Source organism: Leucoraja erinacea, chromosome 1 (assembly GCF_028641065.1).
Source record: "Leucoraja erinacea ecotype New England chromosome 1, Leri_hhj_1, whole genome shotgun sequence".
Classification (NCBI taxonomy): Eukaryota; Metazoa; Chordata; class Chondrichthyes; order Rajiformes; family Rajidae; genus Leucoraja; species Leucoraja erinaceus.
Window position 1 is genome coordinate 114,879,621 of NC_073377.1, and position 144,179 is coordinate 115,023,799.

Genomic DNA, 144,179 nt, shown 5'->3' on the forward strand with positions numbered 1-144,179 from the left:
TGATTGAATGGGGGAGTAGACTTGATGGGCCAAATGGCCTAATTTTACTCCTATAACTTATGAACTGATGACTTTGCAGTGGGAACAGAACCACTCTCTGCATGTTCTCTGGCTAGATCGGTATTTGTGCACCAGTACTCGTCGGTGAAACACCTCCCAAGGAAAATAAAACTCCCAACCGGTGAAAAGTATGTACAAAACCAAGCAACCAACCATTTGGCTTTATTTATCTTTTTAAAAAGTCCAGCGGCATTAAAACAAGAAAAGGATCCATAGATAGCCAGATCTAAATCATTAGCTTTATCTTGTGAAAAATCAGAGAAAGTGGAAAAGAACGCTAACCATTCTGGCCGTTAGGTTTGGAGAAAGGTGACATTTATGACCAGGTCCTCGCAAGCCAGAAGATCTGCAACCCATACTGACCAAACTTTGCAAAGCATTCAGTGAGATCGTAGTCAGATGCCATCTCATTTTATAACAGGATAAAGAGTTCCCCACATGCTCTTAATGTAGCAGTCGGGTGGTGCGCAGCAATTAAGCATCTGTTACACCATGAACACAGTAAAGGCAGCTTATAATGGCCAGATCACATACAGGTATATTCCCTTTACAATTAATTATTCCACACGCTTAGCTGAAGACTGCACTCTAAATGCAATGGCTAATAATCCCTTGATGTGCAGTGTGGGGCATGGAAGTGATCGCTGGTTAACGTAGTTGGGTAGATGGTCTGAAGAAGGGTCTCGACCTGAAACATCACCTATTCCTTCGCTCCATAGATGCTGCCTCACCCGCTGAGTTTCTCCAGCATTTTTGTCTGCCTGGTCAACGTACGATGAGCGTTTGATGGCACTGGGCCGGGGAGGGGGAGGGAACCTTTGAAACTTACTGAATAGTGAAAGGCTTGGATAGAGTGGATGTGGAGAGGATGCTTCCATTAGTGGGAGAGTCTGGCACTAAACAGCATTGCCTCTGGATAAAAGGACATATCTTTACACGGGACGAGGAGGAATATTTTTAGCCAGACGGTGGTGAATCTGTGGAATTCATTGCCACAGACGGCCGTGGGGGCCAAGACATTGAGTATCTTTAAAGCAAAGATTGATAGTTTCTTGACTGGGAAGGGTGTCAAAGGTTCATGGGGAGACATTGGGTACAAGGTGGAGGTTGTCAGATTTTTGATTAGTGAGGGTGTCAAGGGTTATGGCGAGAAGGCAGGAGAATGGGATTGGGAGGTAAAGATCGATCAGCCACGATTGAATGACGAAGTAGACTCAATACGCCGATTGGCCTAATTTTGTTCCTATAACTGATGGGGAGCAGAGACCTGCCTCTCTTCTTTATTGCTCTGTGCCCTGGGACTGGGACAGGTACAGAGGTGAGAGGCTGTGCATGCACGACAACCAACTCCAAAACCACCAACGCCCAATTTCAGATTGTGTGCATCTACAATGAAAGCAGCAAGCACCCAATGGTTAGCCCACCATACCTCCACAATACCACAGCTATGAGGCGAGGAGGAACTTTAATGGAGTGCACGGGTCAAGTTTTATTTATTACATAGAGTGATGGGGGCCTGGAACGCACTGCAGGGGTGGTGGTGGTGGAGACAGATACGATCGTGGCATTTAGATAGGGAATAGAGGATTATGGATCATGTCCTGGGTAGATGAGATCAATTCAGCTAGGCATCGGGTTTGGCACAAACACTGTGCCAAAGGGGCTGTTCCTGTGCTGCATTGCATTATATTCCTTCAAACTAAGCTGGTGACACAAAGGTTGTCTCAATATCGGGGCAAGGATCAGGTTCCAGGGAGCCGTGCTCACTTGAGGCACTCCAGGCAGAAGCCGAATGTCGACAATGGGGTGGGGAGGTTGAGCTCAGGGATGCGAAGGTGAATGTTGGCGATGGGGAGGGGTCAGTGGGACTGTAGACGAGGGATTGAGAGCAGATCACTCTTCCTCCATCTCCAGTTAAGCCAAGAGACAAGCCTCTCTTTAACCAAGCTTTAGACTTTAGAGAAACAGCGCGGAAACAGGCCCACCGAGTCCACGTCGACCAGCGATCACCCCGTACACTCGCACTATCCTCCACACTAGGGACAATTTATAATTTTTACCAAAGCCAATTAACCTGCAAACCTGCACATCCTTGGAGCGTGGGAGGAAACTGGAGCACCCGAGTCACGCAGTCAAGTTGGGAATGTACAAACTCCGCATCGACAGCACCAGAGTTCAGGATCGAACCCGTGTGTCTGGTGCTGCGAGGCAGCCACTATACCGCTGAGCCACGATGCCACCCTTATGGGAAGCTGTTGACAGGTGTTCGCGTGGCCTGTATGATAGCTCGCAGTAGCCTCGGTCCCTCCCCTCCCCAAGAAAACCCAATATTGATGAGCGAGGACCTCAAACATGCATTTAAATCCATTCACAAAGGTCCTAATCAGCGCTGATTTTCAGGCAGGGGCCCTGGGCGCCTATATTGCGGCCCAAACCAATTACACTCATGATTTGTAACAAGGATTGAGAGCCCATTACAAGCAAGCAAGTGACATCCACATTCCAGGCTATTCTTTGGTTGTGTTGCCATAGAGATTCCAGTGAGTCAAGGGAGCGTCATTAAAACCTGCAGAGACTGCCAAGCCAAATCTGTAATCAATTCTCCTCATTCATAAGACTGATATCAATCCAGACGAACGAACTTAATGCTGAAATATATCCCACAGCATTGGAAAAAGATGTGTTTAAAATGGACCTGATGGTTTGGGCTTACTGCCAAATGATGACATTATAAAAAGAATCTTTTAAAACAGGAAGGGACGAGACTGAACTTTGTAAAATAGTCTTTGATAATAATAAAGTGCTTATTGGATCGATATATACCCTTGTACTGAAAAGGAAAATAAAAGAGTTCGTCTCATACCAAGCTAAACCCTTCATGGTGGTCTATAGCCTGGGTGAGTTTGGTGCAGAGTTTTGCTTTAGTCTGGTACTTGGGGAGATCGAGAAGGTTGTAGCAGGTGTGAGCCACTGGGAGATAGCAGTCCCCTCCAGCAGTCGGCTGTATGGTCATCCGAATGCTTGACATGCCGTAAATGGGAATGCGATCACTGCCGGTCAGGAACACTACAGGGTAGAAAGTGAGAGAAAGAAAAAGGTTCAGGTTAGAATCGATCGGAAATAGCAATCGCAAAGGGCCTCCCAAAGTACATCAGCAGATAGGGCAACACAGCGGCGCAGCTGGTAGTGCCGTTGCTTCACAGCTCCCAAAGACCCGCATTCGATCCCGACCTCAGGCACTGTCGACACGAGGGTTCCTAAGACGCTGGAATAAATAGGCATGCCAGAAGGGTCTAATTGGACAGAAAAGGTATGTTTCAGAGGGGAAATACATTTCCAGCTTCCTAACCTAAACCTTCACCAATCACCAGGCCAGTAATTTAGTGAGATGTTGAACAAACAATGAACACAATCAGATGTATATCAGAAGATCCAAACTTACACAAGAAAAGCTTCTTTTTTTCCAATGGAAACTCGTGGAAAACTTCCCAAAACATTTTAATAGTCGGATGTGCAGGATGGTAATCAGCTTTGTATATCGTACTCTAGTTTAAAAGAAAATTAAATAAAACAAAATATTGCATGAGAAAACTGTACACCTTGGAGATTTCTCGCAAACACATGCACGCCGACTGAGAAACATATGCACTTACATAGAAACAACACACACACACACATATATATATATATAAAATTGACACACACACAGGTACACGAGTGCATCGCATATTAAAGTAGGTAGCAAGATGCTTGGGTTATCTGGTGTGCCTTTCTCCCAATTGTCTACATAGTCACTTCTGATCGATATATTTTATTGTATTTAAGCTGTGCAGCCCATGAAGCTCATCATCACCCTCTAGTGGTCGGCTGATTAATACCACTCTGGAAGCTGAAGACCAAAACAGAATTAGCCCAATTGGGCTGTTTATATAAAGCCGCTTTTAACTTTTTAGCAGATGCAATCTGTGGATTTCTAGTTCAATTTTATTTCTCCCTATGAAGTTGTTAATCTGTCTGCGGAATGGCTACACGGGAGACTGCAGATGCAGAAATCTTCAGCAAAATACAAAATGCGGGAGGAACTCAGCGGGTCAGGCAAGGAAATAGGCAGACTGTGTTATCGTGTTGACCCATCTTCAGAATGAAGAATTTCCCAGCACATTTCCCAATTCTGTCCACAGATGCAGCCTGACCTGTTGAGCTCCTCCAGCACTTGGAGTATGGCTGTAAAATGGCTGCCTCGTCCCACTCTGTGCGACTTGAGGCTTTGTTGGCGACTTTGCCCTGCCTGATCTGTTTGGACTGAGCTTGTGTTCATCTACCTCGTTCTATGTAAAGGGACAGAGTTCCCCCCTGTTTCTCAGAACAAGTTGGATCAAGCCATTTTGAAAGAGAGGACTTTCTTTGTGCTCATCTTTGACCCTTGATGATATTTCTCACGAGACCAAGCCATCGCTGGGCCCCAAAAGTAACTTTTGCATTCCCAACATGAGCTTCCTTCCAATAAAAGCTAATCTCTGCTTTCCCTCCTTCTGCTTTTGACTACGGGTTTAGCGCAGAGAAAAGGCCAGCAAAGGGAGCTACTCTCTGTGGGCATTGAGAGTTCTTACCATCTCCAGCTCCTTCCAGTTGTAGCTGGTGTTTCCAACCACCATGGCCATCAGTTCACTGGGCTGAAAGAGCTGAAGTACCTTCCCTCCGCAGACCTTTAGGAAACCGCTGGAGAAAGCCGCGAAGAGCTCCTGGATGGAAGTGTTGAAGATGTAGTTCACGTAGGCTTGAACAAATTCCTTCCTGAGGACCAAGAGGAAAAGTGGCCGTGAGGATTAAAAGAGAAACATGGCAAATGATCGACATCAGTCGATAAACATCCTGGACTAGGGTGAAGTCTGCCCATGCCCACCACGATATGTACTGTATGAAGGGGATAAATTTAAGACCTCTAATAGGTTCTGCATCTCAAATGTACATGACCTAACATCATCGTAGAATTGTTTCATTTATTGTTGCCACGTGTACCAATGTACAGTGAAGAGTTTTTATTTGCGTACTATCCAGTGAAAGAAAAGATGATCCATGTTAACAATCAAGCCGTCTCCAGTGCACAGATAAAGGATAAAGGGTATAATGTTTCGGCAAGATAAAGTCTGATAAAGTTTGATTAAAAATAGTTCAAAAGGACTCCAACGAGGTCATTAAATCATATTTAATGATTGACCTTATCTTTTAGACTAGGCCATATCTAAACCACACAAAAAAAAAATCTAATTTTTAAAAAACTGGAGGAAAAGCACCTCGTTTTGGTACGAGCCAATTTTAGGCAACCGGTTACCAAAAGTATCTCCCCCTCCCCTTTACCCCCCCCCCTCAACCCCAAGCCCTCTACCCAACCTGGACTCATAGCTATTTCTCTCCTTACCCCACCCCTTCTACCTATATACCATCCTCTGCCTTCACAATTCTCACCTCTTCCTTTCTTATCTCGCACCTTTTATCTTCTCATCTTTGGCCTTTGTCCAACCATCTGCCTATCAAAAAACCTCTTCACCTGTATCCACCTATTACTCAGTAGGATTTGCCCTGTCCCCTCATCTCTTCCAGTTTTCTACACCCCGCCCGCCCAACACAATCAATTCTGAAGAAGAGTCTCAACCGAAAATATCACCCAAGATAGACACAAACTGCTGGAGTAACTCTGCGGGACAGGTAGCATCTCTGGAGAGAAGGAATGGGTGATATTTCGAGTCGAGATCCTTCTTCAGACTGAAGTTCGGGGAGAGGGAGACAATTAACCTACAATTTACACAACCCAATTAACCTACAAATAGTGATGTTATGTTGCAGGTGTAGAAAAACATTGACGTTGGTGAGGCTGCATTTGGAATATTGTGTTCACTTTTGGTCACCCTGCTAAACTAAAGATGCCATTAAGCTGGAAAGAGTGCAGAGCGGGTTTATGAAGATGTTGCCAGGACTCGAGGGCCTGAGATACAGTGAGTGGTCAGTCAGCCTCAGGCTTTATTCCTTGGAGCATAGAAGACTGAGGGATGATCTTACAGGTATAGGTCTTTTGTAAAATCATGAAGGGCATGATAGGGTGAATGCAGGTCGTCTTTTTACTAGGATTGGGGAATCAAGAACTAGAGTGCAGAGGTGTACGAGGGGAAAGATTCAACAGGAAGGTGCGGGGCAGCTTTTCCACTCAGCGAGTGGTGGGTACATGGAACGAGCTGCCATAGGAAGTGGTTGAGACAGATACAATAACAATTTTTGGAAGGGTATATGGATAGGAATTTGTTTTTCTGGCCTTATTTTCAGATACACCAACAGGTGGAAACAAGTTTTTTGTATCACTCCGATCAAGCCCCATCATAAGGTTCAAGTTTATTATTGTCACGTGTACAGAGGTACAGTGAAAAGCTGTGTTTTGTTTGTTATCCAAACAGATCCAGATAACACCATAGATACAATCAAGTCGAACTGAACCACAATGGGCAGAGCAAAGGGGAAGATACAGAGTGCAGAATGTAATTTGCAGCATTGTAGCGCATCAGTTCCACAGGGACAATTTACAATATTTACCAAAGCCAATTAACCTCCAAACCTGCACGTCTTTGTGGGACAAAACTGGAGCACCCAGAGAAAACCCATGCAGCCACAGGGAGAACGTACAAACTCCATACAGACAGCACCTGTAGTCCGGATTGAACCCGGGACTTTGGCTGTAAGGCAGCAACTCTTCCAATGCACCACTCTGCTTTTATGTATGGTATCATCTGATCTGTTTGGATAATGTAATTTCCCTTTCCAGATTTTGGTTATTGATGGAGGCGTGCTATTTCACCCCTAAAAATATAAGCTCTTGCCTCCGACAGAACTCGATGAAGACAGAAGCAGACTCACCTGTTCTCCTTCTTCACGGATAGGTTCTTACCGCCAGGGACCAATTCCTGCAGCTCCGACACGCCATAGTTTTCTCGAAGAATCTGACCATTTCAATGTGGAAAGGAATTAAAAACTAGAGTAAAGAATAACAAAAGCATAGAAGGTCATCCTAGCCTGCTATCTCTCCAGTTGGTGATAGGATGGTTCAGTTGCCTGATAACAGCTGGGAAGAAACTGTCCATGAATCTGGAGGCGTGCATTTTCACACTTCAGTACCTCTTGCCTGATGGGAATGAGGAGAAGAGAGAGTGTCTGGGGTGAGGCTGGTCCATGATTATACTAGTGGTCTTGCTGAGGCAGCGTAAGAGTTTTTGGTTGTTGTGTGAGGGATGGAAAGAAAGGCGGCATGCATTCACAAAGAGAGGTTCTTGTGTGATGGTATGAGGAGAAGAGAGAGTGTATCTGGGGTCCTGGTCTCTGATTTACTAGTGGTCTTCTTGGCATGGAGTGCTGTAGTCAATAAAAGAGAGGTTGGTTTGTGTGATGGTATGGCCTACATCCACAATTCTCTGCAATTTCTTACGGTCTTGGATGGAGCTGTTCCTAAACAACTGTGGAGGGTTCATGGCCCCGACCACGGGTGAACAAAGGAGAAGGACTGACTGAACGTAATGACCTTCCACCACAGTGAAGAATGTTGATTCCACTGTGGTGGATGTTCATGTTGTATTCTATTGGGTATTGTGCTCTTTTTGATTGTATGGCTGCATGGTGTCAAATCCACTGCACCTTAATTGGTGCATGTGGCAATAAATGTGAACTTGAAAAAAATGTGCAAACTCCACACAGACAGCACCCAGTCAAGATTGACCTGTGAGATTGGTCTCTGGCGTGTGAGGCATCGGCTCTACCGGCTGTGCCACCGTTGCTCTATAAAGGGTCAGTAATGCTCAATGGGTTACATCTGCAATCCCACTGGCGATTTAAAGCCAACAGGACCCGCTTTGGAGGGCAATGATGTGGCAAATTAAAGTATGCAGCCCCCAGTTACACTCCCACAGTTCAACTCAAGGCAAGTTGTTCAGGCAAACAGCCCTTACCGCAAACGTAAGGCAGAAGGTATCTTCAACATCATCACCAGGGTAATCCAACAGTTCTTGCAAGCTCCTGAAAGCAAAGTTCCTGAGTTGATTTGTGAAAATTGTTTATGTAGTTTACAGATACAGCGTGCAAACAAGCACTTTGGCCCACCGAGTTCATGCCAACCAGCTATCACCGTACACCAGTTCTATCCTACACATTAGAGACAATTTACAGAAGCCAATTAACCTACAAACCAGCACGTCTTCGGAATATGGGAGGAAATAGGACAAAAACCACATGGTCAACGGGAGAATAAACAAACCCTGTACAGACAGCACCCATAGTCAGGATTGAAGGCGGGACTCTGGCTAAGGCAGCAACTCTACTGCTGCGCCACTCCACGCAAACTCTGCAATTGTAACTTATGGTGCTCAGGTCCAGCAAACAGAAGGCAGAGATAACTTGGGAGTGAAATATCTTTAAAGTTGGATGTTTTGCTAACAACACTTCAGTCCCCATGCTTTAATCACATGGATCACATTGTCTCAGGATATGCAGGACATTAACTAATTCAGAAATAAAAACTACACCGAATCGCAACAGGAAAACAATATTCACTCATTGTGCCTAATCCACCATTTAATAAGCCTGTGGCTGAACTTTTACTTCAGCCCCACTTCCCTTGATTTTGTTAAATATCTATTTATAGATTTATATTTATATTAAAAAAAACCTATTGATCCTTGCCAAATGTACTCGCGAGTTACTCGAGCACTTTGTGTTTATCTTTGTTATAAACCAACATCAACAGTTCCTTGTTAATACAAATGTCCTCCCCTACTGAGTTCCTCCAGGACTTTGTATCTTATTTTGTAAATCAGCATCAGCAGTTGCTTGTATCTCTCATAATATTATTACATTCAAAAATCGGGTGCAAGTACGCACATTTATGCCTACAAAATGGCAGAACTAGTTTCCTCTCTCCCTCCATTAATAATAATCGTTCTTTGTTATCTGTCTTATGTGCTATTGATGTCATTCATTCAACACTGTGGAACCATCGCTACCATGTTGTGTGCTTCCTGACAAAATCACCTGAACAAAAACATCTGTAAAAACAGAACACATTCATTACCCGAGGACAGTCTGCATCTGACTGCTGTGTCATGATACCTGAAAATGCTTCCCTAGATTGTACCCAAATCCCCTGCATCAATTTTGCATCACTGGCGGTATAGATAGGGAGAAACCCTCTGTAGGTTTTCTGAAACATCAAAAACCAGATGTTGAAGCTACATTTTATTCCATTAAATATTTGTCTTAAAATTATGTCCAATTCTACAATAATAACATTATTTAAAAAAGTGGGGCAGGTACATGGATAGGAAATGTTTAGATGGATATGTAGCAAATGCAGGTAAATGGCATCTTGGTCGGCATGGACAAGTTGGGCTGAAGGGCCTGTTTACGTGCTGTATGACTGACTGGCTAGAACGCAACAAAAAAGCTTTTCACTCTGCCTCGGTACATGTGACAATAATAAACTGAACTAATTCCATTGGTTTTGGTGCATTTTTATGTCTGAGTGAAAAAAGTGAAAACCCTCTTCTCAAGATTACAAACTGCATTGAAAAGAAAATTATCTCCCTGCCTCATAGCCACACAATGGTTTAGACTTGCGAGAATTAAACAGGACACTCACCTGCCCTCTGTGGGGGAGAGCTCTTTCAAGTTCTCCAGGGAAGGTGGGAAGTCCAGCAGTTTTTTGTACAGCACCAGCGGGAAGTGAAGGTCCACCACTGTGAAATTGTAAATGGCCAAGCCGCACAAGATCCCGATCAGGTGGAACCAGTTTAACTCCACGAACGTCTGGGGTTTGGGACAGGAGAGGAGGACAAGGTCAGGCAAAGAAATCAGAGATCCGGCTGAGGCAAAATTACAAAATTACTAACATCCGGAGGTTTCGAGATACAGCATGAAAACAGGCCCTTCGGCCCACTGAATCCATGCCGACCAGCGATCACCCATGCACTAGCTTTCTTCTCTGCTGTAAAAACTCTATGATAGGTTTTATTGAGAAAGGGTGCCGAGGGATAAAGTATTAAAACTGTTAAATGGAATCAAGGCACAGATGGACAATAGACAATACATGCAGGAGTAGGCCATTCGCCCTTCGAGCCAGTACTGCCATTCAATGTGATCAATCATGATCAGTGAATTCAATGACTGGCAGAATAGAAAAACAGAGAAACAAGGAACTGAAGATGCTGGTTTGCCAAGGAAAGACACAAAATGCTGGAGTAACTCAGTGAGTCAGGCAGCATCACTTGAGAATATGGATAGGTGATCTATGGAGTCTTTAGACGAACCATCTTCAGGCCAGTCTGAAGAAGGGTCCTGACCCAAAACATCACCTATCCATATTCTCCAGGATTGCTGCCAGACCTGTTGAGTTACTCCAGAACTTTGTGTCTCTCAATGGCAGAATAGGTTTGTGGTTGAATGGCAGAATTAATGCGATGGCCTGCACATGTTCGATCATTCCCGGGGTTCACAATGTTGAGAGAAGCCCCAATGTTGTTTTTTTACCCAGCATCAGCTGACCTAGGAGGTAGGGGAGGAGAGATGGCACTCACTTTTTCCGAGAACCACAGGAGTCTGGACTGCTCGTAGTAGGTGAACATGCCGTACTTGGGATCCAACAGTTCCTTGAGGAGCAACAGGAAGAATTCCTTGGTCACCCCTCCATCGTCCACCGCTTCCTCGCCCAGGAACACCACCTGCGCCGGCAACAAGTCAGCAGAATCAGATCCACGCCACATTCCCTCATCCTCCCATCCACCGCACAGAGATGAAGTGGCACAGTGGTGCAGCGGTAGAGTTACTGCCTTACATCTCCAGTGACCCAGTTTCGGTCCCGACTACGGGTGCTGTACAGAGTACAGAAATCTGTACAGAGTTTGTACGTTCTCCCTGTGACCACGTGGGTTTTCTCCGATTGCTCCGGTTTCCTCCCACATTCCAAAGTCATACAAGTTTGTACGTTAAAAATTGTTAAATTGTCCCTAGTGTGTCGGTTAGTGCACAGGGTGATCGCTGGTCGACATGGACTCGGTGGGCCAAACGACCCATTTCCGTGCCATCTCCAAGGATCTGAAGTTTTAGGTTATAGAGATACAGCGTGGAAACAGGCCTTTCGGCCCATGCTGCCCAATGATCATCTGTAGACTAGTTCCATCCTACACATGAGGGACAATTTACAGAAGTCAATTAACCTACAAACCTTCACATGTTTCGAGTGTCGTAGGAAACTGGAACAAACAAACAAACAGGGAGAACTTGCAAACTCTGTACAGAGAGCATCCATAGTCAGGATTGAACCCGGGTGCTGTGAGGCAGCAACTCCACTGCTGTGCCACCGTGCTGCTCACTGCTATATTGAGCAATATTTACTTTAACACCCTCCCACCCTGACCTTTCTGGCTGTGGCCTCCCACACTGTCACATGGAGAGTGAAAGGAACAGCATGTCATCTTCTGCAGGTCTCAATATTGTCACTGGCACCACTGGGTATGTAGCTCCTTCTTCCCGTCTGACCATCTCTGCCCTTCATCCGTCAGCGAGTTTTTGTCTCTCCATTAGCCCAGCTCGCTACCAGCAGCACACGACACAGGCAAAGAAGCAGAATCTGCTTCCAACAGTTAATGGCTGAGCCCTGGAGAATGTGGTGGACCAGGGAGATCTAGGATCTAAACGTTATTCCCTTATCATGTATCCACACACTGTTAACGGATTGACTGTAATCATGTATTGTCTTTCTGGTGACTGGTTAGCACACAACAAAAAGCCTTTCACTGTACCTCAGTACACGTGACAATAAACTAGACTGAACTGAACTAAGAAGGTGGCATAGTGGCTCAGCGGTGAGTTGTCACTTTGCCAGAGACCAGGGTTCGATCCTGACTACGGGTGCTGTCTGTTCAGAGTTTTTACATTCTCCCTGTGACTGCATGAATTTCTCCCAGGGGAGAAGGTTCGAAAACCAGAGGGTGCAGGCTTACGGTGAGAGGAGTTTTGAGAGGGACCGTGGGTGAAACTTTATCCACTCAGATGGATGTCTGCATCTGGAACGAGCTGCCAGATGAAGCTATCGAAGTCGGTACAATTACGACTTTCAAAAGACGTGGGCAGAAAAATGGATAGGAAGAGTTTGGAGGGCTATGGGCCAAATGCGGGCAAGCGGGACAAGTCCAAAATGACCACTTAGTCAACAAGAACAATTTGGGCCATAGGGTCTGTTATCTGGCTGTATAACTCGATGATTCTCTATAACTAGCACAGTAACACATTTGGTCTCACCCTATCAGAGATATTAGAGAGTTAATAGAAACATACAGTATGGAAACAGGCCCTTTGGCCCAACTTGCTCACACTGACCATCTTGTCCCATCTAGTCCTACCTGCCTGTGTTTGGCCCATATCCCTCTAAACCTGTTTGGTCCATGCACCCGTCTAAATGTTTCTTAATTGTTGCGATAGTCCCTGCTGTAAATTCCCTTAGTTTTAGTCATTCCCTCCCCTACCCATCAATGCATCCCTTTCTTATTGCCTTCAGTTCCTGATCTTACAAATATTTATTTATCTCCAACATAAACAATAGACAATAGGTGCAGGAGTAGGCCATTCGGCCCTTTGAGCCAGCACCGCCATTTAATGTGATCATGGCTGATCATCCACAATCAGTACCCCGTTCCTGCCTTCTCCCCGTATCCTGACTCCACTATCTTTAAGAGCTCTATCTATCCCTTGAAAACATCCAGAGAACCGGCCTCCACCACCGAAATGTTCGAAATCTTTTGGCGACCCTGATATGATGCCGGCAGTCAATGAAAAAAATCGCCAAGTGGGACAGGCCCTTTAATAATCTTATATGTCTCAATAAGATCCCCTCCAGCTGCTCCATTCTATCAACATATGACAGTCCCGCCATCCTGGGAATTAACCTGGTGAACCAACGCTGCACTCCCTCAATAGCAAGAATATCCGTCCTCAAATCTGGAGACCAAAACTGCACACAATACTCCTGGTGTGGCCTCACTAGGGCCCTGTACAACAGCAGATGGACCTCTTTGCTTCTATACTCAACCTCTTGTTATGAAGGACAACATGCCATTCGCTTTCTTCACTGCCTGCTATGCCTGCATGCTTACTTTCAGTGACTGATGAACAAGGACCCCCAGTTCCAGTTGTACTTCCCCTTTTCCCACTTGACACCATTTAGATAATAATCTGCCTTCCTGTTTTTGTCACCAAAGTAGATAAACCTCACATTTATCCACTTTGAACTGCATCTGCCATGCATCTGCCCACTCACCCAACCTGTCCAAGTCACCCTCATAGCATCCTCTTCACAGTTCACACTGCCACGCAGCTTTGTGTCATCTTCAAATTTGCTAATGTTACTATTAATCCCTTCATCTAGATCATTAATGTATATTGTAAATAGCTGCGGTCCCAGTACCGGGCCTTGCAGTACCCCACTAGTCAATGCCTGCCATTCTGAAAGGGACCCGTTAATCCCAATTCTTTGTTTTTTGTCTGCCAACCAATTTTCTATCCATGTCAGCACTCTACCCCCAATACCATGTGCCCTAATTTTACCCACTAATCTCCTATGTGGGACCTTATCAAATGTGTTCTGAAAGTCCAGGTACACTACATCCACTGGCTCTCCCTACTCCATTTTCCTGGTTACATCCTCAAAAAATTCCAGAAGATTAGCAAAGCATGATTTCCCCTTCGTAAATCCATGCTGACTCGGACCAATCCTGTTACTGCTATCCAAATGTGCCGCTATTTCATCTTTTATAATTGACTCCAGCATCTGCCCCACCACCGATGTCAGGCTAACTGGTTTCTCATTTCCTGTTTTCTCTCTCCCGCCTTTTTTAAAAAGTGGGATAACATTAGCTACCCTCCAATCCACAGGAACTGATCCTGAATCTATAGAACGTTGAAAAATGATCACCAATGCATCCACGATTTCCAACGCCACCTCCTTAAGTACCCTGGGATGCAGACCATCAGGCCCTGCAGATTTATCAGCCTTCAGTCCCATCAGTCTACCCAAAACCATTTCCTGCCTAATGTGCATTTCCTTCAGTTCCCCCGTCACCCAAACATTCTGAATCTAATAATACCTCCTCAAACACTTCCTCTTGCAAATTGTTCCACACACAAACTACCCACTGCATGAAAAAGTTACCCCTCAGGTCCCTATTAAATCTTTCCCTTCTCACCTTATACCCATGTCCTCTGGTTCTTGATTTTCCAATCCTGGGAAAAAGATTCTGTCACCCTATCTATTCCCCTCATGATTTTATACACCTCTATAAGATCACCCGCTCAGCCTCTTGGGCTCCAAGGAATAAAGTCCCAGCCGGCCCAACCTCTTCCTTCAATAAGTGAGTTTGGTATTCTGAAAAACGCAAGGAATTATGGGATTTGTCAAAGGTCACTCGCTATAAAGAAAATGTGCTGGCTGCAAAAACTATGTATAAATTCTTATCTTTATTCATGATTCATGTTTTAAAAATAGATTTAATCTGAGGAACAGGGGTGCCAGGTAGCGGGAGCGGGGTGTAATGGCGAGAGAGAGGGCAGATGCGAGTGGGAGACGGGGGGGAGACATTCTCGGCAGCCGACATTCTCGGCAGCCGCACGCACACTGACCCGCGCCTCACCCACAGCCAGGATCGAACCCGGGTCCCCTGCGCCGTAAGCGCTACCGAACTGCCTCTGGACCTGGACCGTCCACCAACTCCCCCCCTTCTGAGTGTTCCATCCCCGCCCGAGGGGCGGCCGGAGACGTCCGGAGCGACCCCAGACTGATGGGACAACAGCCCCAGGCCCACAGCCAGCACAGAGAAGCACCAACTCCAGCCCAACCCCGCTCCAACTCCCGAGGAACTTGCTCCCCGACGGTCCGGGGACCGCCAGCCGCACCCCCTGCCCTACCCAGCGGTCGCCGGTCAACCCCGCCAGCGCCGGCGAAAGCCAACTCAGTGGGACAGGCAGCATCCCCGGAGAAAAGGAATGGGTGACGTTTCAGATGAAGACCCTTCTCCAGAGATGTTGCCTGACCCACTGAGCCACCGCAGCACCCCGTGTGCATCCCCGCTGATGACCGGTGCTCGGCCCCCGCCGGCACCGAGGGAGCGAACCGACAGCCAATGGACAAGGCGTGAGGAGCAGCCGACGGTCCCTGGCCCGCCGGGGAATGGGACCCCCGGGAACAGGGGCCGAGCCAGCGCCCCCCCCCCCCGGCTGCAAGCTGCAAGGCCGCCACCGACCGCCCAACCCAGGGCTAACCCGGACACCTCCGGACAATGACGGGACACCTGGGCGGGGACGGGGACAGCCCAGCAGCAAGTCAACAGCGCCCGCAACGCCGGAGACACGGGGCCGACCCCGACCACAGACAAAATGCAGGCCTGTCCACAATGTAGCACCACAGCTGCTGAGAATGTATTATAGTGAGTAACCTATGACCTGGGCTTGTGCAGTCAGAATACCGAACTCACTTATTCAGTCCCTCGAGCCCTGGCAACATCCTCTGCATTGTTTCCTGCCCTTTATAGCAGCGTGACCAAAACTGAACACAATACTCCAAGTGTGGCCTCACCAACAATTACAATGCTAATGAATAAAGCTGCCAACAGGACACAAAGGAGCTGGTAAATCACGTACCTACCTCTCCTGACTGCTTCAAAAATAATGTAATCTGACCCAGTGCTGACCCTGATCTGGCCCAGTAATCCTCTTACCTTCAAAGGCTTTTTCAAATCCACGTCTGAATGAATGCTGAGCTCTCTCAGTGTATCGCTGACGAGGTTGGCCCGCTGAACGTGCAGGACAAGGAAGGGACTGGTGGTGAGGAATGGCCCCAGAGTGAGCATCATGAAGATATTCTCCAGACTGGTCCTGTTCACAGCTACCTGTAACAAGAGGCAAAGTTAGCATCCTTGCCATGGACCACCTGAACTCTCCACAGGTCTTCTAAAGCACCTCATGACCCTTTCTCCATAGATTCTCTTTCAATTTAGTTTATTGTCACTTGTACTGAGGTACAGTGAAAAGCTTTTGTTGCATGCTAACCAACCAGCGGAAAGGCAATACATGATTACAATTGAGCCATCTACAGTGTACAGATACATGATAAGGGAATAACGTTTAGTGCAAGGTGAAGCCCGCAACGTCCGATCAAAGAGAGACCAGGGGTTCCGATGTGATAGACAGTAGTTCAGGGCCGCTCTCTGGTTGGCCATGAAGGCCCATTGTTGGATATGAATGTGAGGAATGGCAACGGATACGTCAGAGAGCAGTGTAGAAAGCTGTAGGAAATATGTTGATAAGCAGAAATGGTTGCAGAGAAGATTTACGAGGATGCTGTCAAGGATGAGGACCCGGGCTGCAGGGAGAGATTGGGCAGAATAGGACTTTATTCCTTGGAGTGCACGATTATATTCATGTATGGGCTTTTGACTGGATAGCACGCAAACAAAAGTGTTTTACTGAAGCTCGGTACACATGACAATAATAAACAAGTGGGCGGCGAGACCGACATCGGAGCGGCCTCTGCAGTCTGTCTGTGTATTTTTTATTTTTTTGTCCCATTGAGGGTTTAGTTTATAGCGGGTTTTTAAATGTGTATATGTGGGGGGTGGGGGGTGTGTGGGGGAAACTTTTAAATCTCTTCCCTGCATGGAGACCCGACCTTTTCCCTGTCGGGTCTCCGTTGCCGTTGGGGCCTAGCGCCATGGAGCGGCCTCCAACCGGAACGACCTGGAGGCTCAAGTCACGGAGCCTGTGGAGCTGTGGAGCCACGGAGCTGTGGAGCTGCGGACCTACTTCCGTGGAGCTAGCCAGCTTCAGAGCGTGGAGAGCTGCGGTGGCGCGCTGCTGCAACCCGACTCCGGTGGATGGTGACACCGGGAGCTCGCGGGTCCCTGGTGAGAGACTGCTTTGCGGGGCACCGGCAACGGCGACTTCTCCCGCTCGAATTGCGGGGTTCAGTGACCTGGAGCGGGGCCTTACATCACCCGGCGCGGCTTTAAATCGCCGCGGACTTGCTAGCGCCCGCCGGGAGCTCCAACATCAAGACCCGAGGCAGGGCCTTACATCGCCCCACGTGGCTTTAAATGGCCACGGACTTGCTAGCGCCAGCCGGGGCCTTTGACCTCGACTTCGGGAGAGGAATGGAGAGCAGGGGAGTGACAAGACTTTGCCTTCCATCACAGTGAGGAGGAGACTCACTGTGATGGATGTTTGTGTGAATTGTGTTGGTGTGTGTCTTGGTTCTTTTCTTGTATGGCTGCAGAAACCAAATTTGGTTTGAACCTCATGTGAGGTTCAAATGACAAATAAAAAAAAGGTATTGTATTGTGCATTTACCCTATCTATTCCTCTCATGATTTTATACACCTCCATCTGATCATTAGGGGATATCTTTGTTCATCCGTGTTCTAAATAGTTGATCCCTTATTTTGTAAACAGTGATTTCCAATTCTAGAATCTCCAAATAGAGGAAACATCCTTTCCATATATATCCAGTCTAGATCTTATACCTGTCAATTAAGTCATCACCTTGCATTCTTATAAACTCCAGGAGACCTGTCACACTTTCCTAATACATCAGCCACCATCTCAGATGCCAGAGCTCCAAACTCAGGCCAGGCAGTATTCCCTGCAGATGGTGCTCCAGCACTTTGTGTTTTGCTCAGGATTCCAGCATCAGCAGTTCAATGTGTATCCATCTCAGATTCCAGGCTTGGAGAGCCGATGCCACCTCTTGGTATACAATTTCAAGGACCAGGCTCTGGAAGTTGAAGAGGAGTTAAATAATCCAGGTACAAAGGCTTGTTCTCAAACCATTAACCAGATCATCTCCAATTCTCTTTCCTGCCGTTTTATTAATTTTGATCTCATGTACTATTACAACATGGTCACAGCAAGCTTGTGGAACAGCACATCCACTGGTCATTTCTCGCCTCCAGACCTTCACCTCCCACCTACCCCCACCCCCCACTTTGAGTCTAAAAAAGGGTGCGGACCCAATACATCCCCCATCCCTTTGCTCCAAAGATGTTCCCTGACCCACCGAGTTACTCCAGCACTTTGTGTCTATCTTTGGTATAAACCAACATCTGCATTCCTTTGTTTCTCCATCTCCTTTTGGCTACAGATTTCCAAAATTAGGAAGGGTAATAGACAGGAAAGATAGTTGGAAAGGTTTCCCGATAGCAGAGATGTTTAAAACTTGAGGATATAGGATTAGAGTCAGAAGTAAAAAAGTTTAGAGCAGATTGAAAAAAAGAGGTTTTTACACTCAAAGGGTGGTTGGAATCTGGAACACAGAGTGAAGTTGTTGGAGGCAGAGACCCTTGCAACATGTGAGGTGGCACAGTTATAGAGTTGCTGCCTTACTGCGCCAGAGGCCCGGGTTTGATCCCGACTACAACTGCTGTATGGAGTTTGTACATTCTTCCTGTGATCGCATGGGTTTCATCCAGGTGGTCCGGTTTCCTCACATATCCCAAAGAGGTGCAGGTTTGTTGGCAAATTGACCTCTGTGTATTGCCCCTAATGTATAGGAAGTGGATGAAAAAGAGGGATAACATAGAACTGGGAGACTGTTCGATTCATCTGTTCTAGCACATTGACGACATTAGACTTTGTCTGAGGAATTGATTGCTACAATGCTGAGAACTATATTCTGCACTCTGTATCTTCCTCTTTTCTCTATCTATTGTACTTGAGTATGAACTGATTGCATCTTTGTATAATATTATCTGATCTGTTTGGATCTCATGCCAAACAAAGTTTTTCTCTGGACCTCAGTACACGTGATGATCATCCATGTCCTCCAGAGATACTGCCTGACCTGCTGAGTTACTCCAGGTGCTGTGTCCTGTTTTGCAAAGCAGCTTCTGCAGTTCCTGGATTCGACATTAAATTATTTTAAGGAGAAATTAAAAGTATCTGTTGGAATGGGTTTTACACTGAAATATGTATTGTGCTGGCTCAACATGCCTGAGCGAGTTACAGGCTGTGGAAGAGATGGAATAAAATGAGGTGGCAACAAAGCAAGTGTTTGAGGAAGACAAGAGTCCCGACCCAAAACGTCGCCCATCCACTCCCTCCTCAGATGCTGCCTGATCCACCGAGTTCCTCCAGCACTTTATGATTTGTTGGGGAAGACATTTCTGGCTGGTAAAAGTCAACATGAAAAGAGTTAGCCATTTGGACTCAAAGCAATAAACCAATTTGTCACAGGAGGCCATTTGGCCCATCAAGTCTCTGGCTGCACATGGAGTAATCCGGTTCCCCCACTAATTTTCCCTTTAATAGACTCCTCCCCCCCCCCCCCCCAACATTAATTCTGTCACCAACTACACAAGGGGCTATTTGCAATGGTCTATTAACCTATCAAACTGAACATCTTTGGGATGTGGGAGGAGACCAGCGCATCCAGAGGAAAAACGTGCAAACTCCACACAGATAGCACCAGAGGCCAGGATTGAAACGGGATGACTCGACCTGTGAGGCAGCAGTTCTACCAACTGCACCACCCCCTGATTGAGCAAAAACAGAATTGAAGGTTTGCAATGGTTTACAGACCTGTGACAATAAGTGGTAGATGTGACATGTTGTATCTGGATGCAATATCCTATTACATTATAGCACTAATCTCCATACAACGTACCTGCATCTGTAAGGAAGCATCAGTCTGTAACATCTTTGTTTTTGCCTGGGCGTTCAAAACAAAGGGGTAGGTGCAGAAAGCAACAGGGACCTGGAACAGATCAGGTAACACATCTTAAGACCAAACAGCAACCCTACAAATAACACATGTAACCGTCCTGAGAATCGGAGAAACACGAGTCTCAGCTTTGGTGCAGTGGTGCCAATCTCCATTTTGGATTTGAATTCACAGGATCAAAACCCTATTTTACAGAACATAGAACTGTACAACAAATGAAACGGCCCGTCGGCCTACAATGTCAGTGCCAAACATGATGCCAAGTTAAACTGATTCCATCAGCCTGACTAAGATCCACAACCCTCTATTCCCTGCAGGTCCATGTACCTACATATAGCCTCTTAAGCACCACTATCGTATCTGTCATCCCTGGCAATGCATTCTAGGCCCCCACCACTCTCTATGTAAAATATTTGTCCTGCACATCTCCATTCAACTTACCTCCTCTCAGCCTGTAGCTACAGCCTCAAGTGTTGGATATTTCCACCCTGGGAAAAATGTTCTGACTGTCTACTATCTATACCTCTCACAATTTGATACATTTCCCCTCAACCTCCAACGTTCCAGAGAAAACAATCCAAGTTTATCCAACCTCTCCCTGTAGCTAATACCCCCTCATCCAGGCAGCAGTCTTGTTTTAGTTACTTTTAGTTTTGTTTTTTTATCATGTGTGCCGAAGTACAGTGAAAAACATTTGTTGTTTATCTACCTAGGCCTCAGAATTTTATTAACAATATTTGTCTAACCTGATGCCTCACTTTATGTGCGGAGATGTTAAAGTGCGGCCAAGACATGACCTCTCGGGTGAAAGCAAACAACACACGGGCGTATGACATGGTCATCGCAGTACTTATATTAACAGGTCACAGTCAGGGACCAATGATCCACAGGTGAGAGCTTGAATCCCAACATGCCAGATTGGAATTTTAAATCCATGTAATTAAATTAATCTGGAATTAGTTTAGAGATAGAGCTCGGAAACAGGCCCTTCGGCCCACCAGGTCCACGCCGACCAGCAATCCCTACTATCTCGGAACAACACTATCCTATACCCACTACGGACAATTTTTTAAAACATTTATACCAAGATAAATAACCTACAAACCCGTACGCCTTTGGAGTTTGGGAGGAAACCGAAGAACACGGAGAAAACCCACGCAGGTCACGGGGAGAACGTGCAAACTCCGTACAGACAGCACTCGTAGTCGGGATCGAACCCAGGTTTCCGGCGCTGCATTCGCTGTAAGGCAGCAACTCTACCGCTGGGTCACCGTGCTTGTATCATTCAGGAGAATGAAGAAACTATTCATTATTGATAATAACCCAATCTGGTTCATGACTGTCCTTCAGGAGGAGAAAGCTACTTCCCTTACGTAGACTGGTATACAGGTAACTCCAGTCTCAGCAAGAAGATGGATTCCTCGCTTAGCAGTGATTAGCAAAGGGGACTAAATCCTGGCAATGTCATACAGTCATACAGCGTGGAAAGAGGCCATTCGGCCCAACTTGCCCGCATCAACCAACATATCCCATATACACCAGTCCTACCTGCCTGCGATTGGCTCATATCACTCTAAAGCTGTCCTACCCATGTGCCTGTCTAAATGTTACTTAAAAGTTGCATTATGCCTGCCTCAACTACCTCCTCCAACAGCTCTTTCCACATACCCACCACCCTTTGTGTAATAAATTTCCCCCTCAGGTTCCCATTAAATCTTTCCTCCCTCACCTCAAACCTATGGCGTTTGGTTCTCGATTCCCCTACTCGGGGCAAAAAACTCTGCTTACCTGTGGATCATTGCTCCCTGACTATTCCTCTCATGATTTTGTACACTTCTAGAAGATCACCCCTCATCCTCCTGGGTTCCAAGGAATAAAACCCTTTAGCCTGCTCAACCTCTCCCTATAGCTCAGTCCGTCGAGTCCTGGGAACATCTTAGTAAATCTTCTCTGAAACTTTTCAAGCTTGACAACATCTTTTCTTCAACACGCCAGTGAAGATTCACGTTACTTAAAGCAGTGAGAATTAACAAGAACCTCTCACTCGGACTAACCACTGAACAAAGGTTGGGCCTTCACATGGGATCGTGCTCTTCCCAAGCTTACCTGTGCAAGTCTGTTGTGCTGCAAATACGTTGTCACAACCTGTAGATGTTTTGTTCAGAGATACAGCGTGGAAACAGGCCCTTTGCCCCACCCCACCGAGTCCGCACCGACCTATAATCACCCGTACACTAGTTCCATGTTATCCCAGTATTGCATCCAAACATACTAGGGGCAATTTACAGAAGCCAATTAGCCTACAAACCTGCACATCTTTGGAATGAGGAAGACCTGCTTAGTTTAGAGATACAGCATTGAAGCAGGCCCTTCGGCCCACTGAGTCTGCGCCGACCAGTGATCACCCATACACTAGTTCTATCCTACACACTAGTGAGAATTTACAGAAGCCAATTAAACAACAAGTCTTTGGAATGTGGGAGAAAACCGGAGCACCCGAAGGAAAGCCACACGGTCACAGTGAGGACGTGCAAACCCCACACAGACAGCGCCGGCAGTCAGGATCAAACATAGGTCTCAGGGGCTGTGAAGCAGCAACTCTACCGCTGCGCCACCCGTGATTTGATAGGGTAATTTATACAACAGGTCATTGCCCAACTAAATTGACCAACATTTAAAAAAAAAAAAAATTTTAAAAGGCGTTGCCTACCTCTGCAATAGCTGGTTGTAGTTTCTGCAAAATGAAAGCACATGTTAATTACAGAGAAGTGGAGAAGAGAAGTAAGAGCCCACGCCAATTTACAAAACTGTAAAAGATTTAAAGGGGTGCACTTACCACTCCAGCATGTTGGGACGCCCAGTAAAGATAATCAGATTCAATGTTGACCAAGTTGTTGAGTTCATGGATGTAAAACATATCATAGTCAACATGGTTAGCGATTGTATTCACCTGTGCCATGATGAGGAAGGAAAGACTAGTTCAGTGGTGGCACTCTCATTTCCAGGTAAAAAAAAATAAGAATCACAGGATCAAACTCCTGCCTTGGTTCATACGAGGAGAGCTGCAACACTCATGCAAGGAGTTAGCAACCACGAGGAGTTGTGAGCACCGTTTGTAGTTATGCCAACATTAAAATCCTATGTAACAATTTTTAACCCAACACATCCAAACTGCTGGGCCATTGAGATCACCTGAATTTGCAGCCGATTTCCGAGTATTATTTTCTGTTGAAATGTCCCGACCCAAAACGTCACCTATCCATTTCTTCCGCAGATGCTGCTTGATCTAAGTTACTCCAGCACTTTGGGTTTTACTGAAGATTCCAGCATTTCAGGTTTTACTGAAGGCTCCTTGTGCCTCTGGCTGTCATTTTCATCTGCTTCCTTGAGCAGATGACTGAGACACCCTTACAAAGCCAACAGAGACCTACACTCCAGTCAGGTTTAGAGATTAGATTAGATTCAACTTTATTGTCATTGCACAAGTACAAGTACAACAAAATGCAGTTTTGCATCTAACCATAGTGCAAAGTAGTAAAATGCTGATTAAAACAATATATACAAATGAGGATATATTGATGTATGTATGCATATACATATATGCAGATAGTTGTTAAGGTACAAAAGATTGACGTGCTATATTCTGGTGAATAGAGCTTAACTGTAAATTATAAAATCTATAAATAATACTGATGAGAAGGGAGGGGGGGGGCTAGCGCCGGGCCTGTGAGTTCAGCGGAGTAATAGTGTTTTGGAAGAAGCTGGTCCTTAGCCTGCTGGTGCGAGACCCGAGGCTCCTGTACCACCTCCCTGGTGAGAGGAGGGCAAACAGTCCATGGTTGGGGGTGTGAGGGGTCCTTAATGATTTTGCCCGCCCGTCTCAGACACCGTGTGCGGTGAAGGGCAGCCATGGCAGGTATTCAGACCCCGCTGCAGTTTAGTACATAGCAACAAGGAACTGTAGATGCTGGTTTATAAAAAAAACACAAAGCATTGGAGTAACTCAGCGGGTGGGTCAGGCAGCATCTCTGGAGAACATGGATAGGTGGCGTAGAGGTGACAATACATTTCTATCATAGAGATACAAAGATTGAAATACATTGCGGAAACAGGCGCTTCAGTCCGCGCTGAACAGCGTTCACTAACCTACACGCACAAGAGACAATTTTTACAACTTGCCAATTAAGCTCTAAACCTGTACGCCTTTGGAGTGTGGGAGGAAACCGGTGCAACCGGAGAAAACCCACACAGTCACAGGAGAACGTACAAATTCCACCCAGACAGCGGCCACAGTCAGGATCAATCCCGGGCCTCTGGCGCTGTAAGGCAGCAACTGTACTGTGCCGCGCATCAATCAATCCTAACAGGTACCTTGTGCAGCTTTTCCAAAACTTCAAGAGCATCCTTGATGTAATGGCTAAAGACAGGAGCCAACAGCACGGTTCTCATTCTGGTCAGCAGGTACACAACTGCATGTTTATAGAGCTCCACCAATCGGCCAAAGTAGCTCGCACCCACCCAACACCACCAGTTATCTGCAAGAAGAAAAGAAGGAAAGAAACTCATGTTTATCCACGAGTTTGGCCACATAATATCAGGAAACTGTAGTGTGATCTGGTAGAGTTAGCGTCATCCACTGTAGTACCCATCCACCCATCACTACTCTCACTCACTGAACCCTCATCCACTATTCCTCTCAGTCCCCCCGGTTTCAAGTCTGCCCTTTTTAAATTGCTCCCTCACTCGAAAACATCACCCAGTCATTCTCGCCGGTGATGCTGCCTGTCCCGCTGAGTTACTCCAGCATTTTGTGTCTATCTTTGGCTTAAACCAGCATCTGCAGTTCCTTCCTACATGTGCTGCCTGACCTGATGAGCTACTCCAGCATTTTGTGTCTAAACTCATTCTAAATACTTTTGCCCCAATGGATCCCATTAATCTTTCCTACTTCTCTTGGGCTTCTGTGTCCAAGTGTCTCATGACAGAGCCATCTCTGACCACATCTCACCCACCACTCAGAATCTGCTTGCAAATGCCTTCTGCAGCCACACTTAGAAAAAACTCCAGACACCTTTAAAGCCCCCATCTGCCACAGGCCACTGCCTAGTGAGCTGTGTTTAGTTTAGTTTAGTTTAAAGATACATCATAGAAACAGCCCTTCAACTCACCAAGTCCATGCCAGCCATCAATCACCTTTTCACACTGGTTCTATGTTATCCCACTTTCTCATTCACTCCGTACACTCTAGGGGCAGTTTTACAGAAGCCAATTAACCTACACATCTGCGTGTCTTTGGGATGTGGGAGGAAACCGGAGCACCCGAAGGAAACACATGGTCACAGGGAAAAATGTGCAAACTCCACACAAACAGCATCCGAGGTCAGAATCGAACCTGCGTCTCCAGCACTGTTAGGCAGTGGCTCTACAGGCTGCGCCACTGTGCCGCCACGTGCTCACCATGATACTTATGCGATGATCAACTCAAGCCAAGAGTCAATTCAACTCATTTCCAGAGTCAATATTCATTGCCTTTGGTTTTAGCCCATTCCCCAACTATTGTTTTTGGTTGAGACTGCTTGCAACTTTCCCATGCTATCCAGCCAACATAATTTCCTTCCATCACTAAAGAGACCTTTCCACAATATGGGCGGCACAGCGGTAGAGCAGCTGCCTTATAACGCCAGAGGCCCAGGTTGCTGTCTGTGTGGAGTTTGCATATTCTCTCTGTGACCGCATGGGTTTTCTTCCCACACTCCAAAGACGTACTTGTTTGTAGGTTAATTGGCTTCTGTAAATTGCCCCTAGGGTGTAGGATGCAAATTCGGGATAACATTTTTTTGAAGATGTAACAAGGAAAATGGACAATGGAGAGCTAGTGGATGTATTGTACCTGGAGTTTCAGAAAGCATTTGATAAGGTCCCACATAGGAGATTACTGGGCAAAATTAGGGCACATGGTATTGGAGGTAGAGTGTTGACATGGATAGAGAAGTGGTTGGCAGACAGGAAACAAACAGTAGGGATTAGCGGGTCCCTTTCAGAATGGCAGGCAGTGACTAGTGGGGTCCCACAAGGCTCGGTGCTGAGACCGCAGCTATTTACAAAATACAACAATGATTTGGATGAAGGGATTCAAAGTAACATTAGCAAATTTGCAGATGACACAAAGCTGGGTGGCAGTGTGAATTGTGAGGAGGATGCTATGAGAATGCAGGGTGACTTGGACAGGTTTGGGGAGTGGGCAGATACATGGCAGATGAAGTTTAAAGCGGATAAATGTGAGGTTATCCACTTTGGTAGCAAAAACAGGAAGACTATCTAAATGGCGTCGTTGAGAAAAGGGGAAGTACAACGGGATCTGGGGGTCCTCGTACATCAGTCTATAAAAGTAAGCATGAGGTACAGCAGGCAGTGAAGAAAGCAAATGGCACGTTGGCCTTTATAACAAGAGGAATCGAATATAAGAGCAAAGGGGTTCTTCTGCAGTTGTACAGAGCCTAAGTGAGACCACACCTGGAGTATTGTGTGCAGTTTTGGTCCCCTAATTTGAAGAAGGACATTGTTGCTATTGAGGGAGTGCAGCGTAGGTTTACAAGGTTAATTGCCGGGATGGCGGGAATGTCATATGCTGAGAGAATGGAGCAGCTGGGCTTGTACACTCTGGAGTTTAGAGGGATGAGAGAGCATCTAATTGAAACATATAAGATTGTTGAGGGCTTGGACACACTAGAGGCAGGAAACATGTTCCCGATGTTGGGGGAGTCCAGAACCAGGGGTCACAGTTTAAGAATAAGGAGTAAGCCATTTAGAATGGGGACGAGGAAACACATTTTCTCACAGAGTGGTGAGTCTGTGGAATTCTCTGCATCAGAGGGCGGATGATGCTTTCAAGAGAGAGCTCTTGAAAATAGTGGAGTCAGGGGATATCGGGAGAAAGCAGGAACGGGGTACTGATTGGGGATGATCAGCCATGATCACATTGAATGGCGGTGCTGGCTCGAAGGGCCAAATGGCCTATTCCTGCACCTATTGTCTCTTGTCATAGTGCTTGCGTACAGGTACGATTGCTGGTCAGCGCAAACTCGGTGGGCCGAAGGGCCCGTTTCCACGCTATATCTCTAAACTAAATGAAATGAAGGGTAAGTTGCTCTTTATGGTCAGTATGGATTTGGTGGGCCGAATGGCCCCTTGCCAAGCTGAGTGATGCAATCATCTCTAGACATGCTCAATACCTACCCAACACTTTGCTTGGGTTGACGTCCAGGTGGAGAATGGCAGCGGCAAAAGGAAGTGCAAAGGTCAAATAACTCTTGGAATCTTGGAAAAGAGGAAACGCTGGTAATATCAAGAAGGCTCTCATCGCCTCAACGTCAGGAGGCGAAGTCGGCAACTGGGAGAGGAGGCGATTCTCCACCGTCACAGACACCTGTAGAAGGGAAAGAAGCCCCAGAGGGATGTCAATGGGGTTGCATTGATGAAGCTCAGCTGAGGAGAACAAATCCAAACGCCACAGCAGCAGAATTAAGGGGGCATCACTTCAGACTGAGATGGGGAGATACTTCTTCACTTTGAGAGAGGCAGATCTTTGGAAGTCTCTGCCCTAGAGAGCCCGCAGGGACCCAGTTTTGAATGAACTTTGTGACTCATAGCCATAGTCAAACAGCCTAGAAACAGGTATTCAGCCTAACTTGCCCACACCAACCAACATGCCTCATTTACACCAGTTCCACCTGCCTGCATTTGGCCCATATCCCTCCATATCCTAGCCAAGTACCTGTTCAAATGTCCCTTTTGATAGTTTATTTTATTTGTGTGGCTGTATAGCAACTCAATTTCACTGCACCAATTGGTGTATGTGACAATAAATGTAATTTGAACTTGACGAACTACCTGCCATAATTAATCGTCCGGCATCTCGTTCCATTTACCTACCACACATTTTTGTAAAAAAGGTTTCTCCACAGGTTCCTCCAAAATCCCCCCCCCCCCCCCCCCCCCCCCCCCCCCCCCCCCCCATTAGACCCATGTCTTCTGCTTCTCAATCCCCAACGTGGGTAAAAGACTCAACAGATTTAATATATAAAAAAAAACTGCAGATGCTGGTAAATCAAAGGTAGACACAAAATGCTGGAGTAACTCAGCGGATGAGGCAGCATCTATGGAGAGAAGGAATTGCCGATGTTTCGGGTCTCAACCCGAAACGTCACCAATTCCTTCTCTCCATAGATGCTGCCTCACCCGCTGAGTTACTTCACCATTTTGTATCTACCAACAGATTTGATAGGAACCCGAGGGGAAATCTCTTCACTCAAAGGGTGGTGGGTATATAGATCGAGCTGCCAGAACAGGTATTTGAGACAGGTACCTGCAATAGCATTTAAAAGAAAGGGACGACTTGGGCCAAAAGGCATGTTTCTGTGCTGTATGACTATAATCCTGTCTCCACTTCTAGATATTAATACATCCCAGAGATCAGTGGGTAGAGCAGGAGAATGGTGATGTGATGGAAGAACTTGCCGCGACGATTGGCAGAGCAGAGCACCTGCTGCCTTACATCAACCGGGAACCATCTCAATCAACCCAAACATTGGGGAGAAAATTATAAATTTGTGTGGGTTTTTATTTTACACCTGATGAGCAACAGCTGATAGAGCTGATGCCCTAAAGCAGTGGTTCCCTTCCTTTTTTAGCTCATGGCCCCCTTGGGATCTTTTAATTTTTCTGTGGCCCCCCCCCCCCCCGACATTATAAGCGGAAAAAAGTACTTCAATATTATAATACCTTCCATAAAAATGTCAGTGTCTATTAATTGCACATATATTCTCATTTATTCTATCCCACAAACATCAAAAATATTTAAACTACATAGATTGAAATGTATTACAACTGAAATTTAGGAGGCAACTTGGTCACAGGGAGAATGTGCAAAGGGAGGTAGCTCTGTGGCCCCCTTCATTGAACCTGTGGCCCCCTAAATCCCAAAGTTTTTCTGTGGCCCCCTGAAATTTGCCATTGGGGGCCATATGGCCAGAGGTTAGGAATCACTGCCCTAAAGCATCAGGGACCCGGTTTGATGCCGGACTTCAAAGCTGTCTGTGTAGAGTTTGCACATTCTCCCTGTGACCATGTGGGTTTCCTCCAGGTGCTCCGGTTTCCACCCACATCCCAAAGGTGTGCAGGTTTGTAGGTTAATTGGCCCCTGTAAAATTTAAAAAAAGCCCCTAATGTAAAGGGAGTGGACGGGAAAGTGGGAAAACAGAACTAGTGTGAACGGGTGATAGATGGTCGGCATGGATTCGGTGGGCCGAAGGACCTGTTTCCCCACTGTATCTTTAAAACAAAAATCTGAACTAAAAACTAAACTAAATTTAAATAACCCTATAAATTATATCAATTTTCATTGTTCATTTTTAGTGTAAACATTTAAACAAAATAATCTTTTTTAATTATTAAAAACCATGTTAACAATTAAAAATAGAAGTTCTACCCATTTACTGCAGATCTATGATATGGGGCTATGGGCAGCACAGTGGTAGAGTTGCTGCCTCACAGCATGTAATAAGAGTATAGCAGATAGCGCTGTGGCCGGTAGCGCTATATTTAAAGCTTCGCGCACCAAATCTGCTGCCGGGAAGGCTTCAGGAAGTTGTAAAATTGTCCCTAGTGTGTAGGATTGTGTTAGTGTAGGCCGGTGCAGTTTCAGTGGGCCAAAGAGCCTGTCTCTGCTCTGTATCTCTAAAGCCTAAACACTTACCGTATTTCCCAGCAATTAAGACGCACCTGCGTCGAAGACGCACCCCCATTTAGAGTTCCTAAATGTTGAAAAAAAGCCTGTCGGAACAGGATCAAGGGTTTGGTTTAGCACCCAGGTCGGCTGCCAGGACTGGCTGTAGCACCCAGGTCAGCTCGCTTGCCCCAGGTCTGGCCTTGACACCCAGGTCGGCTGCGTGCCCCTGGACTGGCTGCAGTTCCCGGTCGTGAAAACTACCGGTAATTGAAAAAAAAAAAACGCCTGCGGGCTGGATGAGCTTGGGTTAGGGTTGCCACCTGTGTTAGGCCTCATTGTGCCCCCCCCCCCCCCCCCTTGTTATAAAAGCGATTTGGCCCAAGTCTATCTTTCTTGGCTAACAATCTAAACTTTGGCCCCCAAGACGCAGGTAAATTTTCGGGCCTTATTTTAGGGTAAAAAAATGGTGTCTTCATTGCCGGGAAATACAGTAAGTCAAGTAAGTAGGTCAGCCTAAAGTAAAGTTCATACATCAGCCCGGAGATAATCCCAAGTATAAAAGGGCGACTTGCCCACTCCCTCAACCAGAAGCAAAGCATAGCAAAGCGAGCGAGCTCCAAGCCCTGCAATATTAACAGTTTACCTGCTGGAGTAACTTGCAATATGGTGACTTCACCATGTTCTCAAAAAATAATCGGATTGCATTCAAGTCAATGCCTGGGTTCCGAGGACTGGTTTTGAAATGCTCATCATTCCTGCAGCAAAAACAAGTAGATTTTACTCATCACCGATCCATTCCGTTGCAATCGGCGCTTTACTCTCATAAAATAGATCAATATTTTGGGTTACTATCATTTATAGACATAGCAGCAAATAATTTGACAATAGTTAATATTTACATCTTAATAATAACACAGATCTAACTCCAAACTTAGTCAATGGATGATACTTACAGTAATTGTCACATGTTTCGAGGTGCAGGGAAATGCTTTGTTTTGCATACAAGCCGGTAAAATGATGTCGCAGACCTCACCTATGCTATACACAAGAGTCGCCATGTTTTGGTGCCGACAAAGTTACAACAGTTCATCGAAAATCGGTGGTAGACCTTGACTTGTAAAACCCTTTGGAACTACCAGAGGCTGTGACAGGCTCGATATGAAAGCAACCCTTTGGGGTTATGATCAGGCTGCAGCCTAATTACAAGATTGTTTTACCATTCTCAAACGGAATATCTGATAAATAGGCAGTATTGGACACTAAGCAGCTAGGGAAATCTATGGGCAACACACATTTCCCCATGTTGCAGTTGCGATTTTCCAGCAACTGGTGTCCAGCACCTCCTTTAAACCAGAAAACATTAGGAGAGCGTATTTGAAATCCTCCCTGAAGTCCCCCTGAACATATGGCGCCTCCGCCTGGTGAGGTGGCCGATCTCGACCTCATCGGGACTTCTGTAGCCAATCGGTGGGTCAAATTTGCCGCCTGTGGCCAGGGCTCTGGAACTTGGGCTCGGCCGGAAACGGCAGATCCGTTCCCATTGCCGACTTTGATGCTGACTTTGTGGGCCGGTATCTCGGCACCCCGAGGCCGTGACCTCTGTTGGTCCGGCAAAACTAATAAAATGGCAAGGTTCTGGAATCAAGGGTGCCGGAAAATCGGTGGTGGTGGATCTGCACTTGCCCTTTGGAATAACCAGAGTCTGTGACAGGCTCGATAGAAAAGCAAGCCCTATTTACTACTCACATTAAAAGTAATTGTACTTACTGATGGTTAAGAAAACTGCCATTTAAACACCCAGGTGAAGAAAAGATCACGTTCAATTCACTGCAAAATAAAAATGTGGAAAAGTGAAAAAAAAAAACAGGTAAATCAGTTGAATATCTATATTACTAAATCTCTGTTCTTGACCGCTTTTGGCTTTCTGTGCTGCGATTTCCAAGAGAACGCTGCCACCTACGGCCGTCATTTTTGGCCACCTCGCTCAGAGCCCCCCTCCGCCGCATCTGTGCTCACTATGGGATCTTTGGTGCGGAGACGGAAGCCGGTTACGGAAATGGGACCAAAAATTACCCATGAATCTGCCCATGACCGTACTATGTCTTTTTCGTCCAGTGATCTATCTTGCTTGGTATAGGATCTTTGGATGCAACAGGGTGCAAGACAATTAGTGTGCGAGGCAATTGTCAGATAAACAGCAGCTCATTCTGTTTGTGTCAGTGGGAACAAGGCCAATAATGAATAAAACATAAGATGGATGATTAAAATGACAAAGGGCAAGATTCCTCAGGGGATTGTTAGTTGCCATGTGAGATCAAAGGGAAAAAATATATATAAACGTATTATCAAAAAGAAGGTAGACACAAAATGCTGGAGTAACTCAGCGGGGTAGGCAGCATCTCTGGAGAGAAGGAATTGGTGACGTTTTGGGTCGAGACCCTTCTTCAGACCGTTGTCAGGGGAGTGGGCGGGACAGAGATAGAATGACAGAGATATTCGTACCAATTACTTTTTGTCAACAAAACATGCACAATGGTAATTGAGAGGGGATCTTATAGAAATGTATAAAATTATAAAAGGACAGGGCAAGCTAGATGCAGGAAAAATGTTCCCAATGATGGGGGAGTCCAGAACCAGGGGCCACAGTCTAAGAATAAAGGGGAAGCCATTTAAGACTGAGATGAGAAAAAATGTTTTCACTCGGAGAGTTGTGAATTTGTGGAATTTTCTGCCACAGAAGGCAGTGGAGAGCAATTCACTGGATGTTTTCAAGAGAGAGTTAGATAGAGCTCTAGAGGCTAGTGGAATCAAGGGATATGGGTCGAAGGCAGGCACGGGTTACTGATTGTAGATGATCAGCCATCACAATAGCAGTGCAGGCTCGAAGGGCCAAATGGCCTCCTCCAGCACCTATTTTCTATGTAATGTGCAGCAGTAGAATAGCTGCCTTACAGCGCCAGAGACCCGGGTTCAATCCAGACTATGGGTGCTATCTGCATGGAGTTTGCATGACTGCGTGGGTTTCCTCCAGGTGTTTTGGTTTCCTCCCACATTCCAAAGACGTACAGATTTGTAGGTTAATTGGGTTCTGTAAATTGCTTTTAGTGTGTGGGATAGAACTAGCGCACGGGCATCCGTGATCGGTGGGCCGAGGGGCCTATTTCCACGGTGCATCTCTAAACTATAAGCAATTTACTGCATCGGCAGTAGTCTGTAAAAGTCCTGCACAAATTCCTCAAGTTGGATAAACTGAAAATTGAAAGAAGCAAAAAAAACAATTGGCGAGGACACGCGTGTAATACTGGCCTTCATCTCCTGTGAGGGTCCCAAGTCTCCACTGCAACAGAAGTATAGCCCTGGCAGGGCCTGGGTCAAAGGGGATCTTAGTCAGGGGAGTAATATAGAAAATAGGGCAGGCCAATAGGTACGACTTGGAAGTGGTTCACTGTGGGAAACATGCTGTCCTCTTGGGCATTTGAGATCAATGAGTGAAAAACAAAGTCTGGGACGGCACGGTGGCGCAGCTGCCTTAGTGCACCAGAGTCACAGGTTTGATCCTGACTACGGGTGCTGCCTGTACAGAGTTTGCACGTTTTCCCCTGACCACGTGGGTTTTCTCCCTTTTCCTCCCACATTCCAAAGACATGCAGGTTTGCAGGTTAATTTGTTTCAGTAAACTGTCCCTAATATGTACGATTGTGCTACTGTGCGGGGTGATCGCTGGTCGGCACGGACTCGGTGGGTCGAACAGCCTGCTTCTGTGATGTATCTCCAAAGTCTGAAGTAAAGTCTAAAGGCTACTTGTCAATCGTAATCGAAGCTGGATCCATAACTTACTTCAGCACATCCTTCCCTGAAAGGCTGAGCAGCCACTTGTTATTGCTGTTGTTAATGATCCTGACCCGCCTGACAGGATCCATGCAGCGGAAGTCATCAGGGACTTGCGAGTTCTGTGAACGAGACATACAGCACGTTAAGCAGAGGTTTGGGGTGAAGTGCAAGATGGCTGGAATGACTGGCACTTTGAATGGGGCAGAAACCCCCTGCTGCTTCATTGTGAATGTACTTGTTGTCGAACAGAGGACAATAAGGCAAAATAAAGAGTTTAAAAAAAACTCAAATCATTCACAAGGAGGGGGACTGACTCCCCTCCCCTCCCCCCCCCCCCCCAATCTTTGCACGTCCCCCAAGCCTTTCCACTCGTCACTTTAATTCCATGTTTCATGTATTTGGTGTGGGTTTTTTTATGACAGTTGGCAGATCCATTTCCCTCCTGGGATAAATAAAGTTCCATCGTATCGTTGACAGTACGTGAGGGTGTTGGCAAAAGGGAGAGGTTGGGCAGCCTTGGAATTTTTCCTTGAAGCGCAGAAGGATGAGGGATGATCTTATAGACGTCTATAAAATCATGAGGGGAATAGATTGTCTAAATGCACAGAATTCTTTCCCCGCATAGGGGAATCTAGAAGCAAAGAACATGGGTTTATTGTGCCTATTCATCACAAGGTCCAGCATTCATTTTGCAAGTTAAATATGAGGGTTATTGAGATTTGCAGCTTTTGGAGATTCATGTGCTTAAGGGCCTGTCCCACTTGGGTGTAAAGTGCACATCATTTACGCGACATGATTTACGCGTCATGACGCGACATCGTTTACGCATCACACGCATGCCGTGACGCGCATGTGACGCACGCATGGCGTGCATTACACGCGCATGGCACGTGGTGAGATGTGGTGACGTAGGCCGTGACGCGTGGCGCCCAGGATTTTGGGATACGCGAAATCTTTGCGCGCCACCTGCACAACGCGTAAATGACGCCCAAGTGGGACAGTCCCTTTACTATTATGTTGCTAAATATTCCCCATGTCCATGGTCCCATCTTAACTACTGGGCAGGGTGAGGGGTGGAGTGGGTCGTGTCACACTAACTCCCCATCACTCAGCACACTACCCCAAATAACTCCCTATGCGGCACAGCTTGGTAAATAGACAAATAGGATATCTTGCTCCTTTCATTCATAAAGATAGCCTAAAACATCTTGCATCTAACACAATGCTTTCTAGAAAATAAATGTGGTCACTGTTATTATCTGAATGAGAACTGGATATTAAACTCCTCTGCCTGCATGTGATCCACATCTTTCCATTCCCTGCATATCCATGTGCCTTTCTAAAAGCCTCAAACGCTACTAATGAACCCGTCTCCACTACCACCCCTGGTAGCGTGTCCCAAATACCCACGTGTCGCACAGATCTCCTTCAAACATCATCTCTCTCACCTTAAAACTATGCCCTCAAGTCTGACATTTCCACCCTGGGGAAAAGGTTTTGACTATCTATAATAATCTCATAATTTTCAATACTTTTATCAGGTCTACCCTCAATCTCCAGCGTTCCAGATAAAACAATCCACGTTTGTCCAACCTCGCCTTGTTGCTAACACCCTTTAATCCAGGGAACATTCTGCTAATCCTCTGTTGCACTCCCACGAAAGCCTCCACATGCTTGCTGGAATGGGGCACCCAGCACTGCATACAATACTCCAAATGCAAGTCTTATAGAGGTGCATCATGACTTCCTGATTCTTATACTCAATGCTCCAATCAATGAAGGCGCGCAATCTGTGCACAGCGAGATCCCAGGAACAAATCAGGGAAATTAAAACCTGTTGGTGTTTCACTATTCGATGAAGTTTCAATGAAGCCCCCCCCCTCATCCTACTAAATAAACTCCAGTGGCCCAGTGCCATTTAACGCTCTGGTCCAGGGGACTTTGATGTGAATCACTGACTGTGACTTTTATTCATCGTGCTCCCACGTTCCCTGGCAGCACCCCGGACTTTACGTCACGGAGCAGCAACACGGTTGTTGCGTTGCCAGAGGATGCCTTCCCCGGGTCCGGCCTCACCTCTTGATGGAAGAAGAGGGCAAAGCTCTGATCGCCTCCGCAAGAGACCTGTTTCAGCACGCGGTAACTCGACTGGTCTGCCGGAAGAACAAAGCAAGTCTCAGTGGACAATAGTGGCGGTGGTCTACTCACACTCACTCACACTCACACACACACACACACACACACACTTCTCCGCTTATGGCGCCAACAGTCTGCTGACTTTGTGTAGGAAGGATGCTCGTGCAGATGCTGGTTTACATCGAAGATCGACACAAAGTGCTGGAGTAACTCAGCAAGTCAGGCAGCATCTCTGCAGAAAAAGGATGATGGGGTGATGTTTTGGGTCGGGACTCTTCTTCGGGGTCCTGACCCGCTGAGTTTCTCCAGCACTCTGTGTCTAGTTCGCCGACTTTAATCCTCTCACTCACAAATGCCACCCACCAACAGGGCACTTCAATAGCTACAAAAGATCCACTTGCCATAGTTATGTGACATTGTGAAAGCCAAGAGTACATCAGAAGGAGCAATAAAATGGAGACACAGGGAACTGTAGATGCTGGTTTACAAAATAAGACACAAAGCTCTGGAGCAACTCAATGGGTCAGTTAGCAATTCCAGAGAACATTGAGCGGTGATGTTTCGGGTCGGGACCCATCATCAGACTGCACACCAGAGCTAAAATTATTCTAATGTTGGGTTTGTTTCTACCCTGTACTGAATGGAGGAGATTAATCTTGGCAAAAGACTAGGTCCTTTCTTAGAAACAGAATCAGGCATCATTTGCCAGTTGAAGAGCCAGTAGTTCTAATTACTTATTGCACACATATTAAAATTCACACGGGATTGCATCTTGGACAATACACGGCATAGTGGTGCAACGGTAGAGTTGCTGCTTTACAGCCCCAGGGACCCGGGTTCGATCCTGACTCCAGGTGCTGCCTGTACGGAGATTACACGTTTTCCCAGGGTCTGCGTGGGTTTTCTCCGGGTACTCTGGTTTCTTCCCATATTCCAAAGACGTTCAGGTTTGTAGATTAATTCGCTTCTGTAAATTGTCCCTAGTGTTTAGGACGTGTTGGTCAACGTGGACTCAGTGGGCCAGAGGGCTTGTTTCCACGCTGTATCACTTAACTAAACTACCCAAACGGAATATTGCAACTTTCCACATTAAGTCAAAGGCCTGAACTATAGGGAGAGGTTGGGCAAGCTCGGACTTTACTTCTTGGAGTGCAGAAGACGAAAGGGTGATCTGCGGTTCCCGGAGGTTTTTGTCAGTCTCCCTAACTGCTTCCACTACCTGCAACCTCTGGCAACCACCTGCAACCTCCGGGAACCACACAGAAACCTTGGGTGGAGCGCAAAGTCTCCAGAGGTTTCCGTTCAGGTTTCCTAAGTGGGACAGGGGCATTAGGGTGTATAAAATAATGAGGGGACTAAATATGGTGAATGCACAGAGCCTTTAACCAGGGTAGGGAAATCAAGGACCAGAGGATATAGGTTTAAGGTGAGGAGAAAGAATTAACAGGAACCCGAGGGGTAATTTGTTCACTCAGAGTGTCGTGGATGAGACAAGGTGCCAGATGCAGGTGCTACAACAGGCGTTTAAAGCTTGCACAAGTACATGGATAGGAAAGGTTTAGATGAATATTGGGCAAATGAGACTAGCTGAAATGGCTAATTGATCAGCCTGGGCACATTAGACCGAGGGACCCGTTTCCATGCTTTATGACTGCGACTCAGTGATTCAGTCAACCCAACACACTGCACAGCTAAATGGGGACATTTTTAAGAAACGTCTGAAGAAGAGCCACCGCCCAAAACGTCATCTACCCTTCATCTCTGGAGATAGTGCCTGACCCGCCGAGTTAGTCCAGCACTTTGTGTCCACATTTTAAAGCATTGTCACTGCTCTTAAATGAGCTGTGAACTAATCCTTTCTTCATTTGCTGAGGAATTGCCATTTCCAACAATCCCAACGCCCCCCCCCCCCCCTCCCCCCACCACTTGAACATCTCCCATCTCCAAAAGTCTTCTCACTTAAAAAGACACCCTTAACACCTCCAGTCATCTCTTCACAGAGGCAAAGGTGGCGAGAGACCCCGACTCCAACGCTCACGTTCCCACGGCAAGCGAGTCCCATGTCCAACATACGCATGCCTTCCCCATGACCATGCCTCCTTAGGCTGAAACCTCACAGCAATGTCAACAGAGGGAGCTGTACTGGAAGGTGCCTATGACACCATGATTTAGTGACTTAAACCAAACACTTGAGTAGCTAAACACTTAAACCAAAAAGTCAAGTTTTGGGACGGCACAGTGGCACGTCGGGAGACTTGCTGCCTTGCAGCACCGTAGATCCAAGATCGATCCTAACCACGGGCGCTGACTGTATGGAATTTGTAAGTTCTCTGTGTGGCCCGCAATGGCCGCCTCGCCAATAGTCTGTCTCATCCCTTCCTTCTTTGTTGTTTTTTAGTATGTGTTAAATGTATGTTTTAGTGTTCTTTAGCTTGTTTTATGTGGGGCGTGGGTTTGGTGGGGTGAAACTTTGTTTAATCTCCTACCTCGACAGAGATGCGATTTTTTTTCCCGTATCGTATCTCCGTCCGCACTGCAGACTAACATCATGGAGTTGGCGGCCTCTGCTGGAGACCGACTTTGGGAGCTCCTACTGCAGGAGCCTGCAAGACTTATCACAGCGGAGCTGGCGTTCCCTGTCGGGGATCGACCTTGGAGCTCCAACTGCCAGAGTCTGCGGACTTAACATCGCGGAGCTCACGATCCCTGGTTAGAGACAGACTTTGGGAGCTCCAAGTCCCAGGAGCTTCCACCATCCCGATCGCGGGAGCTTCGATCGCCCCAACGCAGGAGCTTTGATCGTGGGAGAACAAAGAGGAAGAAGAGAAGACTAAATTGCCTTCCATCACAGCGAAGAATGTAGGGAATCCGCTGTGGTGGATGTTTATGTTAACTTTTGTGTAGTTGTGTGTCTTGTTGCTTCTTTTTTTTTAGTGTGATTGTATGTTAATCCAAGTTTCACTGTACCTCAATTGGGACAGGTGACAATAAACAAACCTTTGACCATGTGGATTTTCTCAGGGTGCTTCAGTTTCCTTCCACACTCCAGGTTTGTAGGTTTAATTGGCTTCCGCAAACTGTAAATTGTCCCCAATATGTGGGATAGTGTCAGTGTACGGGGATCGCTGCTCGGTGACTCGTGTACTCGGTGGGCCCGTTTACGCACTGTATCCGCAAACTAAAATTGAAGTGATGACTGAAAGGAGAAATGGCTCTTACTAAAATTAGGCCAAAAATGAATCAGACTCACTGTTTGGCCACAGACTGCACTCAAACATAAAACAATCTTAGAGAGGCAGGCTTGTTGGTTTATACTTACCAGTGGGGTGTGCCTTGTGCTTGTGAGTTACCCAGTTTCCAGCCACTCTGTATGGGACCTGAGCGTTAACCATGTGTCCAGACCCCAGCTGACCTCTGTTGCCACGTCCAAAAGCATAGACCAGTCCAGAGGAAGGAACAAAAGCAACTGTGTGCTGCCTGGAAGCAAAAGCAAGTCAAATATTTATCGTTGAGTTTCATGCAACCTGTAATATAACAGAATTTCAATCTATAACTTCTGCAACTTGTTCTAAACAACTGCCTCCATCTTGGTAGATTCTTGGTTGAGCTATCCATGTTCTCCAGAGATATCCCTTGGCTCGCTGAGTTACTCCAGCACTTTGTGTCCTCTTGTTTAAACCAGCATCTGCAGTTCCTTGCTTCTACATATAACTAAAGCCTTCCCACTTCTTTGAAGTCCAGGAGGCTGAGGGGTGTTCTGATAGAGGTCTATCGTCTATCCAGACAAAATATTGCACCTCTGAACATGACGTTGAAGGCCTGAACTATAGGGATGGTGAAAATGTGACAAGAATGGGGGTTGGGGTCAAATGGGTGGTGAAGGAAGGAGTTTTAGGCGAGGCATTGGTTGAAGTCTGAAAAGGGGTTCCGACCTGAAACGTCATCTATTCCTTTTCTCCAGAGATGCTGCCTGAACCACTGAGCATTTTGTGTCCGTCTAAGCTAGGAATGACTCTGTCGCTCTTCGAGATTGTTTTGGAAAGTAACTAGGGACAGGAGACATCCACTCAGCCCTCCTGGTCTAATCTATACTTGACTGCGTCTCTCAAACTTCACTCTCACTCCTTTGAATCCATAATTAAAGAATATTAGGAATTTCAGCTCCGTTTACAATAACAGTCATTTTGGGAAGGGATTTCAAGTTAAACTTGTGAATGGAAGGGTGGCGCAGTGGTAGAGTTGCTGCCTCACAGCCAGAGACCCAGGTTCCATCCCGACTACAGGCACTTTCACATTCTCCCTGTAACCATGTAGGTTTTCTCCGGGTGCTCCGGTTTCCTCCGACATCCCAAAAAGTAGCGCAGTATAACAGCATCATTGGTGTCTGTAAATAGCCCCTAGTGTGTAGGATAGTACTAGTGTATGGGGATTTGGTAGTCGGCATGTACTCAGTGTATCTATAAAGTTTAAAGAAAAGATGGTTGCTGGGATCCTTCATCAATTTTGTGATGATGTTCTCTTGTTTGGCATTCACTTGCGAGATCTTTTCCTTGCCCCATCTCCCAAATCCCTTCGACACACTGAACATTCATTAACGTTCTAAATCCAAGGCTGTACAAGCCAGATCGAGCAACCTCATGATTTCCAAGAACAAATTTCACTCTCTCTCTCAGGAGAGCTTTAGACTTGCAATGACAATATTTTTTCCTCAGGATTTTCAAATGCATAATGTCACATTGTTTATTAGAGCATCAATGCACACGAGTCATGGAAGCAACTGCTTGTCAATTTCAATGAATGTCCACAGGGTGGCATATGATTACTGCAGGGAAGTTGCGTGGAAACTGGGTTCCCCCTCCCCCCCCCAGATTTCCCCTGCTTATTAATTAGCAAAACATTTATTGTGGTTCTCTCCCTATCGAAATAGTATTATGACCAATTCAACCTGCATAACACAGATTGTGTTCCTCTAATCCATCAGTCACGTTACATTCAATTAGTGTTATGGAAACACATTACATCCGTATCCACCTGTATCAGATATCTCGCACAGCAAGAGGCATTTAACCAAGATGTGAGGCATCAGGCGTAAAATCTTCCAGCTCCTTAGATAGACTGAGTGGAAGGATGAGGAGGGACCTCATTGAAACTTAACAAATAGCAAAAGGCCTAGATAGAGTGGATGTGGAGAGGATGTTTCCACTTTAGTTTTGAGATACAGAGCAGAAACAGGCCCTTCGCCACACAGAGTCCGCGCCGACCAGCGATCCTGGCACATTTACACTATCCTACACACACTAGGGACAATTTTACAATTATAGCAAGTCAATTAACCTACAAACCTGTATGTCTTTGGAGCATGGGAGGAAACCGGAGATCCCGGAGAATACCCTCGCAGGTCACGGAGAGAACGTATAAACTCCATACAGACAGCACCCATAGTCAGGATCAAACCCGGGTCTCAGGCGCTGTAAGGCAGCAACTCTACCACTGACGCCACCTTGTGGGAGAGTCTAAGACCAGAGGGCACAGCCTTAGATTAAAAGTATATACCTTTAGAATGTACCTTTAAGAATAAGGGATAAGCCATTTAGAACAGAGACGAGGAAACACTTTTTCTCACAGAGAGTTGTGAGTGTGTGGAATTCTCTGCCTCAGAGGGCGGTGGTGGCAGGTTCTCTGGATGCTTTCAAGAGAGAGCTGGATAGGGCTCTTAAAGATAGCGGAGTCACGGGATATGGGGAGAAGGAACGAGGTACTGATTGGGGATGATCAGCCATGATCACATTGAATGGCGGTGCTGGCTCGAAGGGCCGAATGGCCAACTCCTGCACTTATTGTCTATTGTGATGAGGAGGAATTTCTTTAGCAGGAGGATGGTGAATCTGTGGAATTCATTGGTACCGATGACTGTGGAAGCCAAGTCATTGGGTATTATAAGTTGCAAATTGACAGATTCGTGATATGTGTCAGGGGTTATGAGGAGAAGGCAGGAGATTAGGGTTGAGAGGGAAAGATAGATCAGCCATGAATGAATGAGTGTAGACTTGATGGGCCGAATGGCCTAATTCTGCTCCCACGACCTATAAACCTGTGACTGATTAGAGCTCCATTCATATTTGCAATATCAGCTCAGGTTTGTCCACACCAACACATTGTGAACCTGTTGGCACCAGATACAGGGTCGTGCAGATCCTATCAGCGTGTCTCCAACAGCAGCTCACTCACCTGCCGCAGCTTATTTGGGAGACTTCGCTTCCCATCAGCTCCTGGACCCTGCGGGGGTTGACCTCATTGTTTCTGAAGTTGTGGCCCAGTTGTCCGCACAGTCCAGCCCCGAACGTAAACACGCCTCCGCTCTGGGGAAAGGATGCACACCGCACAGTATGAGATGTCCACATAGGGCAAGACAAGACCCTCACCCCCTCCGCAATCCACGGCAACCCGGGAACTGCAACTCCAGCTGATGTGGAGAAAGGAACTGCAGATGCTGGTTTACACCAAAGGCAGACACAAAATGCTGGAGTAACTTGGCGGGCCATGCAGCATCTCTGGACAGAAGGAATAGGCGATGTTTTGGGTTGAAACTCTTCTTCAGACGGAGTCAGGGCAACGGGAAACTAGGGATATGAAAAGGTTCTGAACAAATCGGAGCAAACACCGATGACCAAGGAAAAGGGGAGGCCACAATGGTCCATTGTTGGCTGTGGAAGAGGCAGTAACGAAGGGATGCGAACAGTGGAACTGGCAGGATAACTAGGGTGAGGGAGGGGCAAAGAGAGAGGGAATGCAAGGGTTACAAGAAATTAGAGAAATCAAAAGTCAGACTGCTGGGTTGAAAGCTGCCGAAGCAAAATCCCACCTCCCGGCTATGATACCACAGTTCTGCATGTTTTAGAGAACGTCGAAATGTACAGGCCAGGAACAGGCCCTTCACCCCACCCAGTCTGTGCCACCATGATAAACTAATCTCCTCTGCCAAACATGGTCTATGTCCCTCCAAACCCTGCATTTCCATGTGCTTATCTTCAAGCCTCTTGTACACGACTGTCGTATCTGTGTCCCCAACCACACCTGCCAGCACGTTCCAGGCACTCGCCACCAAAAATATTAACTGCAGCTTATTTCCTTTGAACTTCGCCCTCTCAACTTAAAGCCATGCCCTCTAGTCTTTGACATTTCCATGCTGGGGAAAAAGGTTCTGACTGTCCATTCTAACTATGCCTCATATTTTTCCATATGCTTCTATCAGGTCTCCCCTCTACTTCCCACAATCCAAGTCAGTCCAACTTCTCATTGCGAATACCCCGTAATCTACACAGCAATCTAGAGAACCTCTTCCACACCCTCTCCAAACCACCACAGGGCACATTCCTGATTGCAGAGGTCTCCGTCTAAGACATAGAAAAAACATAGGAAAATAGGTGCAGGAGTAGGCCAATCGGCCCTCCGTGCCAGCACCGCCATTCAATGACTGATCATCTAAAATCCATACTTGCTTTTTCACCATATCCCATGATTCCTTTAGCCCTAAGAACTAAATCCAACTCATATTAGTCAGGTAAACATCATATTATATGGTAAATGTCATACATCCCTTTACCTCCAATTAGGGCGATTCGGTGGTGCAGCGATAGAGTTGCTGCCTCACAGCACCGCAGACCCGGGCTGTGAGGCAATGTAAAAAGCAGAGATAACTTGACTCTTGAGAAGCAAGGGGTGAAAGATTAACGAGCGTGGGCATAAATGCAGAGGCGAGCTTACAATCACATCAGTCATCATCTCATGAAAAGGAGGAACAGACACAACAGACCACATTTGTGTGTTGACAGGAATACCTTTTCCAATAAGTCCACCTCAGGCAACTTATGTTTGATGGAGCTTAAATTCTGATCATTTAATGACCTGGATGCAAAATACCTTCAATTATTTCCTCAAGCCAAATAGCAGAATGTGCAAGCTACTGGCAAGGATCCCAACATCAAAGTGATCTATAGGAGGTATTGCCTGAAAAACGAAGCTAGTATCATCAAAGAACCACACCACCCTCGCCACACTTACATTTCTTTAAACTTTAGTGGTACATTACAGAATAGCCCCTTTGGACACTGAGCCCAAGCCGACCGGCAATCAGTTCACCCCGTGCATTAACCCTATCCTACACACTAGGGACAATTTATAGAAGCCAATTAACCTACAAACATGCACGTCTTTGAAGTGTGGGAGGAAACCAGAGCACCCGGAGCATGTACAAACTCCATACAGACAGCACCCATAGTCAGGATGGAACCCAGGTCTCTGGTGCTGTAAGGCAGCAACTCTACCGCTGCATCACCGTGCTGCCCCACTCCTGCATTCATGAAGAATGTACAGGAGTCTGAAAACATTAAGTCCAGGTTCGAGAATAGCTTCTTCCCAATTGTGAGGCTCTTGAACACTGCACAACAATAACCTCAACTATGGTCAGTCTTGGGTGGACTAATATTACAGTTATTAATTTCATTGTATTTTTGTTCATCACAAATTATCTATGTCTATTGTGTTTACAAACAATTTACATTCATATATTATCTATGTCTGTTATGTTTACAGACCTGTTATGCTGCTGCAAGAATGTCATTGTTCTGTGATCGGAAATGCCAATTAAACACTCTTGATTTTTGAAATGTTATTACCTTGGTTAGTGCAGCAGTGTGCTCTTCGCCACAACTAATGTACACTATTTTCTGGCTCCTCAGGAACTTCACGTGATTGGGGACATCTCGATCTAAAAAAAACAAAAGGGGACCATCAGCAGCAGCTCCCAATATTGTGCACAACCCCTCACTGATAGTTTAGTTTAAAGATACGGCATCGAAACAGGCCCTTCGGCCCACCGGATCCGCGCCGACCAGCGATCCCCGCACATTAACACTATCCTACGCCCACTAGGGACAATTTTTACATTTACCAAGCCAATTAACCGACAAACCTGTACGTCTTTGAGTGTTTGAGGAAACCGAAGATCTCGGAGCAAAAACACGCAGGTCACGGAGAAAACACGGAAACTCCGTACAGACAGCACCCGTATTCAAAATCGAGCTTGGGTCTCTGGCGCTGCATTCGCTGTAAGGCAGCAACTCTACCGCTGCGCCACCGTGACCAGTCAAATACAAAAGGCTTTAGACTTTAGAGATACAGCGTGGACACAGGCCCTTTGGCCCACCCAATCAGCACCGACCAGTAATCACTCCGTACACTAGCACTATCCTACACACTAGGGACAATTTACAATTTTACCAAAGTCAATTAATATGCAAACCTGTACGTCTTTGGAGTGCGAGAGGAAACCGGAGCACCCGGAGAAAACCCACGCAGACACAGGGTGAACGTGCAAACTCCATAGTCAGGTCAGGATCTAATAAGGGTCTCTGGCACTGTGAGGCAGCAAGTATACTATGTCATCCTTTTGATTGTCTGAGAAGTATGGAGAGGAATTTTCCAGTGGTTTTTACTCCCCTTTTAATCTGCTTTTTTTTTTTTTACCCAGTTTGAAAGTGGAGAGGTTGGGAGTGTCTGATGTTATATTCCAGACATCAGGAGTGAGGGGGGGGGGTTCGGGAAGGGCGAAGGAGCAGTCAGGTTTGGTGGGCTGGAGAGGCTCTTCCCAAGTCGGTTGTCATGTAGACACGGGCCAAGCTGCTTTGAATCAACTGCCTCATCAAAGTCTGGTCCCCAACCTCCTCTGCACACAAGGTAGACACAAAATGGCAGAGTAACTCAGCGGGTCAGGCAGCATCTCTGGAGAGAAGGAATGGCTGACGTTTCGGGTCGAGACCCTGCTTCAGACTGACCCTAACACTTTGCACACACCTTCACGAGCGAGCGCGCGCCCTTGTTCATTGTCTACCTTTGTCGTCGCTGAGTCCAAGCTGACCACAGTTGTTCCTGCCCCAGGCAAACACAGCGCCCGAGAGCGACAGAGTGAAGCTGTGCGTTCCACCCGTGGTGATCTGAGCCAGAGGAATTCCGGAGAGAGAGTTCACACACTGGGGGCTGGACTGGGAGAGAACACCCTTCCCCAGACCCAGCTGTCCATGGGAGTTCTGGCCCCAGGAAAACAGGCGACTGTCTGGAAAAGAAAAGGAAAACAAATTCAGCAACTCCATGGAGCTTCTTAGTTGTTTAACCAGAGGCTATGAAGCAACATAAGCGACAAGAGAGGGGGGAGATAATTAAATTGCTTCTGTCATAAGGTCATGTCATAACTTCATAAGGTCATTGGTGATAGGAACAGAATTAGGCCATTCGCCCCATCAAGTCTACTCCACCATTCAATCGTGGCTGATCTATCTCTACCTTCCGACCCCATTCTGCTGCCCTCTTCCCATAATCCCTGACACCTGTACTAATCAAGATAAAGAAAGTACTAACCCGTACTTTCCTTATATCGACTGTCAAAGTTAAGCCATATAATGCAATTCCAATCAAACCACGTCAACCAAATTGGAGGTACTCGATCTCCGTGAACTGTTACTTTTAGGAGATGTGCAAATGGTGAATTATTTTTCCTTTAGTAAATGGGAGAGATTGTCTTAAGTCATCTTCCATTAACTTCAACAGAAACAAGAAGGTGTTCATCAAACGGCAGAGCTGACACCAAATACACTGAGCACACCAAGATGGTGGCAGAATGGTGCAATATAGAGTTTACGAAAAGGTTCTGTGAAGAACCGCTGGCCACACTTTCCACCGGAACCACTTACGCATCAGAATGAGGATTGTACCCTTATTACAAGTCTATCTAATCATGCATAAATAAAACTCTAACACAGCTGGTGGTGTTAAATGTACAAGTCCCATCACTTCATGCCCATCCATCTGCATCTTTCAAACTTGGTGATGAGTGGGTTAGGGGGAAGGACAGAGACTGTAGCAGTTCAGTGTTAAGGCAGGGGCAGCATGTTGGGGTGGCATGGTGGCACAGCAGTAGAGTTGCTGCCTAATGCCCCTGTCCCACTTAGGAAACCTGAACGGAAACCTTTGTTTCCGTGCGCTTCCCGGAGGTTTTTGTCAGTCTCCCTACCTGCTTCCACTACCTGCAACCTCCGGAAACCACCTGCCACCTCCGGGAACCGCACGGATCCTTGGGTGGGGCGCAAAGTCTCCAGAGGTTTCCGTTCAGGTTTCCTAAGTGGGACAGGGGCATTACAACGCCAGAGAGCCGGGTTCGAGCCTCACTACAGGTACTGTCTTTACAGACTCTCCGTGACCCTGTGGGTTTTCTCCGGGTGCTCCAGTTTCCTCCCACGCTCCAGAGACATTCAGGTTTGTAGGTTAATTAGCTTTGGTAGAAATTGTAAATTGTCTCTAAGGTGTGTGCGCAGATTAGTGTTAGTGAATGGGAATCGCTGGTCGGCGTGGACTCGGTGGGCCGAAGGACCTATTTTTACAATGTATTTATAAACATGTTCAGGTTATGAATTAGTAATACCTTTGGTAAGAGCCAGACAGTGCCAGCTTCCACAGGTGACCTGTACGACAATGTCTCCACTCAGTGTCCGGACCAACCTGCAAGACCAAAACTAAGGTCAGAAAGGGAAAGAGGGAGTGAACAAAATATCAAAAATTTGCCCACATACTCAAACAAAAATTGGAGCGAAACGAACAGAACATATTGCAGTCATGGAGTACATCAGGTCCCCCCAGGGCCCAACGGGTCTCCCGGTTGTCAACAATTTTATGCCCCTTCCCTTTCCCACGGTGACGTTTTTGTCCTGGGCCTCCTCCATTGCCAGTGAAGCCACATACAAACTGGAGGAGCAGCACTTCACATTTACTTTCAGTAGCTTACAACCCAACAACATGAAATACTGAATTCTCCAATTTTAGGCAAGCTCCACCCCCCCCCCCCCCCCCCCCCCCCCTATCCTTCCCCTTTTTCACCACCCACCCATTCCCTCTCCGTGCCCCACCTGGACTCCCAGCTATTTTCCCCTTCCTCCTTTATTCCTTCCTCTGGCTTCACAATTTGCAAATCTTCCATCCTGTCTCCCACCCTCTATTTTCTTCTCTAGCCTTGGTTCTAGCCCTCCCCCTCCCTCACATATTACCTTTCTGTCTTCCTATTACCGTTGTCCTGGCCCTGCATTCTTCCAGCTTTCTCCCCCCACAATCAGTCTGAAGAAAGATCCCAACCCAAAAGTCACCTATCCCCAACCCAAAAGTCACCTATCCATGTTTTCCAGAGACCTGACCCACTGAGTTACTCCAAAACTTTGTGTCCGTTTGTATAAACTTGTATCTGCATTTCCTTGTTTTTTTTCCAAAACGCATCCAGTTAAACACGGAATTCCACTATCTCCTGTCCACTCTGTATCTGCTCTTCCAACGCTGTGATACGCCTGCAGCCCTCAAGAATAATGTTAATAAATTAAGTAAGTGAACTTGTGTTACTTGCTCACTCAAGAGGCAGAAAATGTAACAAGTAGAATGGATAAAGGATGTGGTGCATCTGCTTTCAAAAAGCTTTTGGCAAGGTCCCACAAAATAGATTAGTGTGCAAAATTAGAGCACATGGTATTGGGGGTAGGGTATTGACATGGATAGAAAACTGGTTGGCAGACAGGAAGCAAAGAGTAAGAATTAACGAGTCTTTTTCAGAATGGCAGGCAGTAACTAGTGGGGTGCTGCAAGGCTCAGTGCTGGGACCCCAGTTATTTACAATATACACTAACGATTTAGACGATGGAATTAAATGTACTATTTCTAAGTCTGCGGATGACACAATGCTGGGTGGCAGCATGAGCTGCGAGGAGGATGCTATGAGGCTACAGGGTGACTTGGATAGATTGGGTGAATGGGCAGAAGCATGGCAGATGCAGTATAATGTGGATAAATGTGAGGTTATCCACTTTGGTGGTAAGAACAGTAAGATTATCTGAATGGTGTAGCAAAGAAATGCAGATGCTGGTTTAAATCGAAGGTAGATACAAAATGCTGGAGTAACTCAGCGGGACAGGCAGCATCTCTGGAGGGAAGGAATGGGAGATGTTTCGGATCGAGACCCTTCTTCAGATTATTATCTGAATGGTGTCAGATTAGGAGAAGGGGAGGTGCAACAAGATCTGGGTGTGCTTGTACATCAGTCACTGAAAGTAAGCATGCAGGTACAGCAGGAAGTGGTCAATGCCATGTTGGCCTTCATTGCGAGAGGATTTAAGTTCAGGAGGTCCTTCTGAAGTTGTACAGGGCCCCGGTGAGACTCGTGCACATATTTTCTATGTTTCTAAAACATACAGCCTTGTCTTGTCTTAAAAGTTTAATTGTCAAGCTGGAAAAGGTGCATCAAAGATTTACGAGGATGTTGCCAGGACCTGGACTATACGGAGAGGTTGAGCAGGCTAGGAATCCATTCCTTGTAGCACAACTGGCTGTGTGGTGATCTTATAAAGGTGTACAAAACCATGAGAGGAATAGATCGGCTAGATGCACAGACTCTTGCCCAGTGTAGGGGAAATCGATGACCAGAGGACATATCTATAAAGGGGAGAAAGATTTAATTACAACCCAAGGGTAACTTTTTCACACAAAGGGTGGTGGGTGTATGGAACGGGCTTCCAGAGGAGGTAGTTGAGGCAGGTACTATCACAACATTTAAGAAACATTTAGACAGGTTCATGGAGCGAGGGATAGTTTAGAGGGATATACGACAAACACAGGCTGGTGTAACTAGTGTATTTGTGGCATGTTGGTCGGTGTGGGCAAGTTGGCCAAAGGGCCTATTTCCATACTGTATTACTCTATGAAACCTCACAGTTCATATATTTCCATTTCTTTGGATTTTAATTATTCATAGATCTTAGTTTAGTTCAGAGATACAGCATGGAAACAATGCCCTTCACCCCTAGTTTTATGTAATCCCACTTTCTCTACATATTCGGAGTAAATTTAAAGAGCCCAATTAATCTACAAACCTGCGCACCTTTTTTGGGATGTAGGAGAAAGCCTAAAAACCTGGAGGTCACCCACGAGGGAGAACGTGCAAACTCCACACAAACAGCACCTGAAGGCAGGACCAAACCGAGGTCACCAGCAGCCTGTTCATAAGTTGTAGGAGCAGAATTCGGCCATTCGGCCCATCAAGTCTACTCCGCCATTCAATCATGGCTGATCTATCTTTCCCTCTCAAACCCATTCTCATGCCTTCTCCCCATAACACCCGACATCCGTACTAATCAAGAGTTGAGTTTATCGACATGTGTTACAGAGTTTCAGCGAAAAGCTTTTGTTGCGTGCTAACCAGTTAGCGGAAGGACAACACGTGGTTACAATTAAGCCATGCATGGTGTACAGATACATAATAATGGGAATAATAGCATCTCCAATAGCATCTCCCCGAACCAGAATGAAGAGGCAACAGGCATGGGACCTCTAGGATTCCTTACAGGTCACTCTGCCTGGAAAATATCTCACTGCCCTTTCACTTTCCGTGGTTCTAGACCCTGGAACTCTCCTGTAAACCATGCAGTGGGAGACCCACTCTGGGGACAGTTATTGATGGGTAAAATAAAAAAAAAACGACCTGATTAGTAACACTGACATTCCCATTCATTCCCATTTAATGCAGCATTAAACACGCCACAGGTCAAAGGCAGCAGAGTGGCACAGGTGGTAGAGATGCTGCCTCACAACGCCAGAGAGCCGGGTTCGATCCTGACCTCGGGTGCTCTCTGTGCGGAGTTTGCAAGTTCACTCTGTGCGCGTGTGGGTTTCCTCTGGGTGCTCTGGTTTCCTCCCACATCCCAAAGACGTGGGGGTTTGTAGCTTAATTGACCTCTATAAATTGCCACTAATGTGTAGGGAGTGGATGAGAAAGCGGGATAACTGGAACCAGTGCGCACATGCGATCGACGCTCGGCGTGGACTCGATGGGCAGAAGGGCCCACTTCCATGCTGCTTCTCTCTAGCTACAGGAAGGTTCCAAAGTCTGTAAAATTCCTGTTTACCTCGGTATCCTGACCATCTCTTCAGTGGAATCAATCCCGAGCTGGCCATCTTTTCCCGCTCCCCAAGCGAAGACCTGGCCCTGGTCATTGATGGCCACAGTGTGGGCCTCTCCACAAGCGGTGTGGATTATCGTCTGGGCATCCAGCGCCGTAACCTGTTCTAATCAACAATGAAGAAAGGGTCGAGAGTGTCAACGCCGCAGCTCAATATCAGCGAGGATCTGTTGAACCCTTCACATTTCCCACCCCGGGAAAAAAAGACTCTTGACTATCTAGATGCAAGGAACTTCAGATGCTGGTGTACAAGTAAAGACTTAAAGACTACTGCAGTTGGTGTTCCCGATGTACATTGACGAGACCCCGCTTAGACTCGGCCACAGTTGTGGTGAAAACGTGCGACCAGTCCACCAAGGCCGACTGGATCGCCTGGTTGCAAACCACCATCTCCTTTTTCCAAACCAATGCTGGCCTCTCTGTGCTGGGCCTCCTCCTATGCTAGAAGACGACCAAACTGGAGGAACAATATCTCATACCCCCCCCCCCCCCCCCCCCCTCCCCAACCACCTCCATTCTTACCCCAAATCATACCACCCTTATTTCTACCCCCCCCCCCCCCCCCAACCCGGACTTGCATCTATTTCTCCCCTTCCACCTACATTCCTTCCTCTAGCTTCACAACTCGCAATTCTTCAAATCCTTTTGTCTCGCACCTTCTGCCTTTTCACCTCTGGTCTTTGTCAATCATCTGCCTATCAACCTGCACCCCCCTCACATGTATCAGGCTATTACCTGCCAGGTTTTGTCCTGCACCACCCTCCTCCCCCCCCTCTTCTCTTTCACCTTTCTTCCCCCTCCCCCATCGCAATCAGTCTGAAAAAGCCCCCCCCCCCCCCCCCCCCCGACCCAAAACGTCACCCGTACATGTTCTCCAGAGATGCTGCGTGACCCGCTGAGTTACTCCGCACTTTGCGTCTGACTCTATCTCTCCCTCTATACACCAGCATGGTTCCACAGTGTAATGTTAATTATTTCATTCCCTTACCTTCCAAACTGGGGCATGAGGTAAAGATACAGTCAGTGAGAGTATGTGGGTGCTGTACTTTGCAAAGACCGAGAGAAAGAGAGTCATGGAATCGTACAACATGGAAACTGGTCCTTCGGCCCAACTCACCCATGCCGACCAACATGACCCATCCAAGCTCGTCTCATTTGTCCCCATTTGGCCCATAACCCTCTCAACCTTCCCTATCCATGTACCTGCCCAAGTGTCTTTTAAATGTGTTTATAGTACCTGCCTCAACTACCTCCTCTGGCAACTCGTTCCATACACCCACCATCCTCCGAGTGAAAAAGTTGCCTCTCAAGTTCCTATTAAATCTTCCCCCCTCACCTTAAAATTATGTCCCCTGGTTCTCGATTCCCCCACCCAGGGTAAAGGACTCCGTGCATTCACCCTATCTATTCCCCTCATGTCTCTACAAGATCACCCCTCACCCTCCTGCACTCCAAGGAATAAAGTCTTAAACTGCCCAACCCTGGAGCTGTGGCTCTCAAGCCCAGGCAACACCCTCGTAAATGTTCACTGCACTCTCTCCAGCTTGCCAACATCTTTCGTGTAACAGAGTGATCAAAACTGAACACATTCCTCCAAATGTGGCCTCACCAACGCCATGTGCAACAGTAACATTGTCACCGTCCTTACCTGGGATGTATCCGGACTTGTCGTGGCCCAGCTGTCCCCAGATGTTGGAGCCACATGTGTAGACGCTTCCGTCCTGCAGAACAAAGGCCGTGTGGTATCGTCCACAGGCCACCTCCCGCACGGCTTTGCTGCTGAAGAACGAGGAGATCCTGGGGTGGACCACTATGTTTTCATGTCCCTCGCCCAAACCAAGCTGCCCCAAATTGGCATGGCCCCAACACAGCAACTGGACTTTGGACGCCATGGAGTTTTTTTAAGCAATACTCCTGCAATGGAGAGAAAAAGGAAGAGGAAAGTTAGACGTACATGTATTTGTAAAGCACACGGTGAGTTTTGTAATCAAATTTAAGCCAAGGCTGGGATCAGGCTCTGGGGCATAATTCCACATACAGTCTTTCATTGATAACCAGCCCTGTATGAAACAGAGAGATTTGCATAAAGGTGGTACAGTGGTGCAGCAGTAGAATTGCTGCCTTGCATCACGAGTGACCCGGGTTCGATCCTGACTACGGGGCTGTCTGTACGGCTGGGGTTTTTTTCCGGGTGCTCCGGTTTTCTCCCACTCTCCAAAGACTTTCAGGCTTGTAGGTTAATTGGCTTGGTATTATTGTAAATTGTCCCAAGTGTGTAGGATAGAACAAGTGTACAGGGTGATCGCTGGTCGGCGCAGACTCGAGGAGCCAAAGGGCCTGTTTCCATACTGTATCTCTAAACTAAACTTGATGAATTCAAGAATGTTTATGCACCGGAAATGAAGAAATGAAATTCTTACTTGCCGCAACTTCACACCAAGGTGAGGAGCTAACCCCCAACAATGGCATTTCCAATACAAAAGGTAGCAAGGTGGTTTGCCAGTTAGATCCATGATCCTCCCTTCCTAGAAACAATTCCTAATTTTAGTTTTACAGATACTGCATAGAAATGAGCCCCTCAGCCTACTGAGTCCATGCCAACCATCAATCACCCGTTGACACTAGTTACTCCAGCACTTTGTCACTTTTTATTCCATACGTTATCTACTTTTACAACCTCTTCCTACACACTAGGGGAAGTTGACAGGGGCTAATTAACCTACAAACCCGTATGTCTTTGAGATGTGGGTGGAAGCCGGAGCACCCGGAGGTGACCCACGCAATCACAGGAAGAACGTGCAAACTCCACACAGACAGCACCCGAGGTCAGGATTGAACCGCGCTGTGAGGTAGTGGAACTACCAGCTGCACCACTGCGCTGCCCAAAAGCACTCTTCCCAATGATAGCTAAAGCGCTCACACTAATCTTCTGTGTCACCCTTCCAAAATGCGGAATATAACAGACACAAGGCGTTGGAGTAACTCAGTAAGTCAAGCAGCATCTGTAGACAACATCGATAGGTGACGGTTGGGGTTGGATGTTTGTCTGGAAGATACGACACAGCACTGCAGGCTCTTAGTGGGTGTTACCATGATACTGATGCAACTAACCTGGTGGGGTGCGATTGGGGAGAGGTGGGAAGAAGGTGTTAGTTGTAAACCTTAAAAATCATTTTTAGATATCTTCTTTGGATCACTGTATTAAACAGAATGTGTACCTGATTCAATGATCTGGGCTATTTCCACAAATCAGAGAGCATTCTGTTCAGATTGCGTAGACATAAGGAACGGCAGATGCAGGTTTACCAAAAATGAGACAAAGTGCGAGAGTAACTCAGCGGGTCAGATAACACCTCTGGAGGACATCATCTCCAGAGATGTTGCCTGACCCGCTGCATTACTCACAGGATGGAAACTGTAGTGCAGCGGTAGACATGCTGCCTCACAGCGCTAGAGACCCGGGTTCGATCCCGACTACAGTTGCTGTCTGTATGGTGTTTGTACGTTCTCACTGTAACCGTGTGGGTTTTCCCCAGGTGCTCCGGTTTCCTCACACATCCCAAAGGCGTGTAGGTTTGTAGGTTAATTGCCTTCTGTAAATTGTCCCTAGTGTCTATGATAGAATTAGTGTATGGGTGATCACTGGTCAGTGCAGACTCAATGGGCCGAAAGGCCAGTTTCCGTGCTGTATCTCTAAACTAAACGGGTCGTATTGGGTCCAACTCGCCCATGCCGACCAAGAGATTCCATCTACACTAGTCCGACTAGCCCGCATTTGGCCCATATCCCACTAAACCCTTCCTATTCATCTGCCAATCCAAATGGGTAGGAAGGAACTGCAGATGATGGCTTAAAGTTTAAACCGAAGACAAGACACAAAATGCTGGAGCAACTCAGTGGGACAGGCAGCATCTTTGGAGAGACGGAATGGGTGATGTTTCAAACCAAACCAAATTCCCTTCAAACCAAATGTTTTTTAAATGTTATTCTAGCACTTGCCTCAGCTACCTTCTCTGGCAGCTCGCTCCTTATACCCACCACCCTCTGTGTGAAGATTTCTGTTCAGATTGTGTGTCAGCTGTGTTCCAGTGAGTCACCCGGTTGCATCTTGATTCAGGAGGGTGTGGGTGTATCCTTGGGTAAGACTCCAGAGAACTGAACACATGGGACTAGGCCAACACTGCAGTGCAGTGCTGGGGATGCATCCTCCAGGTAAAACACTCAGACAAGTCTGCGTGCTGTCTCAGGATTACAAAAACGATCCCTTGGCACTGGGCAGCACATTGGCGCAGCTGGTAGTGCTGCTGCCTCACAGCGCCAGAGAATCCTGGTTCGATCCTGACCTCAGGTGCCATCTGAGTGGAGTTTGTACATTCTCCCTGTGACCACGTGGGTCTCCTCCAGATGCTGCAGTTTTCTCCCACATCCCAGACGTGCAGGTTTGTAGGTTAAATGGTCTCGGTAAATTTGCCTTAGTGCTCAGGGAGTGGATGAGAAAGTAAGATAACACAGAGCTACTGTGAACGGGAGATCGATGGTCGGCGTGGACTCGGCTGATTGAAGGGCCTGTTCTCCTGCTGTACCTTTAAACTAATTTAAACGTTACCAATCAGCTTTCCCCACAGCCTTGGCCATTACTGATCCCTCTAACCATATTACAGAACATGTACATAATCTGGTCAACATCACATTGCTATTTAGGAGAGCTTCCCATGTCCAAATTATTAACTGTTGAGTTTCATCTATTACAACATGAATATTCTTCAAAAGGTACTTTGGGACATCCTAAAGTAAAAACATTTGTGTTTGTAGTTCAATTGGTCTCTGTAAATTACCCCTAATTTGTAGAGGGTAAATGAGAAAGTGGGATAACATAGAACTAGTGTGAATGGGTGATCGATGGTCACTGTGGACTCAATGGTCCCATTTCCATGCTGTATCTCTATATTAAACTAAACATCCAAGCGCTATATACATGAAAGTTTTTAACTTGGCCAGTGTAGTGGGTCACTCTCACTCCAATAGTTGCACTACAAATGGTGATGTGTTAACTGAGACTTTTCCACCAGTGGGAGTCTAGGACTAGAGGGTGCAGTCTCAGAACAAAAGGACGCACCTTTAGAATGGAGATGAGGAGGCGTTTTTTAGCAAGAGGGTGGTAAGTCATTGGGTAATTTTGAAGTGGAGATTGACAGATTCTTGATTAGTAAGGGGCGTTAAAAGTTACGGGGAGAAACAGGAGCGGGGATTGAGAGGGAAAAATATATCAGCCATGATGGAATGGTGGAGCTTACTCGATGGGCCGAATGGCCTGATACTGCTCCTATGTTTTAGGAAATTATGAATTAAACACAACTTCAAGCGGTGAGGCTAAATAGAATAATGTAATGGGCAGCAGGATTGTTTATGCTACAGAAATGGACACTTAGCATTCAATTGCCACCATGCCACCCAGGGAAGTAAAATTCAATTAAATAAATCTGGATTAAAAGTCTAGTGTCAACAATGGCGACTGTGACACCGCCAGCTGTTGTGAAGTCACATCTAGTTCACCACTGACCCTCGAGGATGGAACTCGCCATACTTCTTTGCATCTAGCCTTTAGGTGAAGCCAGGCACACAATTATGTAGTTGATCCACTTACTCCATGGAGAGGGTGCCGAACGCTGAAGAGAGACATAAAAAGCTGGAGTAACTCAGCGGGTCAGACAGCATCTCTGGAGAAAAGGAATAGGTGACGTTTCGGGCCGAGACCCTTCCTCAGACCTGCCTGGATTAGAGTATTAGCTATGAGGAGAGGCTTGGATAAATTTGGATTGTTTTCTCTGGAGCGTCAGAGGGGCATCTTGATAGAAGTGTATATGAAATCATGAGAGGACAGATAGGATAGACAGTCGGAACCTCCCCCCCACCCCCCCCCCCCCCCCCCCCCCCCCCCCTCCCCCCCCCCCCCCCGGGTAGAAATGTTAAAGACTAGAGTGCACAGTTTAGTTTAGTTTTGGGATACAGCACAGAAACAGGCCCTTCTGCCCACCGAGTTTGTGTCGACCAGCGATCACCCCGTAAACTAGCATGATCCTACACGATAGGAACATTTTACAATCTTGACCGAAGCCAATTAACCTACAAACCTGTACAACTTGAGAGTGGGAGGAAACCAGAGGAGAAGAAAACCCTCACGGTCACGGGGAGAACATACAAACTCCATACAGGCAGCACCCGTAGTCAGGATCGAACCCGGGTCTCTGGCACTGCAAGGCAGCAACTCTACCGCTGCGTCACCGTGCCGCCCCACAACTTAAAAGTCAAAGGGGGGGAAAAGTTTAAAGGAGATGTAAGGGATATCTTTTTTACACTCAGAGGGTGGTGGGTGCCTGGAACGAACTGCCACAAGTGGTGGTGGTGGAGGCAGATACAATGGTGGAAGTTAAGAGGCTTTTAGATAGACGCATGGATATGCAGGGGATGGAGGGGGGTGGATCAAGTGCAGGCAGAGAAGATTAGTTTAACTAGGCATCATGTTTGGCACAGACACTGTTGTCTGAAGGGCCTGTTCCTGTGCTGTACAGTTCTGTATTCTATGTTCCAAGCCAAACTAAAACACACACTGGCCCCCTTCCAGCAACACTCACTTCACGTGAAGGAACATGTAAAAATATGGGTGAGGCTCAGATGGTCTGTCGCTTGTTCCTAGCTGATGTACAGCAAACTTCAGGCAAATTAATCCTGTATTTGTTGCTATAGTCCTGACAGGGCTTTGATATCAGATGTTTGCCTCAAATGCTTTAACTCAATCTCTGTTAACAATACTATTCTGGTCAAACCTGCATTACCCAATATGTGACACAGGACAATGCAATGAGACGTGTTTTTACATGTTACCTCACAACTTCAGGATATAAGAATTTAAGAAACAGGAGTAGGCCCAAACGGCCCTTGACCTGCACTGTGATGTAATTATCATCTATCATCTATCATTATGATCAGCATCAGTCATCAGGGATCAGATGACATAGGTTTAAGGCGAGGGGGGAAAGATTTAATGGGAACCCGAGAGGTAACAAAGGGTGGTGGGCGTACGGAACAAGCTGCCAGAGCAGAAAGTTGAGGCAGGTACTATAGCAACATTTCAGAGACATTAGACAGCTACTTGGATAGGACAGGTTTAGAGGGATACGAGCCAAAAGCAGGCAGGTGGGACTAGTGTAGATGGGCATGTTGGTCAGCATGGGCACTTTGGGCTGAAGGACCCATTTCCACACTGTATGACTCTATGATCTCCTCTATCTGGGCCCTGCTCTTTTCTCTCTGCTAGCATCGGACTGAAGGAACCGAAGCCCCAAGTCCCACACCACTAGATTCAGGAACCGTTACTCTCCAACATGCATCAGGTTCTTGAACCGACCGGTACACTTTCTTGTCTCCGTTTAGTTTTGTTTCAGTTTTAGAGATACAGCAGGGAAACAGGCCCACCAATCAATGCTGACCATCAATCACCCATTCACACTAGTCCGATGTTATCCCACTTTCTCACTCCCTATACACTTGGGGCAATTTAATGAGGTTAATTAACCTACAAACCCTAATCCTACCTTGCCAAATGAAACACTGGACCACGTCTTGCACAACCTAGGACTTGTTTTCTAATTGTATTTTACACAAATGTCTTGTTTTTAGCACAGTCTCTTTCATGTAAAATGTATGCATAAACTGTGTATAATTTATGTTTGTGTGTTATCAGTTTATGTGCCTGTGATGCTGATTCCAGCAAGATTTTCATTGTAACTGTACCTCACAGTACTTATGGCAATAATATCCACTTCTTCTTATCGAGTCCACACACAAGATGGAAGTTGTTCAGCCAGAACTGAACAAACTTCTCAGCATCTGCATGCAATGGTGTCTGTCTTGCGCTTCTTGTGCGTGGAGGTGGAAAGATTGGTGAAATCAGGGCCACGACATGAACGCTCTTTCCTCGACTCCAATATCCACTTGACTTGCTCCAACATTCAAGGAGATCATGTGGAAACAAGATCTGGTTTACAAAAAAGGACACAAAGTGCTGGAGTACCAGCAGACTGCATCTCTGGAGAACATGGTAAAGGTGGCGTTTCAGGTTGGCACTCTTCTTCAGTCTGACTTGAAATGTCACCGACCCATGTTCTCCTGACCTGCTAAGTTTCTCCAATGCTTTGGATCGTCTACAGATGCACCATAGAAAGTTTTTTATCAGGATGCATCACAGTATGATTTGGAAACAGCTCCATCCAAGACAGCCCAGACCATCGCACAAACCAACCTTCCTTCCGTTGACATCTCACGCTGCCAAGGCAAGGCCACCAGCATAATCAAAGACGAGTTACACCCCGGCCACACCCTCCCCCATTAAGCAAAAGGTACCGAAGTGTGAAAATGCACACCTCCATATTCCGGGGCAGTTTCTTCCCAGCTACTATCAGGCAACTGAACCATCCTACCAACAACTAGAGAGCTACTATTTACCTCTATCGAGATCCCCAAACTATCTTTACCTTCTACAAAAACGCAATTTAAGTCATACCCTTTATCATGTATCTGTACACTGTGGAAGGCTCGGTTGTAATCATGTATTGTCTTTCCACTGACTGATTAGCACGCTGCAAAAGCTTTCAACTGTACCTCAGTGCTTGCGACAATAAACTAAACTCAAACTATTTTCATGGCGATCAGGGTTTCTCTTTTTTCTCATCACCACTTTTCTCCCCTATTCCCATATCTAATTATTTTTTATATGTGGAGAAGTCCATGAATCAGTTTTGAATATAATCAATGATTGAGCCTCCACACTCCCCCAGAGGTAGAGAATTCCAACTACACTCCACACTTGAATGAAGAAATTTCTCCCAGTTAAACAGACTATATTTTGCCACCATGACCGCTGGTTCTAAATTTCTCAAAACGAGGAAAACATCCTCCCCATATCTCACGTTCATAAGTTCTAGGGGCAGATTTAGGCCATGCAGCCCTTCAAGTCTACTCCACCATTCAGACTGATCGATCTTTCCCTCTCAACCCCACAACTCCTGACATCCTTACTAATCAAGAATCTAACAATCTCCGCCTTAATAATATCCATTGATGGCCTGTACATATTCACCACCCTCTGACTAAAGACATTTGTTTTTATTTCCTTTCTAAAGGCACGTGCTTTTATTCTAAGGCTGTGGCCTCTGGTCCTAGACTCTCCCACTGGTGGAAACATTCTCTCCACATCCACTCTATCCAGGCCTTTCACTATTCGGTAACTTTCAATGAGGTCCCCCCTCATCCTTCTAAACCCCAGCAAGTACTGGCTCAGTGCCCTCAAACGCTCATCATATATCTACCCTGACGAACCTACGAACAATGTTCAGCGAGGTCACCTCATTTTTCTACACTCAAAACAGGGTGATCCTCTTCAATTCTTCTGCGTATGACAAGCGTCAGAAACCAGTCTGGTGAATGTTTGCCACACCCCAGCCGTATAAAGTAACAGTCAAAAATACCTCGAGATTGAGCCTACCATGGCTCCTTATAATAGTAGTATGTCTTTTTAATGGGGATCTCATATTTTCTGGAAATACAGGCCAACATTGAGTCAGAGTTATGCAGCATGGAAGCAAGGCTTTCCAGCCAAGGTTGATAGTGGTCAAGAAGGCTTTTGGTACATTGGTCTTCATCTATCAGGGTATTGAGTAAAGAAGTGGGATGTTATGTTACAATTGTACAAGATGTTGCTGAGGCCCCATTTGGAGTATTGTGTTCATTGTTGGTCACCCTGCGATAGGAAAGATGTTAGGTAGACAAAAAAGCTGGAGACACTCAGCGGGTGCAGCAGCATCTATGGCGCGAAGGAAATAGGCAACGTTTCGGGCCTAAACCCTTCTTCAGACTGATGGGGGGCGGGGAGAAGAAAGGAAAAAGGAGGAGGAGCCCGAGATGTTGTTAAGCTGGAAAGAGTGCAGCTAATATTTACAATGATATTGCAAGGACTTAAGGGCCTGAGGTATTGGGAGAGGTTGGGCAGGCAAAGACTTTAATCCTTGGTGTACAGGAGGATGAGGGGTGGTCCTATTGATGTGTATAAGATCATGAAGGGAATAGAGTAAATGTAGTCTTTTATCCAGAGTAGGAGAGTCAAGAACCAGGGGATATAGGTTTAAGATGAGAGGAGAAAGATTTAATAGGAACCCAAGAAGCAACCTTTTCCACACAGAGGTTGGTGGGCATATGGAATGAACTGCTGGATGAGGTATTTGAGGCAGGTACTATAACATTTAGAAACATTTATAAGAAAGAACTGCAAATGCTGGTCTACACTGCAGATAGACACAAAATGCTGGAATAACTCAGCAGGACAGGCAGCATCTTTGGATAGAAATAATTGGTGGCGTTTCAGGTCGAGACCTTTCTTCAGACTGAGAGTCAGGGGAGTAGGAAACACAGACATATAGAAGGGCAAGGTGTGAAAACAAGACATCAAAGGGGATGCAGTTCAACGAAAATGTAGGTCAGTGTTAGCTAGGGGAAGGTGACAATGAAGCACACAAAGATAACATTTAATTTGGAGGACAGTCAGACAGGTCGGAGAACTAGGAAGGGGGAGGGATGGAGAGAGAGGGAAAGCAAGGGTTATTTGAAGTTAGAGAAGTTAATGTTCATACCACTGGGGTGTAAGCTGCCAAGCTCTAATTTGTGCTGGGCCTCACTCTGACAGTGGAGGAGGCTCAGGACAGAATGGCAGTATGGGAATGGGAGGGGGAGTTAAAGCATTTAGCAACCCAGAGATCATGTAGGTTTAAGCAGACTGAGTGGAGGTGTTTAGCAAAACAATCGCCGAGCCTGCACTGTAGGAGTCCACATCTAGAGCAGTGGATACAGTAGATGAGGTTGGAGGAGATGCAAGTGAACCTCTGCCTCGCCTGGAAGGACTGTCGGGGTCCTTGGACAGAGTTGATGGGGAGGGTATAGAGGCAGGTGTTGCATCTCCTGCAGTTACTGGGGAAAGTACCTGGGGAAGGGGTGGTTTGGGTGGAAAGGGACGAGTTAACCAGGGAGTTGCAAAGGGAACAGTTGGAGGTGACATTTTTGCTCGCTCCAACAGGAACCCACCACTAGCCACATCTGTTGCCCGATATATCACTTGGGCAACAGCACCTCATATTTTACTGGGGCAGCTTACAACCCAGTGGTATGAATATTGGTTTCTCTAACTTCAAGTAACCATTGCGTTCCCTCTCTCCCACTCCCTCCCTCATCCTGGTTCTCCAACCATTCTGACTGTCCTCCTGATTAAATTGTATCTGTTTGCTCCGTTGTCACCTTCCCCTAGCTAACAATGATATTTTCTACACTTTCCTTGAAATTTGTTCCCTTTGATGTCTCGTTTTCACACCTTACCATTCCATACCCCTCCCCTGACTGAAGAAGGGTTTCGGCCCGAAACGTTGCCTATTTCCTTCGCTCCATAGATGCTGCCGCACCCGCTGAGTTTCTCCAGCAATTTTGTCCCCCTCCCCTGACTCTCAGTCTGAAGGGTCTCGACCCGAAACGTCACCCACTCCTCTCCAGAGATGCTGCCTGACCCGCTGAGTTATACAAAATGACAGCATTTTGTGTCTATCTTCAGTGTAAACCAGCCGCGGCAGTTCCTTCCTGCTATCTCCGCAATGCTTTGGCTGTCTCAACCCGTATCCTGCAACTGTTGTCTAGAGGGCTCATCCCGATTCCATGATCTTGCCACTCCGGGAGTGTTCACACTCATAACCTTCCATGAGATAAGGGGCTCTCGAGTGAGGCTGGGCTCTGTACCCCATTCCCGCTGTATGTTTTGCAGAATGGACCAGCAGAATGCGTTGTTGTTTGCTGTTCCGCCCCCAATGTCACGGCAAACCCACACAAAAGGTCTACTGACAAGCTGGGAGCAGCTGGAAGAGGAAGGGAGAGCAGGAAGTGCATTGCTACAAAGTTACCTGAATGTTGCTGTTTGCTTGCTGGCGGGTTGTTAGGAGCCCGGGGGTGTTTACAAACACTGCGTTGGTTCGGAGAGGGAACCCTCCCCCTAGTTGAACATCGATGGAGGGGGAGTCGCCGCCGCCAGGGGGGCGCTCGCCGCCTTTGATCCCCTCACCGAATCACCCGCCTTCACCCTCCGGACGGCCCGGTCCAGTCCCGGGCAGCTTTCCCCTTCCAGGTTGGTGGCCTGGGAGGCCTGACAGGCAACCCATTGCGCCAATTGCAGCCAGCGCTCGCTGCACGGCGCCCAGGCAACGCGGATGTAAGACAGGACGTAGACCTTTAAATGGGCATCCACCCAAAAACGCAAGCAGGAGCAATGCATTCTCTTAAAAGGGTTATGCAACTTCCGTGGACGTGCAACACTCATGCATTCGCGCCCACCATCAATGGCAGAAGTAGCGAGTGGTTTTAGAACCGCATGCACTCACCACAGTGAAGAACAAGTGCCTTTAAAAAAAATAATAAAAGACACAAAGTGCTGGAGTCACTCAGCGTGACCCGCTGACATGCAAGGAACTGCGAGGAAGGATCCCGACCCGAAACGTCAACTATCCATGCTCTCCAGGGATGCCGTCTGACCAGCTGAGTTACTCCAGCACTTTGGGTCTTTTTTTGGTAAACCAGCATCTACAGTTCTTTGTTTCAACAAGGAATTGGAGATGCTGTTTTACAAACAAAAACATACAAAGTGCTGGACGTTTGAGTTTAGTTTATTGTCACGGTACCGATGTGCAGTGAAAAGCTTGTGTTGCGTGTTAACCAGTTAGCGGAAAGACTACACTTGATTACAATCGAGCCATCCACAATGTACAGATACATGATAATGGGAATATCATTGAATGCAAGGTAAAGTCCGATCAAAGGTAGTTCGATGGTCTCCAATGAGCTAGATTGTAGCTCAGGACTGCTCTCTAGTTGTTGATGAGATGGTTCAGTTACCTGACAGAGACTGTTCCCAAATATGAAGGTGTGTGTTTTCACACTTCTATACCTCTTGCCTGATGGGAGAAGGGGGAAGAGGTTTGGGGTGAGACACGTCTTTGTGTCTCTTCTTTTATAAACCAACATCTGCAGTTCTTTGTTTTAGTTCGTTGTTACAAGGAACTGCAGATGCTGTTTTACAAAACAAAAGGCACAAAGTGCTGGACATACATTCATCTTGACTGAGCAGAAGCAATGCTTTGGAGACACAAGCAACTACAGCTGCAGGAATCTTGAACAAAACGTAAAGTGTTGGAGGACCTCAGTGAGAACGGCAGCATCTGTGGAGGGAATGGACAGACAAGGCTTTGCATGTGGTCCAGATTGTGTGGAGAAAGCTGGAAAAGAGAGGTGATCTGGGGAAAACGCTGGAGAGTGACAGGTGGATACAGGTGAGGGGTGATTGGCAGATGGGTGGAGTAAATTCCAAAGACTAGAGGTGAAAAAGGGACAAAAGTGGCAGGTAAGGAAAGAAGAGGAGGAGTGAAATGTAAAGCCGAAGGGTGAAATGGGACTGGGAGTAGACGATATAAAGTAATAGGGAACTTGGAAATGGAGGAGGAAAGTATGGAGGAAGAAAAAGCAGCGGGTTGGTTGGAGGAATGGATGGGGCAAGGGAAAAAGAGAAGGGTTTAGTGGGGGTATGACTTGACATCAGAGAATACAATGTTCATACCATTGGGTTGTAAGTGGAATATGAGATGCTGTTCTTCAAGTTTGTATGTGGCCTCAGTCTGGCATTGGGGGAGGCCAAGGACAGAAAGGTCACCACTGGAATGGGAAGGGAAGTTAAAATGATTGCAACTGGGAGATCCATCAGACCTTGGCATACAGAATTCAGCAAAACAGTCAATTGTCTCGCTAATGTAAAGGGGGTCACATCGGGAGTACCAAATACAGTCGATAAGGTTGGAACCTCTTGTCTCACCTGAACGGGCTGCTCGGGTCTTGCATGGAAGCGAGAGAAGTGTAGGGACAGTTGTTACATCTTAAGAGTCAACAGTGTTTTTTTATTATCATATGACCCAAACAGAACAATGCAATTCTTACTTACAGCCCCACAGTACTGTGTAAACAATATATTAAATGTCTAAAAAAAGTTCAGAGCATGTGTGTGTGTGTGTGTGTGTATGTGTGTGTGTGTTTACTAAAACTCTTTGTGCCGGCAATGTGTCACACTGCTGTGTGTGTGTGTGTGTGTGTTTCCTATTTTCTTCCAAATACTACGCCGCAACATTCCCATTTTCACAAATTCTACTCACATTTTTCCCGTCGAAGCAATAAACAACTTCCCATCACATTCCGACTTGTATTTCCGAAGTTATTCACGATTTATAGTTTCAAAAACAGCCAAAACCGCTTTCTCAAGAGAGCATCCAGTGATGATGTTCGGGCAGGTCGGGCAGGGAATAGGAGTGATGGGAGGAAGATGATGGAAATGAAGAGGAGGGAAATGGGGTAGGGTCTCGACCCCCTCCCTCTCTGCCTCTCTCTCTCCCTCCCTACCCCCTCCCCCCTCCCTCCCTCTACCCTCCCTCCCTCTCTACTCCCCACCCTCTCCCTCTCTACCCCTTCTGCCTCCCCCTCCCTTTCTACCCCCTCCCCCTCTAACCCCTCCCTCTTTACCCCCTCCCTCTCTACCCCCCTCCCCTCTACCTCCCCTCCCTCTCTAGCCCCCCCCCCCCCCCCCCACCACCGCATCGGAGGACGGGACCCAACAGGTCCCCCTTGGTCTATGATACATATAAATGTGTGTGTGTGTAGATATACATATATGTATGTGTATATATATATATTTATATATATAATGTGTGTGTGTGTGTGTACATATATATGTGTGTATGTATATAAATAAAGAATAAAAACAAACAATATTCAAAAACACAAAACCAATGCCCCCAAGTCTATGTGGATCAGAGCTTATTTAGAAGTTTCAGTGTTTAATAGCCCAATGGCTGTAGGAAAAAAACTGTTCTTGACGCTGGATATTACAGTTTTCAGACTCCTATATCCTCTTCCCGATGGCAGGAGTGAAATGAGTGTGTGGCCATGGTGGTGAGGGTCTCTGACGATGTTGGCTGCCTTCTTGAGGCAGGATCTCCAGTAAATTTCTTCAATGGTGGGGAGGTCAAAACCGGTGATGGACTGGGCAATTTTCACCACTTTTTGCAGTCTTCTTACCTCCTATGTGCTCAAGTTGCCGATCCAAGCCTTGGTGTGATCTTCTGGGGTTTCTGGGGGAAATGCCTGGATAAGGGGTGGGTTGGGTGGGAAGGAATGAAGGAACTAAGAAGTTGCAGAGTTTGATCAAGTAGAATGGGATTATATGTTTAAAGTATTGCAAAATTTTCAAATGGGAGAGAGCCTCATCGCATGGATAAAATTATTATATAACAAACCCATGGCTAGAATATTAACTAATAATATACTATCTACGAAATTTCAATTATCAAGGGGCAATAGACAAGGGTGTTCGTTATCACCACTATTATTCGCTCTGGTAATTGAACCTTTAGCTGAAAAAATTAGAACACATCCTGACATCTACGGTTATAATACAAAACATTCAAATAACAAAATATCCTTATACGCAGACGATGTACTACTGTATATCACAAAACCCCAAATCAGTATACCAAACATATTAAACCTAATTGAGGACTTCGGATCTCTCCACCGTGACTGGAGGATGCTGGCGGACATCGGCCGACAACTAGTTTTTCCACCTGAAATAAGACCATAAGATCACTCTCAGAGGCGGCTGAAAGAAGCAGCCGGTGGATTTGGCTCAAGCGGAAAGACCCATGCTGGGCCCCAAGTACGTCAGGATGAATCTTTGGGATGGTTTTGACATGGGACACGCGCTGAGGGCTGATCATCCTGCAGCGGGCCGCCCTTGTGGAGGGTGTATAGTGTTAAAAGGCCGAAACACCCAGTGATGCAAGGGTACACTACTGATGATGTGTCCTGTGCCCAACTATCCTGAAGGTTACACAGGCCAAGATATGTGTATCACCTCCCCGCCCCCCACCGATGTTGAGCGTCTACCACTCTCAACAATCAACGGATGTCGTGAAATGCTCCCCACTTATTGGCACAAGGGACTTTTAACATCTAGTCCTGTGTATTTGATTCTGATAATCTGGACTCGTCCAGTGACTGCTGTGAAAGGACAGCTGACAACATGGGAAAGTCCATGTGACAGCTTGGAGAGACAGCTGGCAGGAGGGAACAGACCCCACTGGGGCCGTCATGGGCTAGCTACCCATGATAGCAGTCCCCAACGCTGTTTCAGTTAGTTGGAGACACCCGCTAAATGCTACAAAAAGTAAATTAAAGAGAATACCCCTAGAGCCTGCGAGAGCGGGGGCGGAAGATGGCTCACCGATTGATAACACGGTTACAGACCCATGTGTGTATTAATATGTGATGTATTAATGTAATTTACTGTACTAATAAAAAAATTAAAAAATTAAAATTTAAAAAAAGAAAAAAAAGAAGTTGCAGAGAGTGGTCTCCAGCGGAAGGCGTGGAAATGGGAAGATGTGACGTGGTGGGATCACGTTGAAGATGGTGGAAATGTCGGAGAATGATGTGTTGGATGTGGAGGCTTGTGTAATCCAGTCATCCTGAGAGCTATGCCAGATGGTGTTTCATATCCCTGGCAGGTTCAACCAAACTGCACAAGTCTCGGGTAAGGAGGCAGACGAAGCAGTCCCTTGTCCTCCAGGTTGGGGGTTGGGCGTGGGGTTAACTACCCCACCCTGGAAAAAAAGTGTGAGTGACAGAAACATTGATGAATGAAAACCAAATTACACACATGGTTCAAGAAGGTGCCCCAACGATGGGGAACATGTCACTTCCTAACCAAACCCGCAAGGGCACTGGGAAGCTGACACACCTCTGACGCAAAATAAATCCATCCTTGTGGGGACATGGAACATCAGAACCATGTTCCAGGCTAGCAGGGCTGCCACAATTGCCAACAAAATGGTGTGCTACAATCTCTTAGTCCAGGGCTTGGCTGAAACAAGATGGACACAGTCAGGGGAGATCAAATTGGTCAGCGGGCAGTCCATTATCTACTCTGGACAGGAAGAAGAGGGAGCGAAGCATACAGAGGGACTGGCCATCATGATGACGAAGGACGCTAGAAAGGCTCTACCGGCATGGGAACCCAGCAGTTCTCATCTCATCTCCGCAACCGTCAACACCAACAACAAGAGAGTGAAAGCCCACATAATCCAATGTTATGCACCCACCAACGATGCAGAGGATGAGGTCAACAGCAGGTTCTATGACAGCTCGACATCTACTTGGTAGTATTGGAGGCAGAGACCTCATTAACCTGATGGGTGACTTCATCACTAAGGTTGGAGGCCAAAACAAGGGATATGAGGCAGTAATGGGAAAGCATAGAGTGGGCAAAATGAATGAAAATGGCAAGATGTTTGCTGAGGTCTGTGTTAACAATAACCTGGTGATTGGGGGAAGTGTATTCCCTCATAAACCAATCTACAAAACAACTTGGGTGTCATCAGATCATGTCACAGAAAATCAAATTGACCACATTTGTATCTGTAAAAGGTACAGAAGGTCCATGGAAGATGTCAGAACAAGAAGAGGAGCTGACGCAGCTTCAGACCACCACCTCCTAGTAGGGAAATTCAAGCTATGGCTGAAGAGTCACTCCCAGGCCAAAAGCCAAAGAGATAAATACAACATTGAATACCTTAGTAGTGCTCAAGTGGTGAAGAAGTTCAAGGATACCCTCTCAAAGCTACAGCAGAGGAGGAAGGAAGGATGGACAATAAATGAGGAGTGGGAACACCAAAAAACTGCTTGGAGCTCAACCTGTTAAGAGGCCCTAGGGAGAAGGACCCAAAAGCACAAAGAGTGGATAACACCAGAAACCCTCAACACAATCCAACGGAGGAGAAAGTGAACAACACAAGAACTAGAGCTGAAAGGGCTTTGGCCCAAAAGGAGTACAACAGATGCCACATAGTAGAACATCAGGAGGGACAAGAGCCAAAGTGGCAGAAATTGCGGTGACTCAAAGGAACATGAGAGAGTTATTTACCAACACAAGGAAATTGTCCGGGCCATATCTGCTGAGTAATAAACCAATTACAGACAAGAACGGTCAACTTTTTCAACCCAGGAGGCGCAGCTCGACAGATGGGTAGAACATTTCGAAGAAGTCCTAAACAGGCCACCATCGGCTGTACAGCCACACATTCCCAAAGCCAGGATACCACTACAAAGTAGGTGTGACAGACCAACAAAATCAGAAATAAAGGCTGCAATCAAGCAACAGAAAACTGGCAAGGCTGCTGGCCCTGACAATATTCCACCTGAAGCCCTGAAAGTAGATATAGACTGTTTCTCACAGAGTAAGTAAGTATATTTTATTTATATAGAACGTTTAAATCAACTCGCGTTGAAACCAAAATGCTTTACATAAAAGAAATAATAAAATAAATAATAAAGTTTCCGTACATCCATAGAAAAACTAAAAATATAGAAAAATGACACAACACATTATAGAATTCAACATGAACGTCCCCCCACAACAGAATCAAATTGTTCCACTGGGGAAAGGCATCAAAAAGAGAGTGGTGAGTCTGGAATTCTCTGCCTCAGAGTGCGGTGGAGGCAGGTTCTCTGAATGCTTTCAAGAGAGAGCTAGATAGGGCTCTTAAAAATAGCGGAGTCAGGGGATATGGGGAGAAGGCAGGAACAGGGTACTGATTGGGGATGATCAGCCATGATCACATTGAATGGCGGTGCTGGCTCGATGGACCAAATGGCCTACTCCTGCACCTATTGTCTATTGACTCATAAACAGACATGCTCTATGGCTTCTTTGGGAGGATTTGGGAAGAGGAAAAGACACCCATAGAATGGGCAGAGGGATACATCGTGAAACTGCCAAAAAAAGGTGACCTAAGAAAATGTGACAACTACCGAGGGATCACCCTACTTTCTGCACCCAGTAATATTCTCAACCGGGTCATCCTCAACCGTCTTCAGGAAGCTGCAGACAAGAGGCTACGGGACCAGCAAGCAGGATTCGGGAAGGATCGCTCATGCACAGACCACATAGCATCGTTACGCGTCATCATTGAGCAATCTATTGAATGGAACACGACCCTGCACATCAACTTCATCGACTTTGAGAAAGCGTTTGGCAGCTTAGACAGGACAACACTATGGCGCCTAATGGACCACTATGGAATTCCCACCAAGATCATAAACAATCAATAACTCATATGATGGAACCTCATGCAAAATTATGCATGCAGGCCAGCTCTCTCAGAGCTTTAGTGTCAGGACGGGCATCAAGCAGGGAGGTCTCTTGTCACCATTCCTGTTCCTCCTGGCAATTGACTGAACCATGATGGAAACAAATGAGGGGGAAATAAATGGACAATGTGGGAGCATTTTAAAGAATAATCATTTTATTTCTTAGAAGTAAGTACAATACAGTGGTACCTTTTTACAGGTACTCAAAATTATGTTAACATATTACATTCTCTGTACAACTTCGTTTTTTATTTAAAGAGAAAACTAAGAAGAGAAAATGGAAAAAGTGGTAGTAGAGATTGAAGGATAGGCTAGTGTGTGAGTAAATGGCAGATAAAGAAAATAGTGATGAAAAGAAATAAGTGAGGAGGGAAAGCAGGAGGGAGTTTATTGAATCGCCACAAGGAGATGATTTTTTATGTTCTAGATTGTCTTTCACCCATACCTGAAACTTAAAATTTTCACAATACTGTTGCACCACATGAATCCAAGAGATCAATAAATGGGGACCAACTCATTAAGAATTGGTCTTGTTTGTCTATTAGGAGGAGTCTCATTTCTTCCAAATGTGCTGTGTCCAGCATATTACTGATCCACATTTTAAATGTTGGTATATTAGCATTTTTCCAAAATTTAAGTATGAGTGTTTTTGCTATTATTAACCCATAATTGAAGAATGAGTTTTGGTGGGTATTTAATTTGTTCCCGTCTCCACATACTCCAAATATAATCATTTCAGTATTAGGTTCCATTTTTATCTTAAATAGCTTTGTGAATATATCAAATATGTCACACCAAAATTTATGTTTTGTACAAGAAATAAATGAGTGTGTAATATTGGCATTTTGAGAAAGGCATTTATCACAGATGGGAGAAATATTTGGATAAAATTTATTCAACCTAGTTTTTGAATAATATAATCTATGTAATATTTTAAATTGGATTAAATTATCTCTAGCGTTGAACGAACATTTATGTATATATATATCAAACACTTTTCCCATGTTTCTTTTGAGATTTTTGTCATTAACTATTTTTCCCAGTCTTCTCTAAGTGCCTCTGTTGATGGTAATTATATGTTTAAAATACTGTTATATAGGTATGATGGGGTTTTTTTTTTTACTCCGCTGGGGAGCAGTTAGATGATCTTGACTGCAGATGACATAGCTCTCCTTTCACACACACAGATTCAAATGCAGGAGAAGACGGACAGACTCTCACAAGCTGCAACAAAACTTGGTCTTGCACCCAATGCAGCAAAGGCACAGGTGATGAGGATCCACTCCAAAACCAGCAACCCTAACCTTATGCACAGCACTGCTCTAGAGGAAGTAGAAACATTTACATACCTAGGCAGTGTTGTGGACATCACCAGAGGGGCGGAGGCAGACATAAAAAAATAGACTCAATAAGGCTAGGGTGGTGTTTAACATGCTCAGGAGACTGGGAGCACAAATTACATCTAAGGAAATAGAAGACACAATAAACTCACTTAAGAATGGAAAAACACCAGGACCAGACGGATTCAGTAATGAATTTTATAAATGTTTTTACGACATAGTTACACCACGTCTACAGAAAATGTATACATACGCTTTTAAAGAACAAATCTTACCTGAAGCACTAGCAGAATCAACGATCACATTAATACTTAAAAAAGATAAAGATATAGAAGAACCAGGCTCATATAGAGCTATTGCTTTGTTAAATACGGACCAAAGAATATTAGCGATAACACTAGCTAGAAGACTCAATATGTTAGTAAATTAATAAATGAGGATCAAATGGGATTTATACCTAAGAGACATTCATTTAATAACCTGAGACGTCTGCTTAACATAATGCACTCTCACAAACCTCAAGTCAAGAGTTAGCTATCATTTCATTGGATGCAGAAAAAGCATTTGATCAAGTAGAATGGGATTATATGATTAAAGTATTGCAAAAATTTCAAATGGGAGAGAACTTCATCGCATGGATAAAATTATTATATAACAAACCCACGGCTAGAATATTAACTAATAATATACTATCTACGAAATTCCAATTAACAAGGGGCAATAGACAAGGATGTTCATTATCACCGCTGTTATTTGCTCTGGTAATTGAACCTTTAGCTGAAAAAATTAGAACACACCTGGATATTTACGGTTATAATACAAAATATTCAAATAACAAAATATCCTTATGTGCAGACGATGTATTACTGTATATCACAAAACCCCAAATCAGTATACCAAACATATTAAATCTAATTGAGGACTTTGGATCTTTCTCAGGATACAGAATAAAATGGAACAAAAGTGAAATTATGTCGATAAAACCGAAAGAATCAACACATCTCTTGAAATTCCCCTTTAAAATAGCCACAGAAAAATTTAAATATTTAGGAATTGAAATCACTAGAAACTATCATGCTATGTTTAATGCCAATTATAGCCCCTTACTTAAGAAACTAAATAATCTAATCTAATTCTGGAAAACGCTCCTGATGCCTTAAAATGATCTTTTTAACACAAATCCTATATTTATTTAAATCAATTCCAATATATCTTCCAAAAAAGTTTTTCAAAAAACTAGACTCAGACATTACAAATTTTACATGGGATTATAAATCCCACATAATACAAAGAGCACACCTTAGTAAACCAAAAGAGATGGGTTGTCTAGCGCTCCCTAATTTTATGTAAATATTAAAAATATGATTCACCTGCTGGACAATTCTGCCCAGCAGGTGGCCTGGATTGTAATGGAAAGAGAGGACTGCTCTCTGTGTAATACAGGAGCGACTCTCCTCTCACCAATGAATCTGAATAACAAAAATTTTAATAAAAATCCGATGATACATAGCACAATTAGAACTTGGAAACAAATAAAACAGAATCTAAAATTAAGAAATCTATCTCTTTTAATGCCAATAGTCAATAACCCGTCGTTTAAACCTTCAATTATAGATAAATCATTTACACAATGGGAAAGAATGGGAATCAAAACGCTCGGAGACTTGTATGAATTAGGAAAATTATTATCATTTCAACAATTACAACTGAAATATAATTTGAAAAATGATCAATATTTTAAATATCTTCAAATCCGTGACTATCTGAAAAAATACACAAAAGACTATCAGAACATGTCCCCAGACTTATTGGATGAAGCCATGAAGACAAAGGCTGAATCAGCAAATCTAATATCATACTTATACAACATTATTTTAAATATAGAAATACCTACAACCGATGGTATTAGAAGAGACTGGGAACAAGAACTAGCTATAAAAATTTCAAAAGAGAGCTGGGATAAACACTTACTATATGTGCATAAATGCTCGATCAACGTACGATATACTCTAATTCAATATAAAACATTACATAGACTATATTATTCAAAAACTAAAATAAATAAACTTTTCCCCAATGTCTCACCCATTTGTGATAAATGTCAGTCACAAGAAGCTACCATAGCGCACTCTTTTGTTTTTTGTATAAAAATCCAAACATTTTGGAACAAAATATTTGAAATCTTCACAAAATGATTTAAGATAAAACTTGTACCAAAAGCAGAATGGATCATTTTTGGAATATCGGAAGGTAACCCCGAATTAAACGTGTTTCAAAAGAACTTACTTAATTACGGGCTAATAATGGGAAAAAAGCTTATACACAAATTTTGGAAAAATGCTCCAATACCAACAATAAAAAAAGTGGATTTCAAACATGTTCTAAACACTACACTTGGAAGAGATGAGACTCCTCTTAGCAGGCAAAGCAGACCACTTCCAAAAGACGTGGTCTGCATTTATGGAACTATTACAAGCATAAGGTGCAATAGTAATTTAAAATATAAATGGTACCAGGATCTGGTAACGGGGGGTATAAAATTATTATTTTTTTAAAAACACGGTTGGTATATCCTTTTTTACGAGTTTTGTGTTACAATAGAGCGATTGTTTTTTCCTTTTTTTTCTTTTCTTTCTAGGGTCTTATTTCCTTTCTTTACTTCCTTCTCTAACTTCTTCCCTAAGGGGCTTTCTTTTACCAACACTTTCCTGCACCTTCACGATTCTTGCTTAGTTTCTTTACTTCTTTTATTTCTATCTTTTTTAAAGCTCGATAAACGAAGTGGTACAACAAATGTAATAAGATATATCTGATGAGTATTATTGTAATTTACTGTACTTCTAATAAAAATAAAATTAAAAAAAAATAACATGCTCAGGAGGATCTGGAGCTGAAAACACATCTCAATCAACACCAAAATACGCATCTTTAACTCAAATGTGAAACAGGTGTATGGATCAGAGACATGTAAAACAACAAAACACACTACAAACAAGCTGCAAACATTCATTAATAGACAAAAGACAATTAACAATAGATTCAGAAGTAGGTCATTTGGCCCTTCGAGCCAGCACCGCCATTCAATGTGATCTTGGCTGAACATCCACAATCAGTACCCCGTTCCTGCCTTCTCCCCATATCCCCTGACTCTGCTATTTTTAAGAGCCCTATCTAGCTCTCTCTTGAAAGCATCCAGAGAACCTGCCTCCACCGCCCTCTGAGGCAGAGAATTCCACAGACTCACCACTTTCTGTGAGAAAAAGTGTCCGTTCTAAATTGCTTACCCCTTATTCTTAAACTGTGGCCCCTGGTTCTGGACTCCCCCAACATCGGGAACATGTTTCCTGCCTCTAGCATGTCCAATCCCTTAACAATTTTATATGTTTTAATGAGATACCCTCTCATCCTTCTGAACTCCAGTGTACAAGCCTAGCTGCTCCATTCTCTCAGCATATGACAGTCCCACCATCCCGGGAATTAATCTATTAAACCTACGCTGCACTCCCTCAATAGCAAGAATGTCCTTCCTCAAATTAGAGGACCAAAACTGCACACAATACTCCAGGTGTGGTCTCACTAGGGCTCTTTCTTCACTGCCTGCTGTGCCTGCATGCTTACTTTCATAGACTGATGTACAAGGACCTCCAGATCCCATTGTACTTCCCCTTTTCCCAACTTGATGCCATTTAAATATTAATCTGCCTTCCTGTTTTTGCTACCAAAGTGGATAATCTCACGTTTATCCGCATTAAACCATCTGCCATGCATCTGCCCACTCCCCCAACCTGTCCAAGTCACCCTGCATTCTCACAGCATCCTCCTCACAGTTCACACTGCCACCCAGCTTTGTGTCATCTGCAAATTTGCTAATGTACTGCCTTAGTAGAATACTTAGCATCTGGTGAAGAGACAACGTAAGCAATGTGGACCTGTGGAAAATAACAAGCCAGGAGCACATTGACTAACAAATTCGAAGGAGAAAATGGACTGGACACACCCTCAGGAAACCTGCCACAAACATCACCCGGCAAGCCCTGAAATGGAACCCCCAAGGAAAAAGGAAAAGAGGTTGCCCCAGGAACAGCTGGAGAAGAGGTGTCCAAACAGAAATGTCCGAGAGTGGGCTCAACTGGGGAGATCTCGAAAGAACTGCCAACAAACCGAGTGAGGTGACGGACATTTGTCAATGACCTATGCTCCCTAGAGGAGAAAAGGGCTTAAGAAGTAAAAAGATACCGAGATACAATGACAAACTTTGTTCGCCTGCTATCCAGTTAAATTATATCATACATGAGTACAAGCAACCTATACAAGGACAACGGGTAGTGCAGAGAAAAAAACCCATAGTGCATAATATAGTGTTACAGCTGAAGAGAAAGTTCAGATTTCTTTTATAAATGCAAGGACCACTGCATCCCTTTCCCTTAAGTCATTGACCAGCTCCTTCATTTGTTGGCATTGAGGGAGAGGTTGGCTTAACACCATGATACTGAGTGCTCTATCTCTATCATGAACTCCGTTTTGTCATTGTTTAAAATCCATCCCACAATAGTGGTATCACCTGCAAATGGGGTTAGAACAGATTTTGCCACACAGTCATGAGTGTACAGGGAGTATAGGAGGCAGAGTAAATAGCCTTTCTGGGCACCAGTGATGAGAGTCATGGAGGTGGTGTTGTCACCTTACGTTACTGATTACAGTCTGTTGTTCATGAAGTTGGGGATGCAGTTGCAAACAAGTACAGAGTAATTAGTGGGTGGCACAGTGGCGTAGAGGTAGAGTTGCTGCATTGCAGCGCCAGAAACTCGGGTTCGATCCTGACTACGGGTGTTGTCTGCGCGGAATTTTATCGTTCTTCCTGTGACCGTGTGGATTTTCTCCGGGTGCTCCAGTTTGCTCCCACAGTGCAATGACATACAGGATTGTAGGTTAATTGCCTGAAAAATTGTCTTTCATATGTAGGATAGAATGGGTGTATGAGCAGGGCTGCCAACTCTCACGCTTTGAGCGTGAGAATCACGACCTCAGGCAAACTCTCACGCCCTCACGCTCATCAGAAATTTCTCGCGCTCTGTGGTGAGAAATTCTGTGATCAACGAAAATTTCAAAACTCAGATACCCTGCATGGTCTGCGGGTGTTGGAGAGCCGGGGCTGAGGGAGGGATGGGAGCAGCGGACGGGGACATATGCAGGGGGCCGGGGCTGGCGAGTGTTTGCGGGGTTGACGAGTCGCTCGCTGCAGCTCCGGCCACGGAGCAGTGCAAGTCGGAAGTGTTGCGCCGCTGCCGTGAGAGTCTCTGTGCCGAAGGGACAGACTCTCAAAGGGAGGTGGAGAGAGATAGAGGGGAAGGAGATAGTGGGGAGAGAGAGGTGGGATGGAGAAATGGGGAGAGAGAGAGAGAGAGGGGATAGAGAGGCAGTGCTGCCAACTCCCATGCATTGAGCGTGAGAATCACGCATTTCGCCAAATTCTCACGCTGATCACAAATTTCTCTCACTCTGTTGTGAGAAATTCTGCATCAACGAAAATTTAAAAACTCATATCAACTGCATGGGTCATGGGTGTTGGAAGCAGAGGCAGCGACGGGGACAGATGTGGACGGGGAGCGGGGCTGGCGAGTGTTTGCCGGGCTGGCGAGTCACTCACTGCAGCTCCGGCCATGGAGCAGCATCAGTGCAAGGCATCGGAAGCGTTGTGCCGCTGCCGTGAGAGTCTCTGTGCCAAATTCGCCCAGGTGTCTGGCATGGATCAGTCTGTGGCTCGGTGCATCCTGGAGGACAACCAGTGGCTGCTGGAAGTAAGTACCAAGCACTGGGTAGATACAGTGGAAGATAGTGGACTTCAAATGGGGGTGGTTGGAGAAAGCATCCTGCTTGCCTGCTAGATTTTCACTTACTGTAACTGCAGGAAAAATGTTCCCGATGTTGCAGTTCAGAACCAGGGGTCACAGTTTAAGAATAAAGGGGGGGGGGGGGGAGTTAGGACTGAGATGAGGACAAACTTTCTTCACGCAGAGAGTTGTGAATCTGTGGAATTCTCTGCCACGGAAGGCAGTGCAGGCCAATTCACTGGATGTTTTCAAGAGAGAGTTACATTTAGTTCTTGGGACTAACGAAATCAAGGGATATGGGGAAAAAACAGGAAAGACTTTAGATGAATAGCTACGATCATATGGAATGGCAGTGCTGGCTCGAAGGGCCGATGGCCTATTCCTGCACCTATGTTTCTATGCTTGAGTATACGGCAATAAAACTCGATCACTTGATTTTGAAGCATTCATGCATGAAGGAGGTATAATGTAGTCATAGAGTGATACAGTGTGAAAACAGGCCCTTCGGCGCAACTTGCCCACAACCGCCAACATGTCCCAGCTATGCTACCTGCTTTTGGTCCATACCTCCAAACCTGTCCTATCCATGTATCAGTCTAAGTTTTTCTTAAATGTCGGGATCCCTGCCTCACCCATCACCCTTTGTGTGGATAAAGTTACCCCTTAAAAAATTACCTCTTAAAAATACTTCATACAAAAAACATTGAAATCATACTTCTATAATGCACTAAAATATGATTTGAATACATCAAATTTCAAAATGTTCTTACCCTGGGAGGAGGGACACCCTTCTTCCACACCCTCTCCCCACTCGGTTGCTCCACTCCCTCACCGGGTTCCCCCAAAGCCAGTGATCAGTGATTGCTCAGCCTCCCCCCTTTCAAAAACGCTCCACGGAGAACACTGCCAGATGTGAGCGGGGAACTGAGGCCAGTTATCCGTGATGTCTGGATCCCAATGCTCAACGCTTCATGTTTCGGAGTTGGCTAATGTTATTGATTGTAATTAGCCTGATTTGTAATTAGTTGACAAAACCTTAATTTATTAATCCGGAATATCCAGGGGTATAGAAACATAGAAAATAGGTGCAGGAGTAGGCCATTTGGCCCTTCGAGCCTGCACCGCCATTCAATATGATCATGGCTGATCATCCAACGCAGTGTCCCATACCTGCCTTCTCTCCATAACCCCTGATCCTTTTAGCCACAAGGGCCACATCTAACTCCCTCCTAAATATAGCCAATGAACTGGCCTCAACTACCTTCTGTGGCAGAGAATTCCACAGATTCACCACTCTCTGTGTAAAAGACTTCCCTCTTATCCTTAAACTGTGACCCCTTGGTCTGGACTTCCCCAACATCGGGAATAATCTTCCTGCATCTAGCCTGTCCAACCCCTTAAGAATTTTGTAAGTTTCTATAAGATCCCCCCTCAATCTTCTAAATTCTAGTGAGTTCAAGCCAAGTCTATCCAGTCTTTCTTCACATGAAAGTCCTGCCATCCCAGGAATCAGTCTGGTGAACCTTCGCTGTACTCCCTCTATGGCAAGAATGTCTTTCCTCAGATTAGGAGACCAAAACCGTACGCAATACTCCAGGTGTGGTCTCACCAAGACCCTGTACAACTGCTGTAGAACCACCCTGCTCTTATACTCAAATCCTTTTGCTATGAATGCTAACATACCATTCGCTTTCTTCACTGCCTGCTGCACCGCATGCCTACTTTCAATGACTGGTGTACCATGACACCCAGGTCTCGTCGCATCTCTCCTTTTCCTAATCGGCCACCATTCAGATAATAGTCTACTTTCCTGTTTTTGCTACCAAAGTGGATAAACTCACATAATTTGGTCTGTGAAGTGCCCCATAAAAGATTATTGCATTAGATAAGCACCTGTGGACTTGAACATAATAGGTTGTCCAGGGGGTCAGGTATGTTGCTTTATGTGTGGGCCGGATATATTGTCAGTGCAAAGAGGCTAGGAGCAAGGCCAAGTGTGCATCTAGAGTCAAGGTCTGGAATAGTACTAGATGTGCAGTCATCTGATACTATTCCAGGTGGGACCAAGGGTGTGTTCAGCACTGGAAACCTAAGCAGGTAAGTAGCTATGATCAGGGTAGAATAGGGGGCCAGGTGTAAGGCTGGACTCAGGGTCAGGAATGAGAGAAGGTATGCAACTGGAGTCAGGGCCAGGAGTAATACCAGGTGTGTAGTGAGACCCAGGTTGGTCAACATAAGTGTTTGATTATAATCTGATTTCCATACATGAATACACTAAGATCATTCATGTGCTGCACCTGTTGATCAGAGCCTGGGTTCTACAGCGGAATGTCATTAGTAATGTAATTTACTCTAACCTTAAACCAATTTAAAGCATATATATTGCATTCAAGTGTAGGTTAAAAGACTCGCTACACTATGCACCATATTGCACTATTTCAAGCTGAAAAAATGCAAAGGTTCTGTACTAATGGGAGAGGGATACCCCCTCCTCCTCCCCCCCCCCCCCCCCCCCCCCCCCCCCCCCCCCGCTCCCCCCTCCCCCGCTTATTCTCCCTCGGGCTTGGTCTCTCGCAATTTCTCACTCGCAACTCACACCCAATGTTGGCAGCCCTGGTATGAGTGATCGCTGGTCGGTGCGGACTTGGTGGGCTGAATGCCCTGTTCCCATGCCGTATAAAAACAAAATTAAACTGATGTTCTCAAATGTCCAGCAATTTGAATTGCCGACCAACTAATCCCTCTTGCCTACGTTTGGCCCATATCCCTCTAAACCTTTCCAATCCATGTATTTGCCTAAATGTCTTTCAAATGTTGTTAGAGCACCTGCCTCAACTACCTGCTCTGGCAGCTCTTTCCATATACCCACCACCCTCTGTGTGAAAAAGTTACCCCTCAGGTTCCTGTGAATTGTGAAATGGTTCCCCTCAGACCTTAAATCTATGTCCTCTGGTTCCTGATTGCCCCCACTCTGGGTAAAGGACTGTGTGCATTTACTCTCTCTATTCCCCTCATGATCTTATACACCTCTATAAGATTGCCCCTTAGCCTCCTGTGGTCCAAGGAATAAAGTCCTAGCCTGGAATAAAGTTCTAGAATAAAGCGCTAGAATAAACTACTAGCTCAGCCCCACATTTCCAAAGCAACAACCCTCATAAATCTGATCTACATTTGGGTGAGTGGTCGAATGTTGCGTTGGGGAAACGGGTTGTATTGGTGGACCAGGCTTCCCATGAGACAGGGACCCAACTGGTGAGTGGTGGAATCTTACGTTGGGGAACGGGTTGCGTTGGGGGACCAGGCCTCCCATTGGGGCTATGGGTGAGTGGTGGAATATTGCGTTGGGGGAACGGGTTACGTTGGCGGAACGGGTGAGGGATCGAAACGCGTTGCGTTGGGGGAACAGGTGAGTGGTGGATTATTGCGTTGGAGGAACGGGGCCCACATGGTCTAGTTATCCACTAAAATCCTTCAACCCTTAACTTGTGTATGATTGTACTCCTGGTGTGATTTGACTGGATTACCGACAAAACAAAGCTTTTTCGCTGTACTTTGGTTCACGTGCCAATACTAAAGTAAATTAATTTAAAGTAAACTACAAGTTTGGTCTCGCCAAAGACTTGGACAGCTGCAAACAAAGGATGGTCACTGTGCATTTATACATGTGACAATAATAAACTTAAACCTAAACATTATCCAAAAGATGGTCCTTCTGGCTGTGTGTCGGCGCTCCTGTCGGGACTGCATTAGTGTCAGTTCAATTTGAGTCCAAGAGTGGGATTTAAACTGACGGACTTGTGACCCAGAGGCAAGGGTGTGTCACTGTGCATCATCTGTGACTCGTTTCCTTTCTAATGTGACAGATTGGTTTCCATTTCCAATCCTTATGGCTGGAGTTCAGCAAGAATGATGAAAGGAAACTGAAACTGAAACTGAAAGCATGAGAGTAATGGAGAAAAACACTGGGTTGAATCAGAAACAAAACTCAATTACAGAACAGGTCAACTCGAAGAGGAAATACTGAAATTTAATATTTTGCTCGATTAGAGATCGAATCATAGAGTTATATAATGTGGAAACAGGCCCATTGGCCCAACTTGACCATGCCGACCAACATGTCCCAGCTGTCTGTTTTTGGCCCATATCCCTCTAAACCAAACTTATTTATGTACTATCTTATCAAATGTTGTTATAGTACCTGCCTCAACTACCTGCTCTGGCAGCTCTTTCCATATACCCAGTGTGTGAAAAAGTTACCCCCCTGGTTCCTGTGAAATGTTTCCCCTTTCACCTTAAACCTATGTCCTCTGGTTCTTGATTCCAACCACTCTGGGTAAAGGGCTGTGCACATTTACTCTCTCTATTCCCCTCATGATCTTATACACCTCTATAAGATCGCTCCTTAGCCTCCCATGCCCCAAGGAATAAGGTCCTAGCCTCCCCACCCTCTCCCTCTAGCTCAGCCCCACATTTCTGAAGCAACATTCCTCATAAATCTGATCTGCATTCTTTGCAGCTTAACAACATCATTCCACAACAGGGTGGCCAAAACTGAACACTGCTCCAAATCCAGCCTCACCAACGCCCTGTGCAACTGTAATATCTTGTACAACTGTACCATTACATAACAACTTCTATACTCAATACCCTGGCTGATGAAGGCCAATGTTCCAAAAGCCTTCTGAACCATCCTGTTTTTAACACCTGCCTTGTCCATTTCTGGTGCTTGATGATACAACTTTGGATAAGTTTAGGTAACCTCTAACTATAATGCTCTGTGAACTTTTGTCTTCATTCTGACAGATAGGAAATAAAACAACTTTTATGCTGCTTTCATAACTAATATTAAAGCTCAATTAAGTAAAGCTTGGTAAAACTGACGAATAACATTTTAATAGTTTGCAAATGTTTAAATATATCAACAGATATAAAAAGAGGTGAGTTTTAACATCTCAGAGAGCTGCGTTCTCACCCTATTCATTCTTATTTCATTCAACATTGATGGTCATTTTACCTTTCATAAAACCTGGTCTGCTTGTGAAACTACCAGACAAATGTTTTTGTCTGAAGAAGGGTCGTAACCCAAAATGTCACGTATCCATATCCTCAGGAGATGCTGCTGGTCCTGCAGAGTTACTCCAGCACTTTCTGGGTTTTTTTCGTTTACCGGCATCTGCAGTTCCTTGCGTCAAAAAGCTTCATCAAACAGTAGCTTTAGAATCATAATTATTTCAAAACCTAATCTCTCAAAATGCCTCAAACAGCATCACAGGCATTGACTCAAACACACACAAAAACATAAATGAGTGCAGGTGTCAGAGGTTATGGGGAGAAGGCAGGAGAATGGGATTTGGAGGGAAAGATAAATCAGCCGTGATTGAATGGCAAAGTAGACGATGCGCCAAATGGCCTAATTCTACTCCTATGACTTATCATCTTATGATAAATGATACATAAAATAATAACAGCTCAACTGCACTTCCTTCAATATTTACTGGAGCTGATGGAAGCCAAATTTTGCAATGCCTTAAGTTTCTATAAGTCCAGAGCAAAATTGTCAGGCTTTAAAATTATGTCTTAGTCCCAATCTCCCAACCTACATCAGTGGAGCACTTAAGGGCCTGTCCCACGAGCATGCGACTGCATGCGGCAAGCGCGACCTAACGTGGTCGCTTGAGCCGTACGGCCTCGTGGGGCCAGTCCCACTTCGATCGCCAGAGCCGTATGGAGTCGTGCAGAGCTGGTCCCGACATCGCGCACGGCTCTGAAAAACTGACACTGTCCAAACATTACGCGTGGCAATGGCCTGCCGGCCCGCAGCCACATTGATGCCATACGCACCGCCTCGACGGGCGTGCGCAGCATCTCGACACCGTATGCAGCGTCTTGACGGCGTACGCCTAGCGCGAACTTCCCGCGGACTTCGCTCGAACTTCACGTCTACTCGTACGGGATCATTCGACCTCCGCACGGTCCCCGCGCGGTCCCCGTGCGGCCCCCGCTTCCGGTTTGGTCGCGCTTGCCGCATGCAGTCGCATGCTCGTGGGATAGGCCCTTCAGAATTTTTTTCCTGCACTTCCTCTGTAACTGTAACACTATAAAGACATAACACTATATTCTCAAACTTGAGATGGCAAAATGGCAACATTTCCAAGCCGGTCAAGTCATTGATGGGATAATTCTCAATATCATTTATGTCTGACTTGATCTTTGAACAGAATTCAGAGTCAGGTGAATTAATGGAACTAAGATATCACAATGAATGGAATTGGAATAAGAGACGAGAGAAGATAGTGGAATATCTAATGGCACATGGCGTGCAATGAAAAACAAAAGCGATAGCCCAGATAACTGAAAGGTCTACAATCCCCACTCACTCACAGATAGATTACCCTCACATGCACACATAATACCACACAACACATTGGAGATGCAAGTTTGAATGCCAAAGATCTGGCCATTTTCACACTGATTATCTTTCTGTACCATGTCACCATTTTGATCACATATCCTAGTGGTTGCCACATGAACACCCACCAGATACATTAAAAAAAATTCAAAATATACTTTATTCGAGAATTAAATAAATACAATATATGATCCTTACAAAAACTCCATCCGACATTCTCGGAGGCCATACCTACATTCAATACTGTTTACAAAATGTACACAAATTTAACCCCCACCATTGCCATTCATGTGGCCCACTGGCGTGGAATCCCTTCCCTTATTTTTGCGGGGCGTCTCCACCACTCCCTGCCCCCCATGTCCAGCAGCAGAAGGACCCTAGACTGTAGTCCTCCCCCACAGAGGCTAGGCGTTGGCTGCACCAAGCTTCAGTGTGTTCCTCAGCACATATGATGAGCATGTATGCCATTCTACATGATGACGTCGGTCACAGTGCTCACCAACTGCGGCTCTGAGTCCGAGCCCTTCACTGTGGAAACGGAGGTTAAACAGGGATGCATCATCACACCCACCCTGTTTGTCATCTTCATTGCTGCCATACTTCACCTCATAGGTGAAGAGCTGCCACAGGGGACCCCGATCCTCTACAGAACTGGGTCGGTGGGCTCTTCAACCTTAATATGTTGAAGGCCAAGCACAAAGTCAGTAACACCACCATCATGGAGCTTCAGTACGCGGACAACTGCGCCATTGCAGCACACACTGCAGAAGACCTACAGGGCATCATGAATGCCTTTGCTAAGGCATACAGAGCCATGGGCCTAGCCTTAAACATCACAAGGACCAAGGTCCTACATCAACCTCCACCCAACCAACCGTATGCTAGTCCACTATAAAAGTGGACGACACCTCTCCTGAAAATGTTGACCACTTCCCCAACCTTGGCAGCATTCTTTCCTCAAAAGCTGACATCGACTCTGATGTCAACCGTCGCCTGAGTTGTGCCAGCGGAGCCTACGCCAGACTGAGGAAAAATGTCTTTGAAGACCGAGACCTAAAGGCTCAAACATAATGCAACACAATCTTCGATGGATTGGCCATGTCATCCGCATGTCCAACACACGTCTCCCTAAACAAATCCTGTACTCTCAATTGAAGGAAGGTCTGCGAGCGCCCGGCGGGCCAAAGAAATGCTTCAAGGACAACATCAAGTACAGTCTGAAGAAATTCCACATCACATCAAGCAACTGGGAGCACATTGCACTGGACAGGTGCTCCTGGAGGAAATCCATGTAGGAAGGAGCTGCACATCATGAAATGGACCTACACTTTGTGGCAGAGACAAAGTGACAGCACCGTAAGGAGAGAGAGAAGGGGGCTCGACGACTACCAACGAAGGCCAGTCTCCACTGCCCACATTGCACCAAGGTGTGTGGATCACGGATCGGCCTCAACAGATATCTGCAGACCCTATGGAGAGGAGAGGACAGTCATACTTGTTTTGAGTGACCACCGATGATGATGACTCTTGCCGTCTGCAGCAGGCCAGTCGGCAACATTTCCCGACGGACACCTCGCTCCGTTGGGAGATCAACAAAGCTCGGGCAGATGAAAAAGCGTCTTTCACCGAGTTGATGACCATCCAGCAGCAGTTGAAGTCAGTCTCTGAAAGCGTCCCTGGGAACAATCCGTAAATCAAAGAGTCCTCTATGACAGAGCTGTTTGGAATAAATAGTGACAGGGACCCTTGCAAACGTCTCCAGGATTTCTTTACAAATCCACACTCTGGGCAACCATCTCCTCTCCATCGCAGCTGTCCCAAGGGCAGCGTGCACTGCTATTGAGGTTCCGACTGTGCAGGAAGGATCTGATTGGAGGGCTTCCCTCACCGCCAGCCAAGCCAGGTCTTGGTACTTGGTGGTTAGTTCTGGCAATGAGGCATTTCGTCAGACAAGCTGGGCAGTCTGCTCTGGGAACCACACCACAGGATCCATGGAGTCATTTATCTGCAGTACCTGCAGGATGTTCCATTCTAACCACTGCCAAATGGACGTGTGGTCAAAGGTGTTGACCGGAAGAACCTTTCCAAGAATGACAGATGGGGGCGGCAATGTCCAACTGGCTGGCACATTGCATGGCATCTGCACCAGGCCCATCCATCGCAACACCGGGGACCGGTAGAACCTCAGGAGGTAGTGACACTTGGTGCCCACGTGCCTTGGCTTTACACTCTGCCTGATGCAGCCACACACGAAGGTGGCCATCAGGGTGAGGGCGACGTTGGGCACGCTTTTACCCCCATTGTCTGCCGACTTGTGCATTGTGGCCCGTTGCACCCGGTCAATCCTCGACCCCCAGATTAAGTGGAAGACAGCCCGGGTAATCCTTGTGGCATGGAGGGAGGGACTGGCCACACTTGTGCCAAGTACAGCAGCCCCGAGAGCACCTCACACCCGATGACCATTTCCCCCCCGTTATAGAGGGAGTGCTGCTTCCACAGCTCCAGTTTCTTCCCCACCTTGGCTATCGGCACCAGCCAATTCTTGTCACACACTTCAGTCTCCCCTGATCCACATCCCCAGTATCCTCAAGGTCAGGCTTGATGGTGATGGGGACGGAAGATCGGTCGGGCCAATTGCCAAAGAGCATGGCCTCGCTCTTCCTGTGGTTCACCCTGGCTCCCGAGGCCGACTCAAACTGGTCACAGATGCTAATCAATCTGCGGACTGACCATGAATCCGAGCAGAAGACGGCGACATCGTCCATGTACAGGGAGGTTGACCCGTGCCACCACTGCCTGGCAATGTCACTCCTCTTATGCTCGCGTCCTTCCTGATGGACTCCGCAAAAGGTTCAATACAACAGATGAACAAGACAGGGGAGACAGGGCAACCCTGCCTGACTCCAGACCTGATGGTGAAGCTGTCTGATTCCCACCCATTGATTTGGAGTGCACTACAGATATCGATGTAGAGCAGTTGAATCCAATTTCGGATTCCATCCCCAAAGCCCATGTTGGAGAGCACGTCCCTCATGTACGTGTGCGATATCCTGTCGAAGGCCTTCTCCTGGTCCAAGCTGACTAGGCAGGCATCCACCCGTCTGTCCTGCACGTAGGCAATGGTATCTCTCAGCAGCGCAAGGCTGTCTGAGATTTTCCTGCCAGGTACAGCGCAGGTTTGGTCCGGGTGGATCACCTGTCCCAGAGCAAACTCCATTGCACAAGGAGCAGAAAGAACACACCAGCTCAACAACTATCCATCCACCCCCACAGGCAACTCCCGTCGCATCTATGACAGAGTCTGCAGTTCCCCTACTGGACTATTGCCTGGCGCAGCAGTACAGTTGCTGCCTCACGGTGCGGACTCGATGGGCCGAAGGGCCTGTTTCCACACTGCATCTCTAAACTAAACTAAAGTAAAAGAGGATCACCTGAATTAGAGTGTAAGAAGAGGCTGGACAAACTGTTGGTGCTTAACAGCGCCAGAGACACGGGTTCGGTCCTGACTACGGGTGTTGTCTGTACATAGTTTGCACGTTCTTCCCGTGATCCCGTGGTGGTTGACACCTTTCACCCACATCCCAAAGACGTGCAGGTTTGTAGGTTAATTGGGTTCTGTAAATTGTCCCTACTGTGTCGGATAGAACTAGTGTACGGGGTGATTGTTGGTCATGCAGTATCTCTTCCCATGCAGTTTCTCTAAACTAATAGTAAAAGATAGAGTAGGTTGTCTGAGTCCTTTTCCCAGAGTGGAAATGTCAAATACTTCAGCTGAGAGGGAGGATATTTAAAAGGAGACTTGCAGGACGAGTTTATTTTTTAAAAGGAGTGAGAGAGTTGATGGGCAGAAGGAGCTGGGAGAGGGATGGGTGGAATTAGCAGACGGGTAGTGGATGATTGGTGACAGTGGGCACGGAGGGAGGCACTAGCAAGGCGGAGAGGTGGGGCGATGGGAGGGGCAAGATCCGATACTTCTGGTCATGACACAGGTGCGTTTCCCAGAGACGGAGTGAGAGTGAGCAGGTACTAGAGGCGAGGATGCTGTGCTGGGGCGAGGGAGCGTCTGTTCGGGAAGCGCTGCTGGGCAGCGGGGATAAGCGAGACATCTCTGAACCCACCGAGCTGGAATGTCTACGGGACTTACCAGTGAAGGAGGTTTCGTGCGGGGACGGACACTGCGTGTTGCTTCACACCGACGGCACGGTGTACACTTGCGGAGAGAACGATAGCCGGCAGCTCGGGAGGAAAGCGGGCAAGTGTGCCTTGGGTAAGCATTGCCACTGATCCTCATTCACAGTGGCAGAGCGAGGCGAGAGATCTGGCATCTTCGTGGAGTTTCAATGATTTCAGATCCAACAGATGCTCAGATTGAACTCTCCAAAGCCGCTGGAGTGACTCGGTGGGTCAGGCAGCATCTGTGGAGGATGTTTCGGGTCAGGCTTATTGTCGTGGGGGAGAGAAGGCTGCAAGTGGGAAGGGGCGGTGAGACAAAGTCTGGCGGCGACAGGTGGATACAGGTGAGGGGGTGGGGGAGCTTACTAACATCTCAAGTCTGAAGAAGGGTCCAGACGTGAAACGTTGTCTGTGTCCATCTCCCTCCATAGATGCTGCCTGGCCCGCTGAGTTCCTCCGGCACTTTTTTATGTTTTGATCAAGATTTCCAGCATCTGCAGTTCTTTGTGTCTTCAGTCTTGGACCTCATTCTGTTTGGACCAAGATACTTTTTCTCAGTTAAACCCACGCAGCTTTCAGGTCGGGACCCTTCTTCAGACGGAGAGTTTGTAGGTGAATTGTCTCTGTAAACTGTCCCCAATGTGTAGGGAGTGGATGCGAAGGTGGAATAACATGGAACTATAGTGTGAACGGGGTTTCCACTAGGGAAGTCCACTCGGTGGTTCTTCCATGCTAAATCAACCGATCAACCAAAAAGTCGCGGTTCAAACGCACTTTGCTCTTTGCTCAAGATTCCAGCAAATGCAGTCGCTGTGTCTTTGCTGTTTTACTCTCCTTTTCCCCCACTTCAGAGGAGACTCCTATATTAGATTTTCTGTTCTTCATTTACAGATGCTGTCTCGGGTTTAACAGCGTTTTTTGTTTTTATTACAGAATTCCACTTGCAATTTAATATATATATATATATATATATATATAAACACTATTGAATATATTCCAATGATATATAATTATATATGTAAATATATTCAACATCTTTCCAAGCTCCAGGTAGAAATCCATGACAATTTAATGCAACATAAAGTATTGCATATTGATAGTTAAATACGGTTCGTTCACTTTAACTACACAGACCGCCCCTTTCCTCTCTGTCCAACCCGAACGACGCAGTTGGAGAAAACACAGTTTCGTTTCCCGTTTTTGCTCTCCAGCAGGTTGTTTATTTGTAGAACAGTTTCGATTTTCCAGCGTGTATCAGTCCTTGGAGCATACAAGGAACTACAGCTGCTGTTTTACCAAAAAATATACAAAGCGCTGGAGTAACTCAGCGGTCAGGCAGCAGCAGCAGCAGCAGCACTGGAGACAATTCGGGTCGAGACCCTTCGGTTTGAAGAAGGGCGCCGACCCCAAACTTTACCTATCCGTGTTCTCCAGAGATTCTGCCTGACCCCCTCTGTTACTCCAGCGCTTTGAGTTTCTTTTAAGAACACGTTCAGTAACAGAGATAGAAACAAATAACGGCAGATGCTGGCTAATACAAATAACTACCCGTCTGAAGAAAGGTAAGTTAACGGAAATGCGTCTGTCCATTTCCCTCCACAGATGCTGCCTGACCCCTTGAGTTTCTTAAGTAAACTGAGCATTTTATTTCCACCATCTGCAGCCTCTTGTGTGTCCAGATTGTATAGGGTGATTTCACTAAAGGTCACTGGAGCGTGGATCCGCACCCACGTGACCAAAATTCTCAAGTGGAGGACACTCGAGAGTTCCGGTACATGTTAGTGGATGGGAAAAAACGCATTTTCCCACCCGTTAAAAACATAGAAAACGGCGAGGTTGTGAGCTGCAATTTACTGTGCCAGTCAGGGTGACCATGAGGCACAGCTACCTAGATTTACAGGAAAAAAAAAGATAGCAAGTAAGGTAAATTCAAGAGGGAACTGACGGTGCCAAACCGGCGGAAATGAACAGCCGACATTTGCCGTGGATATTTACAGGTCGAAAATATCGGGAATTATCGCGTTTGCTCGCTGAATTTCATCAAAAGTAAGACATTATTAACTTACTAGTGGAGTGCCAGGGACCGTCGAGAGCATAAATGGGCCCTACGTACACCACCGATAGCGAGGAGGGAGCAAGGCCATCGGGTGTTACTTGGCGGGGAGCTGCCGAGAATGATGGGTAGATCCAGTGTGAAGGGGCTGCCGAGAAGGAAGGCAGGACCCGCCGGGAGGGAGCTGCTGCCATGGACGGCGGCGGGCAGTAGATGGGACTGTTCAGTGAACTCTTGTAACTTTGTTGGTGCCAGAACGTGGTGACACCTGTGTATTTAGAAAAAATATAATTAAAAAAAAAGATATATATATATATTAATACTATAGCACACAGTAATACTGCTGTATGATTTTACCGAGTTGTACGCAAAACAAAACATTCCACTGTACAGAGATACATGTTATAGCAATGTTACAACATTTTGAGATTTTAAAAATCAAGTCTGCAATTTATCCCATCAGATAAAGCATAAAAAGAAGTTTAATTTGACACCTAATTCACTTTCAAATCTTCAGTATTAAAAAAAGTTATGGTCATTTTCATACTCGGAAATTAGCATCTTGTTCCCTATTGCATTGACCATTGACTTAACACAAAAGCTGTGATCGAGGACAGTCAAAAGCCCATAAATTTCTTAAAAATTAATAGAACTGAATGACGTTTTCAGTTGTTGTAGATTGAAGCATTTTGAAACAAATATAAAACTTGGATGACCTGAAATTAAAGCATATAATTAGTTCATTACCTAATTGTAGTCAAATACAAAATTGATCGTTGTGACGGAAATAGTAATAAACACCCAGACTGCCTTGAAAATTCAAAAATGTGATATTGTCAAGATCAGAACTTTAATATTATTGTATTGTATGCTGTAAGCCCGTAACAGATGGGTAAATAAATCACAATTTCCAGCAATAGACCAAGTCTTTATGGAGAAGATTAGTTGCTAACTGGAACATTGGCATACCATCATCATAACAGCAGGTAAGCACGGGAAGACTCGTGAAGGTTTTTCTTCTTCATCACTCTGTAGCATCATCATACTCCTCAGATTGTAACCAATAAGCAACATACCAATAAGTATATATTTTTTATTCTGAATAAAGTTTATAATTGAAATGAACACAAAATAAATCAACTCTTTCAGTGGATTGACAATCTGCTTGAGGAACTGAGTAAGTCAAGCAGCATCAGTGGGTGGAAAAGGATTTGTCGACATTTCGGGTGGAATTAGGACTGATTTCAGATTGCTTGTTGATCCACATCCCAGCATAAGTCTCTTGTGCCTAAGATAGACACAAAATGCTGGAGGAACTCAGCGGGACAGGCAGCATCTCTGGATAGAAGGAATGGATGACATTTTGGGTTGAGACCTTCAGTCTCTTAGGCCTCCTCTTTCAGTGGATCGGCCTATCGTTGGGGCAATGGAAGCAAGTAATATGGAATTAGTTAAGTCTCTGGAGTCACCAACAACAGTGGCACAGCCTCACAGTGCCAGTTTGATTTATTTGGTTATTTGTTCTATGGCCACTGTAATTATCATTGTGAATAATGCATGCACGTGACATATATCTCTGCTGCCGTTTATTTTACAGGGCAAGTCGCGACTCTAAATACACGGACAGTTGTCCAGGTGGCCTGTGGATGGCGCCATACACTGGCTCTTTGTGAAGATGGATCTGTCTTTGCCTGGGGAGCTGGAAATGATGGCCAGCTGGGCAGAGGGGAGTGCCCAGACTTTGTGTCTCAACCAAGGTATTGAGTCTAGTCCGAAAAGCAACGTGAATGTCACATGCTCATTACTAACCCAACACTAGATGGCTAGATGGTTGATGTGGGTTGTCATATTACCCCAACTAAATATCTCCTAGATTATACACGCCATCACCAGAATATGAGCATATGACATACATAGAAACATAGAAAATAGGTGCAGGAGTAGGCCATTCGGCCCTTCGAGCCTGCACCGCCATTCAATATGATCATGGCTGATCATCCAACTCGGTATCCTGTACCTGCCTTCTCTCCATACCCCCTGATCCCTTTAGGGCCACATCTAACTCCCTCGTAAATATAGCCAATGAACTGGCCTCAACTACCTTCTGTGGCAGAGAGTTCCAGAGATTCACCACTCTCTGTGTGAAAAATGTTTTTCTCATCTCGGTCCTGAAGGATTTCCCCTTTATCCTTAAACTGTGACCCTTGTCCTGGACTTTCACAACATCGGGAACAATCTTCCTGCATCTAGCCTGTGCAACCCCTTAAGAATTTTGTAAGTTTCTATAAGATCCCCCCTCAATCTTCTAAATTCTAGCGAGTACAAACCGAGTCTATCCAGTCTTTCTTCAAAATGAAAGTCCTGACATCCCAGGAATCAGTCTGGTGAACCTTCTCTGTACTCCCTCTATGGCAAGAATGTCTTTCCTCAGATTAGGAAACCAAAACTGTACGCAATACTCCAAGTGTGGTCTCACCAAGACCCTGTACAACTGCAGTAGAACCTTTCTGCTCCTATACTCAAATCCTTTTGCTATAAATGCTAACGTACCATTTGCCTTCTTCACTGCCTGCTGCACCTGCATGCCTACTTTTAATGACTGGTGTACCATGACACCCAGGTCTCGTTGCATCTCCCCCTTTCCTAATCCACCATTCAGATAATAATCTACTTTCCTGTTTTTGCCACCAAAGTGGATAACCTCACATTTATCCACATTATACTGCATCTGCCATGCATTTGCCCACTCACCCAGCCTATCCAAGTCACCTTGCAGCCTCCTAGCATCCTCCTCACAGCTAACACTGCCCCCCAGCTTCGTATCATCCGCAAACTTGGAGATGTTGCATTCAATTCCCTCGTCCAAATCATTAATATATATCGTAAATAGCTGGGGTCCCAGACCTGAGCCTTGCGGTACCCCACTAGTCACTGCCTGCCATTGTGAAAAGGACCCGTTTACTCCTACTCTTTGCTTCCTGTCTGCCAGCCAGTTCTCTATCCACATCAATACTGAACCCCCAATACCGTGTGCTTTAAGTTTGTATACTAATCTCTTATGTGGGAACTTGTCGAAAGCCTTCTGAATGTCCAGATATAACACACCCACTGGTTCTCCCTTATCCACTCTACTAGTTACATCCTCGAAAAATTCTATAAGATTCGTCAGACATGATTTACCCTTCATAAATCCATGCTGACTTTGTCCAATGCTTTCACCACTTCCCAAATGTGCTGCTATTCCATCTTTAATAACTGATTCTAGCAGTTTCCCCACTACCGACGTTAGACTAACTGGTCTGTAATTCCCCGTTTTCTCCCTCCCTCCCTTTTTAAAAAGTGGGGTTACATTAGCTACCCTCCAATCCTCAGGAACTACTCCAGAATCTAAAGAGTTTTGAAAAATTATCACTAATGCATCCACTATTTCTGGGGCTACTTCCTTAAGTACTCTGGGAAGCAGCCTATCTGGCCCTGGGGATTTTTCGGCCTTCAATCCATTCAATTTACCTAACACCACTTCCCAGCTAACCTGGATTTCACTCAGTTCCTCCATCTCATTTGACCCCCGGTCCCCTGCTATTTCTGGCAGATTATTTATGTCTTCCTTAGTGAAGACAGAACCAAAGTAGTTATTCAATTGGTCTGCCATGTCCTTGTACCCCATGATCAATTCACCAGTTTCTGACTGCAAGGGACCTACATTTGTTTTAACTAATCTTCTCTTCACATATCTATAAAAGCTTTTGCAATCAGTTTTTATGTTCCCTGCCAGTTTTCTTTCATAATCTATTTTCCATTTCCTAATTAAGCCCTTTGTCCTCCTCTGCTGGTCTCTGAATTTCTCCCAGTCCTCTGGTAGGCTGCTTTTTCTGGCTAATTTGTACGCTTCATCTTTTGTTTTGATACTATCCCTGATTTCCCTTGTTATCCACGGATGCACTACCTTCCCTGATTTATTTTTTTGCCAAACTGGGATGAACAATTGTTGTAGTTCATCCATGCAGTCTTTAAATACCTTCCATTGCATATTCACCGTCAACCCATTAAGAATCAATCGCCAGTCTATCTTGGCCAATTCACGTCTCATACCCTCAAAGTTACCTTTCTTTAAGTTCAGGACCCTTGTTTCCGAATTAACGATGTCACTCTCCATCCTAATGAAGAACTCAACCATATTATGGTCACTCTTGCCCAAGGTGCCACGCACAACAAGACTGCTAACTAACCCTTCCTCATTACTCAATACCCAGTCTAGAATAGCCTGCTCTCTCGTTGGTTCCTCTACATGTTGGTTTAGAAAACTATCCCGCATACATTCCAAGAAATCCTATTCCTCAGCACCCTTGCCAATTTGATTCACCCAATCTATATGTAGATTGAAGTCACCCATTATAACTGTTTTACCTTTGTTGCACGCATTTCTAATTTCCTGTTTGATGCCATCCCCAACTCCACTACTACTGTTAGGTGGCCTGTACACAACTCCCACTAGCGTTTTCTGCCCCTTAGTGTTTAGCAGCTCTACCCATATTGATTCCACATCCTCCAAGCTAATGCCCTTCCTTTCTATTGCGTTAATCTGCTCTCTAACCAGCAACGCTACCCCACCTCCTTTCCCCTTCTGTCTATCCCTCCTGAATATTGAATATCCCTGGATGTTCAGCTCCCAGCTTTGGTCACCCTGGAGCCAGGTCTCCGTGATCCCAACTATATCATAGTCATTAATAGCTATCTGCACATTCAAATCATCCACCTTATTACGAATGCTCCTTGCATTGAGACAAAAAGCCTTCAGGCTTGTTTTTACAACACTGTTACCCCTTATACTATTATGCTGAAAAGTGGCCCTTTTTGATTTTTGCCCTGGATTTGCCAGCCTGCCGCTTTTACTTTTCACCTTGCTACCTATTGCTTCTACCCTCATTTTACACCCCTCTGTCTCTACGCTCACACATTTAAGAAACCCTTTCCCTTTAACTCCATCCTCCACTATCCCATTAGACACCCCACCCCCCTTATTCAGTTTAAAACCACCCGTGTAACAGTGGCAAACCTGCCTGCCAGAATGCATGTCCCCCACCTGTTAAGATGCAATCCGTCCCTTTTGTACAGTTCCCCCTTACCCCAAAACAGATCCCAGTGATCTAAGAATCTAAATCCCTGCCCCGTGCACCAGTTCCTCAGCCACACGTTCAGGTCCCATATCTCCCTGTTCCTGCTCTCGCCAGCACGAGGAACTGGAAGCAAACCGGAGATAACAACCCTGGAGGTCCTGCTTTTCAGCATTTTTCCGAGCTCTCTAAAGTCATGCTGCAGATTATTCATCCCCTTCTTTCCGACATTGTTTGTGCCAACATGCACTACCACTTCCAGATGTTCACCTTTGCCCTTGAGGATTTTCTGCACTCTGTCTGTGACATCCTGGATCCTGGCACCAGGAAGGCAGCACACCATCCTCGCATCCCGTCTGTTGCCGCAGAAACCCCTGTCCGTACCTCTCACAATGGAGTCTCCCACTACAATGGCGTTGCCTGCCTTAGGCCTTTTTGCTCAACAGCCCTATTCGCATCGCACACCAGTCCGCCGCTCAGTGTAAACACGTCTTCTGTCCCGACAGCTTCTAAGTGGGTGAACCTGTTCACAAGAGGTACAACACACGGGGACGTTGGCATTCCATGCTTCCCTCCCTTTCTCACTGTCACTGTACAGACACCTCCTCGCCATAATATTATTAAACTCAAAACTGATTAGTACAGGTGTTAGGTGTTATGGGGAGAAGGCCGGAGAATGGGGTTTTAAACTAATTTAAAGTAGCTCTTTCTTCCCAATAACACTTTATAGCATAATCCCTCCCTTCACCACCTCCAGTTTAAATTCCAGTTGGAATATTTTGGAGGACCAAGAACCAAGAGAGGGAAAGATAGATCAGCCATGATTGAATGGCGGAGTAGACTTGATAGGCTGAATGGCCTAATGCTGCTCTTATAACTTATGAACCTATGAAGACTCTGACGAGCGTAGATATGTATGTATGTGTACATACACGCAATTCCCTGTGAATAGCAGAACTAGTTTCATTGCGTTCTCTCCACTTTTAATAATTGTTCTTTCTTATCAGTTTTATGAGCATTTTGAACATCGCACAGCACAGGGACAGGCCCTTCTGTGCCAAACATAATTGCAGGACCAACCTAGCACATAATCCATACCCCTCCATGCCCTGCATATCCATGCGCCTACTTAAAAGACTTTTAAATGCCACCTCCACATCGGCCTCAAACACCACACCAACACTCACTGGCATGTTTAAAAATCTTCTTTACACATCTCCTTTAAACTTTTCCCCACTCACCTTAAAGCTTGTTTCTCTAATATTTTGTATTTCCATCCTATGGAAAAAAGGTTTTGATGTCATTCATTACAATACGATTTCACCTTATCAAGTGACTTTCGATGTATATTTCCCGAATTATGGAGAAATAGACTTACTGACATGAGTAATTAAAAAAGCCATCTTTTATCCAGGAATGGTCTATTTCCACAGCCTTTTAGGTATTCTACGTCAAGGGTTGCCAACTTGGGTTAAATGTACCTACCCAGGGGGTAAATTTCATCTACCCAGGGGGTAAATTTGTTGATTCTGGATTTGTACATATTTTTGCTCATTGACTGACTGTGTTTGGTTCTCATATACCGGTATCTGTTCATCATTAGTGGTTCATAAATAAGTGAAATAACATTGTTATGTGCTATTAAAGTTGCCAGGGGTAAACGGGACAAAACATTTAGGAATCCATGTTCTAAATACTTGTATAATTACATAATAGAATAATAGAATTAAACAGCGTGCTAAATAGGTGATGATTCAGGTCGGAACCCTTCTTCAGATTGATTATAGAGGGGGTAAAGGAAGCTGAGAGAGTGGGGAGTTAGGACAAAACCTGGCAGGTAATAGATGGATTCAGGTGGAGGGGGTGGAAGTCGGTCGATCGATAAGCAGATGTTTGGAACCAAGGCCAAAGATTAAAGCAGAAGGTGTGAGATAGACTGGTTGAAGATTTGCAAATTGTGGAAAATGTTGTTGGAAGGGAGAAAGGAGAGAAATAGGTGCAAGTCCAGGTGGGACACGGGGGAGTAGTGGGTAAAAAGAAGTGAGTGTGGAGGAGAAAAGGGAAATCATCCACAATCACAAACAAAGGGGGTTTGTTAGACAATTACTAAAATTGGAGAATGCAGTGTTCACATCATTGGATTGCAAGCTACCCAAGTATAATTTGAGGTGCTGTTCTTCTAGTTAGGGTGTGACCACAACCTGGCAATGGAGGAGGCCCAGAAAGATCAGGACGGGAATGGGGAGTTAAAATGGTTAACGGCTGATAGAGCCAGTAGGCCTTGGTGGACTGAGCGCAAGTGTTCAGCGAAACAGTTGCTGAGTGTACACTTGGTCCCGCTGATGGGCATGAGGCCACATCAGGAACACGTGATGCAGGAGATGATTTTTGAGGAGGTGCACGTGGACCCCCCCTCTTTATCTTGTCCCCTCAAACCTCAGATTTGGTGATCTTCAGGTGTACAATGACGAGTAATTCTTCCATCACCCTTAAGTGATTGACACTATCATGCACATGTACCACACCTTATCGGAGATTTGGAAAAATATTTGTCATTTACCTGCAGGAAGGTGACGCAACTTGATGGTCCTATTGTTCAGGTTCGATGCGGCCATTCCCACTCCCTGGCTCTTTCTCAAGGTAACGTCAATCTCGTTGTACAATCAAGTATTTAACCAAGTGTTCCTTATCGCGCCTGTTATTGGAATTTCTAAATGAAAGCTTTGTTCGATCACTTTAGATTGTACAGTCTATTCCTGGGGACAGAACATTTATGGGCAGCTGGGAATTAAAACAAGCTTGAAGAAGCAGCCCAGTCCACAGAGTGTGAGATGTCTGCATGGGATCCCAGTGGCCCAGATAACTGCAGGAGAAAGTCACAGCTTTGCCCTCTCTTTATCGGGTGCAGTCTACGCATGGGGGAGAAATGACCGTGGACAGCTGGGGCTCAAAGACACAGCAGGTAAGAACACATTGGAGTGGCTTTATCCACAGATGTCAGTAAAGAGAGAGTGAGAAGTGTTTCATTATCGAATGTAGATAGAAACATGGAAACATAGAAAATAGGCGCAGGAGGAGGCCATTTGGCCCTTCGAGCCTGCACCGCCATTCATTGTGATCATGGCTGATCATCCACAATCAGTAACCCGTGCCTGCCATGTACAATAACCCCAATACGTGCAAAAAGGCCAAAAATCCTTAGTGCAACCAAAGGCAGCCCATAGTTCACTGTTCGGTTAGTTTTACAGATACAGCATCAAAATAGGCCCTTCGGCCCAACAAGTTCATGCCGACCATCGATCGCCCATTCACACTAGTTTTATGTTATCCCACTTTCTCATATGGTTATGTCATAAGGTCATAAGTGGCAGTAGGATTAAGCCATTCAGCCCATCAAGTCTACTCCACCATTCAATCTTTTTCTCCCTCCTAACCCCTTTCTCCTGCCTTCTCCCCATAACCTCTGACACCCATACTAATCAAAAATATATCTATCTCTGCCTTAAAAATATCTACTGACTTGGCCTTGACAGCCTTCTGTGGGAAAGAGTTCCACAGATTCACCAACCTCTGACAAAATAAATTTCTCCTCGTCTCCTTCCTAGAAGAACGTCCTTTAATTTTGAGGCTATGACCTCTAGTCCTAGAGTCTCCTCTCCACATCCACTCTATCCAAGCCTTTCAATGTTCTGTATGTTTCAATGAGGTCCCTCCTCATTCTTCTACACTCCAGCAAGTACAGGCCCAGTGCTGTCAAATGTTCATCATAGGTTAACCTACTCATTCCTGGGATCATTTTTGTAAACCTCCTCTGGACCCTCTCCAGAGCCAGCACATCCTTCCTCAGATTTGGTGCCCAAAATTGCTCACAATATTTCAAATGAGGCCTTATCAGCACCTGAAAGAGCCTCAGCATTACATCCCTGTTTTTGTATGCATACCATCTTTAAATAAATGCTAGCATTGAGTTTGCTTTCTTTACTACTGATTCAACTTGCAGATTTACTTTTTGGGAATCCTGCACCAGCACTCCCAAGTCCCTTTGCTCCTCCGGTTTCTGGATTCTCCTCCTATTTAGAAAATAGTCTCCACCTTTATTCCTTCTCCCAAAATGCATGACTCTACACATTGCTACTCTATATTCCATCTGCCACTTCTGCCTACTCTCCCAACCTGCCCAAGTCCTTCTGCAGAGTCCCTGCTTTTTCTATGCCACCTGCATTTCCACCTATTTCCATATCAGCCGCAAACTTGGCCAGAGAATACTTCAATCTCCTCGTCCACATCATTCTCATCTATTCCCTATACACGAGGGGCAATTTACAGAGCTCAATTAACCTACAAACGTGTTTTTTGTAGAGCCTGGCGGTTGTTAGGAAAGAAGCTGTTTGTGATCCTTGAAAGTCATGGTTTACAGACTCCTGCACTTTTTTTGCTCTTGGTTCCATTATCTGGTGAATCAGATGTGAAATGGTTAGGATTTCTGAATAGTTGTATCGAGGATTATTTGGAGTTTGACTGAGGCACGGTCCCAGCACCAGTCAGGTCCCATCTTGAACAGCCTGGCACAAGAAATCCATGAGACCCTTGGATCCCCTAGATTGTTTGCTTCATCCACTGTCCACTTGCTACATTTATCATCAGTGCTTCTGACTCCACTCCATCAAGGGGGAATCCCTGACAAATTGATCCCTCCTTCATTCTTGTTCTGTTGGTTGCCAGTATTTACACCCAATTTTGTAAGATTTTATACACATCGCAGCTGATGAATGGCATAATCCCTATTTGTACCAGTTAAAAGAACATTGTCATTGCTCATGTTTGTATGATGGTAGAAATAAGGTTTCTGTCTATAATCTTCTGAATGCCAGAAAAACACAACTGCCTGAGCTGAATGCATTTGTGAAAAGACTTGGTAAAATTGTATCCAAATTGGTAAATTAAATCCTTAAAATGTCTTTCTACGGTTCACTTTTCTTCTGGTTGTTTCAGGGCGAAATGACACTTGAGATTGAAGCATATTGATAAGAATTTCCCCCATCTCTAGATGCCTCAAAACTTCTTCAGTGCTGAAAAAGGACACAAAGTGTTGGAGTAACTTAACGGTTCAGGCAGCATCTCCGGAGAACATGATCAGGTGACATTTCGGGTCGAGACCGATCTTAAACGTCAACTATCCATGTTCTCCAGAAATGCTGATGACCCGCTGAGTTACTCCAGCACTTTGTGTCTTTATTTTTAAACCTGCATCCGTAGTCCCTTGTATTCCTTCCATTGACTCCATTTACACATTATGCTGCCTCAGCAAGACCACCAGCACAATCAAGGATGAGTCACACCCAGCCACTCCCTTTCCCTCACTCCCTCTCCCATCAGGCAATGAAGTGTGAAAACGCACACCACCAGATTCAGGGACAGTTACTTCCCAGCTGTTTTCAGGCAACTGAACCATTCTACTAACAACTAGAGGACAGTCCTAAGCTACTATCTGCCTCATTGGAGACCCTCAGACTATCTTAACTAGCTTTATCCTGCACTCAGCGGGATTCCCGTTATTCCCTTTAACATTATCTCTGTGCCCTGTGGATAGCTCGATGGTAATCATGTATAGTCTCTCTGCTGACTGGTTGGCACGCAACAAAAACTTTTCCCTGTACCTCGTTACACGTGACAATAAAATAAACTATATCTCCTTTGCTGATGCAGGTTGTTTTTTTTTTTCAACAGAATGCCACGACCCATGTCTTGTGCAACAACTGAAGAAGCTCAATGTGACCTATATCTCCTGTGGCAACAAACATACTGTTGTTGTAACTAAGGTATGCTTTTGGTTAATATTGTGATCCACTCCATAGCAGCCACTAATCGGAGAGTTTAGAAGTGAGTTTCAATGATACTTCATTGTCACATGTGCTGAGGTACAGTGAAATTCTTTGTTTTGCATACAATATACAAAGTATGCAAAGAGTTGCCATGTATAGGGTGCAGACAAAGATACAATAGTATTCATTATAGTCCAGATGATCCCTCATTGATCTCGGTGCACAACTACCCCACCGGGTCCCTACTTGTTCTTGTGTAACAAGAGCAGCAGGAGTAGACCTCTGACCACTCGGCTATTTAACTTGCTCCACCGTTTAAGATCTGAAGAAGGGTCCCGACCTGTAACGTTGCCTGCCCATTGCCCTACACAGATGCTGTTTGACCCACTGAGCTCCTCCAGCACTCCAGTTTTGATTCATGATTGCAGCATCTGCAGTTCCTTCTGCATCCACTGTTTAATAAAATCTTTATTGATGTGATTGTAACATCAACTCCATAACTTGCCCCTGCCCGCAGTAATCTTTCACAACTGGCCCCACCACATGACTTATTTAGATTCTATCCACCTCATTTTAAGGAAGGAATTGCAAATAACTTCAGAAAGAAAAAAAAAAAAATAATAAAGAAAAAAGATCCAGGAGATAATCAAGATGTTGTTAAGCTGGAAAGAGTGCAGGGAAGATTTACAAAGATGTTGCCAGGACTCGAGGGTCCGAACTATAGGGAGAGGTTGAACAGGCTGGGACTGTATTCCAGCCGTCAATAACTCGTATCTGTTATGATAACCACAGCATGGGCACTTGAGTCCCGGCGGTGGGCGGTGGAGGATGGGCTGCGTGAGTCACGGCGGTCAGGTGAGGGCCGCGGGAAAGACAAATATCGCTCGGGGACGCGCCGCCGAGAACAAAGAGGGACCCGGCATAGGGGTGGGCTGAATGAATTTTAAAAAGGGCCTTGCGGGGGAGGGGGTGCCGATAGAATAAAGGGAGACCCAACATGGGAGGGGGTCGAGAAAACATAGAGGGACCATCGGGACTATAATGAATACTGGTGTAACTTTGTTGCACCTTCTACTTGGTAACTCTTTGCACACTTGTGCATTGTATGTAAAACTGAATTTCACTGTACCTAAACACATGTGACAATGAAGTACCATTCGTTCATTTATCCATTCATTCATTCTTTCTTTCGTTCAAGTTGGGCCAATAAGGGCCTGTATGCTGTATGATTTAGTGACTCAGTGATTTTGTGTGCAGATTTCACTCACTTGATGGCTGCTTTAATATTATTATTGTTCATCCCCCAACCCTCCCCATTACAGGATGGAGATGTATTCACATGTGGAGATGGGAATGTGACCTTTCAAAAGGTGAAGCAAGTCAAGGGCAAGGTTTCCCAGATAGCTTGTGGAAGGTGAGTGGCATCAGTGTTTGACATGCAGCCAGCCTGTCCATTTCTTCAAAGCTACCATTGATTCCAGCCCATTCTGATGAGTCACACACAGTGATCTTATTTGTTGACTTGTGTTGTTTAGCTTCCACACACTCGCCTACATCCCCTCCTCTGATCTTGTGGTTTCCTTTGGCTCTGCAAACCGAGATGAAACGGAGGAAGGTTCATCAAGAGACCAAGTTTATCAAGGTAATCATACTACAGGAACTCACTCCTGACTTTATATTTAGTTTTCACCCTGTAATATTTTAACACATTTGGTGAGATGAGATCATAGAAACATAGAAACATAGAAAATAGGTGCAGGAGTAGGCCATTCGGCCCTTCGAGCCTGCACCGCCATTCAATATGATCATGGCTGATCATCCAACTCAGTATCCTGTACCTGCCTTCTCTCCATACCCCGGATCCCTTTTGCCACAAGGGCCACATCTAACTCCCTCTTAAATATAGCCAATTAACTGGCCTCAATGGCCTTCTGTGGCAGAGAATTCCACAGATTCACCCCTCTCTGTGTAAAAAATGTTTTTCTCATCTCGGTCCTAAAAGATTTCCCCCTTATCCTTAAAGTGTGACCCCTTGTTCAGGACTTCCCCAACATCGGGAATAATCTTCCTCCATCTAGCCTGTCCAACCCCTTAAGAATTTTGTATGTTCCTATAAGATCCCCCCTCAATCTTTTAAATTCTAGCTAGTACAAGCCGAGTCTATCCAGTCTTTCTTCATAGGAAAGTCCTGCCATCCCAGGAATCGGTCTGGTGAACCTCGATGGCAAGAATGTATTTCCTCAGATTAGGAGACCAGAATTGTATGCAATACTCCAGGTGTGGTCTCACCAAGACCCTGTACAACTGCAGTAGAACCTCCAGGCTCTTATACTCAACCTCCCTGCTCTTATACTCAATTTCGCTCTTCGTCTAACTGGCGATTATAGAAACGTTATTTCCTTGGTTCCTTCTCAACTTTCATACATTTGTTGGTGGAATGACGACGTTAGCAGGAGACTGAATCCTATGTCTTCTCCACATCACTTCCAGCCTTGGTTACTGTCTCCACCCTTCTCTCCCCCACCTGACCCGTCTCCCAATCAACCTGGATCCATCCACCTTTCACTTGACATCTATTGCCCCACCACTTCAGCTCACCTCTTTCTATCATCTGCTAGGCTGGGATAGAGGGGATGTGGAGGGCTTCGACAGAGTGTATGTGGAGAGCGTGTTTCCACTAGTGGGAGAGTATAGGTTTAGAGGACTTAACCTCAGAATTAAAGGACGTTCCTTTAGGAAGGAGATGAGGAGGAATTGATTTTGTCTGTGTGTGGTGAATCTGTGGAATTTTACTTCGCAGTCACATGAGTGACTACGTGAAGAACCCGCCAGGACGCATGCGTGTCATATCGCTTCACGCATTGCGAAACGACAGGCGGGGTGGAGCGTTCCCCCGCAGCGGTAATTTTGAAACCGAGACCGACAGGTAAGTGAATTACTCTGCGGTCGTTTTTTGTTTCCCGTGCTGTTTTTTACAGGGGGAAACTATGGACAAAAATAGAGTCCACAAGGGCTGCGTCTAAGCTGGCTGGGGAGGACCGCGGAGTTGCGGGCAGCCGGCAGCAGCTGAAGGCACCAGCATCACCGTTAGTGGGATCAGCTGTGCCCGACTTGGCACCCACGCCGGCCAGATCAACACCACGGCCGGGCGGGAAGGCTATACAGAAAAGAGCCGTTGACTCTGACAAGTCAGACTGCAAAGAAATGCCGCATGGACCAGCGTTACTGGGGCCCAATGGAGCGGCCTATGGAGCAGATGCTCCACTGTGACAGACTCCGGGAGATGGAGGCTAGTCACCATGGATATATAATACACCCATGGCAGCACCTTATGCAGGGCTGCACAGTGCATCTCCCTCGACAGAGGGGAGTACTGGGAGCTAATTCTGGGCTGGCTCTGAAGTGGGGTTTGCTGAAGAGACAACCAGTGTGCAGGGGGTGCAAGAACAAGGAAACCTCCTGGAAATGGAGTCCAAGTTTGTACATTAAAAACAACTACAGGAACATGGCTGTAATGGACACTACTGCCAAATATTTGGCACCGGTAAATGTGTATCCCTCAAAATTACCCGCGGTGAACAGTTGCATCTGGAAACATATTGGAGTGGGAGTCAGAAGCCAGGATGTTTAGCTTCAGAAAATCCTAAAATTGTTGACTGCAGGGATCAGTTTTTTGCCCGAACAATGGATGGAAAAGAGATGTCAGAACAACAGCAAGGCGCTGTGGCATTATTCTGCAATACGCAGTACGAGATTAATAGTCTCAGGAGAACGCCATCCGCCCAGCCTAAATTTGCAGAGATATGCAGACCTGGAGGTACTAAACCACCAATATCACTACTTGGGGGCAACCTGTCAAAACAGGTAAAAGAGCTCGATGAGGAGGCTAAAACCCTGGGGCTCATAAAGGCAGCAACAGGTAGGACCTCCTACACACAACAACAGCACCCCTACGCACCCACCAGCAGACAAGACACACAGAAGCTGGTGAAAGCTCAAAGGCCGGGCAAACAGGACAGAGGTCTTTTTTAGGCCATGGCCCAGACCGGCCTTCGTGGAAGATGCGCAACCCCAAATCCCAAATCCAAACTCCGATGCCACAACCTCTACGGCGACTGCACAGGAAGAAATAAACTTTCCACTGGTCACCATGGAGGTAGGGGGGTCTGGTCTCTTCCAAAAAACAGGAAGTGTAAATAATACACAAATTGGTGGTAGATTACACTTTTTTTTGGGAGGCATGGAGTGCAATAACTACTAACACTTCTTTTCTATTTAGTATTCAGGGATATACAATTGAATTTGTGCACAAAATCTTTTCCCGGTTCAGCATGTACCAAACTGAACGTTCGTGCTTTCACGATAAGAAAAACTGGAAGCGCATGCTAGGGAGTCATGGGAAAAAACCCAACACGACTCTTTGGAATTTGTGTCAATATCTTTACGAAAAACCAAAAAGATGTGGTTGCCGCATCATTCAGGTCTGACAAAACTGAATACATTTGTGCAGTAAATTCATTCAAAATGGAAACCTTTGTTACTGCCAAACAATTGATTTCCATAGGCTATTTTATGGATTGCATCCATTTAAAGATGCTTACTATTTGGTGCCTATGCGGAAGGATTACAAACATTATTAATTCTAAGCTAACACCTTCCACCACTATAGACTACTTGGGGTTTACCTTTGACTTAGTTCACATGTGGGTAACTTATCAAAGGACAAGGCAACAGACTTAACTGAGGCCTGCAACAACCTCATTGACATCAGTGAACCATATATTCGACTGGTAGCAAGGGTAATTGGCAATATTGTGACTGCTTTTCCAGCCACACTGTTTGACCTTTGTATTACCAATAATTACAAAGGGCAAAGGTACAAGCACTTAAAATCAATACTGGTCATTTTGATAGACCAATGAAGCTACCAATCTAAGTAATTACGGAATTACAATGGTGGGGGAAAACATTCGGCATTGTTCCAGCCCTATCATTGTCAGCAACTATTCAATGGTGCTACAAACTGACGCCAGTGTTCATAGTTGGGGTGCTACTAATTCCATCTCTAGTTGTGGATATAGATGGGATGCACAAGAGGCATCATTGCTTCAGATACATGTCATAAACTACTTGGAAATGTTGGGTGTGTTCTATGGACTAAAATCGTACTGTTCAGAAATGCATCACCTGCATGTTAGACTACAGATTGATAACACCACCGTGGTGGCATATACTAACTATATGGGTGGAATCAAATCGGTATCATGTGATAATCCGGCTAACACAATTTGGCAATGGTGTATTCAGAAAAATATTTGAATATCAGCTAGTTACCTACCAGGTAACCTCAAATTCAGTGGCAGACACCAGGTCACGCAAATTCAATGACAAACATTGAATGGATGTTGGACCGCAAAGTGTTTGCTGATATTGTAGCATGATATGAAACACCAGAGATCGATCTATTTGCAAGTCGGCTTAATCACCAGTTGCCTATCTATGTTTCTTGGGAATCAGACTGGGGCATCAGCGATGGATGCCTTCTCGATGCATTGGGGGGGGGGAAATTGTTTTTTCTATGCATTCCCCCCTTTCTGCCTCATCAGTCGGGTATTACGCAAGATACAACTAAACTCGGCGTCTGTATTTTGGTAGTGTCCAATTGGCCTACTCAACCATGGTTCCCTGTGATTCTTGTTATGGTTTGAGAACCATGTATCTCCGTTCCGAAATAACCAGATTTGTTGGTTCATCCCATAATGGGCGGGAAAATCATCTCTACCATAATAGGACAAATGTGTTGGTTTGCAGAATCTTAAGAAACCATTTCCGGACCTGGGACTAATGGACCGAACAATGAACATATTACAGCGGCTCACAGGCAGTCCACCAAGAAACAATATCGTGTCTACATCAGGAAGTGGAGATATTGTTCTAGGAGCAACATCACTAACTGTACGAAGAACATAACTTCTGTTCTGAAATTCCTGGCTAGCCTCCACTATGATGAGGAACTCAGTTTAGTGCCACAAACTGCGCCAGAAGTGCCCTTTCAGCATTCTGGGGCAAGGATCAGAGCGTCATTCTGTCGGGACTCACCCCCTGGTGACTAAACCTATGAGGGGAATTTTAATATCCCCAAGGACTAGGTATTCCCATATATGGGATGTGAGTGTAGTCCTAACATTACTGAGGAATTGGTCACCAACTACAGCTCTGTCCCTGCATAGACTTACACATAACATAGTCATGCTTATGGCATTAGTCTCAGCACAATAGAGTTCAGTCTTTACATAAATTAAGGCTGGATAGTATCACCACTTCAACGAGTAAAATAACCTTTTACATCCACGAATTAGTTAAACAGAACAGACCGGGATCATCAGGCCTCATATAGAATTCAGTGCATACCCAATAGATGATTTCCTATGCATTATGAGACATTTATTCTTATACATAGAGAACTCTAAACAGCTCGGAGGCAATGAGATGGCTGAAACAGGTTTTACCGCTGCTGGGGTGGATACTAACATATTCAAATCTCATACCACCAGGGCTGCAGCTACATCAGCAGCAAAGGAATTGGACGTACCTATGGACCAAATCCTGGGGACAGCAGGATGGTCATAAGAGAAAACCAGTGGTTAAACCTGTGACATTGCAGAATCAAATTTAGTTCTGTACCATGATTTACCCCATAAGACAGGGGCTATAATTTGTTGTTAATAGTTCATCATGGAATTTCAATGTCGGATTCATGTTTGAATACGTTAACACTATTCCTCCCTTAGTCAATTAAGGCAGTTGTGAGGCATGGACTCGTTTCCACGGCATGAAATCACAGAGCTTTAAAATCTTCACGTAGTCACTCACGTGACTCCGAAGTAAAATAGTAAGATTAAACGAGAACTTACCAGTTTGAAGTTTGATCTTTATTTTATGAGGAGTAATGTTGAGGGGTTACGTGCCCTCCGCTCCCACCCTCGATCATAAAGTTCAACTGGTATCCTATTACTCTAATCTTACTATGTTCAGTTCATTACTGTTATCTGTGATTTCACACCGCTGCTTTGAAGAATGACACGCATGCGTCCTGGCGGGTTCTTCACGTAATCCCTCAACGTTATAAACCCTCATAAAATAAAGATCAAACTTCAAACTGGTAAGTTCTCGTTTTAATCTTACTATTCTTTGCCACAGAAGGGTGTGGAGGCCTTTAATGGATATTTTGAAGGCAGAGATAGATAGATTCTTGATTGAGTGCGTGTGTCAAGGGTTATGGAGAGAGGGCAGGAGAATGGAGTTAGGAGGAAGAGATATATCAGCCATGATTGAATGGTGGAATTGACTTGATGGGCCGAATGACCTAATTCTGCTCCTTTCACTTATTCCTTATGACCGCATGATTCATCTCCCCTGTACTCCATTAGTCTGAAGAAGGATCCCGACCAGAAATGTTGTCTGTACATTTCCCTTTGAGGATGCCACCTGACTTGCTGAGTTCCTCCAGCTTTTTGTCATTTTGGCCAAGCTACCAATATCTGCAACCTCTTGTGTCTCCAACGTCTTGAATATGTCAGTCCAATATGGTATCATCTGATTTTCATTTTTTCTTTTGATTTTCACCTTTTTGCCTGCATTATTTTTATACACCGCCAATCATTCATCATTGGCCAGTTACCCATAGATCCAGCCGTTTGGATTACAGATTTTTGACATTCCCCTGGTGCACCAGAGCCCCAGAAGAGGGATTTGTAAGGATGTTTTGAGCGGCTGCTTATGCAGCATATTAAAAATTGTCTCCCTGCCGACCTAGACCCACTGCAGTTCGCTTACAGAGCCAACCGGTCCACAGAGGGCGCAGTCTCCACAATACTGAACCTCGTACTGTCACACCTCGACCGGAAAAATACTTATGCCAGGATCCTCTTTATGGACTTCAGCTCCGCTTTTAATACAATCATTCCACAGCAGCTGGTGGAGAAGCTGAAGCTGTTAGGGGTGGATACTGGCACTTGTAACTAGGTCCTGAACTTTCTATCACAACGGCAGCAGACAGTCAGGATGGGCAGTCGGACAACAAAAACCGTGAGCACTGGCTCACCACAAGGCTGTGTCCTAAGCCCCCTGCTGTTTAGTCTGCTTACACATGACTGTACTGCTAGACTCAATAACAACTATATCAACAAGTTAGCTGATGACACACAGTGGTGGGTCTCATCAGCAACAATAATGCGTCGGCGTACAGGATGGAGGTGGAGCTGCTCACAGGATGGTGCAAATCCCACAACCTCACTCTTAATGTGGGAAAAACTAAGGAGATGGTGGTCGACTTTAGGAGGGCGGAAAAACAACACCATACACCGCTGTATATTGATGGAGCTGCTGTGGAGAGGGTCAGCAGTGTGAAGTTCCTAGGACTCCACCTGTCGGATGACCTGACCTCTATGACCAACACCACAGCAGTGGTCAAAAGAGCCCAACAGCGACTCCACCCTCTCCGGAGACTAAGGAAAGCAGGTCTCCCCACTGCCCATCTAAGAACCCTTCTACAGGGACACAATTGAAAGCATAATAACCTACGGCATCACTTCCTGGTTCGGGAGCTGCAAGGCTTACGAACAATATCAACTCAACAGGATAGTGAAGACCGCCAGCAGGATTATCGGTGCCCCACTCCCTTTCCTGCTGGAGATATACAAGAAGAGGAGCATCAGTAGAGCCATCTCCATCATCCATGACCCCTACCACCCATCACATCACATCTTTTCCATTCTGCCATCTGGGAAGAGGTACAGGAGCACCAGCTGCAAAACCAGCAGGATGCTCCTCAGCTTCTTCCCACAGGCAATAAGACTGATTAACGGACTTTGTCCCCTCCCAAAATATCGCTCACCAACACATCCAGACCCACTGCAGTAAAGCCGCTGTCGATCGGACTGTCTGTTTTTATTATATTGTTAATTTTAGTCCTACTTTCTATGTATTATCCTTTTTGTTTTTATTTATACACTGAATGGAAACCGATTGAGCAACGTTTTTTTCCGTTTCCTCTGTGTATGCGAGTACTCAGGGAAATTATATTAAACGAATACTGAAACATTCAGGCACTAGTATAACAGGAAGAACAGTGAAGATCGAACAGTACAGGTCCTTCAACCCGAGCATGGCGACTAGATCAACTCTAATCTGCTTACACATAATCCATATCCTGCATATCCAAGTGCCTGACCAAAAGTCTCTTAAATGCCACTATCATATCTGCCTCCACCTCTACCCGCAGCAGTGCATTCCACAAACTCACCATCCTCTGTGTAAGCATACTTGCTCCGCGCATCTCCTTGAAATTTAAGCTCCCCTAACTTTAAAAGTATGCCCTCTTGTATTTGATATTTCCATCTTGAGAAATAAGTTCTGACTGTCTACCGTATCTATGCTTCTCATAGTTTTATATACTTCTATCAGGTCTCTCCACAACCTCCGGTGCTGCAGAGAAAACAGTCCCGTCTTTCCAGTCTCATCCTGGAGCTAATAGTCCCTCATAGAAACAAGGAAAATAGGTGTTGGAGTAGGCCATTTGGCCCTTTGAGCCAGTGTCACCATTCAATATGATCATGGCTAATCGTCTAAAATCAAGACCCCGTTCCTCCTTTTTCCCCATATCCCTTGATTCCTTGAGCCCTGAGAGCTAAATTTAACTCTCTTGAAAACATCCAGTGAATTGGCCTCCACTGTCGTCTGTGGCAGAGAATTCCACAGATTCACAACACTCTGGGTGGAAATGTTTTTCCTCATCTCAGTCCTAAATGTCCTGCCCCATATTCTTAAACTGTGAGCCCTGGTTCTGGACTCCCCCAACATGAGGAACATTTTTCCTGTATCGAGCCTGTCCAACGCTTTAAAAATGTTTATATGTTTCTATAAGATATCCTCTCATCGTTCTAATTTCCAGTGAATACAAGCCTAGTCAACCCATTCTTTCATGAAATGTCAGTCCCGCCGTTCCGGGAATTAACCTGGTGAACAATACAGATATCGTTCTGGTAAACCACTGTGCTGCTTTTCCAAAGCCTCCGCATCTTACCAGTAATGTGGCGTCCAGAAATGCATGTAACACTCAAATCAGCCTAACCAAAACTTTATGGAATGACAACATGACTTCCTGATTTTAGAGTGCATGACTTTCAAGCTTTAATAACCCCACATAAATAAAGTGGTGTGCAGAGCAGAGTTAACAGTTTCAGCTTTCATCAAAATTATTAAGGCATGGCAGCACCTAGTCTCTCTGATGAAGGTGAAAGATCATCTCCCCCCCCCCCCCCCCGAATTCTCTTCAGTAAACTTTACTATTACCAATAACAGGCTTACTGACATAATTCCAAGTATTTCTTTCCAACCTGTCTTAAATAAAGACACAACACCACATGTTTTTTTTTTTAGAAGATCATGCGAGATATAGTGTTATAAGTTCATATGTCATAGGAGCAGAATTTGGCCATTTGGCCCATCGAGTCTACTCCACCGTTCCATCATGGCTGATCTATCTTCCCCTCTCAATGCCATTTTCCCGCCTTCTCCCCATAATGTTTAACATATGTACTAATCAAGAATCAATCAATCTCCACTTTGTGTCATGCAGCATGGAAACTCGTCCATGCCCCGGCCTTAGTTGGATAGGATACCCATCAAAGCTGGTCCAAATTCCTGCGTCTGGCCCATATCCTTCCTATCCATGTACCTGTCCATAAATGCCTTCAAATCTTTGTTGTTGTGAACGATATCAATGGCCTTCCGGACATCAATAAGATTCGACAAGCAGTTTATTTGGTCGTGTCACATTGATGTATGTGGAAACTGGCTGTCTGCGGATTGGATGTTATGGGTGTCTCCATGAAGGCAGATTGATTTCAGATCACCTTCAACAAAGTTCAAAATGTCAGGCCTCTACTGTTGAGTAAGAATGGACATGGTTTGCTCCAAAACTTTCATTGGCTGCATGGGGTTTTTAAACAACAGAGCAGAGGGGATTTATAAGGTGCTATCAAAATGCAATTCATTCTTTTTCCAGTTGAAACTCTTGATGTATTTCTAGATTAATTAGTTTACTAGTGATGGCACAGTGATAGAGAGGATAACAACACAAGTTTGATCCTGACCTCTGTGAGTGCATGGGATCATGTCCTGGCATCTTCCACATCCCGAGGACATGCTGGTTGGTTGTTGGTCAACTCGGCACTGTTTATTAAACCTAGTGCTGATGAGTGGAAGGAGAAAAGGCACTTGGACAGGTACATGGATAGGAAACGTTTAGAAGAATTTGGGCCAAACGTAGGCAAATGGGATTAGCTTAGATGGGGCATCTTGGTGAGCATGGACGAGTTGGGTTGAAGGGTAAGTTTCCGTGCTGTAGGAATGTGACTTTCTGACTCTAATCGGGGTTGTTAATGGGAATGCGAGTGAAGAAAGATTATAGAAAAGTAATTGGGGAAATGGGAATGATAGGATTACTCAAAGAACCAGCATGGCCCTAACTTGTGTTTCTTACAGAGTCACAAAATGCCAACGTTTACAAGATCTTTGCAGGAGCGAACATGAATTTTATTCAGACTCGGGTAAGTTCTTAGAGCTTTGTACTAGATATCAAGGCCATCTTTTGTTTCATTGATAAACACAGCATGGAAACAGAAACTTCGGCCCACTGAGTCTATTCCGATCATCAATCTCCCATTCACACAAGTTCTATGTTATTCCACTATCTGATCCAATCCCAGCACACAAGGAGCAATTTATAGAGGCCAATTAACCTGCAGACCCACACATCCGTGGGATGTGGGATGAAAACGGAGCATAGTCATACAGCATGGAAATAAGCCCTTTGGCCCAATTTGCCCACACTGGCAATTGCTCCATCTAAACTAGTCCCATCTGCCTGCATTTGGCCCATGTCCCTCTAAACCTATCCTATCCATGTACGTTGTGATAGTACTTGCCTCAACTACTTCCTCTGGCAGCTCGTTTCATATACCTACCACCTTTTGTGTAAAAAAAAAAAAGTTACCCTACAGGGTTTTACCTGATCTTTACCTCCTCACCTTAAACCTATGGTTCGTTTGCCAGCAGGTGGTGCATCTGTGGAATTCAGATAACTGTGGATGACAAGTCAATGGGTATTTTTAAGGCAGAGATAGACAGCTGCTTGATTAGTACGGGTGTCAGGGGTTATGTGAAGAAGGCAGGAGAAAAGTGTTAAGAGGAAAAGATAGATCAGCCGTGATTGAATGGCGGAGTAGACTCGATGGGTCGAATGGCCTAATTCTGCTCTTATCACTTGCGTTTCCAGCATCTGCCATTCCTTGTGTCTCTATCCTTGTTCATCTTTCCTGTTTTCATCTACCCATTGCTGGCACACCTGTATATCAAATTATAACAGGCATAGATAGATTGGGTAGCGATATGATTAATTTTAACATTGGCAATGACAAGTGGGACCAGCAGCTGAGGACTGAGGGAGGTAGAGAAGGAACCTCCAGGCTGGTATGTAGCACCATGACACCACGTGGTTCAAGATCATGGAGGGCAGGTGCAGACATCACAAAATGGTCAATGGCAACAGAACACACGCCCCAAATCCAACAGCCAGAGACAACTTCACCTGTGGAAGCTGTGGGTGAGTCTGCTATAGACAGGAGAACCGGAGAGGAGGACGGAGGGAGTTGGCAAAGAGTGAGTGCAGATAGGAGAATGAACCGGGCTCTTGCCTCCTGAGGCTCGCTCAAGGTCGACTCTGGGAGGGGCTCCCGCAGCACAAAGACTGAAGGCGGCCCGTCGAGGAGAGGAACGACGGTTCACTGGATGATCCAGACGGAGGTGGTGGCTGGAGGCCCGGCAGCAGCCTGGGGCTCACCTAGATCGGGCACCGCTCCAGGGGCCGAGCGCGTGGACTGGGCTGGACTTTGAAAATGGCACCAAAACCTGGCGGCTCTTGCATGCAGTCTCAGTGGACTATTTCTATACACTTTGTATTTATTGGGGATTGTGCTGAGGCATGGCAATACTTTACTGAACTGTATGCAGAAAAATAATTTCCCTGTGCATATGTACATGTGGCAATAAAGAACCAATCAACCTTGGTTTCTGTTCCCCTGGCCTTTGCTTCCTATCCCTTCCCTCATCTGGGACCATCTGCCCATCATCCCTCCCTTATCTGTCTCCACCTATAATTCATCAGGCTCTGTGTGTGATCTACCCCCGTCCACTCCCCCAATCTCATCATATGTTGCCTGGTTCCATCTATCACCTACCAGCCTCTGCCACACTCTTCCTTCTCACCCACTTATGTGGATGGTTTTCCTTCCACACTCTCAGGCCACAGCAAAAAGTTGACCATCTCTATTCTTCCACAGATGCTGCTTGACCCGCTGAGTTCCTCCAGCAGTTTGTTTTGTGCTTCCAGAATAAGCTCCTGGTTCTAGATCATCCATTCAAGAATCATCGAGGGCTTGCTGTTGTGTCTTTTATCCATTCAATGACTCCATTTATGCCCATTTACATAGACTGATTCCTCTAATTGTTGACTTTCTCTTTCAGCTTGACCTTGGCTGCACAGAGAACACAAAGCAGATACTCACATTGGATGAAACTATTGTTGAGAGATGGATCAACATTGGGCCTGGAAAAAATGCAGAAAAGTAGGCGTTCTTTATATATTTTTTGGTTTCTATCCTCAGTCTTTGTCAACATATATATTTGCTCCTAGTCATACACTGTGGAAAACAGGCCCTTCGGCCCAACTTGCCCACACCAACCAACATGTCCCATCTACACTTGTCTCACCTGCCTGCATTTAGCCCATGTTGACCAAAACCTGTCCTATCCATGTACCTGTCTAAATGGTTCTTAAACATTGTGATAGTACCTGCCTCAACTACCTCCTCCGGCAGAGACCCACCTCCCTTTGTGTGAAAAGTAACAATTGAGAATATTTGTGATCATGTGTAAATTCTCTTCAGTGAGTCACTAAACACCTAATTGCTGGAGAACGTCTTTTGTTTTGTTGAGAAATAATATACTGGATTTATAAGGCACAGAAGAGGACCACTCAGTCTATTGAGTTTGTGACAGCCCAGGTTTTGAAAAGGCTGCTCACTTTATCATTAATCCTCATAGATTAATAACATTTTCCTCTTCATCTATTTGTAAATTAATATTTGGTCTATTTCTACGAAATTTTGAGCCAACGTATTTTAGATCAAAATAGCTTGGAGCGCTCGTTTTAGTGTGGATTTTCCCAGTGTGACGACTTCACAACCCTGGAAGCACTAATGGAGCTGATTTGCCAATAAGAAAGAGCATGCAATAAAGTTTAGAGGGATATGAGTCAAACCATATGAAAGGGACCAGCTTAGATGGCCACTTGGTCGGCGTGACTAGTTGGGCCGAAGGGCCTGTTTCCATGCTGTATGGCTCCACATAGTTCAATCCAAACAATATCCTCAGTTTTCTTCCATCAGGCTCCTGGAAATCATTTAGTTAGAGAGCACCTGTAGTCAGGATGGAACCAGGGTCTCTACTGTTGCACCACCCTGCTGCTCAACACTTACACACTTTTGTCTCCTGTTCATCTCCACCCTCTGTTCACCCATCTGTTGATCACAACTCCTCACACCTGTAACCACCTAATATCACTTCACAGGATTTGTCCCACCTCCACTTCTCCTTTCCTACTTTCTCCCTGCTACTACGATCAGCCTGAAGAATGGTCCCAACCCAAAACATCACCTATCCACGTCCTGCAGAGATGCTGCCTGACCAGCTGAGCTAGCCCAGCACTTTGTGTTTTGCTCAAGATCTTTCCTTCTCCTGCTTCCAGAGTCTCTACTAATCTTTGCAAATTACTGCATTTGACAGGAATTAAAATCACTTTTAGGAAGGGCAGCTTTAGATTTTTATTTGCTAGAGTTTTCTTTGCATTAATTTAGAGATCACAATATTAAACAAGCAATTGAACACTTTTTGTCTTTCCTATGATAGTGAAATTGATCTGATATTTTCTTCGCCATCCTTCGCCATCCTGTCTTGTTGGGAGCTTCCTCAAGCCAAGGTGAGTGGAATAAAATCTTCACAGTTTAATGAATGTGAATGTGGACTTTTCATCAATAAGCTGCAGATGATCCATTGTTGGTTGTGGAGAAGGTGATAACGAGTGGATACAAACAATGTAACTCAGCAGGATGACAGTGAAACTAGTACAACGACTAGGGTGGGGAATGGATGGAGAGAGAAGGAATGAAAATGAGGTACTGATCGTCAGATCATCCGAAAGATTGGGAAACGTTTGTTAATTGCTTGGAGCATTGAATATAAAATTTAGACAATCACTTTACAGCTCTAAAATAATGTTTATTAACTGCATGTTCCACTATGGGGAAAAATACAAGTTTTTATTAATAGGGTAAAATAGGGTAAAAACCCAGCAAGATCAAAAATAAAATGTTGTGTGTAACCATAATGCCACAATTCTGGAGAACATTTAAGATATAAGATATGGAATTCTAGGTGATTCATTTACCTGTATTGCAAACTATTATGTGTGGGAAGGAACTGCAGATGCTGGTTTAAATTGAAGATAGACACAAAAAGCTGGAGTAACTCAGACACCATCTCTGGAGAGAAGGAATAGGTGATGTTACGTGTCGAGATCCAAGATGGGTCTTGACCCAAAACGTCACCTTTTCCTTATCTCCACAGGTGCTGTCTGGCCCTTGTAAAATATGTTGTGGATGTATGGTAAGTTGTAATCTTCACCTTACAGTGATGGAGACCAGTGCAATGTCGACTTGGAATCTGCCAGAGAAATATTTAAGAAGCTTACTGAGAAAGACTGGGTTGTCGATGAGGTAAACATTTGCAGCATTTCATTTGGGCGACTTGGTTATGATTTCACCGTGAAAACTGGACATCCATAACCATGCAAAATACATACCTGCATTAACTATTTAATTCTCACTATAATTTACAGGAAATCAGATTATTAGAATGCAGTCATTAAGCCGGATGGAGCTATTCATGTCATTAACCATTCATGTCAAAGACTTTTTGTCACGGTGATGATCAAAACATAAAGTGCTGGAGGAACTAACCGGGTCAAGCAACATCAGTGGAGGGAATGGACAGGTGACATTTTTGGTTGGGACCTTTCTTCAGACACTTCAGACAAGTCGCCTGTCCAGTCTCTCATCAGAATAAGGAAATCATAGGGTAATCAAGAACCAGGGGACATAGTTTTAAGGTGAAGAGGGAAAGATTTAAGGGGTAACATTTTTACACAAAGGGTGGTGGGTGTAAGGCTATTTAGGCATGTACTATCACAACATTTAAGAAATATTTAGACGGTTACATGGATAGGATAGCTTTAGAGGGATATCGGCCAAACACAGGCAGGTGCAACTAGTGTAGATGAGATATGTTGATCGACATAGGCAAGTTGAGCCAAAGGGCCTGTTTCCACACTGTAAACTCAATGACTGTGATTATATGGCTCCATGCCTCGTATGAGATGAAACTGGGACAACATAGAGTTACTATGAATGTGAATGGGCAGCATGGACAGTGGGCTGAAGGGCCTGTTTCCATGCTGTTTCTGTGAATTCAGATTCAGAGTCAATTTTATTGTCATTACACTTTTCAGTGCAACAAAATGGTTTAGCCTGCAGTCATAACATAGAATAAATAATAAAAACACACACTAAACACAGTTTAACATCCACCACTGTGAGTCCACCAGGCACCTCCTCACTGTGATGGAAGGCAAAAAGTCCCAAAGTCCATGTCGCTTCCCTCCTTGCTCTCCCTCTGCGCTGAGGCGATCCAGGCCTCCGATGTTGTGACCCCACCGGGTGATGGTAAGTAAGTCCCGTGGCTGAATCCGAATGGGATGGTTCAAACTCCGCGGCCCGGGGTGGTCAAACAAAGCTGCCACCCTCCAGTCCAGCAGACGCAGCTATTGTTGCGGGAGCTTCGGAAAAACAGGTCACCAACCTGTGACCTGCGAGCTCTCAACGATGTCGTCCACTGGCCCGCGCCGAGCCTCCGAGGCTCCGAAGTCGGGTCGGAAGTCGGGTCACAACGCCACCGCAGCCCCGACGTCGGCCAGCATCGCGTTGTTAAGTCCTGGCTGGCTCTGCCTCCGGAGCCTCGAGGTCGGTCCCAGTTGGAGGTCGCTAGCTCCACGATAGGCCTCAGCGCAGATGGAGACGGGGGATACGACAAGAAAGGTCGCACCCCCCCCCGAAGGAAGAGCCAAAAAACATGCTTCTCCCACCCCCAACACATACACAACCAAAAATAAACCAAAACAAACCATAATAACGGGACAAAAGAAAACAAAAAAAAAGACAAACGGACTGCGGGCGAGCCGCAGCTACAAGGCAGCGCCGCCATTTGCTGTTTGTTTGCAAGGTCATAAGTGATAGGAGCAGAATTAGGCCATTCAGCCCATTGTCCACTCCACCATTCAATCATGGCTGATCTATCACTCCCTCCTAAACCCATTCTCCTGCCTTCAACACATAACTCCAACACCTGAACTAATCAAGAATCTCTCTATCCCTGCCTTAAAGGCATCTTTAACTTTCTCAGTATCCTGTAAAGCAGTTTACATTAAGGTTGTCTAACCTCTGTGATGGATTTATTTTAATAACCTGTACTTGATAAGCTCCAAGGCCAGCATGTTGCTGCAGCAGTTAGTGTTGCCTCTAGGATTTAAAGCATCCAGGTTCGATCCTGCCCTTGTATGTTGTCCACATTCTTCCTATGACTGCATTTCAGTTGGCACTCCATTTTTCTTTTGCTTTCTGCAGGTTAGTGACAAAAGATTCAAAGATGAGTTGATGGGTCTGTGAGAATTGTAACTTTATGAGACTCTGTGTGCTGAAGGGCCTGTCCTGCAATGTGCTGTTCTGTGTTCTATGAAATAATAGAGGGGAAGTGAGACTGATGAGGTTGGGAAATGGTATGGTAATAAGTCGGGGTGGCACAGTGGCACGGTGGTAGAGCTGCTGCCTTACAGCGCCAGATACCGAGGATCGATCCTGACTAGGTGCTGTCTGTACAAAGTTTGTACGTTCTCCCTGTGACCACGTGGGTTTCCTCCCACATCCCAAAGACGTTCGGGTTTGAAGATTAATCTGCCTCTGTAAATTATCCCCAGTGTGTAGGATAGAACTAGTGTACGTGTGATTTCTGGTCGGAGTGGACTTTGTGGGCCAAAAGGCCTATTTCTGTGCTGTAACTAAAAACTAAAACTAAGGTCAAGAAGCATTTGTTTTACAGATAACGTCAAGCCTGGGATCAAATTTAATTCCAAAACTTGGGACGTCTTGCCAAGATGAAGAAGCTTTGATGATTTACCTGATTCTACCAGAGTGCTCTATAATGCAGAATGAGAAGAACATCCACACTTTGGTTGCCGGCTTTGTTAAAGCTATCGCATGTCTGGATCCTGCCTCAAAAACTACACTGGGTAAGAGAGCCAAGTCAAGTCAAGCCAAGCCAAGCGGCACAGTGGTAGAGTTGCTGTCTTAAAGCCCCGGCTTCGATCCTGACTCTGGGTGCTGTCTGTACGGAGTTTACACTTTCTCCCTATGACCACTTGGGTTTTCACTGGGTGCTCTGATTTCCTCCCACACTCCAAAATCATACAAGTTTGTAGGTTAGTTGACTTTGGTCGAAAAAAAGTAAGTTGTCCCTGGTGTGTAGGATAAAGCTGGTGTATGAGGCGATCGCTGGTGGGCACAGACTCAGTGGGCCAAATGGCCTGTTTCTGCGCTGTATATCTAAAGTGAAGTCTAGAGTGAAGTGTGGCTCTTGTGCACGCATTTACTTACGGAAATAAGAAGCAGATATTTCAACACTGCTCTGTTGAATTGACCCTTCTGTGATTGAGGAATCTGCAACTGTTTGATAAAGTGGGGATAATGTTCGGTCAGAAATGTTCTCTCAGTCTCTTGCACCTATGGGAAGAAATCACTGAGCCACCGACAGCTTTAAACCTTCACTGACCACAAGTGAGGTACCAGATGACTGGAAGACAAAATGTGGTCCCCTTTATCCAAGAGCTTTGAAATAGCTGAGTGGGACAAGATGACCTGCTTTTACCTACTGACAGGCCCAGCAAGTTGCAGCATATAAAAAGGGGAGGTGTGCTCCCACAGAGGAGCAACCTTATTGGAGGTGGAAGTGCAAAGCTTGAGATCTAAATGCAGAGGCTTTGACAAGGTGGTTCAGAGACAACAAGACTAGACATGGTCTTTTCCTTTTCTCTCTTACAACCCAATACTAACTTCAGCGGTAGAAAGGGCCATCAATGGAGTGAGTAGTGATCTATGGGAGATAACCATATAACCATATAACAATTACAGCACGGAAACAGGCCATCTCGACCCTTCTAGTCCGTGCCGAACACATAATCTCCCCTAGTCCCATATACCTGCGCTCAGACCATAACCCTCCATTCCCTTCCCATCCATAGAACTATCCAATTGATTTTTAAATGCAAAAAAAGAACCTGCCTCCACCACCTTCACTGGAAGCTCATTCCACACAGCTTCCACTCTCTGAGTAAAGAAGTTCCCCCTCATGTTACCCCTAAACTTCAGTCCCTTAATTTTCAAGTCATGTCCCCTTGTTTAAATCTTCCCTACTCTCTGTGGGAAAAGCTTTTCCACGTCAACTCTGTCTATCCCTCTCATCATTTTAAAAACCTCTATCAAGTCCCCACTTAACCTTCTGCGCTCCAAAGAATAAAGCCCTAACTTGTTCAACCTTTCTCTGTAACTTAGTTGCTGAAGATCTGGGAGTCAATGTCCTTGACAAGTATGTTTGCATATGGGGCTTGTTCTTGTCAGACCATAGGAGATAGTCAGGCTTTGCATGTCAGGCAGTTTGGATTTTTTGGGTCTGTGCATTACTTGAATTATAGATGTGTTGGGGGGTTAGTTTTGGATTTAGGTTTATTATTCCCATGTGTACAGAGATACCATGGAAAGTCAAACTGTCCGAACCTGCGGTTCCTTTTATTCATTTCTAGTGATACAGCTTTGAAACAGGCTCATCAAGTCCGCACTGACCAACGATCACCTCGTACACTAGTTCTACCCTACACACTAAGGACATTTTGCAGAAGCCTATTAACCTACAAACCTACACGTCTTCAGAAAGTGTGAGGAAACCAAAACACCCGAAGAAAACACACGCAGATCACGGGGAGAGCGTACAAACCACGTACATTCACAGCAGCGGTAGTCAGGACCGAACCCGGGTCTCTGCCATTGTGAGGCAGCAACTGTTCCTTGAAACGTAGAAAATAGGTACAGGCAGGGGTCGGCCATTCGGCCCGTCGAGCCAGCATTGCCATTCAATATGATCATGGCTGATCATCCTGAATCAATAACCTGTTCCTGCTGTCTCCCCAAATCCCTTGATTCCATTAGCCACAAGAGCTATATCTATTTCTTGAATACATCCTGTGAATTGGCCTCCACTGCCTTCTGCGGCATAAAACTCCACATTTACCTTTCTCTGGGTGGAAATGTTTTTCCTCATCTCAGTCCTAAATGGTCTACCCCTTATTCTAAAACTGTGACCCCTGGTTCTGGACTCCTCCAACATGGGGAGCATTTTTCCTGCATCTAGCCTGTCCAATCCCTTAAAAATTTTATGTTTCTATAAGATACCCTTTCATCCTTCTAAATTCTAGTGAATACTAGACTAAGTGGGACCCGTTGGGTCCCAGCATCACACGGGAGGGCTGATCACCCAACGCAATATTCCACCTCTCCACCTCTCTCAACAACTCCACCAGTATGGGTGTTGTGGGCCGAAGGTACTGGTTTCCAGAGGGCTAGTGTAGACAATGTGGGCCAAATGGATTCTTGGGGTGTCAGCTCAGTCACTGAGGTCTGGCAGTACACTCACTCGGGGCTTGCAGCTGAGAAACTGCCAGAAATTCTGCCCAAAACAGGTGACAGACTGTGAGAAAGAAGGGGGAGGGGGTGAACTGAATGGATTATTGGGCTGGCAGTTCAGTCATTTACGGCTGGTGTGCTGGCAGTTCACTCAGTCACCCCTCCTCCCTTTACCCCCCCCCCCCTCACTCTCCTCCTTGTCATTCACACACACACAGTCATTCACACACACACGGACTCATTCACACACACACGCACGGACTCATACACACACACATACACACACACATACGCACATATATCATACATACACACACACACACTCATATATACACACACACAGACTCACACACACGCACACACACACACAGACTCAGGCACACACACACACACACACTCGGAACATGTTGAATGTACAGTGTGTAAAACAAATGTTTAAAGCCCCCTGTAGAGGCGGCTGGTGATGAAGCAAAAACGTGCTTTAAATAACGTCCAACAAACACACTCACCAGGGACAGAGCATTTTAGAACCACATTAAGGGCACTCACCCTGGAGTAGATGTGCGTCCAGTGTTATTAGCAGCTCAGAGAGCCATGACCCTCTCGCTTCCTCCATCTCGCAAAGACTGAGTGAGGCACGACACTTCGGGGTTTTATAGTCCCTCCCCCCTGCTGCCAGCGGGGGCAGCAGAGAGAATGCCAAAACATTTTTTAAACATTAATATCTCTCTGATTGTTTATCGATGGGAAAAATCCTCCAGTCCAGTCCGGCGGAGGGGTACTCTGCGTGAGGTGGCCAAAAATGACGGCCGTAAGTGGCGGCGTTCTCTCAGAAATCACAGCAGAGTAAGTCAAAAGTGGTCTAGATCAGACTTTTAGTTATATAGATAAGCTCATTCCTTCATCATATGTCAGTCCCGCCATCCCGGGAATTAACCTGGTGAACCTACGATGCGCTCCCTCAATAGCAATAATGTCCTTCCTCAAATTAGGAGACCAAAACTGCACATAATATCATAAGTGTGGTCTCACCCAGACCCTGTACAACTGTAGTAGGACCTCCTTGCTCCTATACTCAAATTCTCTCGCTATGAAGGCCAACATGACATTAGTTTTCTGAGGAGGATTACTGTTGCAACAACATATCGTCAGTTGGGTAAAGCTAACCAGTCTCACGACAGATAGACACAGAAAGCTGGAGTAACTCAACAGGTCAGACAGCATTTCTGGAGAAAAGGAATAGGTGACGTTTCGGGTCGAGACCCTTCTTTTGACCCAGCTCACATCTCATGACAGACTAGACCCAGCTCTCGTTCCCTACCAGTGGATGAGCAATCCAATGCTTGGTGAATTCTTCTTCACAATAATAGGAGCTAACATCGAAGAAGCAAAAAGTGATGTTGTTATGATCGCATGGCTGCCACAAGTTGGCATGGATTTTAAGTTTAGGTTTAGGTTTATTATTGTCATGTGTATCGAGATACCGTGAAAATCTTTGTTTTGCATGCTACCTAAACAAATCAGATAATACTACACATAAATACAATCAAGCCAAATTCTTTATAGGTCATTGATGATTTTTTATATCCAACTTAATTTTTAAATATAATTTTTTAAAATTATTTATGTATACCTATGAAATGGTACAAAACGTTTATATATATATTTATTTGATTTCTTCACATACCTAAGTAATTCTTGAAGAGCCATTTGTTTCATGAAGTTTGGATTTTGGATCTTGTCAAATTGTTGATATTTGTACCAGAGATCTACTGGACTGCTTCTGGAATGCTGTTCTGGTAACTCAGGACTATCTTCTAAATGAGCTTTGCTTTGCTTGCCAAAGTAGTCTAATTTCAGTTGTGTTTCTGCACCACCCATCTGAATCTCAAATGCAACTAGCAATCAGGTCTCTGGATTAGTTAATCTTTTGCTGTTGCTACATCATTGCAGGTGCTACCATACAGCTGTGTAAAGAATATATATTCCATCGAGAATTGTAGCAGTCCAAGGAGACACAAGAAACTGCCGTTGCTGGAATCGTGAGCAAAATACACAATTATGGAGTAACTCAATGGGTCAGGCAGCATCTGTGGATGGTTTAGGTGGAGTTTCAGGTCAGGACCCTTCCTCAGACTGATTGTAGTAGGTGGGAGAAAGCTGGAAAAGAGGTGGGGTGGAATAAAGTCTGGCAAACAATAGGTGGAAACAGGTTAGTGGGGGTGGGTGAGGGTGTTGATGGCGATTTTTTTCTGAAACAGTCGGCATCATTGACTGACGTATCAGGTCACCGAAAAAGTTGCGGTGTGACGTCGTAATGATGCACGGTGTTTCCTCAAGTGTCGCAACATTTTTTTTGTCGCCGCTGAATTGCGAAATATTCAAAATCTTTCGGCGACCCTGATACGTCAGTCAATGACGCCGGCAGTCGCATAAAAAAATCACCAAGTGGGACTGGCCCTTAATGAAGTACATGGGTTAGGTAGATCGATATGTTAATTAACTGATCGATTCTTTACTTTTACATTTCATAAAATTCGAGACTTCTTGGCTCCGCACTTAACCGAGTACAAAGGGTGAGGATAATTAATATGTTAATAATCCCCACAAAAGATCACAACATGGCCCAACAGGATACATGGGTAATAACGGTTGTGCTGAACAGTGCTTTCCGGATGGTGGTGTCTGCGTGCTAGTTTGTAGGTTAGTTCTGGTGTGTGGGCCGGGGTGTAGTGGAGATAGTGATGGGTATTGGAACTCGTGGCAGAACCCAAGAGATGCAGCAGAGGGTGCAGTAGTGTAGGAAATGGTCTTGTGACGTGGAAGGCGCTCGCTGGTGACTTTATTAAATGTATTAATACATATTCCGTGAATATTCCCAGCCTTATTAATATGAGAGTCGCCAATTATGTGTGTAGGAGCCATATTATTTTATCTAGATATATCTTACAGTAGGTACATTAAATGTATTTAATAAATAAAGCACCTTCAACAGTTTTGGGACTTGTGCAATGGAACGAGGAGGGTGAGGAGAGAAAATATGTTTAAAATCCCCAGGCCAAAAGATCACAAAAACATGCTTTAAATGGCCCAACAAAGGATACATGGGTACAGAGCGGTTGTGCTGAATCAGTAAGGGCACTCACGGATGTGGTGTCTGCGTGCTAGTTGTAGGTTAGTTCAGAGAGCCATGACCCTCTCGCTTCCTCCAGTCGGAGATACTGATGGGTATTGGAACTCGGTTTTATAACCCAAGAGATTGCTGCAGAGGGTGCAGCAGTGTAGGAAATGGTCTTGTGACGTGGAAGGCGCTCGCTGGTGACTTTATCCAGTTCCAGTCCAGGTCCGGCGGAGGGGTACTCTGAGTAGTGGCCAAAAAATGATGCCTATTGTGGGTATGTATTAAACATATTCGTGAATATTCCCAGCCTTATTATATGAGTCGCCAACGATGATGTGTTAGGAGCCATTCTCTCAGAATCTAGATATATGGGACAGTAGGTACATTAAATGTAGTTATATAATAAAGCACCTTCGGAGGACAGTTTTGGGACTTGCGCGTAACCGGAATTAACGGGACGGTGAACCCTAGATCTCGAGAGAGGATAGGCAAGTGGCAGTAACGTCAAATTGAGGAGGGATGGGAACTACAAATATCAAAGATGAGATGGAGACCCTGGGGGGTTGTTAATTAAATTGGGAACTCAATGATGTGGATCACTATCTCTTCCTATTATGGTAATTATTGAAAGTTGAGAGCATCCCTGGAGAAGGAGGGTAGCCAAGATGTGTCCTGTCCATTACCCAGGTAGATTCTCACAGCCACATTAGATTCCTGAAAGCAATCCAAATGCTTGGTATCATCTTCTGTGAATAATTCCCTAGCCTTAGAGCAAAAATTGATGTTGTTATTATGTGTGTGGAGCCATAAGTTTGTCTGGATATATCTTACAGTTTATTTTGGACACCTTGGAGGTGGTCATAGATGCACAGAGTGGCATATATAATGGGCATAGGGGACAGGTAATGACAGAACATTGGAGGGAGGGATACAGTTCTCACAGTTGCAGAATTACGTATATCTAAATGGTACAAAACGGTACTATCTATTCATCTCTTTGTAATCTATCTACTACTATCTATCTATCTATATAAAAATTGAACCATTTAATACACGTAAATAATTAATATATAATCTATTAATTGTCAAATTGTGATATTTTGTACCAGAGGTAATAGGAACGAGGACTACTAGAAGAAATGAAATTTGCATTACTTGTGAGTTTTCTTTTTAACCATTCTGGAAAACCCAGGTGACCCTGAAATGCACACCCTGAACGACTTGTCCAGATGATTAAGACTCTTTGACCAACCTGAATAAACAGGTGCTACCATACAGTGTGTTAAATCCGCAATCCAGTTTGACCAATGTCCATTGTTATAGTCCAAGGATTCACAAGTACTGGAGTTGATTTACGAAGTAAGTGTCATACAAAACCGGTTTAACAAATAGAGCAAAACTTTCGATTGTAGATGGGTTTATGTGGAAGAAGTCAGGACCCTTCCTCAGTCTAGCGACCAGCGATCAGGAAAGCACACACCAGAACTAACCATAAAAACTAGGAATAATTTATGATATTTACCGAAGCTGCATACAAATGAAAGGCACGTCTTTGTGTGGGGGAAACTGGAGCAGAGGGCGAAGGAAACGTAAGAAAATTACAGCCAGTTTGGAGTAAGGATCGAGGCTCTGCACTGTTGAAGGGTGCAACATTACTGCTTCAATACCACGTTGTCCTACCATAGAGCAGTGAGTATAATTAATGAAGGGCTAAAGCAGTAAAACTGTGATCACAACTCTTTAATTGAGTCCATGTCTGTAGGCTACGCCAAGTGAACAAACATCATTGATGATGTATCAGGTCACCGAAAAAGTTGCGGTGTGATCAGAAATGTGTTTTTTTTTGTCGCCCGGATTGCGAAATGTTCAAATCCGGTCAGTCAATGACGACGACAGTCGCATAAAAGTATCACCAAGTTGAAGGTAACACTGATCGATACTTTACTTTTACATTTTATGAAAGTAGTGGCATAAGGATGGTTAATAATTTTAATCTGATCACAACCTGGCCCAACAGGATACATGGTAATAACGGTTCATGCTCTCCGGATGGTGGTTACTTTAGTTTGTGCTTGTGTGGGCCTTAGTGCATAGTGATGGGTATTGGACTCGTGGCAGTGAAGAGATGCCAGCAGAGGGTCTTGGCAATGAGCTTGTGGAAGGCGCTCGCTGTGACAGTTAAATGTCAACATATTCCCACCAGCCTTATTATATGAGTGCCATTATGTGTGTATGCACATATTCTCAAATATCTAGATATATCTTACAGTAGGTACATTAAATGTATTTAATAAATAAAGCACCTTCAACAGTTTTGGGACTTGTGCAATGGAACGGGACGGTGAGGAGAGAGAGAGGAGGAAAGAGTGGCAGTAACGGTTTTGCACGGGATGGGGGAATAGGAAAGAGAGAGATGGAAGGGGGGTTGTTAATTAAAATTGGAGAACTCAATGATGTGGATCACTATCTCTTCCTGAAGAAATGGGTATTAAATGCTGACCTACCAGTGATGCCCTGAAGAATTATGTAATTATTGAAAGTTTGAGATTCAACCCTTGCAGGAGTGGTATAGAAGAATGTTCCTGTCAATGATACTAATAATAATAATTGTATGCATATTCTGTGAATATTCCCAGCCTTATTAATTTGAGAGTAGCCAATCATGTGTGTAGGAGCCATATTAGTTTGTCTAGATATATCTTACAGTATTATTTTGGACACTTGGAGGTGGTCATTAGATGCACAGAGTGGCATATATAATGGGCATAGGGGACAGGTAGTGACAGACACAGGGAGGGAGGGATACAGTTCTCACCAGACCGTGGAGAACAGCCAGCTACAACTTGTATGCAGAATAACGAAAACCTGGTACGTTCATCTCTTTGTAAGTACAACTACTTCAATAAACAACCAATATTGAACTGTAATACACAACTGGAAGATCTGTTCTATTTGGTCTGCGTAAGATCACTTCTACTTACGTGTGAAGTAATGGTAATAGGAACGAGGACACTAGAAGAAACGGAAATTTGCCATTACAATGTGTTTTCTTTTTAACCATTAGGAAAATACTGGTCGACCCTGAAATCATCAACCCTGAACGAACTTGTCCAGATGATTAAGACTCTGTTGACCAACCTGAATAAACAGCTTCATGTATTACGTGTGTTAAATCCGCACGTCCAGTTTGACCAATGTCCAATTGTTATAAAAGAGATTCTACACGTACTGGAGTTGATTTACGAAGTAAGTGTCATAAAAACCGGTTTACAAATAGAGCAAAACTTTCGATTTTAGAGATACAATGTGGAAGCTGGCCCTTCATCCCACCGAGTCTGCAGCGACCAGCGATCACCCTCACACACCAGAACTAACCTACAAACTAGGAATAATTTATAATATTTACCGAAGCTAATTAACCTACAAACTTGCACGTCTTTGGAGTGTGGGGGGAAACTGGAGCACGCGAAGGAAACATAAAAATTCATACAGCCAGCACCCGGAGTAAGGATCGAAGGTGGGTCTCTGGCACTGTAAGGGTGCAACATTACTGCTGCACCACTGTGCCGTCCCTAAATAGAGCAGAGTGTATAATTTTAGACACCAGCTAAAGCATAAAACAGGTGTCACAATTTTAATTTTGTCTGTATTTCACCTTAGGCAAATAGCAAGTCAGAACATGACATTCCAGTGAGCAAATTCTACATCACTTCAGAGGCCCTGTTTCCATTTGTAGGAGACTCACCGGTAAGTTTTGAACAACATCCTGTGAGCTGCTAGTCTCTGAATTAAGACAAGTTTGTGCTTGCTTCATAATTATTGCTGGCAATTTCTCTGCCGCTGCGCTGTGGTACTATCATGCTGCCGTCTTACTTTTGATGCTTTATTTGTCATGCACACGAGTGCGGTGAGGTACAGGTGCAATAAAAAATCTTGCCCTGAGCGGTAACATAGGCACATAGACTCGGATCAACCCACAAAAACACAATGTGCATATAATACACACAACATTTCTCAAAGAAAGAAGATTAAAAAGACAAGGTAGACAAAAATGCTGGAGAAACTCAACGGGTGAGGCAGCATCTATGGAGCGAAGGAATAGGCGACATTTCGGGTTGAGACCCTTCTTCATCCAAAACGTCGCCCATTCCTTCGCTCCAGAGATGCTGCCTCACCCGTTGAGTTTCTCCAGCATTTTTGTCTGCTTTCAATTTTTCCAGCATCTGTAGTTCTTTCTTAAACAAGACTAAAAAGACAAGTCATGCAAGAAAAAACATAATTAGAAGAAAGTCCATAGTGGTGCAAGAGGTAAGGTAGCGGCCATTCCAGGTATCCCAAGCCACCGAGAGGGTTCTGCCGACACCAGAGCACCATCACCCAGCGAGAAGGGCCTGAACATCGGGCCCCGTAGCGGCAACTGTGGAGGCCTCAATAGCCCCGACTATGTGTGGACAAGGGGATGGGGACTGGATTTTGTGTCTTCCCTCGCAATGGGAACCATTGTGGGGGGATGATTTTATGTTTTATGTTAAATTTCTTTATAATGTTATGTTGGATTATTAATGTGCTGCAGCTCGAATTTCACGACACCAATTGGTGTATGTGACAATAAATGAACCTTTGAGGTGTTCCAAAGTGTTCACTTTTCAAGATGGGATTAGGGCCATGTGGGTCAGTTCAAGAATCTGATAGTTGCAGGAAAGTAGTTGTTCCTGCAACTTAAGATACTGAAATGTTTGCCCTTATGAGAAGAGGCAAACTCATGCCTTCTTCTGACATACTATTGGGCAGTGGTCACAGAAGCCTGAAGCACCCCTTCAGGCTTCTGTACCTCCTGCCTGATGGTACCCATGACAGTAATAAACCTAAACCGCACTGCTGAAGCAGCCCACATTTGATCCTGACCTCTGGTGCAGTCGGTGTGCAGTTCGCTGGTTCTCCCTGGGAGCATGTGGGATTCCACCAGGCACTCCAGTTTTTTCCCACATCCAAAAAACATTCTGATTCACAGGTCAGTCAAACACTGTCAAGTGCCCCTAATGCTGGCAGTTGAAAGGCACGAAAGGAGGGATCATTTACAGGGAAACAGGGAAATGGGTTTGATGGGATTGTTCAGATATGGCATGGACTCTCCATTAAGACCCATCTGACAGCATCTCCCTCACAGCACACGTTCAATGGGCCAAATGGCTTTCTACTAGTTTGCAGGGAAGTGCCATCTGTGATATCACAATAATACTTCTGCTTTTTTTTACCTTACATGGCAATTACCTGGAAAAGCCTGAAATTGAACGGGTTTATTTCTCGTATCCATTCACCCTTGCTCTAACTGCCAAGCTTCGGATACTTTACGATGATTCACAGAAGAGGATGCAGGTAAAGAACTCAATGGGTATGGGGCAAAATCTATGATTTTGAAGTGATTTAAGATTCTCTGACTCCGTGTCTTCCTCAAAGATGCTCCTCAAAAGACATCTCTTTGTACAGATTATGGTCAGGTCACCAGCACTAGTACAACCATAGAGTTATACTGCACGCAAACAGGCCGTTTGGCCCAGCACATCCATGCCCAACAAAATGTGCATCTCAGCTAGTCCCATTTGCTCACATTTGGTCCATATCTTTCTAAACCTTTCTTCTCCATGTCCTTGCCCACGTAGTCTTTTATATGTTATTATTGTTCCTGCATTAAATACCTCCCCTGGCAGCTCATTTCATAAACCCACCACCTTCTGAGTGATGCAGCCAGTCCTAAATATTAGTGCCAAATTTTGTTTGATTATATTCCTATGAAGTGTGAAGGGTCATCTATCTATGTAATTAAAAGTCAAAACTTGACCACTTCCTGTTTGCACTGTATATTGATTTTAGAAAAAAAACTCTATCACTTCCAGCTGTGATTTTTGGCCATCTTACTCAGAGTACCCCTCCAGCTGTCAGGGCCAGAGTATTTTTCCCATCAATTAAAAAAAAAAGACTTAATAATGTTTATAAAATGTTGAGATTCTCTCTCCTGTCAATCACGCCATGAAGGCCACACCCTTCCCGTTGGGAGGGGGAGGGACTATAAAACCCGGAAGTGTGGGCGTGCCTCGGTTTCTGCAAAATGAGGGAGGGAGAAGTCACGACTCTCAGTCTGAGCTGTGAACAACACTGAACACATGTCTACTAAACTGAGTGTGGTTTTACTGACATGTGACTGCCCTTAATGTGATTTAAATGAAGTTTGAAAATGTGGTTTGAAAATGAAGTTTGAAAATTAAAATGTGGTTGGTTTGAAAATGTGGTTGGTTTGAAAATGGTTGGAACATTGATTTTAGAAAAATTGCCACCATGTACGGCTGTGATTTTTGGCCATCTTACTCAGTCCCCCTCCGCTCATCAGGTGCTGAGGATTTTTTCCATCGATGAAAAATAAAAGAATTATTAGTGTTTAAAAAATGTTGAGATTCTCTCTCCTGTCAAACACGCCATGAAGGCCACGCCCCTTCTGGTGTGAGGGGGAGGGAGTATAAAATCCAGAAATGTGGGCGTGGCTCAGTCTCTGCAAGATGAGGGAGGGAGAGGTCATGACACTCTGTCTTTGGTGGCCTTGCACCCTACTTGAAATGGTATGAAACGGCACTTGAAGTTGGTGGCCTTGCACCCTGCTTGAAATGTATGAAACTGTACGAATTTGGTGTCCGTGCGCCCTGCTTGAAATGGTATGAAACTGCACTTGAATATGGTGGCCTTGCACCCTGCTTGAAGTGGTATGAAACTGCACTTGAATATGGTGGCCTTGCACCCTGCTTGAAGTGGTATGAAACTGCATGTCAATAGGGTGGCCTTGCACCCACCCTGCTTGAAGTGGTATGAAACTGCATGCCAATTTGGTGGCCTTGCGCCCTGCTTGAAGTGGAAAGAAACTGCACTTGACTTTGGTGGCCTTGCGCTCTGCTTGAAGTAGTATGAAACTGCACTTGAATTTGGTTGCCTTGCACCCTGCCTGAAATGGAATTTCAAGGAATAGCTGTGAGTCAACTGCAAGCCCACCAGCCGTGAGCGAGCGAGCTGCCAGCGCACCAGGCTTGAGTGGCAGCTGCCAGCCCAAGAATCCATTTGGCCCCCAATGTCCAGAGTAGCTATCTGGAAACCAGTCCCTCCAGCCCACAATACCCATGCTAGCGCTCCAGAAAGCCCTCCCACTGGCCACCAATATTGGAATTGGTGGAGAGGTGGAATATTGTGTTGGGGGACCAGCCCTCCCGTGTGAACATGGAACCCAATGGGTCCCACTTAGCCTAGTTTAGTTATAAAAAATGTTGTGTACCACCACAAAATTCTGCACTCGCCAATCTCCATAAACCAGTCATGCAGGAAGATGGGTGATGGTGGACCCCAGTCTTTATTTCCCCAGTCACTGCCTCATCAATATTCCTTGCTGTCGTGTGCAATATCCCATCAATGCCCCACTCATTGCCCACACATTGCGCTAAACACTGCCCCTTCCTGTCCTGGTGACTAATCCTCAGTGCACACATATTGTCTTGCTCGCTGCACTGCTCACTTTCTTCCCGCTGTTTCACATCCCACACCTCAGTGTTTCTTCGACAATTTATGAAGCACAGGATGTTAAATGCTTTAATCATGATTCTCTTGTCGTGCCTGTTTCAATGATTCATACACACATGAACCCTTTGTTCCTGCACGTCTTTAGAATTTTGCTGTTGATCCTATATTGAATCTAAATGTATTAAAATTCCATCCACTTTTTCAACCAACTGTATCTTCTTGCCGTCAACTGTCCTCCCTGTTTATAGAACATAGGACATGGATTAGTACAGCACATGAATAGGCCCTTCAGCCCACAGTGTCTGTGCTGAGCATGATGCCAAGTTAAACCAACTGCTGGTTTAAGGCTAAAGGCTGCCCAACCTCTCCTTATAGCTAATACCCTCTAATCCAGGCAGAATTCAGGCAAACCTCTTTTGCTCCCTTTCCAAAGCCTCCAGTTGGGGGGAGGGTTGCCGGGCCCACTTCCATTTTGAGATTGCCATTTTGACTCGCGTCACAACGGGAATCTCAGGCGTCACAACGCGACATTTGCACCTGTGTAGTGTGGGCCCGTCAACCGCGCCTGCACAGTTGGGGGAGGCTTGCCGGGCCGGGATCGCCAATTTCACTGAACATCGCCTTGTGCATGAGTGAGTGGCGAGGGGGATCCAATGGGTCCGTGCTGGGTCTGGTATGTATATAAAAGTGGAGGATCCAGTAATGACGCTGAAGTACGTCACTTCTCAATGATTTACCATCGGTTCCTGCCTTTAATGTTTTTAATCCCCTTAGTTGCATGGATTAATAATTGTAGTTTAAGTATCAGTATGCTCAATGCTTTATTTAATGTTGTGAAAATGTGTGCAATCTATCTCTTTTTCCACCTCTGTTGCTTAGATAAAAATTTTGGAAGATGTTTGCTTCACATACCGCAGCTTGCTGGCAGGAAGCCCAGAACCACCCAGATATACCGTGCTCAAGTTGATGGTTAATCGCCGAAACTTAGTTGCTGATACATTTGAAAAATTGAGCAAGGTGGCGAATGCCGATCTACTTAAAGAACTTGAGGTAAAACATGTCTATTTAATACATTAAGAATCATGAATTGTTTTGGCTGAATCACCAGCATTGTTATGTTACTGAACAAAAACACTCGGAGTACAGTTGGCAAAGAGTTGCTGCTTCACAGCGCCAGAGACCCGGGTCCGATCATAACTTTGCGTGCTGTGGAGTTTGCATGTTCTCCATGTGACCGTGTGGATTTCCTCTGAGTGCTCCAGTTTCTTCCCACATCGCAAAGACCAAGATTTTGCTCCGTTAGGCCCATGCATGTTTTGGGTTGTGTCCCTTCTTCAGAAGGAGGATTTGTAGGTTAATTGGCCTCTGTAGAAATGCCCCTAATGTGTCAAAAGCAGATAAAAAAGTGGGAGAACATTAAACTAGTGAATGGGTGATCGATGGTCAATGTGGACTCAGTGGGCCGAAAGACCTGTTTCCATTTTGTATCTTTCAATCAATCAATCAAAGCTAGAAGACATTAACTATGAAGTCACGTCCCCCAGAGACACCATCAGAATTTTAATTCATTTTAAAACGTCTGTACATACTGTGGTGTCAGTAAAAGACAACCTATCAGGTGACTGATGATAAACGACTAAGGAAATCAAGCAGCATCCTTGAGAGAGAGAGAAATATTTTTTTAGGCGAAACACCCTTCATATTAGTTCCGAGATACAGGATGGAAACAGGCACATCGAGTCCACGCCAACCATCGATCACCTGTTGACACCAGTTCAATGTTGTCATAAGGTTGTTGTCATCGTTGGCGATCAGTTGAAGTCCTTTGGACTGATTGTAAGGGCGGGGCGAACCATATTCCCCTTGGGTAGCTAACAACCCAACAGTATGAACATTGAATGCTCTAGTTTTGGGTAACTAAGCAACCTCTCCACCCCCCCCCCCAACCGTTTCTCCCCTACACCCCTCTTTCTTCTCCACCAACCCCTTCCCACGTCCCCACTTGGACTCACATCCATTCCTTCCTCTGGCTTCACGATTCACTACTCTTCAATCCTTTTGTCACACCTTCTATTTTCATCTCTGACCTTTGTCCAGCCATCTGCCTATGAATCCCCCCCTTCACCTTTGTTCACCTCTGACCTGCCAGGCTTTGTCCTGCCCCACCTGGCCCAATCAGTTCCAGTGTCCCTCACTGTGCACATTCAAAGTGTAATTGGAGCAAGGCATCCCTTCCCTTGCAATGAAATCAGATCTCAGGCACAACATTCACATTTCTGGAGAAATTGTAACCAATTCATGCATGAATGCATCTGAAAAGGGGTCGCCTATCCAGGCCCTCCAGAGATGCTCCAGAAATAACCCACTGAGTTACTCCATCACCTTTTGTTTCACACATATCTATAGTCTTGATTTTCAAATAAAAAATGACACGAAGTTAAATTTAGGGGTGGCATGGTGGTGCAGTGGTAGTTGCTGTCTTACTGTGCCAGAGGCCTGGGTTCAATCCTAACCACGGGTGCTGTCTGTATGGAGTTTGTACGTTCACCCCATGACCTGTGTGGGTTTCCTCCGGGTGCTACGGTTTTCTCCCACACTCCAAAGACGTACAGGTTGTAGGCTAATTGGCTTGGGTAAAAATTGTAAATTGTCCATCGTGTGTGTGGGATAGTGTTAGTGGATGGGGTAATCGCTGGTCAGCGTGGACTCGGTGGGCCGAAGGGCCTGTTTCTCCACGCTCTATCTCTAAACTAAATTAAACTAAACTAAAGTATCTTTGTAACCATTTTTCTAATGTGCATTTGCATCATTTCTGCAGGTGACATTTGAAGGGGAGCGTGTCCTCGATCCGAGAGCTATGAGAAATGAATTCTTCAAATTTGTTTTTCAAGAGCTGGTGCAGCCAGATTCAAAGATGTTTATTTATTTTCAGAATTTCAGAACTATTTGGTTTCCTTCTCAGGTGAGTACGTTCATTTATGAAGTAAAAGTGCAACAGTTCACACTGATCGATCTTACACAAACAACAATTTCTCCTCAGTACCATCAAAGATCGTATTACATTCCATAAGATCACAACACCTCCACAACTCCTGTGTTGTGTCTAAACTGTCAACCAGATTAAATCATGGATAAACAAGAAACTTTGGGCAACGCAGTGGCTGAGCAGTAGAGTTGTTGCCTCACAGGGCCAGAGACCCACGTCTGTATGATGTTTGTACGTTCTCCCTATGACCCTGTGGGTTTTCTCCGGATGATCCAGTTTCCTCCCACATGCCAAAGACTTGGAGGTTTGTCAGCTAATTGGCTTCTGTAAAAAATTGTCCACAGTGTATGGTTAATTGCGGGTCGGCGCGGACTCGGTGGGCGAAAGGGCCTGTTTCCACACTGTATCTCTAAACTTAGACCCAAACCTTGTAAAAATATATTGTCTTTGTCTATGGCGCTACTCACTAACACCATTCCCAACTTGCCCACACTGAGCAATGTCCCATCTACACAAGTCCCACCTGCCTGCATTTGGGCCATATTCCTCTAAACCTATCCTATCCCTGTACCTGTCTAAATGTTTCTTAAACATTACGATAGTATCTGCCTCGTCTACCTCCATGGAACCTCCCGGAAGCTGGAAGAGACTAGATCTAAAAACCTTTCAAACAATGCCCATGCACAATCTTCCTCATTCTAGGATAGCCCCAGCAATGTAGTTAATTTTCTACTTTGGAATATCTTTCTGGTGCTATATTGGATTTGCTTTAAGCAAGCAAACTGGGTTGAAGATTGTAATGTGAGAATAGCATTATAAAAATGCAAACTAACCAATATGTGTTTAAAGAGTCAAATATTCAATCTACATATAGTTTGGGTGAATCAAATTGGCAGGGGTGCTGAGGAAGATGATTTCTTGAAATGTATGCGGGATAGTTTTCTAAACCAACATGTAGAGGAACCAACGAGAGAGCAGGCTATTCTAGACTTGGTATTGAGTAATGAGGAAGGGTTAGTTAGCAGTTTTGTTGTGCGTGGCCCCTTGGGCAAGAGTGACCATAATATGGTTGAGTTCTTCATTAGGATGGAGAGTGACATTGTTAAACCAGAAACAAGGTTTCTGAACTTAAAGAAAGGTAACTTTTGAGTGTATGAGACGTGAATTGGCCAAGATTGACTGGCAATTGATTCTTAAAGGGTTGACGGTGGATATGCAATGGAAGGCATTTAAAGACTGCATGGATGAACTACAACAATTGTTCATCCCAGTTTGGCAAAAGAATAAATCAGGGAAGGTAGTGCATCCGTGGATAACAAGGGAAATCAGGGATAGTATCAAAAGAAAAGATGAAGCATACAAATTAGCCAGAAAAAGCAGCCTACCAGGGGACTGGAAGAAATTCAGAGCCCAACAGAGGAGGACAAAGGACTTAATTAGGAAAGGGAAAATAGATTATGAAAGAAAACTGCAGGGAACATAAAAACTGACTGCAAAAGTTTTTTATAGATATGTGAAGAGAAATAGATTAGTTAAAGCAAATGTAGGTCCCTTGCAGTCAGAAACAGGTGAATTGATCATGGGGAACAAGGACATGGCAGACCAATTGAATAACTACTTTGGTTCCGTCTTCCCTAAGGAAGACATAAATAATCTGCCAGAAATAGCAGGGGATTGCGGGTCAAATAAGATGGAGGAACTGAGTGAAATCCAGGTTAGCCAGGAAGTGGTGTTAGGTAAATTGAATGGATTAAAGGCCGATAAATCCCCAGGGCCGGATAGGCTGCATCACAGAGCACTTAAGGAAGTAGCCCCAGAAATAGTGGATGCATTCATGATAATTTTTCAAAACTCTTTAGATTCTGGAATAGTTCCTGAGGATTGGAGGGTAGCTAATGCAACCCCACTTTTTAAAAAGGGAGGGAGAGAGAAAACGGGGAATTAGACCAGTTAGTCTAACATCGGTAGTGGGGAAACTGCTAGAGTCAGTTATTAAAGATGGGATAGCAGCACATTTGGAAAGTGGTGAAATCATTGGACAAAGTCAGCATGGATTTACGAAAGGTAAATCATGTCTGACGAATCTCATAGAATTTTTCGAGGATGTAACAAGTAGAGTGGATAAGGGAGAACCAGTGGATGTGTTATATCTGGACTTTCAGAAGGCTTCGGCAAGGTCCCACATAAGAGATTAGTGTACAAACTTAAAGCACACGGTATTGGGGGTTCAGTATTGATGTGGATAGAGAACTGGCTGGCAAACAGGAAGCAAAGAGTAGGAGTAAACGGGTCCTTTACAGAATGGCAGGCAGTGACAAGTGGGGGTACCGCAAGGCTCAGTGCTGGGACCCCAGCTATTTACAATATATATTAATGATTTGGACGTGGGAATTGAATGCAACATCTCCAAGTTTGCAGATGACACGAAGCTGGGGGGCAGTGTTAGCTGTGAGGAGGATGCTAGGAGGTTGCAAGGTGACTTGGATAGGCTGGGTGAGTGGGCAAATGCATGGCAGATGCAGTATAATGTAGATAAATGGGAGATTATTCACATTTGGTGGCAAAAACAGGAAAGTAGACTATTATCTAAATGGTGGCCGATTAGGAAAAGGGGAGCTGCAACGAGACCTGGGTGTCATGGTACACCAGTCATTGAAAGTAAGCATGCAGGTGTAGCAGGCAGTGAAGAAAGCAAATGGTATGTTAGCATTCATAGCAAAAGGATTTGAGTATAGGAGCAGGGAGGTTCTACCGCAGTTGTACAGGGTCTTGGTGAGACCACACCTGGAGTATTGTGTACAGTTTTGGTCTCCAAATCTGAGGAAAGACATTCTTGCCATAGAGGGAGTACAGAGAAGGTTCACCAGACTGATTCCTGGGATGTCAGGACTTTCATATGAAGAAAGACAGGATAGACTTGGCTTGTACTCGCGAGAATTTAGAAGATTGAGGGGGGATCTTGTTGAAAATGATAAAATTCTTAAGGGGTTGGACAGGCTAGATGCAGGAAGATTGTTCCCGATGTTGGGGAAGTCCAGGACAAGGGGTCACAGTTTAAGGATAAAGGGGAAATCCTTTAGGACCGAGATGAGAAAAACATTTTTCACACAGAGAGTGGTGAATCTCTGGAATTCTCTGCCACAGAAGGTAGTTGAGGCCAATTCATTGGCTATATTTAAGAGGGAGTTAGATGTGGCCCTTGTGGCTAAAGGGATCAGGAGGTATGGAGAGAAGCAGGTACAGGATACTGAGTTGGATGATCTTCCATGATCATATTGAATGGCGGTGCAGGCTCGAAGGGCCGAATGGCCTGCTCCTGCATCTATTTTCTATGTTTCTATTTTCCACGTTGTGTCATTGGCAATCAACTGTTATGTGTTTTGTTTCCGTTTGCCATCTTCATTTTAGGTGAAAGTCCCCATGAAGAATTACTTCCTGCTTGGAATATTGTGTGGTCTTGTTGTGTACAACAAGTGTGTGGTTTATATCCCCTTTCCACTCGCACTGTTTATGAAGCTACTGATGAGCAAGCCATCTCTGAAGAATCTATCAGAAATGGATCCTGATGCGTACAGGTATCTATCTATATTACTAAAAGTTTGATCTTGACCGCTTTTGGCCCACTGTAGTGTGATTTCCTAGAGAACGCCACCACCTATGGCTGTCATTTTTGGCCACCTCGCTCAGAGCACACGTCCGCCTTCCTGGACCAGAGGATTTTTCCCATCGATAAAAAATCCGAGAGATATTAATGTTTTTAAAAATTCACCATTCTCTCTGCTTCCCCTGCCTGAGGGAGGGGGAGGGACTATAAAACCAGGAGGTGGTGTGCCTCACTCAGTCTCTGCAAGATGGAGGAAGCCAGAGGGCCACATCTCTCTGAGCTTTGAATAACACTGAACACATGTCTACTCAACTGTGAGTCCCCTTAATGTGGTTTGAAAATGAAAATATGGTTGGTTTGAAGTTAAAAGGCACTGCCTGCAAATGGTTGATTGGGTGCTTTGGCTTGAAGTTAAAAAGCAGTACTTCAAATGGTGGTTTGGGTGCTTTGGCTTGAAGTTAAAAGGCACTACTGCAAATGTGGTTTGGGTGCTTTGGCTTGAAGTTAAAAGGCACTACTGCAAATGGTGGTTTGGGTGCTTTGGCTTGAAGTTAAAAGGCACTACTGCAAATGGTGGTTTTGGGTGCTTTGGGTAACTTCCTGTTTGCACTGTATATTGATTTTAGATAAAACATTGCTACTTACGGCTGTGATTTTTGGCCATCTTACTCAGTCCCCCTCCGCTCAGCAGGTGCAGAGGATTCTTCCCATCAATGAAAAGTAAATTAATTGTTTAAAAAATGTTGAGAATCTCTCTCCTCTCAATCATGCCATGAAGGCCACACCGTTTCCGGTGTGAGGGGGAGGGGATATAAAACCCGGAAGTGTGGGAGTGGCTCAGTCTCTGCATGATGGGAGAGGGAGAGATTACGACTGTCTGAGCTGTGAATCAATTGAACACACTGAATGTCTACTGAACTGTGAGTTTGGTGTTTTGTGTGGTTTTATGGTGGTTTCACCCTGCTTGAAATGGTATAAAACTGCACCTGAATTTAGTGGCCTTGCACCCTGCTTGAAGTGGTAAGAAACTGCACTTGAATTTGGTGGCCTTGCAGCCTGCCAAATGGTAGGAAAATGGGCGAATTTGGTGGCCTTGTCCCTGCTTGAAATAGAATTTCAAGGAATAGCCATGTCAACTTTCAGCCCAATGGCCGTGAGTGAGCTTCCAGCACATCAGGCTTGAGGGACTGACTGACCCCCCCCCCCCCCCCCCCCCCAACTGGCCACCAAGATTGGAATTGGTGGAGAGGTGGAACATTGCGTCGGGGGGCCAGCCCTCCCGTGTGAACATGGGACCCAACGGATCCCACTTAGTCTAGTGTTCTTATATCAGTGGGTATTTGCACAGGCACTGCCTGAATTGTGTAAGAGTTACGTTGCATGAACTCTTACACAAGTCAGATTTTAACTCTCCTACTGTCTTTTAGATTTTGCTATAGTACGTGCCTCAACAATCTCCTCTGGCAGCTTGTTCCATACACCCGCCACCCACCACTGTGTGAAAAATCTTGCCTCGCATATCTATATTACTAAAAGTCTGATCTTGACCGCTTTTGCCTCACTGTGCTGCAATTTTCGAGAGAACGCCGCCACCTACGGCCATCATTTTTGGACACCTCGCTCAGAGACCCCCTCCGCCTTCATGGACCAGAGGAATTTTCCCATCGATGAAAAATCAGAGAAATATTAATGGGTTTTTTTTAATCGCCATTCTCTCTGCTGCCCCTGCTGGGGGGAGGGGGAGGGATTATAAAATCAGGAAGTGGTGTGCCTCACTCAGGAGGACATGTCTACTCAACTGTGAGTGCCCTTAATGTGGTTCTAAAATGCATGCAAAAAGTGTCTCTATTTGATTCTAAAATGCTTGCAAAAAGTTTCTCTATTGGTTCTAGAGCTTGCAAAAAGTGTCTATTGGTTCTAAAATGCTTGCAAAAGTGTGACTATTGGTTCTAAAATGCTTGCAAAAATTGTCTCTATTGGTTCTAAAATGCTTGCAAAAAGTGTCTATTGGTTCAAAAATGCTTGCAAAAAGTGTCTATTGTTTCTAAAATGCTTGCAAAAAGTGTCTATTGGCTGTTGTTATGGTGGTAACTACTTTGAAAGGCTGCACTGCAAAAAATAAAATGGCTGGTGGTGGTGGTAACTGCTTTTAAATGGCTGCACTGGGGGAAAAATGGCTGTTGTTGGTGGTTGTAACTGCTTTGAAAGGCTGCACGGCAAAACAAAAAGGCTGTTTGTGGTGGTAACTGCTTTGAAAGGCTGCACGGCAACAAAAAAAATGGCTGTTGTTGGGGGAAACTTGACAACTTCCTGTTTGCACGAATATTGATTTAAAAAAAAAAAGTTTTTAAATTTTATTAGAAGTTAATACAGTACACAACAGTACAGTGGAACCTAATTTTAAGTGCCAACTATGTCATACCATAATCCATTCTATGTAAAACCTCTACTTTTATGTTTTGAGAAAGGAAGTAAGACAAGAAAAAGAAAACAATAGAAAGTGGAAAAAGAGGAAAAATAGATGGTAGAGAATAGAAAAACGTGAAGTGTGTATATAAAAAAAAAAGAAAAAGTAGAAAGTAGAAATAGGAGAGAAGGCCACTTAAAAGAGAAATTTTCAAATCTTTATTCGGAAATGTAGATCTATCCGCGGCATGAACTGAAATCAGCAATCTTTACGGTACCGCTGCACCACATGATTCCAAAAAGTCGATGAAAGGAGACCAACTCCTTAAGAATTGGTCATATTTATCTATTAGTCGGAGTCTCATTTCTTCAAGGCGTGCTATGTCCATCATATTCCTAATCCACATTTTAACAGTTGGTATGGTTGTATTTTTCCAAAATTTAAGTATCAATTTCTATCCAATTATTAACCCATAATTAAAAAAAACATTTTGGTCTTTATTTAAATTGATATCTTCTACTATTATTCCAAATATAATCCATTCTGTTTTTTTGTTCTATTGTGGACTTAAAAAGCTTTGTAAATATATCAAATATATCACTCCAAAATTTATTCAACTTTGTACATCCTACAAATGAATGTGTCGAATATTGATTTTAAATAAAACGCTACCACTTACAGCTGTGATTTTTGGCCATCTTACTCAGCTCCTCACCACTCATCAGGTTCAGAGGATTCTTCTCATCAATTAAAAATAAAAGTGTTAGTGTGAAAAAAAATCTTTTGAGAATCTCCCTCCTGTCAATCATGCCATGAAGGCCACACCCCTTCCAGTTGGAGGGGGAGGGATTATAAAATCCATAAGTGTAGGTGTGGCTCAGTCTCTGCAAGATGGGGGAGAGAGAGGTCACGACTGTCTGAGCTGTGAATCAACTGAACACACTGAATGTCTACTGAACTGTGAGTGTGGTGTTTTGTGCGTTTTTATAGGGGTTTTATGGTGGTTTCACCCTGATTGAAATGGTATGAAACTGCACTTGTATTTGGTGGCCTTGCACCCTGCTTGAAATGGCATGAAACTGCACTAGCATTTGGTGGCCTTGCACCCTCCTTGAAATGGCATGAAACTGCACTAGCATTTGGTGGCCTTGCACCCTGCTTGAAGTGGTATAAAACTGCACTTGAATTTGGTGGCCTTGCACCCTGCTTGAAATGGCAGGAAACAGCACTTTAGTTTGGTTGCCCTGCACTCTGCTTGAAGTGGTATGAAACTGCACTTGAATTTGGTGGCCTTGCAGCCTGCTTGAAGTGGTCGGAAACTGCACTTGCATTCGGTGGCCTTGCACCCTGCTTGAAGTGGTAAGAAACTGCACTTGAATTTGGTGGCTTTGCACCCTGCTTAAAATGGTAGGAAACTGCATTTGAATTTGGTTGCCTTACACCCTGCTTGAAATGGAATTTCAAAGAATGGCCGTGAGTCAACTGTTAGCCCGCCAGCCATTAGTGAGCTGCCAGCACATCAGGCTTGAGTGACTGAGCTGCCGCCCCAAGAATCCATTTGGCTCACAATGTCCATACTAACCAGTCCCTTCAGCCCACAGTACCCATACTGCATTGGGGGACCAGCCCTCCCGTGTGAACATGGGACCCTATGGGTCCCACTTAGTCTAGTTCTTATTAAATCTTTTCCCTCTCACCTTAAACCTATCTCTTTTGATGTTGATTCGCCTACCCTGGGTAATAGACCCTGTGCATTCACCATATCTATTCGTCACATGATCTTATACACCTCTATAAGATCACCACTCGGCCTCCTGCGCTTCAAGGAACAAAGTCCTATCCTGCCCAACCTCTCCCAACAGCTTTGGTCCTCTGAATTTACTAAGTGTTTTCCTTCCCTTCTTGGTTGTTTCCAGATATCTGAGAGGTATTTTGGACTATGATGATGTCGATGAGCTTGGCCTTGACTGTACGGTGAGTAAATGATAATGTATTTCAGTCATGGTGTATTGGAGCAGATCTACAATTCTTATGCACAATCGTGAAAAAAGAATTTCCATATGCTGTACAGCCATTAATGCCACGTATTTGGGTTCCAGAATGAGGCTCACTTGAGCAGGAGTGGATCATTTGGCCCATTGAGTCTACTCCACCATTCAATTATGGCTGATTTATATTTCCCTCTCAACCCCACTTTCCTGCCATCTCCCCATAACCCTTGATACACTCTAGATAATCACGGGACAGGTAGCATCTCAGTAGCGAAGGAATGAATGACGTTTCAGATCGAGACCTTCTGCAGACTGATGTAAGGGAGGACAGAGGTAGATAGATAAGAAAGTGTAGAATAGGTCATTGTTAGCTGGGAGAAGTTAACAACAAAGCAAACAGAGATAAAATGTTGTCGGAGACAGTAAGACTGGTTGGAAAACTGGGAAGGGGGAGGGAAGGAGAGAGATGGAAAGCAAAGGTTACTTGAAGTTCGAGAACTCAATATTCATACCATTGGGGTATAAGCTGCCCAAGCGAAATATGAGGTGCTGCCCTCCAATTTGCACTGTGCCTCACTCTGACATTGGAGGAGGCCCAGGACAGAAAGGTCAGTGTGGGAATGGGAGGGGGAGTTAAAGTGTCCAGCAACTGAGAGATCAGGTAGGTTCAGGTGGACTGAGCCTGCGCTTGGTCTCGCCGATATACAGGAGTCCACACCTGGAACAGCGGATAAGTAGGTGAGTTTGGAGGAGGTGTAAATGAACCTCTGTCTCTGTCTCACCTGATTAGACCGTCGTGGTCCTTTAACGGAGTCGACTGTTGAGGTATAGGGACAGGTGTTGCATCTCCTGCGGTTGCAAGGGAAAGTACCTGGGGAAGGGGTGGTTTGGTGGGAAGGGA

General features: G+C 45.2%; 2 protein-coding genes and 1 pseudogene across 3 annotated transcripts in view; 2 read left to right on the forward strand and 1 right to left on the reverse strand.

Moving 5' to 3' along the window:
* Positions 1-206: 206 nt before the first annotated feature.
* LOC129700874 (probable E3 ubiquitin-protein ligase HERC3) lies at positions 207-62,835 on the reverse strand. 2 transcript variants are annotated; one of them, XM_055641656.1, is made up of 26 exons: positions 62,575-62,835; positions 56,229-56,299; positions 52,233-52,498; positions 50,531-50,690; positions 47,017-47,093; positions 45,433-45,654; positions 44,219-44,310; positions 41,772-41,902; positions 38,863-39,020; positions 35,484-35,560; positions 33,414-33,526; positions 31,344-31,403; positions 30,220-30,331; positions 27,086-27,275; positions 24,221-24,384; positions 22,686-22,799; positions 22,560-22,583; positions 19,793-19,882; positions 15,855-16,025; positions 10,665-10,808; positions 9,731-9,897; positions 8,046-8,112; positions 6,964-7,046; positions 4,671-4,854; positions 3,503-3,605; positions 207-3,126 (listed from the first exon to the last, which is right to left on the reverse strand). In XM_055641656.1, the coding sequence occupies exons 3-26, from the start codon at positions 52,474-52,476 to the stop codon at positions 2,918-2,920; spliced, it is 3,156 nt and encodes a 1,051-aa protein (XP_055497631.1). In that variant the 5' UTR covers positions 52,477-52,498; positions 56,229-56,299; positions 62,575-62,835; the 3' UTR covers positions 207-2,917. The 2 variants fall into 2 exon arrangements, with proteins under 2 accessions (XP_055497631.1, XP_055497621.1); XM_055641646.1 differs by lacking the exon at positions 56,229-56,299.
* Positions 62,836-64,153: 1,318 nt separating this feature from the next.
* LOC129695427 (uncharacterized) lies at positions 64,154-69,005 on the forward strand (annotated as a pseudogene).
* Positions 69,006-87,493: 18,488 nt separating this feature from the next.
* The window catches only part of LOC129700905 (probable E3 ubiquitin-protein ligase HERC4), a 72,960-nt gene continuing 16,274 nt past the window's right edge, over positions 87,494-144,179 (forward strand). The window contains 20 exon segments of the mRNA XM_055641714.1: positions 87,494-87,757; positions 91,314-91,473; positions 97,397-97,470; positions 97,571-97,792; positions 100,558-100,649; positions 101,975-102,066; positions 102,188-102,294; positions 112,200-112,264; positions 114,240-114,340; positions 115,683-115,704; positions 115,706-115,752; positions 116,464-116,548; positions 118,983-119,172; positions 127,801-127,982; positions 128,397-128,483; positions 130,017-130,112; positions 133,170-133,340; positions 135,109-135,252; positions 138,685-138,851; positions 143,204-143,261. Of these exon segments, the coding sequence (XP_055497689.1) occupies positions 87,529-87,757; positions 91,314-91,473; positions 97,397-97,470; positions 97,571-97,792; positions 100,558-100,649; positions 101,975-102,066; positions 102,188-102,294; positions 112,200-112,264; positions 114,240-114,340; positions 115,683-115,704; positions 115,706-115,752; positions 116,464-116,548; positions 118,983-119,172; positions 127,801-127,982; positions 128,397-128,483; positions 130,017-130,112; positions 133,170-133,340; positions 135,109-135,252; positions 138,685-138,851; positions 143,204-143,261 (2,391 nt within the window). The 5' untranslated portion in view covers positions 87,494-87,528.

Excerpts from the sequence above, each read along its gene's own strand:
- LOC129700874 (XM_055641646.1), bottom strand. The coding sequence starts at position 52,476 with ATGGCGTCCAAAGTCCAGTTGCTGTGTTGGGGCCATGCCAATTTGGGG. Across the intron at positions 24,385-27,085 it reads CAACCCAAGCAAAGTGTTGG|ATAACTGGTGGTGTTGGGTG; the intron begins GTAGGTATTGAG and ends TTCTTCTTGCAG. Across the intron at positions 9,898-10,664 it reads TCCTGTGGTTCTCGGAAAAA|ACGTTCGTGGAGTTAAACTG; the intron begins GTGAGTGCCATC and ends CCCAAACCCCAG.